This window comes from Musa acuminata, chromosome BXJ3-3 (genome assembly GCF_036884655.1).
Source record: "Musa acuminata AAA Group cultivar baxijiao chromosome BXJ3-3, Cavendish_Baxijiao_AAA, whole genome shotgun sequence".
In the NCBI taxonomy this organism is placed as follows: Eukaryota; Viridiplantae; Streptophyta; class Magnoliopsida; order Zingiberales; family Musaceae; genus Musa; species Musa acuminata.
In genome coordinates, this window is record NC_088351.1 from 38,173,299 (window position 1) to 38,274,979 (window position 101,681).

At 38.9% G+C, this 101,681-nt stretch overlaps 15 protein-coding genes, 1 long non-coding RNA gene and 2 other non-coding genes across 32 annotated transcripts in view; 11 read left to right on the top strand and 7 right to left on the bottom strand.

The window, feature by feature from the left end:
• Positions 1-2,816: 2,816 nt before the first annotated feature.
• On the bottom strand, positions 2,817-8,394 carry LOC135632622 (protein DETOXIFICATION 12-like). Its single transcript, XM_065141250.1, has 7 exons — positions 8,095-8,394; positions 5,652-6,196; positions 5,475-5,561; positions 5,342-5,398; positions 5,010-5,248; positions 3,537-3,742; positions 2,817-3,296 (listed from the first exon to the last, which is right to left on the bottom strand). Exons 1-7 carry the CDS (start codon positions 8,362-8,364, stop codon positions 3,234-3,236), a joined length of 1,467 nt encoding a protein of 488 aa, XP_064997322.1. The 5' UTR covers positions 8,365-8,394; the 3' UTR covers positions 2,817-3,233.
• A 2,111-nt stretch (positions 8,395-10,505) lies between these two features.
• LOC103979936 (nuclear polyadenylated RNA-binding protein 3) lies at positions 10,506-15,233 on the top strand. The gene is made up of 6 exons (XM_009396199.3): positions 10,506-10,811; positions 11,315-11,371; positions 13,957-14,213; positions 14,488-14,616; positions 14,737-14,799; positions 14,930-15,233. Exons 1-6 carry the CDS (start codon positions 10,598-10,600, stop codon positions 14,999-15,001), a joined length of 792 nt encoding a protein of 263 aa, XP_009394474.2. The 5' UTR covers positions 10,506-10,597; the 3' UTR covers positions 15,002-15,233.
• Positions 15,234-15,737: 504 nt separating this feature from the next.
• LOC135633639 (ATP synthase subunit beta, mitochondrial-like) lies at positions 15,738-20,162 on the top strand. The gene is made up of 9 exons (XM_065143365.1): positions 15,738-16,308; positions 16,719-16,794; positions 16,887-16,975; positions 17,080-17,197; positions 17,276-17,379; positions 17,497-17,655; positions 17,751-17,975; positions 18,078-18,389; positions 19,841-20,162. Exons 1-9 carry the CDS (start codon positions 15,838-15,840, stop codon positions 19,952-19,954), a joined length of 1,668 nt encoding a protein of 555 aa, XP_064999437.1. The 5' UTR covers positions 15,738-15,837; the 3' UTR covers positions 19,955-20,162.
• Positions 20,163-20,555: 393 nt separating this feature from the next.
• On the top strand, positions 20,556-24,179 carry LOC135632413 (uncharacterized). Its single transcript, XR_010494700.1, has 2 exons — positions 20,556-21,354; positions 21,437-24,179. It is a non-coding gene; the product is annotated as an uncharacterized LOC135632413 (long non-coding RNA).
• Positions 24,180-24,542: 363 nt separating this feature from the next.
• On the bottom strand, positions 24,543-25,471 carry LOC135634339 (uncharacterized). Its single transcript, XM_065144751.1, has one exon. It carries the CDS (start codon positions 25,367-25,369, stop codon positions 24,836-24,838), a length of 534 nt encoding a protein of 177 aa, XP_065000823.1. The 5' UTR covers positions 25,370-25,471; the 3' UTR covers positions 24,543-24,835.
• A 71-nt stretch (positions 25,472-25,542) lies between these two features.
• Positions 25,543-29,913, bottom strand: LOC135634338 (probable ribose-5-phosphate isomerase 2). Of its 2 annotated transcripts, none has more exons than XM_065144750.1 (2): positions 29,103-29,913; positions 25,543-25,680 (listed from the first exon to the last, which is right to left on the bottom strand). In XM_065144750.1, the coding sequence occupies exons 1-2, from the start codon at positions 29,887-29,889 to the stop codon at positions 25,664-25,666; spliced, it is 804 nt and encodes a 267-aa protein (XP_065000822.1). In that variant the 5' UTR covers positions 29,890-29,913; the 3' UTR covers positions 25,543-25,663. The 2 variants fall into 2 exon arrangements, with proteins under 2 accessions (XP_065000822.1, XP_065000821.1); XM_065144749.1 differs by lacking the exon at positions 25,543-25,680 and adding an exon at positions 26,131-26,416.
• A 2,388-nt stretch (positions 29,914-32,301) lies between these two features.
• Positions 32,302-32,374, bottom strand: TRNAA-UGC (transfer RNA alanine (anticodon UGC)). Its single transcript has one exon. It is a non-coding gene; the product is annotated as a tRNA-Ala (tRNA).
• A 712-nt stretch (positions 32,375-33,086) lies between these two features.
• TRNAA-UGC (transfer RNA alanine (anticodon UGC)) lies at positions 33,087-33,159 on the bottom strand. Its single transcript has one exon. It is a non-coding gene; the product is annotated as a tRNA-Ala (tRNA).
• Positions 33,160-33,260: 101 nt separating this feature from the next.
• LOC135634334 (uncharacterized) lies at positions 33,261-40,915 on the top strand. 5 transcript variants are annotated; one of them, XM_065144742.1, is made up of 14 exons: positions 33,261-33,464; positions 34,126-34,880; positions 34,959-34,993; positions 35,092-35,170; positions 35,294-35,372; positions 36,199-36,291; positions 36,376-36,536; positions 36,640-36,696; positions 37,470-37,629; positions 37,885-38,098; positions 38,215-38,328; positions 38,456-38,578; positions 39,469-39,520; positions 40,461-40,915. In XM_065144742.1, exons 2-14 carry the CDS (start codon positions 34,281-34,283, stop codon positions 40,617-40,619), a joined length of 1,926 nt encoding a protein of 641 aa, XP_065000814.1. In that variant the 5' UTR covers positions 33,261-33,464; positions 34,126-34,280; the 3' UTR covers positions 40,620-40,915. The 5 variants fall into 5 exon arrangements, with proteins under 5 accessions (XP_065000814.1, XP_065000818.1, XP_065000816.1 ...); XM_065144746.1 differs by having other exon boundaries at positions 36,211-36,291; XM_065144744.1 differs by having other exon boundaries at positions 34,142-34,880.
• Positions 40,916-42,278: 1,363 nt separating this feature from the next.
• On the bottom strand, positions 42,279-48,783 carry LOC103979930 (AUGMIN subunit 2). The gene is made up of 6 exons (XM_009396193.3): positions 48,176-48,783; positions 47,816-47,944; positions 45,941-46,045; positions 45,053-45,121; positions 43,692-43,805; positions 42,279-42,899 (listed from the first exon to the last, which is right to left on the bottom strand). The coding sequence occupies exons 1-6, from the start codon at positions 48,290-48,292 to the stop codon at positions 42,579-42,581; spliced, it is 855 nt and encodes a 284-aa protein (XP_009394468.2). The 5' UTR covers positions 48,293-48,783; the 3' UTR covers positions 42,279-42,578.
• Positions 48,784-52,656: 3,873 nt separating this feature from the next.
• Positions 52,657-55,744, top strand: LOC103980087 (IQ domain-containing protein IQM2-like). Its single transcript, XM_009396372.3, has 10 exons — positions 52,657-52,836; positions 53,178-53,684; positions 53,750-53,864; positions 53,936-54,001; positions 54,079-54,167; positions 54,247-54,337; positions 54,417-54,566; positions 54,650-54,742; positions 54,817-54,918; positions 54,994-55,744. Exons 2-10 carry the CDS (start codon positions 53,233-53,235, stop codon positions 55,594-55,596), a joined length of 1,761 nt encoding a protein of 586 aa, XP_009394647.2. The 5' UTR covers positions 52,657-52,836; positions 53,178-53,232; the 3' UTR covers positions 55,597-55,744.
• A 400-nt stretch (positions 55,745-56,144) lies between these two features.
• On the top strand, positions 56,145-57,779 carry LOC103979929 (pentatricopeptide repeat-containing protein At5g16860). Its single transcript, XM_018823834.2, has one exon. It carries the CDS (start codon positions 56,228-56,230, stop codon positions 57,560-57,562), a length of 1,335 nt encoding a protein of 444 aa, XP_018679379.2. The 5' UTR covers positions 56,145-56,227; the 3' UTR covers positions 57,563-57,779.
• A 2,105-nt stretch (positions 57,780-59,884) lies between these two features.
• LOC135634389 (vacuolar cation/proton exchanger 1a-like) lies at positions 59,885-62,844 on the top strand. The gene is made up of 12 exons (XM_065144822.1): positions 59,885-60,432; positions 60,566-60,633; positions 60,745-60,773; positions 60,851-61,047; positions 61,136-61,354; positions 61,441-61,575; positions 61,664-61,780; positions 61,860-61,913; positions 61,994-62,110; positions 62,176-62,266; positions 62,348-62,416; positions 62,501-62,844. The coding sequence occupies exons 1-11, from the start codon at positions 60,139-60,141 to the stop codon at positions 62,386-62,388; spliced, it is 1,362 nt and encodes a 453-aa protein (XP_065000894.1). The 5' UTR covers positions 59,885-60,138; the 3' UTR covers positions 62,389-62,416; positions 62,501-62,844.
• A 2,231-nt stretch (positions 62,845-65,075) lies between these two features.
• On the top strand, positions 65,076-73,248 carry LOC135633912 (serine/threonine-protein kinase/endoribonuclease IRE1-like). 2 transcript variants are annotated; one of them, XM_065143910.1, is made up of 8 exons: positions 65,076-65,618; positions 66,470-66,671; positions 66,899-68,481; positions 69,293-69,465; positions 69,565-69,811; positions 69,913-70,216; positions 70,779-70,875; positions 71,674-73,248. In XM_065143910.1, the coding sequence occupies exons 1-8, from the start codon at positions 65,296-65,298 to the stop codon at positions 71,697-71,699; spliced, it is 2,955 nt and encodes a 984-aa protein (XP_064999982.1). In that variant the 5' UTR covers positions 65,076-65,295; the 3' UTR covers positions 71,700-73,248. The 2 variants fall into 2 exon arrangements, with proteins under 2 accessions (XP_064999982.1, XP_064999981.1); XM_065143909.1 differs by lacking the exon at positions 71,674-73,248 and having other exon boundaries at positions 70,779-71,132.
• On the bottom strand, positions 71,986-77,744 carry LOC135633915 (BEL1-like homeodomain protein 7). Of its 2 annotated transcripts, XM_065143920.1 has the most exons (5): positions 76,922-77,716; positions 74,143-75,233; positions 72,825-73,201; positions 72,673-72,733; positions 71,986-72,150 (listed from the first exon to the last, which is right to left on the bottom strand). In XM_065143920.1, exons 2-5 carry the CDS (start codon positions 75,052-75,054, stop codon positions 71,986-71,988), a joined length of 1,515 nt encoding a protein of 504 aa, XP_064999992.1. In that variant the 5' UTR covers positions 75,055-75,233; positions 76,922-77,716. The 2 variants fall into 2 exon arrangements, with proteins under 2 accessions (XP_064999992.1, XP_064999991.1); XM_065143919.1 differs by lacking the exon at positions 71,986-72,150 and having other exon boundaries at positions 72,436-72,733; positions 76,922-77,744.
• Positions 77,745-77,964: 220 nt separating this feature from the next.
• LOC135633914 (uncharacterized) lies at positions 77,965-86,232 on the top strand. 7 transcript variants are annotated; one of them, XM_065143912.1, is made up of 10 exons: positions 77,965-78,195; positions 78,600-78,665; positions 78,749-79,202; positions 79,303-79,466; positions 81,090-81,290; positions 81,369-81,953; positions 82,394-82,473; positions 83,112-83,457; positions 83,744-83,956; positions 85,692-86,232. In XM_065143912.1, the coding sequence occupies exons 2-10, from the start codon at positions 78,612-78,614 to the stop codon at positions 86,016-86,018; spliced, it is 2,424 nt and encodes an 807-aa protein (XP_064999984.1). In that variant the 5' UTR covers positions 77,965-78,195; positions 78,600-78,611; the 3' UTR covers positions 86,019-86,232. The 7 variants fall into 7 exon arrangements, with proteins under 7 accessions (XP_064999984.1, XP_064999989.1, XP_064999983.1 ...); XM_065143917.1 differs by having other exon boundaries at positions 78,749-79,136; positions 79,306-79,466; XM_065143911.1 differs by having other exon boundaries at positions 77,965-78,167.
• A 4,933-nt stretch (positions 86,233-91,165) lies between these two features.
• Positions 91,166-95,377, top strand: LOC103980086 (pentatricopeptide repeat-containing protein At5g65560-like). Its single transcript, XM_018823971.2, has 3 exons — positions 91,166-93,106; positions 94,586-94,682; positions 94,786-95,377. Exon 1 carries the CDS (start codon positions 91,298-91,300, stop codon positions 93,044-93,046), a length of 1,749 nt encoding a protein of 582 aa, XP_018679516.2. The 5' UTR covers positions 91,166-91,297; the 3' UTR covers positions 93,047-93,106; positions 94,586-94,682; positions 94,786-95,377.
• A 610-nt stretch (positions 95,378-95,987) lies between these two features.
• LOC135632661 (protein NAR1-like) overlaps positions 95,988-101,681 on the top strand; it is a 10,392-nt gene continuing 4,698 nt past the window's right edge. The window contains exons 1-3 of one of the 2 annotated variants that reach the window (XM_065141310.1): positions 95,988-96,238; positions 97,527-97,609; positions 98,610-98,763. In XM_065141310.1, the coding sequence (XP_064997382.1) occupies positions 96,122-96,238; positions 97,527-97,609; positions 98,610-98,763 (354 nt within the window). In that variant the 5' untranslated portion in view covers positions 95,988-96,121. The remainder of the gene's footprint in view (positions 96,239-97,526; positions 97,610-98,609; positions 98,764-101,681) is intronic. The other variant, XM_065141311.1, reaches the window with a different exon arrangement.

Below are 101,681 nucleotides of genomic sequence, written 5' to 3' on the forward strand. Positions count from 1 at the left end.
CGCGTATCTGAAACGATTGGGTGCTTTGTCGGAGCTCTCAGGAGGGGGAGAAGGCAAGGGGTGACGGATGCGTGGAGCGGTGTCATTCGATCGATCTGTTATTGCAGGCGGCGACAAAAAGATGCAGAGGAGGATGTTCTACGCGTATCTGAAACGATTGGGTGCTTTGTCGGAGCTCTCAGGAGGGGGAGAAGGCAAGGGGTGACGGATGCGTGGAGCGGTGTCATTCGATTGATCTGTTATTGCAGGCGGCGACAAAAAGATGCAGAGGAGGATGTTCTACGCGTATCTGAAACGATTGGGTGCTTTGTCGGAGCTCTCTGGAGGGGGAGAAGGCAAGGGGTGACGGATGCGTGGAGTGGTGTCATTCGATCGATCTGTTATTGCAGGCGGCGACAAAAAAATGCAGAGGAGGATGAGTAGAGAAACCTTAGCTTGAATCTATTAACATGTTCCCTCTCCTATTTATACAAATTAGGAGGAAGGATTTCCCTAACAGAACAGAGGATTTTCCTCAACAGAATAGTCCCAGAATAGAGGATTTAGAGGATTTTCCTCAACAGAATAGAGAAATTTCCTCGTATAGTTAGGAAAATCTTATCTTCTATCATGCCCCCGCAAGATGGTGCTCCTGACAAGGATACCAATCTTGGATCGATGCAATTCTCAATCTTGGATCGATGCAAAGAATTGTTTACAAGCGAGAGGCTTCATGAGTAAGATAAGTGTAGATCGCTGCGATTGCTGTTGCTGTGATGGCACAGGCGTTCCCTTCATTCTCCTTAAGTCTGCCGAATGTTAACAGATCAGCGAAAACTACCGTGGTGAGGAAGATGAAGATTGACCACGGAGCCTCTTAGGAATGCAACGGCATTGGTCGCTAGCCGAAGAGTGAAGCTTCACTTTTCTCAGCGACGTTGGTCACTGGCCGAAGGTAAGAGCGAAGCTTCGCTTTTCTCAACGACGTTGGTCGTAGTCGGCTGCAACGGTAGAGAAGAAATCTACAGCAATGTTACAGTGATGCTACTACAGCAAAGGAGGAAATTGCAACAGAGGAGGAAGCTGTAGTAGAAGAGGAAGCTGTAGCAGAAGAGGAAGGAAAATAGCTACAACGAGGAAGAAAGGTAGGGCAGTGCTGATAAGCAGCACTAGTGATGCCGTAACGGAAGGGAACGGACGTTGGCGCAGAGTGGCAACACCAATGATGAATTGGCAGCGAGAAGAGAGCTTGCTCTAGGCAAGTGGCTCTGATACCATGATAGAAATAATAGAAGATAAGAACAATAGAATATAAGAAGCTTTATTGAAGTAGAGAAACTGAATCTATTAACATGTTCCCTCCGTATCTGAAACGATTGGGTGCTTTGTCGGAGCTCTCAGGAGGGGGAGAAGGCAAGGGGTGACGGATGCGTGGAGGTATCTGAAACGATTGGGTGCTTTGTCGGAGCTCTAGGAGGGGGAGAAGGCAAGGGGTGACGGATGCGTGGAGCGGTGCGTTGCAGGCGGCGACAAGCGATGCAGAGGGGGATGTTCTCCGCGTATCTGAAACCGCTGGGTGTTTTGTCGGAGCGCAAGCTCGACCTGGCCAGCGCCGCCATCGCAACCTCCCTCAGCAGCGTCACCGGTTTCAGCCTCCTCGTATGTCCACCGTCCCTCCTCTCCCCATCCCTTTCTCGTCTTCTTTGCATCACCTTTTGGGATAACAACTGTACCTCCAACGCGGAGCAAAGCGGAGGACCGATCGATTCGGTCCAAATAATGTTGGTCGGAAGCTTTTCCATGTGATAGGGCTTGATCTTTGTTTTCCTTCATTTCAAATGGAGCAGCGTCAAGGAGGAAGAATTCAAATTGGTTTCAGATTATCCACCTCTGTTGCTGGAACTGTATATCTATCACACTAGAGCATATATTTAGTAACAATAACTGGTATCATATTTTAGAATTTCTAGACAAGATCTGACCAACAACTAATTAACCTATCATGTTGCAATGTTTCTTGCTATAAATATATATATAATGATAATAATAAAATCATATATCTTAATTATTTTAATCAGTTACATGTATCTTTTATCATTGAGATCTATAAAAGATATATATATATATATTCCATTCCGTTCGGTAACAGACGATCTGTGTATCGGTCAACTGACGGACCGATACATACCATCCGTATCGGACGATATTTTTCAAAATTATATATCTTGATTTACATGGTCCAATATTTCCCGGATTAATTGTTTTAAGATCTTATATATACAAATGGAATATTAAGCTTTTACATAGTTGAGTGACATAATGAGTTTAGTCTCAACAAAGATTGTGTTTGAAGGATTTGGACTGCTTTCAGCTGTGCTCACACCCTCATCTGATACAACCATAATGCATCAGAATAGGAGATGATGATGATGAGTTTATTGTAATTGCTACTAAATATGTAAACATTAGGATACAATGATCAGCATAATAATAATGATCAATTTTAAGGTTCAGAAGATTTCACCACACTATATATGCAAACAATAGAATATATAGTTGATTGGAATTACAACTACTGAATACTAAGTTTTTAGCAAATTGTAGTTGCAAGAGTGATTTAACACTGTTAATTATTGTTTCTCTAAATAATCCCCTAAAATGATCAGTAAATGTAAGTATCAATTCATAAATGAATGTCGAATGTAAATTGGGGGTTGATATGTATATGTTATGACCATTATATCAGGTTATGAAGACCTTTAGGCATGTTAAGTATATCCACTATCATAAAAGGTTAGATAATGAGCATGAAAAAACCATGACAGAAGATAGAGAGACACATCAAGTAATTGGAGCTTTCAAAAGTTTCTCTAGCATTACACAAGACCCATCACCTCCATGTTTACTTGGTGAAAAACTTCATTAAGTATAACTCACCAAGTAAAGAACTACTCCCTTCTCAAGCATCTACTAGGTCACAGTTTCACAAAAAACCTACGCTTTCATGATCACTTTATTTCAACTAGACAGTGGTACATCAGACTTTAATGAATTGATCATCACCGGTGATCTCAATAGTTTGAAATGCCAATTGCATTTGGAAGCAAAACCTCCAATTGCAATAGCATGGTTGATCAAAGACTTCATTTAACCAAAATTTAGCCAATCACTAAGCAGTTGTTTTGTCTCCTCACCAGTTATGACAATCATATCTTGACAGTGAAAATTGGATGAAGAGCAACTAACTAGCTGGTTCACTTCAACATATTCTGTAAAGGTAACCTTTCGTGGAATATTCGCTCCCTTGCCATGGTTGCCTGCAAGATTAAGCCAAGATGTGTCAAAAGATTATCATAGTTTCAACGCATCTCGATAAGAAACTGTTTTCAAACACGCAACGAAACCGAAATGCCACAGATGTCTCTAAACATGGTACTGGGTCCATCAAGACTGAATTTACATGGTTTGGAGTTTATAGTTTAGTGTTTCTTACAGTCTAGTAAAAAGTATAATACATGCAGGTTTCAACAATTCATACATGACAGTGAAGAACATACCTGATTTTGCCAATTTGTGAAGATTGTTATCAGTGAAAGGAGGATCGTCTGCGTTGTAGACCCACACACTATACCAATCCAAAGGCCTTTACCTCCTATGTGCAATAGGAAACCCAGAACAACAGCGATGGGAATACCAAACAAATAGAATGATCCGAGGTTCACATAAGCACCTAGATGCTGCCATCCGCATCCTCTAGCAATGCCTGCAATGTCAAATCATAGCCAAATAGTCGTAAGAATGAAAAACATTTATTTAAGCGAAAAGAGGAACAACAAGCAACAATTTCCTTGTTGAAGAATGTGGTTTTTCCTGCTTTTTCTTTAAACTTATTTCTGGATGTTATATATTCCTTTTCAAATTGTGTTGATTCATGTCATCTTGTTCAAAGAGATTATTTCTTGGCGTCGTTATGTTCTTGAGGTACAACCGACAAGGGAAAATTCAAGAAACTAAGGTCCCTCTTCAAAGTAGATTACCTCAGTGCGGCCATACATGTTTGATAAACAAGTTTGTTTCAAATTCGAGTGTTGCAAGTCATGTGCAGTGGTGCTCTTTGTATGAAGATATATGTGCAGTGCCATGGCTTACTGTGTAGCAGTGTACAATACCAAGACCCTACGTGCACTGGGTTTGCTGGGATATATCTAGCTGGTGGATGTTAGGTTGCATGTCCTACAAGGAGGTGAATTTCCTCTATTTGTGTTCTAGCAAGCAGATGAAGCTGATCGTCAAGGTGGCAAAATACCAAGATTGAGACTGTTGTAATTTTGGTGTGTATAAAATTGTTATTAGTTTCTTGATGTGGTAAGGGTACAAACAGATATGATTGAGTTTGATCCTAGTAAGACATAGTTCGACTGTTTTTCTATGCGCAAGTCTCTTACTTCAAACAAGAGGTTGGCTCCATATGAAGGGTTTTAATCTAGCATTGAAAAATATGCAACACCATGGTGGTGGACATAACCATAGGGCATTAGTGCTCGAAGATAAATGTCAAATGGTTTTGGACATAACCATAGGGCATTTCTGGATTTAGAAAAAGAGTGTCTACAGAGGTTTTGGGATAAATGTCAAATAGTTTTCTTGTTGTACTTGTTCCTTCAGAAGTGAAGAATGGAGGTGCTTTTTGGTCCATAGAGGTAGGCATGGTTTCCTCAGATCATCTAAAATCCGTATGTCCATTTGTGTTGATTTTTTATCTTTCTTGCTTTTCATTGAATGTGAATGACAGGGATCTCTGTTTTGCTTCCATGGCACTACATCAGATTCCCAACTTAATGTTATTTAGATTTTAGGCAACCGTATGAGTACCAACGATTGGAGAACAAGAATCTATATAAATGAAAACAGAATACCATATGATGATTCTAATAATGGAACAGTTAGTGGAATGCAAACATATCTCAAGAACTATGGCTCCATAATAAAAGAATAGACATGAAAGCACAGATAACGAGAGAATAGATAACCTGAGAGGACCCCCTGTAAGCTGTCAAAGACTACCGAAAAGCAGACCAGCGGAACCATATCAGTAACATAATTCATGACCTCCTCCTCGTTGCTATAAGCATAACCCAAGATCCGGCGCATGGCGAAGAGAGTCCCGCTCACAAGAACAGCCTCAGAAATAGCAAGAAACATTGCAACACGTACTACTAACTGAGCACCCTTTGGGTTCCAAGCACCTAATTCGTTCGAGACTCGAGTACTATTGACAAATAAGAAAAACATATTTAAAATATGATTAAGTGACAAGATATTTTACAAGTACATTTTTTTATTGTATGGGTTTCAGGAGTACCTTGCAGCACAACCAAGACCATATGGAAAGCAATAGAGCAATGTGATGCTATTGAGGCTGTTCAGAAATGCAAAAGCACATCAATACATCGATTACATACCAAATGAATAATTAAGTTGTTAATTTCACATACCAAATGGAGAGGACTGATGTTTCGAGCTGCGGATTGGGCAAGAGCCCAGAGAGCAAGATAAGCAGCTCAAATGACCACCATTCAAGACTGCAATAAATGTTAGTTGAACCATAATTCTCAAAAGTCCATACAAGGAACAAGAAAATAGAATACTATGACAGTCAAGACAATAATTACCATATCATTAATGCTGATGGCAGTGCTAGCCGTAAGAATTCATTAACGCCTCTAAATGCTTCCTTTGAAATTGGTGCACGAGTAGCTCTGCAGGAAGCTGAATACCTTATGTACATCCCCAACATAAATACATTCAGCCAATATGATATACTTATAGAAAGAGCAGCCCCAACATTTCGTAAGCCTGACTTGAACACCAAGACCCAACATAGAGGGATATGAAGGCACAGTGTCATCAGAGAGCTTAAGAGCATTGGAAGAATTAAGCTTTGAGAGAGAAGGAACTTCATTAGAGGCTGAGCAATGGCATAAGCAAACAATCCAGGCATCATCCACACAGCATATTTTCCAGCTTCTTGGGATATTAAGGGGTCTTGACCAATTAATTGAAGAAGCTTTCCCATCGAGGCCCATACAAGCGAGATAGGAAGGCAGACCACTAAAAGAGAGAATATGGCTCTATACGTGTGGATACCTAGCATATGGTACTGTTCCGCTCCATAGGCTTGTCCACATAGAGTTTCTAGACCACTTGCCATCCCTAACTGTAGATTAATTAAATAGTAAGCCAATGATTAGTAGGTTAGTATGAAAAAACAGAACAACATAAAATGCAAGCTTAAAAGAATAAATCAAGCATTGAACAGATACAAAGTAACAGAAATGTATGTTTCATCTTTCAAACTTGAAAATCTCTTCACTACCTGTTATACTAAACTGTCAAAATGAATAACAAAGACTACAATCAAATTTGAAAAAATAACATTGGTGGCAACAACAAAAAAATTCAAAAGCAAGCAGCACTTTGTGGTAGATCGGATAATTTAAGAAGTGTCAGGATCCACTATATGAAGAATCATGAAAAATCCTTAAAAAATTACATGGATCTTGGCGATCATAGTCTGTACCATGGTATGCAATACCGAATGGTACCGCCCGGTACGAGCGGTATATACCGGTCCGACGGCATACCAGTACGCGGACCGTCCGGTACCGAACGGAACGTGCTACAGTGCTACAACATTTTACTGTAGCAGTGCTACAGTGCTACAGTAAGAAAGAAAATATATAAAACTGTTCGGTATGCCATGGTGTACCGCTTGGTACGCCCTGGTGTACCCCTCAGTACGCCGGTACCGTACCGTATCGAGCCAACCTCGAAACACCGGTATGATACCTTGGTCTGTACCATACTGCGTTGTAAAATGTCCCATGTTTGGCTGTGAAATGTTAATCAACATCAACCCATCTTCAGTAACATACATGCCTTTAACATCTAGAAGTGATAAAAAAGGTGAATATTAGAAATTACACGCATGCGCACAAGAGTGATCCCTTAGATGAAGTGCAGCTTTACCTGTTGTAGTCCACTGTACTCGAATGAAGTTATTTTAACTCAAGTAAGATTGGTAAAACCAAAATTAACTGGATCAAATGAAATTTCAATTCAGTCCCATGATAAACATGCAGATTGTTCACTGTCATAGCATTGCTATCGCAAGTAATCAACCAAACTTGTTTAGAATTCGAAACAATATTATGGTCTAGAGCAGAATCGATAGGTAAGAGGACTCACCAGTATTGTTAAAATTATCACCTGTTGGATCTAAATCATTCAATCACCTACATAATTACATCCACCAAAATTTATCCATACCATGCCCACACGTACTAAGAGGTCGAGAATTAGTGCCAAAATATTGTTATTGATTCGTCGCCGAAATGACCAAGGTTTCAGTCATGAAACCGACCAAGTTGTGTACATTTACCCTCTCTAAATCTTGCACTTGCAAAAGTCTCATGCATTGGGCCACCCTTTATACATACTAAGCTAAGACGTGGTAGATAGAAAGAGAGGTTCTCTGCTTGTCAAAAATCTAAAAAAGCAAAAGAATGAAAAAAAAAATTCCTTCCCTTCATCCTTTCCAAGGTCAGATGGAAGCAACATCAGCATTTTCTGTCTTCGTATATTTCTTTTTCAGTAATTCCAACTGATTATTTTTTTTTGCAAAAGCATAATACCTTTGTATATTATGTTCATCCATATAGATGTGTGTCATAATAGATTACTTTCAAACACTTTTAGCAAGATTCAAAACTAGGTATAGGTTAATTAGTTGTTGGTCAGATCTTGTCTAGAAATTCTAAAACATGATACCAGTTATTGTTACTAAATATATGCTCTAGTGTGATAGATATAAAGTTCCAGCAACAGAGGTGCATAATCTGAAACCAATTAGACTTCTTCCTCCTTGACGCTGCTCCATTTGAAATGAAGGAAAACAAAGATCAAGCCCTATCACATGGAAAAGCTTCCGACCAGCATTATTTGGACCTAATCGATCGGTCCTCCGCTTTGCTCCGCGTTGGAGGTACAGTTATCCCAAAAGGTGAAGCAAAGAAGACGAGAAAGGGATGGGGATAGGAGGGACGGTGGACATACGAGGAGGCTGAAACCGGTGACGCTGGTGAGGGAGGTGGCGATGGCGGCGCTGGCCAGGTCGAGCTTGCCGAGGTGACCCACCATCATGCTGGAGACCACCTGCACCAGGAACTGCGACATGGTCACCGCTACCATGGGGGCGGCGACGTAGCCCAGCCGCCGCGCCTCCTCCATGAGCTCTCTGCCGCCGTCGCCCCATCCGAGCCTGCTCGCCCATCCCTTTCCTTCCCTTCCTCCACCGCTCTCCGTCGTCAACAGAGACTCTTCCATCTCTCAGCTGCCCTCATCTCGACGCATGAGGTCGTTATAGTACATTAGTCTGTTCTGCTGTTCCTGAGGATGTAGTTTAGCTGAAGTCCTCTTAAAATAATCTACATTTCGATAAGATGTCAGCCAAGCAAATCAAGACATAAATATAACTATGCATTTTGTTATACGTATTATTAGCTTTACATCAATAATTATTTTTATTATTAAATATTCATATAATAGTTGTGATTTCGCTGTTAGCTGCATAATAAATCAGTTATATTATGCATTAATTCTTGAATCCAACTCAAACACTTATTTTCTATGTTCATAATTCCAAATTTATGTTGGCTTAAGCTATATATATATATATATATATATATATATATATGTTGACAAAATTTTATATAAAATCTTATATATCTTGTATTAATTATTCAATAAGATAGAAAGTTCGATTAAGATATTATTTATAGAGTAAAAATATAATAACTAAGATATTATTCATGTATGATCATTAAATATTTTATATTAAAAATTATAAAATAATTATAAAATTAATAATATTTTATGAATTATGAGCGTTGATAGTTATATATATATATATATATATATATATATATATATATATATATATAATTTTATGTTACTAAGGTGAGAATGCTAAGATAGATGTATGGAGTTACTATAAATGATAAAAAAATTATTCATGAAAAATTGAGTATCACATAAAATGAGAAAAATTTAAGTATCATATAAAATGAGAAAAAAATATTTAAGATGATACGAGGATATGATGAAAATACATCTGCATGTGATAGTAGAACATAAAAATATGTGAGTATAAACTATAAATAAAATTTTAAGTATACTGAACTTAATTTAATATATGATTTAATTTAATATATGATTTTTATAGATCTCAATATCGATGAAGAATGCATGTAACTGATTCAAAATAATTAGGACATATGATTTTATTATTATTGATATATATTTATATTTATAACATACCATCAACAAAGTATAATTATCCATATATATGGAAAATATTTGACTCAGTTGCCATGAAAGCTACATGTAGTCGTTTAGTGGTTGGAAATGTGGAATTATGTGAATCTGCCAAAGAGTTTCTACGATATGGCGACATGCTTATCTTGTCCTCTTTATAGTACATAACTATGTCAGTCCCTTTCTTACTTCTTTACAAAATCTCATACGTTTGATCGATGTTTTAACCTTTTTCGATCAAATAGTTTTTGAGAATTCTAAATTCATCGACACTTAACCATTGGAAGTTTAATTTCTATGCTAACACACTGATAAGATAGGGTTTTAATTTTAATTGAAAGTCACATCATGCATGATCAAATTATGCGTGAATTTTACAGAGCTCACCAGCCATCTGATCTCATAAAGCCAAACAGAGGAAGACTTAGAACAAGTACCTACCGCCGCCGGGTTTGACCATCGTACGCGATTACGTGGCGTATACGGAAACGGGTGTCTTTTGGCTTCTGTGATTCGCCATCGACAGCGTTCCAATGTACTCGACTTGATTCACCCCCACATTCTACATGGATCGATGGTTGGGATGCAAGCATCGGTGCGGATGCATCCGTAGCCGTCCAAATCCGATCCGACGGTGATTTCCGTTCCGTCTCCCTTGGCGACACCATCTGTGAATATAATGTTATAATGTTATCCAATTATCATAATTATAATGTTATGACAACTCTAGTGACCTATGCATTCATCATAAAACCTAGATACAAGATATATCTAGTCAAACCAGTCAAATAATTTTATTATATATGAATAATTTTTTATGTAAATTACAAGACTTATCGAAAGACTCTTCCAATAATGCTTAGCACCATAGAATAGTTATCAAATTCTCACAAATTAAAAATAGATTATATATTTTATTTTTAAATAAAAAATAATATAAAAATATTTTTAGAGCTGATATTTTATTCCTATTTATACTGACACGATGCGTTTTATCGTTAGTCAACAGTGGGTGATCGAGAGCCACGTGCTAGCGAGATTCGTAGTACACGTGGCAGCCTAGCAAGGTGTGTATGGGCTAACTTGGGTTGGGACGATGAACGCGATGAAACGGCCTGCTTCCCTTTCCTCGGGGTTCGGCCCAAAACAGAAGCAAAGCCGACGAGCTCTATTTCCTCCGCCGACAGACCCGGCGCCTAACCACAGGGCTCTGTTGCTCCTCTTTGTCTCCCCTTCGCGAGCGATGATAAAGCGGCGTTTCTACAGGCAAGAGCGCGGCGACGGGGGCGCCGCCTCCTCCGATTCATCCTCCTCTTCTGATTCCGACGAAGAATTAGAAGCACAGGAAGAAGATGCGGAGACCACTGGGGGATCGAAGGACCACGACGACGATGAAGAAGAAGAAGAAGAAGCAAGGGAGGAGCGGCAGGAGCATCCGCGTCACTCGCCTTCTTCTGGTTCGAATCTTGTCCCTTGCCCATCTTGTAACCTTTATCCCTTGAAGTAGGGTTTGGAGCTCGCCCGTATTTTGCGAGCTTCGAGATCGTTGCATTTTGTTTTTGCGAATGTATTGTGCTTCTAGTGCATGCAACCTTTGTTCTGTCGTGTCCGGAGATGACGATGTTAATGTGATATCCAACATTTTGTATACGATGCACCATTGTAGTTTTCTTGGAACTCATTTTAACCTGTTTATTCTGGTTATTTACCTTGTGATTTCTTTGGCTTTTTGCAATTGAACCTCTGTCATTTGAAGATCTTGAGCGGCCACCGATTTAGGGTTTTGTCATTAATTAATGTTTTCTGTATTCCTTTTGGTTTTTCTACTAAAATCTTTCTGCTTGTATAACAATTCTACCTTTTGTTATTGTGATCAGCTACTGCTTTTACTTATTTGGAATAATGACTACAAATATGGCTCACTCTTGTATGTTCTTGTCTGCCCTGGGTGTTTGTACAGGTTCTGGATATGAAAGCGAAGAAAGCTCTGGGAATGTGGTAGAAGGAGATTCTTCAGGTATCATTTTATCTTACTTATGATTGCAAGTGTTCTTTTCTGGTGGTGTTCTATGGCTGTGGTGTGTGAATGTAGATCTATACCATACTGCACTATTCTAAATTTTCATTCGTTTTTTTGTTTGTTTGTTGGGATTATTGAATATAACACTTGATTGGTCTTTGAAAAATCACTTCCATTTACATCTTTGCTGTTGGCAAATTACATCCCTGGGAATCAAGTATCATGACCTTGAATAGGAGAGTACGTGATAATGGGGAAAACAACATCTATGTAAATGGGAAAATTAGCTTCCCTGCCGCTAGCAATATAAAGGGTGAGTTTCAGGGGTAAACAAACACTTACAATGACTGGTGTCCATCTATATCTTTCTAAATGCATATTCCAAAAGTTAGGCTTTAGGGACGTCATTTATTTTCCTTCAGTTATCAGTGACCAAGTAACACAAGGTGTCACACCAACATGTCGCACTGCACCAGAAGAATTGTGTGGTTGTCAATGACTGCTTCTCGTTTCAGTTATAGGTCTTGAACATTCCTTTTTTGCTTTTGGTTTCTGAGACCACCTTTCTCCTGATTTACTTGGTGAAATGGTAGATGATGATGATAAGGTATCTCCATTGCCTGGTTTTTGGTGAGAATGGGCCATAGATGTTCATGTCACATCATGTGAAGGGCCATGGGTGAGGGTTATTCATGGGCATCAGTCCGGTGGCCAGCAGGTGCTGGAAGTTGGCCTGGTGTTGGCAATAGTAGAAAAGTTGTATTATGTACTCAACATCACCCTGCATATTCAGCTAATAGAATCCTTCCTAGAACTTTATATGCAAGGGCTTGCATTTGAGATGGTCGATATATGTCTTAGATCACCTCATAGAAGCTTCGGGTAAAGGCACTTAGGTTATTTCTGGTTGTTGGATCTCTTGTACAATGTCCCAGTCATCGAAGCAAATAGTGAGGTCCTATGTATGAGCTTCATGAATTTGTTTTGGTTGCCAGGGATGCTGCTTAACCACTAGGGTCCACCTAGCTTGATGCTCAGTCAGCAATGTTACCTTGCTGTTGTCAATAGATATCAACCAGTAGAAGTCTCAAAACAATTTTATTGATCCTGGCCAGATACTTGGCTATACAAGGATCTCGGTTCTCATATTCTTCTGGGACTTGATTGATGACCATTGAGAGTTGTTGTGCACTTCAATATTTCAAATCTCAATTTCTTTGGCCAAGCATAGTTTGGTCAAAAAAGCTTTATGCTTGGGCAAGTTCTTAGAGGATTTGTAATTGACGTAAAGGGTGTTCACAAAGTTGTCTGCCTAAAAAGGGAAACATGATGTTCCTACAGATGGCAGGTAATATTATTACGTGATTGTGGCTCTGCAAGAATGATTGTGGCTCTGCAAGAATGAGGATATTACATGGGACGCTAGGTGCATCCTGAGAGAGAGCTACAATACTGCCTCCTTGAGGTCTCAGTTGCCTCTTCATTTATGGCCAATAACGATTGATGCTTTGGATTGGTTGGTCCAGCTGAGCCTAAGGACCGCCAATAATGGTTGATTAATGGCCAAGCTAAGCCTAAGGACTGTGTCATTTTGTATGAGGCTAAGGCCAAATGCTTGGCATAGAAATCCTGGCCAAGGACAGGGTTAGCTATCACAGATGCCCCAAATTGATTTGTTTAGTGTGTGATAACTGTCTATATGCTTAGTGCTAGTTGTCTTGGCACTTGGCCTTGAAAATCACATCAGTATTCTTTCTTGTTTTTCACTCTAGAAGATAAGTTTTGGGGTGAAAATTTCCCTTTTCTAGTTTATGGTTTACCCAAAGGGTCACCTTTCACGGTGCAAGTTATATGGCGGGTAGTATCATTCGTATCTGAACGGTTTATCAGTTACCTTTTAGCGCCAATACTGCAGAAAGTAACACTAAAGTGCATGTCCACTTTGTCTTCATCCTTTATTTTAGTAGGGCATATAGTTGGACTATACTTCATGGTTAGGTGATATTGTTTGTTGTCATAATTGTAAAGACAAGTCTCAGCTATGCATACAGCCTATTCTTGAATAGCTAAGCAATTCAAAGCTGTTCGAAGTTCTAAAAATTGACATATTTTTTAACAAGCTATTCTTTTGTCTGCTGAAATTTTCTTGATTTGTTTTTGTTTTGATGAAATCTTCAGTGTTGTTGGTGGGATTTTTTTAAATAATGGTAATTCTTACTTGGTGATAAGATCTGAGCATGCATAGAACCTATTTTTGAATGTCTAAGATACTTGGTGATAAGTGTTGAACTCTCCCAAGCATTCTTAATATACATTTCTATAACTAAGTTCCAGTCGAGAAATTTCATGTGTAGCAGGTGTATTACAAATCGAGTTAAACGCGCCATACACCTCTTCTTCACTTTAAATAATTTTGAGCAGAAATGAATTGTCAACTTATGTTGTTAATATATATATATATATATATATATCCCTGAACATACTAAATATTAGTTGCTGACTGCCTCTTCTGCGAAGATTCTGTGCACTCTAATTTTTTATCCTAGTTTTGAAGATGTGTAACTGCTTTTATCTGTGGTTAGGCTTGCTCACCAATGAGGAAAACGATGTCTCTGAAAATGTTGGTGGAAACCCTAAGGATAGTCAGCTAAATGCTGGAGTTAAAGCTAAAGATAGCATGAAGGTCAAAACTGGGAGCAGTTCTATTGATATGAATGATCCTATTGAAGCTGATTTTGCAAATTATATCTTGAAACACAAGTCAGTTTTTAAGTGCCGACTTTGCCCAAGAATTGTCTGCTTAAGTGAAGATACAGTGAAGACACACCTTAAGTCAAAGGTGAGCAAAGTAGAATATTTGTTAGGTGTTGTACAATTGTTCAGTTGAACTTCTTTCATTTTATGCTTAGGGACCTTAAATGTTGAGGCAAGTCATATGGTAGCAAAGTTTTATAGTTTATGTTAGTATCGGATGCTTCTATTGCAATGTTAAACTGTATTTTCAAATTCATTTAATAAAACAAACCTGTCACGCTTTTAGAAACAAACTTGTTTGGATCATGTTTAATATCTTTTTCGGTATATTTTGCATTCGATCTTCTCCTTGTTTGTAGAGGCATGCTCGTTCAAGGAAACTGTTAGGAGAGGGGAGGCTCAGGCTGATGCTTAATAGTGATGGTGAGATCGAAGAAGACCAAGAAACACACTCAGAAAGGCATGCACGAACCATAGCTCTTGCAGAGGTAGTTGAATCTCCAGAAGACCTGTTTTTTGCTGTTTCAACCTTTGGTAGAATAGGACTTTTTCTATAAGGTCTATTTTGTCTGTTGATACAAGTCTCTCATCTGTCTTAAAATATCCAGGAGCTGAATGGTGCCAAAAAGAGGGATTCAGGGCGCCAGCGACAGAGCCACAGAAGGAAAATGGTAATGTTCTATTTTTATTTATTGCAGGAGTCTTTGATCGGTGCCATACAAACCAAATGATCGAGAGGGACTGTGTTCAATGAATCAGGGCAATTTTGTTGAGTGCTTTGTTTTCGCTCATGTTTTGCAGAGGTTGCGGAACAAGGGGGAAACAGAAAAGCGAATGGATAAGCCAAAGAAACGAAGCAAAACTGAGGATTGAGGAATGTGGCAGACTCCTTGTTGCTGGAGAAGGCTCCTGCCATTTTCCAAGAAGTGAATGCACAGGAACCCAAAGGAATTTTTGTAGCTTATGTTTGTTAAACTTCCTTGAATTTTCCCCTGCCACTTTGCTTATCAAATATTTAGGGTTCGAGGCTTTCAGTTGGTTGGATTTGATACTTTCAGAGATACCCATAAAAAGTAAATGAAAATTTCTCATCATTTGTTTCTCACGCAAATTAGCTAATAATGAGTTGATCCTCATCGACGCCTCGGCTAGCTGCACTTTGTTTACTTTCACGAAGAAATTGCTGCATTGATGGTCTGATTTCTCTTCCTCAGTTTTTGATACTGAGGGTAGCATTATGAGCTCTGGAGATCCGATTATGATCCTTTCCCATCTCCAAATCTCAGTCGTTCAGCTGATGGATTGATTCTTTTTGTCTTGATTTCTCTTCTCGATTACATCCATTTGATTCTTTCATCTTAAGCATCCATCTGGGGGCAACTAAGGAGATTTGGATGGGTGGTTAAGATGTAGGGAAGCGAGGAACGGACGGGTGAGATTTGAGGATGGGAAACCCAATTGGAGGGAATCTTCTCGATCTAGCCATGTGTCAAATAAAAGATAGGTCTTCACAAAATCAAGAGCCCAAACCCGAACTGAGCGGCCCAATTTTATCGGACTCCGATCCGCATTAGTTACACTTTGGTCGACCTCTTAAGGGTTCAACGTCACTCTCACGCCTGAACTCGTCTTGAGCCCTAGATCGGGGAAAGAGAAATAGCAAGAGCCGCCTCAGATTCTCTCCGTCGTCTCCTCTTCCATTGGCCAGCATGGCCTCCCGACGTCTCCTCTCTTCCCTCCTTCGCTCTTCGGCTCGCCGCTCGCCCGCTCCCAGATCCCCCGCCGCCGCTTGCTCCGCCCCACGGGCCCCCATGCGCCCTTCCCCTGCTGGTTTCCTCCTCTCCCGTGCCGTTGAGTACGCTACCTCAGCGGCCGCCCCACAGTCCACTCCACCCCCGAGCAAGGCCCCCGCCGGGCCCAGCGGCAAGATCACGGACGAGTTCACCGGCGCCGGCGCGATCGGGAAGGTCTGCCAGGTGATCGGCGCCGTCGTCGACGTCAGGTTCGACGAGGGCCTGCCGCCTATCCTGACGGCTCTGGAGGTGCTCGACAACCAGATCCGTCTGGTCCTCGAGGTGGCGCAGCATCTGGGGGAGAGCATGGTGCGGACCATCGCAATGGACGGTACCGAGGGGCTCGTCCGTGGCCAGAGGGTTCTCAACACCGGATCTCCGATCACGGTTTGCCTTCTCCGCGATTGTTATCTTTTTGGTTGGAATTCTCCTATTCAATAGTAAAGAAAAAAAACTCTCTTTTGATGTGTCCACGACGCCTTCTTATGATCGAGAAATTTGATGGTAATGTTTAACATATGTTTTTCTTTCGTCGCTAATAGTTCTTAGTTGAAGTTGGAAACTTATACGGAGATAATTTGGAAGGGGATGTTACAGTCAGAGCTGTAAATTGTAATCATGGGTGACTTTTTTTTGCTAGACTTTCTTGAACCTCTCTATTAATTGTTCTCAATAGATTTTGGAATAAAAAATTCGCTTGTAAAATTTGTACCAAAAAGATTTTGATTGTCGTTTGACAGAATACATATATGATTATTGACTTCTTACACTTTTTTGTGTTTCATTAAATTTTTTAGGTTCCAGTTGGTAGGGCGACTCTTGGGCGCATCATGAACGTCATCGGGGAACCGATTGATGAGAAGGGTGACATAAGTAAGACTGTTATAGTTTGATTTGTGAATCTATAATATTTTTGGATTGTATCACTATTTTATATGATGCTTAATCCTCTCTTTTATAAACAGAAACCAATCACTTTCTTCCCATCCACCGTGAAGCACCAGCATTTGTTGAACAGGCAACAGAACAGCAGATTCTTGTTACTGGAATTAAGGCACTTATATGCTTTTCTTCTCCATTTAGTTGTAGTGTTCAGTGCATTTTTTATTCAATTCAGGAGATGCCAAAATTCATTGTATATTCTTCTGAAATGAACAGGTTGTAGATCTTCTGGCACCTTATCAGAGGGGTGGGAAGATTGGGCTGTTTGGTGGTGCTGGTGTGGGAAAGACTGTACTCATCATGGAACTGATCAATAATGTTGCAAAGGCTCATGGTTAGACCTATTAAGATCTTACTCGTTTAAGTTTGTACATGTATTGTTTATTGGATTTTCTTAATTTTTGGTCTGCAGGTGGTTTTTCTGTGTTTGCTGGTGTGGGTGAACGTACTCGTGAGGGTAATGACTTGTACAGGGAAATGATTGAGAGTGGTGTCATCAAGCTTGGAGACAAACAGGTACATGCTTGAGGGTTTCTTTTATGTCTTTTTATGTAAATTTTATTTCACAATCTTTTTCTGCCCTTACTCAAGTTACTCAAGCATGTAGTTTTTTATCAATGGCTTGCACTTCAGGGTGAGAGCAAATGTGCTCTTGTTTATGGTCAAATGAATGAGCCCCCTGGTGCCCGTGCACGTGTTGGGTTGACTGGCCTAACAGTTGCTGAACACTTTCGAGATGCTGAAGGACAAGATGTGCTTCTCTTTATTGATAACATTTTTCGGTTCACCCAAGTAAGCTTGTGGGAAAATCAATTCAGCATTGTATTTCCTTGCAATATAACTGTTTGTTAGCTGAATAGTTTTCTCATATATGGTAAATTACTCAGGCAAACTCGGAAGTGTCTGCCTTACTTGGTCGTATTCCATCTGCTGTTGGTTATCAACCAACTCTTGCTACTGATCTTGGAGGACTGCAAGAGCGTATTACAACAACAAAGAAGGGTTCCATCACCTCTGTGCAAGCTATCTATGTGCCTGCTGATGATTTGACAGATCCTGCACCTGCAACTACTTTTGCTCATCTTGATGCTACAACTGTGTTGTCACGACAGGTTTGTGTACAAAGTTGTCTTCTATTATTTATTTGTTGGAGTTATTTATGACATTGATAAAACTAAATGTGATTCTCTCAACCTTTGTTTGTTTTTCACTAGATTTCCGAGCTTGGTATATATCCTGCCGTTGACCCTCTTGATTCCACGTCAAGAATGCTTTCTCCACATGTGCTAGGGGAGGAACACTACAACACTGCTCGTGGTGTTCAGAAAGTTCTTCAAAATTATAAGAATCTTCAAGATATTATTGCAATTCTAGGAATGGATGAGCTCAGTGAAGATGATAAGTTGACTGTAGCTCGTGCTCGAAAGATCCAACGATTTTTGAGCCAGCCTTTCCATGTTGCCGAAGTTTTCACTGGTGCACCTGGAAAATATGTTGAATTAAAGGAGAGTGTTAACAGCTTTCAGGTCAGGAATATTCTTCGCCCACAATTTTACGGATTTAAGATATGATCTTATTTTATTAAAATTATGTTGAATGATGTTATATTATATATATGGTCTTTAAAGTTATAAAATGCACACACTGAATTGAACTACCCATTTTATTGTGCAATTTCTCATTAGGTGAGTACAAAACTGTGGAGTAAAAGAAGATGAATGGTGAAAGAGTAAAATTATAGATAACTTGTAGAACAATTTTAGATTTATGTGGGCTTTTGCTAGTTCACAATTTGTGGATTTAGACCGATTTGAAAATTATCATAATTTTTGTAATAATATCTAATCTAGATAGTCTTTTGTTGCCTATGGTGTGTCGACTCAACAATTTGACCCACCCAACTAATCATCACATAACATGACATGACATGGGTTCCAGCATATGGGATATGAATTTGATGGTTTTCTTGGTTGACTGACTGGTAGAGGAAGAAGAATGTTGAACAATAAAACATATAGAGGAATAGCGGCAAGAGGATGTTATTGCCTTTTGTCGCCCTTTTGCTGTTGGATGAGGAGGGGTGGGTGGGTGGTGGGGGGTTGGGGGCAGAGGAGGAGAGCTTAGCTGGTGGATACTTGTTCACTGAGCTGTTGCACATGAGGGTGGAGAGGCTGTAGGGGGGTCAAGTGATGACTTACGGGACTTGGACTGAGATCACATGACTCTTGTATCAGGGGAATTGGACACTACAGAGATCTTTCTTAGACCCCAAGTTAAGACATCCAAATCTCAACTGTCTAATGAAGGAAATAGAGAGAGTCGTAGTAGAAAACAGATGTTATCAGAACTAGTTTAATATGCAATTAAACCTCTTCTTTGTTTCAGAAAGTTAGTCGTCAAGTTTGTGTAACAGGTTATCTAAATAGTATTAGAACTGAAAATAAATTGTATGTTTCATTACTTGTGGAAGAATCATGATGCCTTCTTAAATATGTAATGGACCTATAGGGAGCTGATGCTTCAATCATATTGAACTTAGTTCATACAAGTCACCCTCAATTTATATGCAAAAGGTGTGGTGCTTCCGATTATAAAATGCAGCACATGGTTGCCAGTTTTACTGTTGCATATCTCTATCTAAAGTAGTGCTCTTTTTCGTCGCTCTCTTTTTTTTTCTGGTTGGAATGGTTAATTTAGAATACACAACTGATCTACAAGTTATAAGCGAAAAATGATTTAGATCATAAAATGTGGCGCATAATCTGGCAGTTCTACAGTCATAGATCTGTTTCTTTTTAAATATGGTGCTCTTCTATTTACAACCTCTAATTTTTTACTTCTGGTTGTGATGGTCAAATACGATCTCTTGGACTTCCTTGATGTTATGGAAAACACACACAACTGTAGAATTTGTGTATGCACCATAGATTGCTTGAGTTGTTTGTCATTAATGTGCATTTTGTATCATGATTCCCAGGGAGTTTTGGATGGAAAATATGATGACCTACCTGAGCAGTCATTTTACATGGTTGGAGGCATCGAGGAAGTCATTGCTAAAGCTGAGAAGATTGCAAAGGAGTCTGCCACCTGAGTCAAACTCATCTCCTGGTTTAATAACGAGAGGGATGCTACCAATGCTACCTGCATCCAATTAAAGTTCCATTTTCTTACATCAGCAGTTTCTCTGTTCATGATTTGTTACTGCTGACTGGGATTGTTTTTGTAGAAGAGTTTGAATGCTCTGAGGATGTTTTTGGCCCAATAAGTTAATGTGTTGATCCCTGCCTTTCTTGCCTTGAGCTACATGCATTTCAACCTGTAGCCAAATTGTGTTCTTGGCTTTATTAGTTTCTGTCATTCTTTTTCTTTCATTCTTTTTCATTTTTTACAAGTATCTTTCTTGTAAAAAATTTGATAAATGTATCACAAGATTTTGTCATTGAAATGATATATGTGAAAATTAACCTGGTCGAAATATTAAAAAAAATCCATATTATAATATAATATATTATCAAATCATATTAATGCCATAGATAAAGTTTATCAGATGAAGCATTCGGTCCCCTTAATGTGATCAATAAAATATTGATGATAAAAGGTTCAATGTATCAGTAGAAAGACTGTGAATTTGAACGCCTTTATTGAGGGCTTAGGGCGAAACCGTAATAATATCGAATGGTCAGGGCTGATACCAAACACCGCTCCCTACAAGTACTTGCCCCATTCTCGAACCCATATCGAGAAGCAGATCTTCCCCTATCAATCAACCTTGCCGTCCATCTCATCGAAGGTGAGGGGAATACATTTCGTGGTTTAACTCGATCTTGTGTTCTTCCGATGGCGTTGTTCTCTGCAATCTTCTTGTTTTCGGTGAGATTGGATCATTAACCAACTGCATCAATTCGCCATCGTCATCTGTTTGTTTGAGCCTCCTGAAGCTTGAATATGGATAAGATCGGTTGGCTAGACATGGATTTTTGTTCATATGTTCGGATCCGCATATTACCATTGCTTTATGTTTAGATATATGTTCTTGATTTATAGATATCTTAGGCCGGGGGTAATGGTATCTTATGTTTGGATACGTTTGGTGTGATGCGTGACGATCATATCTGTGGTGTCATTTCTTTTGTGTCTAACGGGCGCTATGGAAAACGGAGTTCGATCTAGCAATATCTTGATTCGTTGGTTTGATTTCATTAGCAGAACTTGATCTGTTGGATATATTTTTATTGGTTAGTTTATTATTTGTGATTATAGTTGGTTTGATACTCATGTTTAGGGAAGAAGGCGTTGACATCCTCGTTAGCCCAATGTGGTCGTGACCCGTATGTATGGGATTGTCTAAGTACCTCCGAGATGAAAACATTGAGCTTTCGAGATGTCATCAGTATGAAAATCGAAGTCGAAAGAGATTTCTCGATCTAATTTTTTCGATGCCCAAATTAGTAACCCGAAATATATGAATGTGGACGTAAGTGGTCGAAAAAGGTAAGCCCCTTTTCATTATGTTGAAGACGAACTTTTATACCTAATCGTAAAGGGATAAAATATTTCATAAAATATTTTACAGGGAGGTAGCCTCTAATCGTCTCTCCTTGGGCCTCTTGTCGATGTGGGCGATAAAAAAGGGGGGGGGGGGGAGGGGGCAGCCAATAACTGTCTATTTTGGACCCTTGCCCATGTGTAGATGGATGGAGGGTGACTCTCGTCTTCTCCTTCCACCTTGGACTCTACGTGGTAGTTACATGACGAATGACGATTAACTGATGGTATAATCTCTATCATTTATCCTCCCCCCGCAAGGGGTTAAAAGTGCAACGTTTAGTTCATCTGGTATGTTAAACTTATACCTATTTGATCCATTGTCGACCTGATGATATGTTTAATTCGTCCAGCACGTCTAGTCCATCGCTCCTCAAGTTCGTCTGGGATCGCCTTCCCCAACGTTGTTAGTGGTAATCCATTGTTAACTTGTCCCTCGTATCATCAGGGGATGCACATTGGTCTGACAGGGTAAGGTTTTTAGACTTTCATGCCTCAAGTGGGGGTTAGGGGTCAGACTTCCCGACCTCCTCGCCTCGAGCATGAAAGGGAGTACTCCGTTAGCTAATCTTCATCCGACATGTAACTACCACATGATGCCCAGGGTGGAAGGAGAAGACGAAGGTCACCCTCCACCCGTCTACTCACATGAGCAAGGGTCCAAGGTAGGTGGTTATGAGCTGCCCCTCCCCGCTCCCAAATTGTTGCCCACATGAACAAGAGGCCAAGGGGAGGTTGTTAGAGGTTGTCTTCCCGTAAAATATTTCATGAAATATTTTATCCCTTTACGATTAGGTATACAAGCTCATCTTCAACACAATGAAAGGAGGCTTATCTTTTTTTATCGCTCACGTCCGTACTCATACATCTCGAGTCACTAACTTGGGCATCGGAGAGACTAAATCAGGAAATCTCTTTCAACCTCGTTCTTCGTGTAGGTGGTATCTCGGGAGCTTGACATTTCCACTTCGAAGACATCTCGGACAACCATGCACATACGAGTTCGAACTACGTCGAGCTGACGAGGACAATAACTCTTATAGAAAGTAAATTAACCTATCCATTTTTTACTTACCCAATTGAATCATGGAGTCCTTTGAGGAAAAATGTCTGCTTGAAAAGTTGATCCACAATATGAATATTCGCTTTTAATATTTATCCTTTGAAAACAGAAAAAAGGAAAACAAAAATCATGCTAATTATTAGCTTGTTGATTCCATACTATGGATTTGCATCGAGCACCATATGCTCCTCGTGGACATTTCTTTTGCTACATCTGTTCAAATGCTTTTTTTCTTTACTAATTGACTCTTGGTTGACTGTGACTTAGTAAGTTGAAAACGCTGAAGCGTCTTTAATGTCTGAGCAAGATTCTCTCTATTTGGGATCAGTCGGACTTGCTGGAGAATATTCTCCTCCGACAAGAAAAAGAGACAGCCTCTATCAGGGAAGGTTTGGCTGCATGCATTACAGGCCTCCTCGGCATCTCTCACCAACTCGGGGTTGCTACTTTACTCAGCCTCTTTTAATTGATGAGGCTTCTGTTGGTGTTTGCAAAGCAAAGGATAAGATTGTTGTTTCTGGTGCTTCCTTCCGTTGAATAGGCTTAATATCTGTCTTTGCCAATGAATCATCTGACAAAGATGGCTTTGCTGAATATTGGTGCTTCAAACAGTGATGATGCCTTTCATAGGCACAACCTGCTGAAGATGATAACCAAAATTGAAGGCCATGGCAATGCCTAAGATGATAACCCACCTGAGCAGAAGAAGGGGGAGCAAAGGACAAGAAGGGAATGAGGACGGCAGAAAAGAATTGGTTGAAAGAAGGGGAAGCAGCTGATGAGGAACAGAAGAAGCTGAAGAAGGAATCAGAGAGGAAAGTAGCTGCCTCCACCAAAGATGGAGCCTCAAAGGCCACTGCTGCAAGAAGAAGGTCGGTTGTGTCTCAGATGAGGATCGATCAACCTCTCCTATTGGCAGTCGAGATGGTGATGCCAGTGCTGCCGCTGATAATGACAACGATGATGTTCAATGGAGGCAACTCAACAGTGTATCCAGGAACAGCTGAGATGGTTATGCTCTCAAACCAATGAGCCCACCCAGTAAAAGAGAACAGAAAAGGCAAGTAAAGGACTTTAACATCGGCAGTCTGAAGCATGATGAGAAAACTGGTACAGGCCAAAATGGTTCTCGAATCAGCAAGCATGACACATTGCTTGCAGAAATTAAGAGCAATCCGAGCAAGGTGTCCACTCCCAACCAGCTTCAGACTTCTTTGGTTTCTCTTACTGGGTCTCCACAGGGAGTTATGACCGTCCTCTTTGAAGCACTCTTTGAGGGAGCGGGGAAAGGCTTTGTTGCTGCTGCTGCTGTGCAAAGTGAAGAGTCCCAAGCTCCATCTGCTTCATGCTGTAGAAGGTGGATGCTATGAAGGAAGTCACTCTCGTTCTTAAGGTACTTTACCACGGTGATGTTCTGACCAAAGAGACGATAATGAAGTGGTATGAGGGAAGGTGCGCAAGAGCTCTCAGGTATTCACATATGTGAAGCCATTCGTGGATTGGCTTTATTACTACCATCGTAGCTCATAAGTAGCTCCGTTGGAATCTGAATGTTTCCGAATTCTGTGATTGTTGCTTGTAATAAAGCTTCCTGAGTTGTGTGTTGAGTTTGTCTATTTGATACTTGATGTCCTTCCAGGCTCTGTGGTGTGTTGATCACAGCAATTTGTAGTGTTCCATTATTAATGATGCTCGAGTTTTAATCTCAGGTCTTTGCAATCATATGATAGGATTTCAACTAACTAAGCTCCTTGGAATTATAGGTTTTGGGAGAATGGAGGAGCTTTGTGCTCTTCCAACTGCTATGTTTTCTGTGTTCTGAAATGAATCAAAATTAATTCATTTCTCATTAAAATGATTTATGGAAATATGATTGAGGTTTCTATGGAGACCACAAAGACTTCTCAATACATTTAGATGGAACTTTGTGCTTTTATTAGTATGCTAAAAGAAGTTCATTAGATGGAACTTCAAGTTCACCTTTTTTCACACATTCTTCCCAAAGAATCACTTGATAATTTATCTTTGTAATTTTATTCATCTGAACAAATCACATGAAATTAATTTTAACTTGAAAAGACCAAACACCATAGATCACAAATCCATTTACAATTAGGTCTACCAACAAAGAATTCTTTTTGCTTTCATCTTTGATTTTATAGTGATTACTCACCATCACAACCGCATACATTAATCTATGCATCCAATAGCCATTGAATCCCTATTTTACATTACAAATACTATATAAGCCTAAGTTCTTAACATTCTCCCCCTTCTATCACTCAAAACACATGAAAAAGAGGCTATATATATATATATATATATATATATATATATATATATATATATATATATATATATATATTATCTGGAGCAAATGGGCTCCTCGGCGATGGTCTCCAGAGTTGGTCTCCTTGACCTGCACATGCTCAACCTATATCTGAACTCCCTCATCTCCGCCGCCTCCTCCAACGATGTCCGGGCGGCGTTCTGCTCCGACTCCGGAGGATAACCCTCCGCCACCTCCGTCGATACGTGGGTGGCATCCGGCAAGACCCTGGCGCCGCCGCCCAACTCCCGGCGGACCTCCTTCCGCGCTGCCATCAGCAGCGCCGCCATGTCGGCCGCGGCCACCACCGCGTTCACCCGCTTCATGGGGAACATGGCGTAGACGTGGCCCATCTCCAAGTCCTCGTCCGCCACGAGCGGCGCGAACCGCCGGCCGACGTGCATCGACCGCGAGTCCACGAGGAAGTGCCCCGGCGCGTCAAGCATGAGCTCCGCCGCGTTGGCCGGCCCGTCGATGCGCTGGACCCGGCCGCCGGGGAGGATCACCTTGACCCATCTCGCGTGGCCCCCTGCCGGCCCGGCGAGGGTGCAGGAGACGTAGTTTCCCATGGAAGCCTTCACCCGTAGTAGTCTCAGCGATCGCTGCGTGTTGTTGTTGGGATGGGAAGAATGAGTTGGTCGCTGGCTCTCGATGAGAGACGATGACAAAGGGTAGAGGGGGGTGTTTATAGGAACGGCAGATAAAAGCCGAGGAAGATTCCAGTCGGGTGGGCTGAGATGAGTTGCATGGTTAGCTGTCTCCGCGTTGAAGACGGGAAAGAGAGAATGAGACGGAGATAGAGAGAGAGAGACGTTTACGTGGAAGTTTGAGAGAACGCAGGGAGCAACTTTAGTGCGTGTGGGTCACGCAGTCGAAGTTTCTGGTCATTGCCAGCAGAGAACGGTAAGTATTACAATATAATATAATATTATTACAAAAGATTAATAATATTATAATAAATGTACTATAAGAAGATAATAAAAAATAAAATGTATATAATCAAAAAGAGAATTTGACAGCTGGAAATGAGTAATATATGGGAAATTTCTAACTCTTTGTGGATATTTTCCATTTTGTAGTGTACATCATAATTATCATTCACAAATTGGACATTTTGGTTTTATGATAAAATATATATAAAGAAATTTGATGATCACAACAACAAAAAGAAACGAAAGAGATGACTGTAATGGAAAGGAATAATCAGCAAAAGAGAAAGAAAAATGATAGTAAAGATTAATAAAGAGAGGATGGAAATAATTCAATGTTCAAAGAAGAAATTTTGATCATGTCAAATGGGATGAGTATTACCTGATCAAAATGCTCAATATATCACAGCACAGCACTCTCTCTCTCTCTCTCGTGTTGTATTCAGAGAAGAATGACTTGTGAGGAAGTGACCCAAAGAAAAAGAATACACAAAGGGAGTTGACTTTGGAAAACCATGGCCTTTAAATGCTAAGAAAAGTCAGCAGGTACACACTTGACTTGCATTGGCCACGAATCACTTCATTGCTTTGGCTTGCACGGAATTGCCAGTTTTGAGGTGTAAGATAAAGTCTCAGACATCGATCACAATGAACGCAAGGCTTTAATTTAAGGAGAATAGTTGACATCTGCATCAGCCAATGAAGTGATACAGCTAAGAAAATGTTTATCTTTGAGTAACCCTCAAAATGAGTTGACATTACAGAAATTGATTGTATATGTCAGTCAAAATCATTCTCCCAAATGATGTATTAGTATCATATTGCAGTTTTATACTGGAAAGCCTCTAAGCTACAACATTTACATCTATTTTTGTATCACTAAATTTAACATGTCAACATCAAAATATGCTTTAGGAAAAATTTAGATACCACAAAATAACATATTCCAATGAATCAGATCAAATGCAGATGTTTCTGAACCCCTCATACAACTAATCATGTTAGATACAACAACTGCCCCCCCACCTTCCTTTTTTTTTTTTTTTATCTTCAAGATTTGAAGCAACTAGTAATCACTAGGTAAAAGTATAATAATCAAAAGTTGAATCAGTCATTTATAAGAAAAACTCGGTTCATTGGGTTATTGAGTGTGTTTATATATAATATAGATAGGGTGATTGTATGGAAAAATACTATTTTTTGAGTTTTTTTTTTGCAGATGGTACTCCATTTCAAGATTTCCAAACCATCACCCCATTTTTCTAAAATCCCAAAAAGTACCTCTCAAAAGCTGTTCAAAGTATTTTTCCATTCAAATCCATAAAATTTTGCCTTCAACTGTTTACAGTATTTTATAAATTATTTTTTTAATCCATAACAAACATTGTATAGTGTTTTTATTTCAAAAACACTGTGTAGTGTTTTAAAAATAAAACACTATATAATATTTTATGGATAAAAACTAACCCACAAAACACTGTAAATAGTTGACAAAAAAAAATGGATTTGGATGAAAAAATAATAACTTTTTAAGGGATATTTTTGGAATATTAGAAATAAGGGGGTGACGATTTACGAATTTTGAAAAGGGACACTATCCGAGAAAAACCCAAAAAGAAGATATTTTCGCAAGCAATCACCTTATAATATTCTCTTTTCCTTTCTCTTTCCTCTCTTCTTTCTTCCTTTGCACATATTCTTCTCATTCCAGTTCTCTTTTCCCTTCCTCATCTCTTCTCCTCTGCCATCTCTTCTTTTTTTTCTCTGTTTCTTCTTCACTCCCTTGCTATAATTCAGAAATGCCAGTTTCAAAAGAAACAAGAAACTGTAGTGCATGCAAAAGCACCAACTTCAGTAAAACATAAATCTGGGCACCATAATAGTGGAAGTTGTTCATATCAGAGGTGAAAAGAAATATCAAAAGAACATACTGAACTTCATACAAACCATAAAAGTGGAAGTTGTTATCTTTTAATCTTCACAAATTCCATCCGAAGAACGAAGAAGAAAAGTACATAAAAGCATTTAGAGCAAGTATAAAACAACACCAGCCATATCCATACATGATTAGCCACAAGTAACACTGCATCATAGATGATCTACCAGGGCAAAACCCAGTGTTGATGTCAAGCACACAACACTGCAGGAAAACTCCAAACAACCCATTAAAGAAAGAGGATTTAGTAATAGTCTATTCTAGCAAAAACAAGTTTTTGCTTGTCAGGACACTCTGGAATTGATATTGAATTGTTTATAACCATCGTGAGCACATCCTTAAAAGGTCTGAAACTTATTGCTAATGTAACAAGATACCTACATGCACATTGAACTTAATGGCACTCTAAATCCAAGATTTAAATCAGACATTATAATTTAAGAAGCTTTTAGATGGAATGACATTAATGAAAAAGCTTAGGAGGATATAGAGGTGAAACCAAACAGATTCAAATCGGACATAGGCTTAGGCTTTACAACTATAAGAAGAAAAGAAGAATTTTGCAGCTATATCATCTATACAAGCTTAGGCTTTTAGATGGAATGACACTGATGGAAAACTGAGGAGGATATAGAGGTGAAACCAAACAGATTCAAATCGCACATAGGCTTAGGCTCTGCAACTATAAGAAGAAAAGAAGAATTTTGCAGCTATATCATCTATACAGGCTTAAGCTTTTAGATGGAATGATATTGATGGAAAATTTACGGAGATATAGAGATGAAACTAAACAGATTCAAACAGACAATTTAATTACTTCATACATAACAAAAGAAGAATTTTGCAGATATATCATCTATACAGGCTTAAGCCTTTAGATGGATTGATATTGATGGAAAATTTAAGGAGATATAGAGATGAAACTAAACAGATTCAAACAGACAATTTAATTACTTCATACATAACAAAAGAAGAATTTTGCAGATATATCATCTATACAGGCTTAAGCTTTTAGATGGACTGATATCGATGGAAAATTTAAGGAGATATAGAGATGAAACTAAACAGATTCAAGCAGACAATTTAATTACTTCATACATAACAAAAGAAGAATTTTGCAGCTATATCATTTATACAGGCTTAAGCTTTTAGATGGAATGATATTGATGGAAAATTTAGGGAGATATAGAGATGAAACTAAACAGATTCAAGCAGACAATTTAATTACTGCATACATAACAAAAGAAGAATTTTGCGACAATATCTTATCAATTTTGACCATGTAACTCATGGAGAGAATTCATATGTCTAATATCTGCCCTGCAGAAACTTACATAGTAGTAGTAGTACTCATGATGGGAGGAAGAAAAAAATGTAGATATAGAGTCAACATATATAATTAGACTACCCAAAAATCATTTACTTGTTCTCACATACCATTAACCTTCGCAGCCTTATCGACCACCACCACCCCATCCTTCCTGGCTATGATCACGGACGATGCCAATCCGAGGAACATCCCGTGCTCGATCACCCCGGTGATCCTAAGGATCTCGTCACTGATCAGATTTAGATCCCCATGGATCCCATCCTCGAAGAACAGATCCACGATATAGTTCTTGTTATCCGTCACGAAAGGTTCCGATTTGGACTCGCTTTCGTCGAACGCGCTGGCTTTGGCGTTCGTGGCGGCGGTCCTGAGCTTGATGTTGAAGCCAGGCACGCCATCGAAGAGGGTCCGGAGGCGGCGGAGGGTGAGGGACCAGCCGAAGGGGATGACCTCAACGGGAACGGCGAGGCCGCTGGCTCCGAGACGGGGGACGAGCTTGGACTCGTCGACGATGACGACGAAGCGGCGGCTGGCGCCCTCAACCATCTTCTCGCGGAGGAGGGACCCGCCGCGGCCCTTGACGAGGTTGAGGGCCGGATCGACCTCGTCGGCACCGTCGATGGACAGGTCGACGACCGGGTGGGTGTTGAGGTCGGTGAGGGGGATGCCGGCGGCCGCGGCGCTGGCGGCGGCCCACTCGGAGGTGGGGATGCCCACGACGTCGCGGAGGTGGCCAGTACGGAGGAGGGCGCCGATGCGGTCGAGGGCGTGAACGGCGGTGGATCCGGTGCCGAGGCCGAGAACCATGCCGGAGCGCACCAGTTCCACGGCGCGGTGGGCGGCGACTCGCTTCAGCTCGTCCTGGGACGGGCCGCCGCCTTGGGGTGCCAACATGAATGATTGGTTGCACAATTGAGGTTTAGGCGTTTCTTTTGCAATTAAAGAAAGAATTTGGAATAAATTGATTTTCAAAAATTAGAAAAGAATTTTTATTAATTTTTTTGTTATTTTTATTTAAAATAATAACACAAAATATGCATACTCTAACGAATTCGTTCATAAATTTTTAGGTAATCTATCCAAAAAAAAAACTCTTTGATAGAGTTTTATCACACCCCATATTTAATTTTTATTGAGAGTACTTTTAAAAAAAATCACACTAATACTTTTAAAAAAAATCACACTAGTAGTCGGATCGATCGATGAACCGGTTCGATTCAATTGAGTTCTCGATCCAGATCAAATTGATTTCAGTTGGATCTTTTTTATTAAGTCAGTTTGATTATTGATCGAATGAATTAAGGATTGTTTAAAGACTTACACTCATAAGCTACATTGAACTACTGTAACCTTAGTGTAGGCGACGATGAACTCCTTTCCTCTTTAGCGATTGCACTCGACTCTCGCTTTGTCAATGTCAATTATAGGCGACAAAATCCTCTCTCTTTTACTTCGACTTATCTTCTTTTTCACTTGGGCTCTTTCCCCTTTTGATTCATTGGTGTCGATTTCTCTTCATCAAGAGCCTTGATGACTATTCTCGGGCATTGTCCGAGAATAGTGGACATACTTTTTTTTAGGGTATTTCAATTGATATGATATTGATTTAATTATAAAGATGCAAATTGTGGATTCATAAATCTCGAACACTTCATGTTTGTTATATATCTTCCCCTCTTATTTAAATAATTTTAATTCAATTGTTAAGATACAATTGTGGATATTCAAATGCTATGTTAATTGAGTAATTTTTAAAGCATTTCAAATATGTAATGGGGTTGTATTTTTTAGGGCTTAAGGTGATGAGAAGACCCATAATAAGAGCACTTCAATTATGTTGTATGTCACCTTGTTATTGTCTTTTTACATGATATTTTGAAGTAATTATGATTTATACTCTTAGATATTTGTTATCTGTTTGCTAGCTCAGAATTCAAGTGCTCATGATGCTTGATAAAAATTCTAATGCATTAATCTAATTATTACAAAAGATGGAAGAAGCTTTTAGGTTATCTTTACCAGATTTTTGAAGTTTTAGAGTAGTACACCAAATATTCTGAAATTGATTTGATTTTAATTTTTTTTTAGTTTGGCATATTGCTTGATTGGAAAATAATGGTAATGAACTCACATGTTAGGTTTTGTAATATATTTATGTTTGAATTCATCTTTCCTTTTTATCCTCTAAACTTGGGATTTAACATTCTTTATTTATAATATTTAAATTTATATATAAATAGAATGATGTCATTAAGTAGATCTCTTCATCAATGAAATGCTTACTATATATAAAGTCACCTATTCCTCATTCATCACCCCATCCTTTGTCAACCCTTCTTTATTATCCCGTGCTTTCTTGGCCATGACATCACCATCATCACAATATAAAATTAATGATCGTAGTTATATTCATCGTTTTTAAGTGTTTTGTTTGTTGACCAAGTGTTAAGAGTGATATCTATTTATTTTAGATTGTGTCATCCATATATTCTTTAAGATGACATTATTTTATCACATAGTAAATATTCTTAACATTATCACAATGACAACTATCAACGAGAAGATAGCGATGATCTTCTACCCCATTAGCGATAGTGACTATGATCACCGAGGCTCAACAGCAAAACGAGGTTAACCTCCTACCCAACAACATTGATTACGACCATCGATACTCAATGCGAAGACGATAGTGACCCTTAGTTGTTAGTGATGATTATCACGATCACCGCAACTGAATGCGAAGGCAACGACTATGATTCGTTCTAGTATTAGGTTACGTCGACAAATGCTAATAAAGTTCCTGTTAACGATGGCAATGACGATGGCCTCCACGATGGCGATCGTGACCAATAATAAGAAGGCCGACGATGACCTACTTCTTTGACATTCTTATTGCAGTCATTGAATGAGATATGACAAGATAATTTGAAAGAAAAAAAAGGCATATTCTATGCTTCAATTAGATCAAATCAAATATTTATATATATTTTTAATCGATTTCATTCGATTCATATTAAACAAATTGATTTAGACAAAAAAAAAAAAACCCTCCAATCAAATAGGATCAACAGATACTAACTATCATTTTTATATTTTATAGAGGGTCTTTGAAAAAAAAAAACCCATGCTAAAGACCAAATAAGAGAGCACCATTTGATCAAATCTCATTGTTGGTTTTTTCTTTTCTTTTTTTTTGAGTAAAATGCCTTAGATTTTTTATTATGTGATTGTTCGTGTTTTTCGAATACCAAATATAATTTGTTTTTCAAAAAATAGAAAAGGTAATTCTCTAATATCGATAACAAATGGAGATGCAGGGGATCGAACCCTGTACCTCTCGCATGCAAAGCGAGCGCTCTACCATTTGAGCTACATCCCCTTTGTGAAATCAGACAAAATATAATTTATATAATATTTTTAAAACAATATGGAAGTAATTAAATTATTATTTTATCACACCCAAAGATATTTAAATCACTCATTCCTGTGTCACCCCTCGTTCATCATTTCGTGCTTCCGACGCCACCTCCATTGTAATATATAATATATAGTTATTTTATCATATAGTAGATATTCTTAAGATTCTCATGACGGTGGCCACCAACGGGAAGGCAACAACAACCTTCTACCCTATCGGTGACGGTGACCATGATCATCGAGGCTCAACAAGAAGCCAAGGGTAACCTCCGACTCGATGACATTGATTACAACCATCGATGCTTAGCGGGAAGGCGATAGTAATCCCTTAATCGTTAGTAACGATCAACATGATCATCATAACAACTATGATTCGTTCGTGCGATAGATTAGGTCAACAAACGCTAACAAAATTTCAATTGAATAATAACGATGATGATGACGACCATAATAGTGATCACAACCAATGACAAGAAGATCAACAACTACTTACTTCTTTGATAAAAATAAAATAAGGGAGCATCATTTGGTAAAATCTCATTGTTGGTTTTTTTTTTTTTTTTGGGTAAAATGCGCTAGATTTTTTATTATGTGATTGTACGTATTTTTCGAATACTAAAAATAATTTTTTTATCAACTAAAATATAAAAAGTAATTTGCTAATGTGGATTAAATGGAGATGCAGGGTATCGAACCCTGTACCTCTCGCATGCAAAGCGAGCGCTCTACCATTTGAGCTACATCCCCTTTGTGTAATCGGACAACATAAATTTATATGATACATAGTTTTAGGCCACAGTCCATGAACGGCCGTCGAAGCACGGCTCATACAAATGGTTTCTTGATCGTGCTCGGAACATTACCGTCCTATTCCGTGCACCGCTTCCTTCGAGCCGGAGAAATCCCAAATTCCTTCACAAACAATTAGTACGCGCTCCGGCTACAACAGCGACACGCCAATCCGTTGCCATCGACGCCGCCTTATCCGCACAAGAGAGAGACTGGAAGGCTCCCCTCGTCTCCGCTCTCGCCGCCGCCGCCTCGCGAAGTGAGTATGTAACGATGATTCCCGTTCCTCCGACCTCCCCCTCCTTGGATCTTTTCTTCCCACGGTGAGGTTGTCCATGGGGAAATGGACGCCAAGAAGGATCTCGGTTGTTTTATCTAGGGTTTTTGCCCGGGTGTCTGGTTCCGCTTCCCATATGTAATTGCGATGGAATCTTCGATCTCTTGATTTCCTCAACTGTTGATTCGTCGGTTATAATTGCAATTTTCCGGTCTCATTAATTTTCTATTAGGCGTAAGTTTTAAGGGTTCTTTTGCTTCGAGGGTTTGTTCCACATTCTGGGAATTGTTCTGCGAGTTTCTTTATTTCAGGTGGTTGGAGAAGTAGAACTGTAACTATGCAAGAAACTCGCGTGGTCACTAAGCAATCGTTCAATATTGCATCTTTTAGGGAATATTTTCTTTTTCTTTGTTGTAGCGCTCACTATTACATCAGTGTGGATATTCTGTGTTGTACGGTTTCGAATGAGTTTGGTGCTACTTGATCGCAATTAAGACAGGTGTCAACTGCGAATAGTCTTTTTCAGTTGTTCTCCAAAATTTCTGGCATTTCTTGATTCAATATATGGATAATTGGACCATGTTCTATTGGATGCTTTGCAGTTTGTGTTTTGATAGTCTTCATTGATTGATTTCTCTCTCTTGCAGGTTTGCAATTTTGCAGGTTTGCAATCGGAAAAAGCAGGGATCTTTACTTGACTGGCTTGCGATATCTTGCAAATTCTTATGCTTTTCCTTAGATAATGATCTTTTAGGTCATAGATAGCCATATATCGGTTTGATTTCCAAGGGAACTCCAGGCCATGGACAACTTGTACAAACAACCTTTACCTCCTGGAGTTGATCCACTGTCGAATGCATCATCATCCGCTGCAACACCAAATATACCAGCTCCTTGTTATCCTCTACCCTCCATGTACAATTGTGAGGGGCACTCGAACAGTTCAGCGAGTCTTTTCCCTGTTAGGCCCTCTAGTATATCTTTCCCTTCTCAAAACTTTCACCACTCACAACCCTTTTTCTACAATGCACCTGGTCCTGCATCTCTTGCTCAAAGTGTACCAGCACAAACTTGTTTTAGTTCTTCACTTGCCTCTTCAGAACCTCATGCTGAAAGCAAACATAGCCAGATTTCACCGGAAGTTTCTCAAGATTACCGGAGCTCCACTATTTCTACATCTAATCAATTTAGTCAAAGTTTACCAGAGTTGACAAAGCAGAGTCCTGGTGCAGAGTCACAAGTCAGAGATGTAAATTTGGCACATCATGGAGTAGATGCGGTAGATAATCACTCTGTGCCATCCAGTGCCTCTAAAACCGTTGAACAGGTTCCATTAAATATGTATGGCGAAGGTTCCAGAAATATTGAAACTGCTGCTCAGCAAGCTGTATTGCTTGAACAAGTATGGTGTCCTAACCCTCTGATTCAATTTAATGTCTGTTTTTTGTGGTATTCAGTATTGTTAATTTGTCATAACCAGGAAATCGTTACCCAACAAGTTATACAAAATCAAAGGTCAGCCTTTGTTCTTCTCCTATTACTTGTTGCTTGATGCTTTGTGTTAGTAGGGAGTGCTGCGAAAAAAGTAATTATAATTTGATTTCTAACAACAGACAAGCAAGAGGCACAACTGAATCTTTGGAAGACAGTAAAGACATCCTTTCTGGGCGATATGATCCCAACTCATTAAAGGTTGGTGATTTGCATCTCATGCCTTTTCATAATATTTTAAAGCTAAAATTGCGGGCTGTAGATCATTTATATTCTTGGAAGTTCTATATTGTAAATTTTAGTCACTTCCTTTGTTTGAATTAGGAGCATTTGTTGAAGATGACCACTGTTCACCGTGCTGAAATGGCCAATAAGCGTGGAAAGTTGGTCCCTCATGACAATGGTTGGTCAAACATTTGAAAACATGTTTGATGATATTTGAAGTTTCTTATTATCTTGAGTTCATCAATTTTTTAGACTATCGATGGTTTATTGAAACTTAGCACTCGACAATAGAAAACTCAGAATCCTTGTGATTTTTACACATTACATTAGTGCAATACATCGATCTTTGCATTTTGTTTTTGAAGTTTGAAATGGAGATAAGCTCAAGTTATTTTGAAATGGAAATTTGTGGTTGACCTTCTGGTCTTGAGGTGAGAAAAGTAAAAGACTGCTTAAGATCATAGCTTATGAAATTGAGAAATACTGAAATTTTATTGGAGCGGTTGGTATTTTTCCTTGGATATCTATTGTACACTAGTTTCTTCACAGTATCCTTGGATTAAAGATTTTCATGTTGTCATAACTTTGATGGTTCAAATGTTATACTCATTCCATTGTTCGACATCCATCATCATTCAAGCAAGACAGGATATAAATGGAACAACTTATTTGATCCAAAGCAAACATGCTGGGTGATATGATGGGCACATTCCAACCTGGCAATCCTTGAATCTTCTCTTTTCTCTTTGTACCAGGAAGCAAGAAATACATAAGGAAGAAAAGAAATTGAACATCACAATTTTCTGCAAAGCACATACAGAGAGATTGATTGCATCAGAGTGTTTCTAATCCATCATTACATATGCCACAAAATAAAAACCTCAGTGTTCTTCTATTTTAGAAGTTCAATATGACATGCTCTCCATTAGTTATCTTTTTCGTTTGCTTGACAAAAAATGATCTTCTTCTTCTGTTTTGCTAATGTATTATATTGAGCCTTCCAGCTGTTATCTCAGGCAATGTAGAAATTGGTAATGGCTATGGTGTACCAGGCGGCGGTGCTTATTATGCTGCAATGTCCTTTACTGTTCAATCCAGTGAGATTCTTTACTTTGATATATTTTTCCTCTAAAGTGAATAGCTTTCTGAATGAAAAAATTGACTAGCAACTGCCACATCAGGAAAAACAAGAGATGAGACTATTAGTGCGAACTCCACAAAAGAGGATTCAGAACCGGAGGTTGCTCGAAAAGGTTTACCTGAATATTTGAAGAAGAGATTAAAAGCAAGGGGAATTCTTAAAGATGACAAAGCTGATGATAATTCCACAACAACTGAGAATGCATGTCCTAATTTCAATTAGTATACTCTTAAGACATAAAGAGTAATCTATTTGTATGATTTTGCTAGTTGTGATGAATGATTCAATACTCACTGTGTTACAGAATTTGGAGCATCACCATCTTCAAGCCAAAAGCATCTCTGTTTTGCCTGTTGGTTGGGTAAGCATATAAAAATGTTTTATGCCGTTGGAGTGCAATGCTACTTCTGATCAATTTTCACATTTGTTTATTGTTTCATAAAGCTGACTCATTGTGATTGTATAAGTTTTCATAGTTGTGTTCCTGTGCCTTAGCCAGATTGATCAAGGCCATGATAATTTATGTCGTAACAAAAGAATTTCACATATTAACTTATGAATTTCCTTCCATGCAAAAGACTACTGCAAGATAAGTGCTAGAAATTTATGAGAACACAATTTTTGATGTTGCACTTTTACTGCAAGATAAGTGCTAGAAATTTATGAAAACACAATTTTTGATTTTGCACTTATAAGATATCCTATTAAGCTGAGCCAGTTTACTGTCATTCCTTTGCATAAACAAATGAATATCTGTATAAAAACTCTATAATATTTAGTAGATCTAAAATAATAAATAGATACAGTCACTTGTAAAATTTAACACCTCATAAATCTATTTAAATGGAAACCTTGATCTTGCATTTGGTGCGGAAATCAGTTTAATTTGAGTTGCTGCACTTATATAAAAAATGGTTTGTGTGGCATATATGGAAGTAATATTTCTTTGTTGTCTTCAACTTTTGTTGCAACCTACTCTATGTAATCAGTGACTAAATATTACCTTTTTATCTTAAGGAAGTATATGATTTGCTAATCAGCTGTTGGCCTTTTCATTCTTAAGATCTTCTACGAATTAGGTCATGGTAAATAACATCCAAATATTTAATACCGATTTCTTCTTGTTATTTTTAGGTTGAGGCTAAGGACCCAGCTACTGGATCTTCATATTTCTACAATGAAAAGACTGGAGAGAACCAATGGGAGCATCCTAGTGCAAATGGTAGTTGTAAACTTGACTCGTTCCGGCCACCTTTGCCAGAGGATTGGGTGGAGGCCACTGATGATTCTACAGGCATGCAAAAAAACCTTGTTTAGTTCCAATGAGATGATAGGAACGCTATACAGCTTATGGATATGTAATTTTCACCATACAATAAGTTTTTCTTTTGGTTTTCAACTTAATTTGTACTTATTGTGGTGTCTATGCAAATTATCTCAGCTTTGATTTATAATATTATATTTTTACATTGACTTTCAAAATTTTATTTTGCTTTGCATATTGTGTTTTGCTCAAGTACCTAACTTATGGACTTGTTAATTGCAATAGGGCAAACATACTACTACAACAGAAAGACATGCATCTCGCAGTGGGAGCGGCCTATTTCAAGTAGCCATGTCAGTTCATCAACGAGTGAAAGCATTGCTACTGAACATGAATCTTCCAGAACTGGTGACTTAAATCATTTGACGAAATGTATGGGATGTGGTGGATGGGGACTTGGTGTAGTTCAACCTTGGGGCTATTGCAATCACTGCACACGGTATTCTTCACAATTGTGCTTAGTTTTGATCTCTAGAATGCTTATTTCTGGTTTCTTTCTTAGGCCATATCGGCTCGAGCATGTATCTTATATAACAAAATTCTGTTTTGTTACAGGGTTTATAATCTTCCTTTTCAACAATATTCATTACCTTGTTTACAGAGCCAGCAACAGGGAAAAAATGAAGCTAGCTCAAAAAAACAGTCAGAAAAAGCAGATTCAAAAAAGAGGTATCTTAATTTCTCACCATACAAACACCCTCAGTTGCTTGATGTTTACAACTGAACAAGCAAGATTGGTCTGTACACATGTGAAAGTTGTTTGCCTGTGGCACTATTTAGTCAATTGCCCATGCAGGTCAAGCAGGCCTCCACTTGGAAAGAGTAATAGAAGAGATCACAAAAAACGAGTTTTCTCTGAGGATGATGATTTGGACCCAATGGATCCTAGCTCTTATTCAGACGCTCCACGCGGCGGATGGTATGTTTCATGATCCTTAATGAAAACATGTATTCTTCCTTGGTAGGGGGTAGATGAGCAGCATTGGATTGGATTGTTGTGTCATTTTAGTTGCTTTTCTCCTTGATCAGACAAACTTCTTCAGTAAGCTACTGAGATATTTGGTATTTCTACATCTGCCACTTTTGTTTTTTCTTTACTATGTGTAGTTATTGGATTGGTTTTTGGAATAGCTAGTTTTCATTTTGGAATAAGTAAAGTCATTTGAACTATGGCTTAGGATGATTCATATTTTTAGAGCTAGTGAGGAGATAGAAGACAAACTCATTGAATACGAATAGTCTCATGAGAGTGGAAAAGTGTTCGTTGTGCATAGAGCTGCTGCTGGACAGCAGTATAAGGCAAATTCAAGTGGTTCGCAAATTTAAAATGAAGATATGGTGGCATGTCACCTTAATGTCCAGACAATACAATTTCTCTTAATGTCTAGACAATTCAATAAGGAAAATTAAAAAAGGAAAACAGAATCGAACAGTGGATGTACATGTCACCTTGTCAAATTTCCTTTTCATATCATTTCTCTTTGTCCTTATTGGTCTTGCTTAATACGGCATGCTTCTTCTGCCTCTGTGCAATCACATAAAACCTTCTTATTCAGAATGCCAAGCTTCACAATGTGTTTTTCTTTTCTGAATCACACTGGCTTTATAGTTGGAAATTTCCTACTATGTTCAAGAGATGGACCCTTGGGTTTCCTGTTTCAGATATGCGAGTTGTCTACACTCTACAGAACTTTCGTCCTTACCATCTTCACAATTATTGTCTTTTCTGCAATTTTCTCTTGGTTAAATTAGTTCTGTGATGGAATTTTGATTGGTCAATAGTATCTGATCAGTTTTTCGGTTGTACAGGGTCGTAGGCCTTAAAGGGGTGCAACCACGAGCAGCAGATACGACTGCCACTGTAAGTTTTCCTTCGTTAACATGTCCATCCTACATGTGGCGTGTTATATTCTCCTTAGTCACCTTCAGTGCCAATGAATTTAATTGTTACTTTAAGTGGGATATCGCAAGTCAACATTACCATTTTCACGATAATATGGAAGTATGATTAATGATTTTGATACTGTGCAATTGATGATGGGGAAAAAAATCAAATCAGCAATGTTTTTGTGATCCATGATAATCTACCACACCTACTGGTAAGTTAGCAACGCCATAGGAGACCCTAAGAACATGAGTCTTATGAAAATGGTTCTCTCTACATCTGCATGGTACATCTAGAAAGGGGAACTATTCGAGCATATAGCATATCTGTTCATCCGTAAATGATTTCCAAGAAAGAAAATATTCTAGGTGAATTCCAGTAACTACCATGACGTGTGAATCGTCATGTTAAAATACCAGTGAACAACTGTTAGGCAATTACTTGGGGACAATTACCTCTAATATCCAATGATATATGACAGCTATCTTGTATTATACAACATTTATAATTGTCATTTGTTTATAATTATGATCAACTATGAGATACAACTGTAATATGCTTGGTAATTATACTCGTGAATTTATATTCTTATCTGGGATAATCATAATTGTTTTCTGTGTTTTCCTAGTATTGTAATCATGCTGGAAAGTGGAAACTATGTTCAGTTAAAGTTTACCCAAGAAGATTAGTAAGAGTTAAACATCTTATTTACCGAAAATGCCTGTGGTGTTGCCGGCACATGGAAGGATTTAGTACTCTGCAAAATCTTCTTATTATTAGTAGGAGGTTTCTACGATAATGGATTATTTTGTTTGTAAATGTTATGATACAACCTAGTCGCATTTGTATTCCATGACCACAGGATTTGTGTCTAAAGAAGACGGTTCTTATGTTGCCTTTTGTTCTTGCACTGCAGGGTCCTCTCTTCCAGCAGCGCCCCTATCCTTCTCCTGGTGCTGTCCTGCGGAAGAATGCTGAAATAGCTGCTCTGAGCAAGAAGCAGGGTTCTCATAATCGCATGACACCCATCTCTAAGAGAGGGGATGGAAGTGATGGACTCGGTGATGCAGATTGAGCTTCCTGTGCTGGGGCTCCGCCAGCTTATTGATATACCAAAGTCACGAAGAATGTTCCTTGAAAGAGAGAGAAAGCGCACGGTGAATTCCAGATTGCCATATCTAATCCGCAAATCCTGGTCTTGCACCACTTTCTAGTGCGCACGTAAGGGGCTTGTAAATGGATTTAGAAAGGATGCATTTTATGGGTTCCCATCTAGACCGTCTTTTTTTTTTTCTTTTTTTTTCTTTCTTTCTTTTTGGATTCAATTTATATTACAAGTATGAATGCAAGTACGAAAAATATTTCTATTGAGACATCCTTTAGTACATTATTATTATGATTATTAGTACATTGTTGAGTCTCGAACATCTTACCCATCACTTAACATAATAAAAAAAATTAATAGGAGATCTTTAATGTAGAAATTAGGTTTTATCGATTGTAGTTACAAGTCCATAGATTCGAGTTAGTTATATATTAGTTAGATCTCTTTAGTATCTTGGTATTTAGATTTAAAAAAAATATAATATAATTTTTATAATTATATAAGTGAAATATCTAATTTTATTTATCCTAATATCATTAGTTTTATTGACGTAAACATGAAAATAATAGGTAAAAAGATAATTTTAATATTTTAGTTATGTTTTCAATGATAGTGGATAATGGCGTTGTTGGGGGTTACGGGTGGTTGTTGTGAATGAGAAGGGAGAGCGACGATGAGAGATGAGGTAAAGGGAGAGGATGATGTAGATGATGCTTTGCATTTGTTTCGGTGTTGCTTGGCAACTACGTCGATGTTGCTCAGTAATTGTGTCTGTCGGTGTCAACGCATATGTAAAGTGGTGAAAAGGTCATTCGACATTCGACATTTGCATCAACATCGATGCAAATGTATAACAACGTCGCTTTGCATCTAAATGATGTCGATGCAGATGTAGAGCGACGAAAAGGTCATTCAACATTTGCGTCAATTCCAATGTAGATGTCGAGCAACCCTTTCGTCGCTCTACATTTCTGTTAGTGTCAATGCAGAGGTTGAGCGACCCTTATTTATTACCATCGAAAATGTAACAAAGATATTAAAACCATCTCTTTATCAATCATTTTTATGCTTCCATCGATAAAACTAACAACGTTAAAACAAATGAAACCAAAGGTTTTACTTTTATAACTATAGATTTTAAAATAACTTTACTAAAACTGACAACGTTAAAACAAATGAAACCAAAGGTTTTACTTTTATAACTATAGATTTAAAAAAATTTACTACAAGGAGTAGCCTGTAATTAGCCACAACAGATTCATATATTTTATTTTTCAAGATTATAACTGCACAAGCTTCAATCCATCTCTAGGAATTTAATTACAGATCATACAACCATACTAACAAAAAATACCACGATTAATTTGACTAAATTGCCAACCATAGCATTAAAAAAGCGAAGTTGCTGAAAGTTTGTGAACTGAAGAAAAAAGAACAGAGACGAGAGAACTCAAGAAATGAAACGAGATTTACATAACCAGGAGCAGGGGCTAAAAGCTCCACAACTGTATCAATTGCTAGTTGATACAAGAGACCATCGACAGCCTATTTTCTGGTTGAACAACAAACACATACAATTCCAGATTGTTTAGTTCTAAGCACAAATCATGACATTTAGACATTTAGACGTAAAGCAATCTGACATGGCACAAGAATGGCTAATATATAGTACCATACAAATCGTCGCTCAAAGGATAGTTCCAATATGGTTAGTTTGAGAGAAACCCACATGAAAACTATATTGACTACATTACACGGATTGACTATAACATAAAAGTAAGAGCAGTTGCGTCCTACTACTAGATAACTTGGTAGGATGTAAAATCGACATCTTCTCGGGTTACTTGATTTGTCTGCTGATCTTACAAGTTCTTCCTTTTCTTCAATGAATCTTCAATCAGTCCAGCACAAAAATAGGAAAGCCACAACTCACAGACCCTTCTTGACTGGGGACGGCCAAGACAACCTCCTTTGACCAATATCATCTGTCGCCTCCATTGAATGGCCCTCTGCATTTTGCTGCCTCCAACCGTCAACCATCGAATCATCTGAGCTTGTCATGCCTTCTCTCCAATGGGGAGGTGTAACATACTTGGAATCCCCTCCTGAAGAGTCACTAGGTGTTGTTGGCAAGGAAGAGTTACTGACACGAAACTGTTGCAGGGTTGCAAATGAATCCCTCATAGCAGACATGGCTTCGAAGAACCGGGTGCATGATGCCAGGGCAGCAGGAATAGGACGCAACATTTCCTTCAGAAACAGTGACAAAATCTCAACCACCATAACAATGGGCCAAAAAAATGGTGCACAGATTTCACAAAGCAGAATGTGGTTAAAACAACATGGCACCCAGCATAAGTTCAAACCTAAGTGAATGATCAACCTAATGATCTAATTTAAATTTCACATAAGAGTCCTTGTATCACCCAGAACTTGATGAAATATAGAACTCTCTTTAAGATAATTTGGCCAAGATATGCATCTCTAAATTTGTCCAAAACATTGAATGACATCAAGGTGGAACATCGATGCCACCCGGTCTAACGTGGCATTGTGCCTTTGCATTGCTTTGCTGCCTAATTTTGCTCACACCACATGATAAGTTTTCATCCAAACAGGGCCCAAACCAATCAAAGCTGCCTGTTTCAACCAATTTAGATTGAAGCATAAGGTTTCAGTTGTCATTTCTCATGAGCTACATCTCTTGACTTATTTAGATTGCTGGTCACTTTCATTGGTCCAAACAGACAAATTGATCTGACATAATTAGACATCAAGAGACTCCTTACAAGAAATTAAAATGAATAATTTAATTTAAGGACAGCCATATAAATTAGACCCAATCATGTATGCTGCAGACTTTGTGGAAATGGCACGATTATAAATGTGTGAACAAGAATTAATTGATGCTGCAATACATCATTAAGTCAGTTAAGTAAGCCGAAATTTAAGTGATATGAGAAACCTTTCCAGATAATTGAAAGCAAGCAATTAGTGAATGCCAATCACTGAAGTGTACACAAAATGACACATTTAACATACCCCCCATACTGTAGGTGATTCTTTGAAATTCTGGCACCACTGGAAATCACCAACTGCTGCTGTCAGAGCTCCATAATCACTAGCAGCCTTCAGCAATAACTCTGAGAATTGTTTCTGGAAGATATGCAAGGATTAGGGACTTTTAATGATTTATAATGGCTACAAACTAATCTTTCCTGCAAAAGACAATGTTTCCCTACTTAGATTGTGGATTTTAGAACAATGATTCCATCAAAATAAATGGTCTTACTGTGGGATACAAAATGATGCATCGGTTATATTTGATCTCAGTGAAGTCGGATCTGTGATATCAGCTTGTTAGTAAGAAAAAAGAGCTTATGGGTAGCAAGCACATGCCAACAGGTTAACCTGGTACATTCACATATAGCTTCCATGCTTTTCTGTATCATGCTGATCATGGGGAAGAAAAATTTTCATGCATGGAGCATTGCAGGCCTGGTAAATGGATGGGCATTAAGATATGCTTTTAAATTCATTTCATTATGAAGTATATATATATAAAAAATCAAAGTTTTTCTTAAAGTAGTACATATTATTACCAAATAAGCATGGAGAATACAAAATTGCACTACTTCGTAAATTTACTTTTTAGTTTGTGACGAATTTAAAGAGCTGGTATTACATATAAAGCATATTTTCAAATAGTAATAGTACCTTAGTTTTAAAATCCAGTTTATTAATTGATTCATAATAAATTATCATACGATAATAGACCTTAGTTTTAGATCATACAGTAAATGACATGATAAAGAGTCCAGACCCTATTTTTATATTTATTCAGTAAGAGATGACATAGCAAAAACAAATCTATCCATGATAGAGAGTTCAAATTCCTTCATTTTTAGATATACAGCTAGTAAAATGCATTGAGCTTACATTAAGTCACTTACAAGACAATTAAGAGTATATTAGTAGACCTAAGTGAAGAAAGAAAAAGAAAATACATGTCAACAATAACCACAACAGGATACCTCACAGAAGTATTAGATGTCCCAAACCACTTGAGCTAACTAGTCGACTTAAGTGGTGCACACATATCTAATCATAATGTTCATATGTTTGTAGGTATTATTCATAATATTGTTTGTTAATGTCAAATTAAAACTAAGAATAATTGCAACACTCCTCCAAAATTTAACCATGATACAGATATAGCAGACCTAGTTGGTTTCTCTATAATTGCTATATGCAGAATTTTTATTAGGCACAAGAGAATGAAATCACCATGAAGTCAAAATGTTTATTGTCAGAAGCAAACATAATTAGTGCTTATGTGCATGTAAAACACTGTCCAAAATGACAACTTGATTATAAACATGCCTGTATACTAAGATTTTCACCTGATACTCAGCTTCCACAGGAATGCAGTCTAAAGAATATGGTTGCTGCAATCTTGCAATGATCCGATCCTGAGCAAATAAAAGTGCTATCATCAAATGAGGTACAGCCTGAAAACATATGTCAAACATATACTAAATACACCCTCATCAGATGCTTAGAATAGACATGATAGGGTGGTGGCCGTCAGCTTAAGGCAAGACAAACCCTCAAAATTTCCAACCATGGTAATCTCTCGAGTGGTAAGAGCAATTGGGAAAATAGGGAGACAACAGGCTCCGCAAAATCTATCTTGTACTTATCCTTCTTTTTTAAAATAAAGACATAAAACAATGCAACCAAAGTGTACATAAAAAATGGGTGTACATCTTTCACTGGTGGCCATCAGCATAAGTCAAGACAAACCCTCAAATTTTCCAATCATGGTAATCTCTCAAGTGGTAAGAGCAAATGGGCAAATAGGGAGACAACAGGCTCTGCAAAATCTATCTTGTACTTATCCTTCTTTTTAAAACAAAAACTGACATAAAACATTGCAACTGAACTAACTGTACATAAAAAATGGGTGTACATCTTTCACTGAGACTGAGATTTTACAACACATCTACAGTCAAAGAACTCAAATGTCAGGAAAAGATGGTCACCTTCCACAAGTTTGCAGCTGGTTATAAAAGATTCCAACAATAAGCAGACAGAAACCAGAAACTGTAAGAAAAAACACAAACAAAGGCCTCACACAGAGGTGAAAATAAGAAAAATCAAGTGCAGAAAAGATATGCAGCTATGTTTGGATATATTTGATAACCTAAAACATCTGCACATGTAATTCTATGTAGTAATTAGAATGAAGAAATACGTTTAAGTTTATAGTTTTTCTCCCAATTCCATACCTTGTTCTGAATGACATCTTTCAAAATAGCAGTAATTCTGGCCAAAGACTCACATTTCTTTTCCATTTCACTAACATGGGTTAGATGAGCAACATTCTTATCATCCTGAAGAAATAAAAATATAAAAAATAATAACTTGATGAATAATTGTGAATAGCCTCAAAATATAAGCAATAAACAAAGACAAATTAATCGTATCACATGTTTATAATCCAAAGGAAGAAAATATGTACTGATAATTTTCTTTGTTTCTGGTAAATATTTATTATAATGTTCACTCAAATATTAACTTCCAACAACAAGCATTCCAGGGATTTAAATGGGACCAGCAATTCTACAGGAGAGGTTAAAGTCAGTGACATGGCATGTGTAGGTAACACCATGGAAATGGCACATTACGGCTGAGTATACCTTATCATAGTGGACCCATGACAGCAATCGCCCAGATGTTCATGCCAATTCATGGAAATTTTAATGATTCCACATAGCAGACTGAAGACAACAGCATGTCGCATGAGAGTAATTTTATCACTCCATGTTTGACATAATTTATGATTGACTGTCAACCTATTGGCAACCCTCTAATTGTGGTTCCTAATTCAAGTTGAGGAAAGTTTCAGCAAGAGAGGAAGCATAAAAGGTTTGTTAGCAATTTGGAACATTCTTATTTGGAGAAACTTCAACAAAATGTTAGACGAAAGAAGAGTAAAAAAATCAGTCTTATAATTTTATAAGAAGCGATGAACATCTCAATGGATGAATAAACTCATGCAATGTGCATCTCAATGGATGAATAAACTCGTGCAATGTGCATCTCAATATATAAATAAACTGATGAGTCTATAGATCATTGTTGCCTCAGTCAATACTGCCACAAAAGGATCTGTTAGTAAGTCCACAAAACAAGATGAAATAAATCGGAGGTGCCAGGAGAGGTATAGGAAGAACTTGTGAAGATTTTGGTAGAAACTATAGAAAAGAAATTGGTGCCCCTTGAATTTGCCAACAAAACTGCCCGTAACAGAACTCAATAACATGAACAGATCCATGAACCTGAACTGGTGTAGCAAATTACAGGCATTCTTATAGAATGCTAGAGTTCCTACTTTATATCTATTCTAAAATCTAAATATCCAATATTTCATACATTCTATTTTGTTCCAGTTTACATCTAAAAGAGCTTTATAATGCAAATCAGTAGCTAAAAACTTGAACTATCTTAAAGGTATTTTAAGATGCCTCTCATATATGTCTAGCAGAACACACTAAGTGTCATAGGCATTCACATTCTCTTGATGTCATGAAGTGAATCTACTTCTGATTATACAACTGACCATTTCAAAAAGAATTTAATAAAAATGACTATTTGAAAATTTAGTGCTACATAATGGCATGCAGTTAGTTATGAAAGTATGTGTGAATATATATTTTTTCTGCTATTAAATTTAAGTATGTTGCAGCAAAATCACACAACAAAGACTCTTGTGTGGATCTTTATTTCTGAAAGCACTAGATGACTAGTGGCCACTGTATGTTCACTAGGATGTACAGAATCTTCAAATTTTTAAACACTGAAACATTGAGTAACCCACCTCACTTAAAACAAAAGATTATAAGACCAACATATGTGCATGAAGAGATCTCGCTAAATAATATCAAAAAATGTAAGTAAATTATTATAATTGTTTAAACATCCATATATATTTGTGCTACATGTTATGATTTGTGATAATATTTATCGTCATTTTAGCAGTTGAAGTATGAAAGAAGAATAACAATAACAAAACGACTTGGAAATATATGATGGTAGTTAAAAAGATGAATCACACTCAAGAGTTCAAAAGAAAATGTATATGGAAGCATCTGCTTTTTCACCTTTCGTCCTTGAAGTTCCACTTGCAAATTGGCTATATTTCTCTGTACAGTAGTAAGCTCTCTCAAAACCCTTATCAAGTCATCTCCTTTATCCGCAGCAATGGAATTTGACAAGCCCTGTTGATCATCCTGCAAGTGTTCACAGGATAGGATTTTGCGTGATGAATTGAGCATATAAGTGGCTAAACCATTCAGCAAAACAAATACATCCTCAAAAATCGTATACCCTTTGAAAGAAACCCAATTCTTGAGGATCGAAGTACTTCGATCATGAGGAAACTGGACGAATTGAATATGAAGTCGAAAACAGAAGATTTAATGGATTCAAGAAAAATTAAGGGCAAAGCGAAGATTTATGACCTGGACAGGAGGGATGGGGAAGCCGAGATCGGAGGCGATGGCGAGGGCTTCGGCCATGCCGCCGAGCCGCCTGGGGGCCTTCTTCCCCGCGCCTCCCGTGTCGCTCGACACTGACATTTCGGCGATCCGATCCCGATCTCTGGAGGAGGGGGAGGAAGAGGAGGGTGGAGAGGGAGTTGTTGGGGTATGGGGCGGGGGGTTGCTGTAAATTGGGAGGGGAGAAAGGAGCTATCCGAGGAGAAGGAGGAGGAGGAGACGGGGTAGTCGGGGTAACGGAGGTGGGTTGCTGTCGATGGGGTGGTTTTCGGTCGGGAAGGGAAGACGGAGGAGGGAGGAGGAAGGAGAGGGCGCTGTCAGGGTTCGGGAGCAGGGAAGGGAGCTATCAGGAATGAGGAGGACGCTGTCGGGGAAGCTCGGAAGGATCCCAGTAATATAAATGATGGTAAATCAAATGATGCAGACCTTAATGATCGGAAGAGATGGGGAAGTGGGATGGAGAGGCGGTGGTGAAGGTGGCACGCGAGGGAGCCGGTGAAGGGAGAGGAGGCAGTGAGTGGCTTAGGGTTTCTTTTCACCGCCGTCGAACGGCGACGAGTCGGGCTTCACCACCTGTTAACGGGTCGGATGAATCGCGCTCGAGAATTAAACACACCGAAGCCTGACCAGAATCCGACCCATTAGCGGTTTAGGCGTTAGAAATCGACCCGTGAGCTTGTCGGGTCGAATCTTTTTTTCCGATTCCACACTCTTGCACAAATATCAAATAATTATTAGTAATTTTGAAAGAAAACCTCTAATCCCTTTATTATACTCTATTGCTGATAAAAGTTTTTCGGTTTCAGTTATATATATATATATATATGAGAAATTTAAAATAGATAAATTTCTTGAAAAAAATCTAGTAAGTTTTAAAATTTCCAGAGTGCCCCAACTTGAAAAATTAGCCCATGGCCACATAAAAAATATCATTTTACTTATTCCTCCACTCGTTACCTTTCATTTGCATTGCCTTCTCATCCTATCTGTGTTGCCTCTACCATCGCCCCTATGTTTTCATCAATGCATGAGGGTCATGGGCATGGGCACCCATGCCGATCCTTATTGCTTTCGTTAAACCCTAAGGGCATTATGCTCTCAAAGTAGGTAGTCGGTGGGACTAACCTTTTGTGAAGACATAGGTAGCAAGGAAAGGGAGGGGAGTAGTCAGCGAGGTCAACTCGTGCACATAGGTATAAACAACCAAAGGAGGGGATGGAGGAGCTAACTCTTGCATGGTGGCGTAGAGGTGACCAACGAGGCTAATCTGCACATGCAAGAAGAGGGGCGATCGACGGTGATGGTCAATACAAGTAGGATGGTCATTTAAAAAAAATATATACTTGATAAAAATTTCTTAAAATTGGGACACTATATGAAAAAAAGGATTTCCTATATAACACTCTAACTTTGATAAATTTTCATTGAGTATCTTTTTTGAAGTCAACGACTAACGCACTATACTGATCATCGCCCTTTGCTTTGTCAATCTTCCCTCTCTACGCACGCACGGGCTGGCCCCGCGGATCACACTAGTGCCTGAGAAGAGTGAATTTGAAGTCATATATAAACTGTGAAGAGTGAAAGGTCAGCAGCCAAGCGCTTGCTTTAACTTGAATTGCTTAAACATCAAGATTTAGTATCCAAGCCAATGCTCAATGATGGACTTTGATGATACTCCTTGGCATCGTCATGATTTAGCAATCATCATTAATTTTACTGTACCCACTAAATGCAGTTGCCCTTTCGTATGATCACTACATTGTTGATCCTGCTGATGCAGCTGAAGCTAAGTATCATATGGATGGGCAGATCCTTCTTGGAAGGGAACTGACTGTTTTTGTTTGCAGAGAAGAACAGAAAAAAACCATTCAAGATAATTTTTGTGTTTTGTTGGTAAAATTCTTCAGATTTGTTGATCTTGAAAGTTGTAATTTGCTTTCTCTTTGACAGGTCGGCTACGCTCCGAGAGAGAAGGGAGCACAGAGAGAGGTCATATTCCCAGTCTCCTGCAGGCAGCAGGTCGAGGACTCCGGAGGATCATCACCCACGAAGAGAGAGGCTTGGTAGTCATTCCCTTCATGTTTTCTCAAGCTTCCAACCCTTGACTTGATCTGCATCACCACTGCAAAGCGTCATGATGTATGTCTGTGGCGTCACTGAGAGAATGGGATATGTCATGTTCTTGCATCTAAACAGTCTGGAAAGGTCATGGCTGGCTTAGGTGTGTGTTTCCTTTCATTTAAATGCATGGAGTTGTAGTTGGATCCATCTTTAATGGCCACCCATCATTTATTTGGAGGAGTTATGCGGCACAGTCAGTCCGTCAAAAGATTGCAGTCGTTTGCTGTTGTGTTCTCTTCTTCTGTATCAAACAACCGACGCTTCTCTCCAGCTGTGGTACGCTTCTCTCTGGGGATCTCCGCTGTCTTCTTCTTCTTCTTCTTCCTCTTAAAGGCTGCAGGAACGACGATGACAAACGAACGAACATGAAAACGATTGGCTGCATGAAAAAGCTGATCCTTATCTTTCACCGTCGGTTGCCTTCGGTTTCCAGTTGACCGAGATGCCTCGTCGCTGCTCTCGACGTGCGGTGCAAACGGTTCTCATGCTTTTACTTTTCCTTGGTCAACCAGTTCAGCATTGACTTCCACAATGTCAACCCCACGTAACCATTGACTTCATGAATCCTTCGTCCAAGGCACTTGAGAAAACAAAGATAAAAGTCGAAGCAATATTAGTAATTCTATTATCGTAAATAAAAAAATATTTTTATCGATTAAGCATTATTCATCAAGATGTTAAAGAAGTAAACTTATCAAAATTTACTCCCTCCATGAAACGAAAATAAAAGAGTGGATCAGACTCTCACTAATATGAGATCTATAGAGGATCGAAGATTATAATATCTAACACATGACACATTTGTAAGGAATTCTTCGAGATTGTAACTTTTATTCTGAGGATCTCAATCCAAAAAAAGTTTGAATCTTCTGGTAATTAGAATTAAGCAAGTTGATGATGATGATGATATAGGTGATGCCATAATCCAACAGTAAATTGGATTACCAACTCATTTATTTAGTTTTCTGTTGTAGATGTTCTACCCACTATGAATAAATGCTGGGTTGGAGTTCATTATTGTCATGTAAAATTTTATAAGAATTTGCAAAGATAAAAAAAAGGAAAACCATCAAATCAAATTGGATAGTATAATTTACATTAGGATTTGTAATATTTTGATTTCTTAATTACAGCCACATCGAATTTGGATAAAAAAGCTCTTGAAATTTTTTAACAGGTCTAGTGATAATAATTAAAAAAAAATTTATATGAGAAGCTTTACAAATGGCTTTAAGCCCAAGTTTGAATTTAAGTTGAACTCAAGAAAATATTTTTTATTCACTATTTTGAATTTATGTTTTATATTTTTCTGTATCGGGGTATTTTTTTCTAATAATTCATAAATATGTGTTATTATTTTATGGTCATATATATATATATATATATATATATATATATATATATATATATATATATAGTGATTTATCTAGAAAAAGCTCTCAGGGTTTTGTAGTTTGAAATTTTTTTATTTAGTGCTCCTATTTTTTATAATACCCATAATACCTTTTATCGTCTTGCTCTCATCATCACGTGAGTTGTTATATATATCTATGTGTGATTATGTGCTTACTTTTCTCTATTTTTTTTTTCTTTGTCATCTCCCATCATTCACAAAATGATTATATGTAGTCTCATCATCCATGACCTTTTTTTTTTTTCATTCCAATAAAGTCATCTCCCATCATTCTCTGTCGTGGATATCGATAATTTTTCTTCATATTTTATTTCAAAATCCATATGATATTGTCGATAAAAACTAAGGACAATTATGAGATAAGAGTGCTTAGGATATAGGTGGTAGAAATGATGAGCAATGGAGGCAGTAGGTGATGAGCGACACTTATATGAGTAGTTGGCATTAGAAGACTTAACGGGGGTGGAGATACGGTCCTATGCGGAGGGGTCTCGTGGTGTGACATAGGCGATCATACAGATATAATGTAATGAAGCCTCATGACAAGATAAGACGCGAGACATTACAAATATTATACTAAATAAGAGGTATTAAATAAATAAAAAATAAAACTGTTTCAAAGAAAAGTCTAATAAGAGGGATTTTTCAGACAAATCGTCCTGTTTTTATAAGCTCTGCACATGAAAATAAAATAAAATGAAACAAACCGAAGAAGAAGGTTATATTTTGGTCTTCTTCATATTAACTATACTCTCTCCACGTGTAGAACACGTGGCTTGATAATTTAGAGGCCCCCACCTTCTCTCTTCACCTTCTTTGGGCGCGCCGTCTCGGATTAGAAGACTAATGTCGAAAACAACTCCCCTTAGCACCTCACATTGGTATCAACCCAAACAATCCCTCTTCTTTCTCCCTACCACTCCTCCCCTGTCATCACCTCCCCCTTCACCTCTTTTTCCTCCTCCTCTCTCCCTCACTTCATCCCTCCACCACCTCTCTCTCTCTCTTGTCCCCACAACCTGTTGTGTGATACCGAAGGCAGAGGAGGCCAACGTGAGGCTTATCTTCTCACCTTGTTGTAATCCTTGTATGTTTGCTTGTCTTCCCTCTGCAACTTCATTGAGTTTGAGTTGGACGCAATGTGGATCTTATAATGTTGCTTTCACCGTGTCCGTTCTCTCTGCAACTTTCTTACTAATATGTGCTTCTTCTAATGAATAGAAAGAACATATGGATGGGGTTGTGATATTTGTTTGATACAATGTGCTGTTCTTTTCAATCTAATTACTTTTGGGACTCTGATTTTGTTTGTTCCTTGTGATGGATGCCAAACCAAAATGATCGCTCTCATGCGGTTTGAAGTTGAGGAATCAAATGGTTATGGCAGCAAAAACTGCTTTTTGATTGTGTTTTTGTTCTTCTTTGCAGGCTGAGATCTAAATCTCGTTGCTGTCATCAAAAGCTTTGTCCATTCACAAGAAACATGAGATATCTGAAGTCAAGAGCTCTTCCATCTCACGTTCACATTCATAGCTATGATTCTATTAATGATACCTTGGAAGTGCTCATCAAGAAATCCATCAGTTTCCGTGACGTTGTGAAGTCGAAACAGAGATCCATCAGCTTCGATGGCAGAGACCCCGAGGCTGCCATCCTCCAGGCTTTTGGCCCCGGAAACCTGCTGATCAAAGGATCTGTGAGCTTTAATGGCAGATTTATGGAGACAAAAGCCTCGGTAAAGAGTCCTAAACCTACCAATTCTGCTAATCCCAGAAGTTTCAGGTGTAGTCCTTTGAAGAAGAGATCTCTGGAGTCAACATTGGTTGGACCTGACAGCCCGAAGCATGACGCAGCCTTGAAGCTACAGAAGGTCTACAGAAGCTTTCGGACAAGAAGACAGCTTGCAGACTGCGCCGTCCTTGTAGAGCAGCGTTGGTATGAACTATTACCATTCATCAACTTAGATTTGGGAATCTAAATCTAAGTTTCTGTGTGTTTAGGTGGAAGTTGCTGGATTTTGCGTTGCTCAGGCGAAGTTCTGTCTCCTTCTTCGAAATCGAGAAGCCCGAATCAGCAGTCTCTCGATGGTCCAGAGCGAGAACCCGAGCTGCTAAGGTCTATTCTACTGTTCACTACAACCACATTCCAAGTGTTTGACGTTATGCTTGGCATTGGTTGCGTTGCAGGTTGGGAAAGGCTTGTCCAAGGACGAGAAAGCTCAGAAACTTGCTTTGCAGCATTGGCTTGAGGCGGTGCGTTCTCGCAGATCGAGTAACATTGTTCTGAATCCTTTTGCTCGTATGTGTATGACTTTGATCCAAATATACAGATTGACCCTCGCCATCGATATGGTCACAATCTCCAATTCTACTACAACTGTTGGCTTCAATGCAAGAGCTTGCAGCCCTTCTTCTACTGGTTAGTAGTCGTCCGAGTCCCATATCTCAAGTTCATCGATCAGAATACATGGGCTTAAACCATTGCTTTGGATTGTTAGGCTCGACGTCGGAGAAGGCAAGGAGGTGAATCTCGAAGAGCAGTGCACTCGATCGAAGCTTCAACAGCAGTGCATCAAGTATCTTGGCCCTGTAAGCTCTGTGTTCGACATCCCCCTGGGACATGAAATGGTTGCGGAGACTCATTTGAACGAACTCTCTTGACTTGCAGACAGAACGGGAGGCATTTGAAGTCGTAATTGAGGATGGAAAGTTGATGTACAGGCAGAGCAGGCAACCCCTGCACACATCCGACGATGGTTCGAAGGATGTCAAGTGGATCTTTGTGTTGAGCACATCAAAGAATTTGTATGTTGCTCAGGTGAAATCGCTTGTCACGTTGTTTGATGTTGTCTCTCTATTGCTTGATGTTGATTGCCTGATGCCATGAACTGTGTGCTGCAGAAGAGGAAAGGCACATTTCAGCACTCCAGTTTTCTTGCTGGAGGAGCTACTTCTGCTGCTGGCCAATTAGTAGTGGTAAATGGAGATCTAAAGGTAAAAGATCACTTAGAACACTGCATGTTTCTCTTAAAACTCTGTATAATTATGCAGTTTAATTGAACTTTCAGGCTGTGTGGCCTCATAGCGGTCACTACCGCCCGACCGAAGAAAACTTCCAGGAATTCATGAGCTATCTTGAGGAAAACAATGTCGATCTTACTTATGTTAAGGTGAGCGACTTGCACTCCACATCAACAGTGCATGAATGAGTAATCTTGATCTTATCTTTGTGTTCTTTCAAGCAGAAAAGTCCAACAGGAGAGGAGGAAGATGAAGTCTATGAGCCCGAAACCATTAGTTTCATTGGAACGGACATCTCTTCAGCCGAGGAAGTGAACAGTAGCAGTTATCTTTCTGATCTAAAACTCGGAGGAGGAGAAGAAGAGGCAAAAGGATCCATTGACATGCAGCAAAACTGCAAGCTTCACAAGAAGATGAGTGTCAACGATCACGAAGAGAACGAAGAAGAGTCATCGAACTCCAATGAGCAATACATCTTCCGGAAGAAGAATCTGTTTGCGGAGGAGGAAGGAGAGGACGTACAAGTTTTTGTGCCATCGGAGCTGATACTTCGAAGGATCAACTCGAAGAAGGGAATCGAGTCGTATCAGCTGGGGAAGCAGCTTTCGTGCAAGTGGACGACTGGCGCTGGGCCTCGAATTGGGTGCGTGCGAGACTACCCATGGGAGCTTCAGTTCCGTGCTTTGGAGCAGGTGAACTTGTCAACGACAAGGTTCGGGACTGTCAAGTGCTTCACTCCTACTACCAAGGACACGACTTTGACGAAGAAACTGCAGCACCAACCACGAAGACCTGCCAACGTTCGGAGAAGAAACCAATCTCTTTAAATAAATAAATAAATAAAATTATATATATATATATATGTATATGTATATGTATATGTATATGTATGTATGTATGTATGTATGAGTGTTTAATTTATTTGTTTTGTAGATCTTGTAGAGGGAAAAAAAAAATCAAATCTGGACTCCGAAGTTTTAATGGAGGAAAAAAAACTTCGAAGGGAGAATACATGTTATCTCCGATATTATTATAGTCGTAGAGAATGTAATCAAGCAAGAAACTAAGTTTAAACGATGATTTTTTTTTTTATGAGGGAAATTTTTTTTCCGAGTTTTTTATTTTTATATAATAATTTTCACTTGTTTTTAGAATTTTGAAGTCGGTAATATATTTTTCTTTGCAAAAAAAAATCAAAATTTTTGGATGGATTTGCAAAAATCATTATAAGAATAAAATGATTCTGAAATCATAATCGATTTTTTAAAAAGAAATGTATCTATTTTTTTTATGGATATACAAAAATTGTTTGATAACAATAATAAAGTAGTAAAAATCTTATTATTTGTAATCAACAGCTATAGTAACTTAATCAGTTTCTATTTGCCATCACGCGGAATCATTCTCCGCCACGAGAACACGAGGGCGAAGGGGCGGCTCTCCGTCATCCCCGCTCCAATGGCGGCCGTGATCGCCTCAGCGCCGCCGCAGCCACTCCCCAAGATCCCCCACCCTGTCCCTATTCCCGGCCGCCTCCCTGCTTGCATCCGCCGGTCTCAAGACCGCCCCCACAACCGCCGCCGCACCCTCCACTCCGCCCCTGCCGAGTGGCCGCTCGATCAGCGGATCCGGGAGTCGCTGGCCATCCTCGACCTCATGGAAACCCAGTCCATCTCCCCCGATCCGGAACTCCTCGCCGCCCTTCTCAAGAGCTGCGCCGATGCCGGCACGCTCCGCCTCGGCCGCGTCGTCCACGACAAGGCTACCCAGGCCGGCCTCCAGTCCCACCCCCTGGTCGCCAACACCTTGGTTCTCCTCTACGGCAGGTGCGGCCAACTCGGTCTCGCTCGTCGCCTGTTCGACGAAATGACCGCTCGGAATGTCGTCTCTTGGACCACCATCATTTCCGTGTACCACCACGCCGGCTTCCCTCACGACGCGCTCGACTTGTATCGCTCTATGCTTATGGATGGAGGAGTACGGCCGAACGTCTTTACTTTCACGATCGCTCTGAATTGCTGCGCCAGCGTGGAAGACTTGGACTTGGGTGTTAGAATCCATGAAGACATTGTGAAGGATGGATGTGATGGTGATGAGTTCATCATCGTCGCACTGATTGACATGTACGCCAAGTGCGGACGCGTGAATGATGCTCGCGAGGTGTTCGACCGTGTGACCAACCCATCGGTCGAGGCTTGCACAGCTATGATTGAAGGGTACAATGGCAACGGCGAGGCAAAGAAGGCAATGGATGTCATGAGGAGGATGTTCCGAACTGGGCTGAGCAGTGAGGCCGCTAGTAAATTGGGGTTTGCATCGATGATCAGGTCATGCGCCATGGAGTTGGCTCTGAGACAGGGGCAGGAGATCCACGCACGCATCATCAAGTTTGGGCATCAACCGGGTTCAAAAGCTCTAAGTACATTGGCTGATTTGTATGAAAGTAGTGATAGAATGATTGCGGCCAAGCATGTTTTCGACTGTTTGGTAGTGAAAGATCTCGATTTGTGGGCGAGAATGGTTTCTGGATTTGCGAGGAATGAACAATACGTCGATGCTTTGAAGCTTTACGTCGAAATGGTAGCTCAGGATGCCAGATTGAATCCTCAAATCATGTCTTTGGCCATCAAGGCATGCATAGGGATGTCAGGCCTCGAGGAAGGGAAACAAATGCATGGTATACTGGTCAAAGTGAGTCACTTGTTGGATGAGTCCGTTATTAGCAGTCTTGCAGAGTTGTATAGAAGTTGCGGAGAGTATGAAACAGCTCAGAAGCTACTGAAGAATAATTGAATTTGTTTCTACATTTAGGTTTTGTTGAAGGGAAAGCTGAAAGTTTTTGGTTGTATTGGATCTAACAACTCTATCTTTGACAAGTATACACAAGTGTTCCTCTTCTTGGCTCTGAATGTTCTATGATTAGATGTTTCTTATGTACATGTGAACTTCTTAAACATTTGTTTGTAAATTTAGGTTTTGTTGAAGGGAAAACTGAATGTTTTTGGCTGTATTGGATCTAACAACTCTATCTTTGACAAGTAGACACAAGTGTTCCTCTTCTTGGCTCTGAATGATCTATGATTAGATGTTTCTTATGAACATGTGAACTTCTTGAACAAACAACTCTATCTTTGACAAGTATATACATTTGTTCCTCTTCTTGTCTCTGAATGATCTATGATTAGATGTTTCTTAGGTACATGTGAACTTCTTGAACAATTGTGACTTCACAATGTTCAGCAATACCTTACAATGTACATTGTGACTTTTTCAATGAATGATCTGTGATTAGATGATTGTTATGTACATATGAACTTCTTGAACAATTGTGACTAATGCGTTTGTATCATAAATCTTTGTGGTGACATAATTAAGGTCATTGTCCAAAATACAGATCGTCTCGAGGGAAAGGTTTCTCGAGTTGTAGCCCAATGAACTGCTGAATTACATTCTTTTCGTCCAAAAAGACGAACAAAAGAATGCAGATCATTTTCCGAATTTTTCATGGATGAGTTTTTCCATCGACTAACACCTCTTTAATCAACATTTTTACGAAGGATTTGGAATAAACATAACTTGCTCAATAAGATAAATAATTGAGAAATTTATGGTATTCATTTTCAAACCCAGATAGACCAGAGTCTATTGTTCTTATGGCGAGAACGGCTGCAGTGACTCCAAACTTGGCCCATTAACATCTACAGAAATCCTTGCCACAAAAATACAATCTACTGATAATTGTATCTATGAAGACTATCAAGCCACACTGTGTGGTTGTAGGAATCCACCACCAGCCTCGAGCGGAATCAGACAAATTAGTTGAATGAGAGGATGAGCTTCTCCATGCATACTTACATCCTCACCTTGAAATGGATCTTGAGATCTCATGAGAGGTTGTCAACCATAGTTGGGATTCTTCCTCATCTTGAAAGCTGCTATCGGTGTCTTATACTGCTTGTCTTCTGCTTCTATGATTGATGGTTCATAGAGGTTGAGAGAGAAATTATAATCTTTGAACTATGTCCTCTATAGATACATTGTTTAGTTCTTAGAAATCTGTTTTTACGAGAGTTTCTCCTATCAAAAATATTACACAAGGAATTATTTTATAATATAATTTTTTTTTTAGTGATCAATATTTATAATTCAATTAGTTTTATTATATAAAGGGTCATATAATCTAACAATCCCCTCTCCGACGTTGATGAACTCGGTGGTTTCACTTCGATGAGCTAATCACCCTCTCTCACGTCCACGCTCACGTTCATGCACAGTTACTCAAAGCGCCCCGCCGCAGTTCAATCCTGAGGTAGGATAGCCATGAGGAAGCTTCCTCCAAGCTTCCACCATCACTGTCAGCAGAGGTATACAATGGAGGAGATTATTTTCGGCATGTGTCCTCTTCCCTGACGTAAAGCAGACACGAAGAACGACACAATTGAGAGAGAGAGAGATGCGTGTCAATCTCACAGTTCATTTTCAGTCTTTCTTCATCAGCAGAACTGCTTTTTGTATGGTTGTGGAGGAAGGTTCACAGAAGCTTCACTCTGCCGCTACATGGTAGAAGAGAGTCCTAATCATCCTTCTCAGCTTATAGATGGTTTAATGGCCAAAAATATGTACAATTTTGCATGTGAATTTAGTGGATCAGATTGGATGTAATCATGCTCGAACGAGATAGCTGAACATCGTAAGAATTAAACGAGTCGGATAATATATATTAGATTTGTGTCACAATATAGTACATGTCGATGTTGACGTATTTGACTCGCTAATAATGTACAACAACTGTAAACTTAGATTTTTGTACAACTTTGACTTTGAGTGTGAAATCAATGCTTTTATTTGGTCTTTCAGTGTGTCGTGTGTTTTGAATGAATGTCATTTTTTCTCAAGTCATGACTATTAGATTAAAATATTTCCTTTACCAAATACTAATTCTTGAAACCTATCATAACAAGTCAGCTCCAAAAATTGTGTTTTTTTCAGTATTTTGCAGTAAAAGAAACTATCTGAAATTGTTCTTATTATTTAACATAATATGTTTTATAGTTCTTAATTACTCTGACACTCTCTCTCTCTTGGTAGAAGCCTCTCTCTCTGGCATTAACACAAACAGAAGAAACGCATCACTTCGAGCGAGCCATCGCCACAGAATTCTTGTTTTTTGTCCGATTACAATTCATTGTCTCACGATAAATATCTGCAATGATAGCCCACGAAGCTTCCTGGAACCTGATCGCACCCAATCATTAGCTATATTTTCGTGTATTTTTTCTTGTTTTTGTTTTATAGAGGCTGAGAGTTTGCTGTATCAGACACGGATTGATAACGCTTGCAGAAGTTGCACTGCGGACAACGTAGCAGCCATGGCATCGACGGGGTACGAGGCAGCGAGGCGCCTCGAGGCAGGCAACCCCAAAGGCGGCGCCAGCAGCCGCACCGCGCACGGCCACGGCCACGGCCACGGCCGCACCGCGCACAACATGTCCTCGTCGTCGCTGCGTAAGAAGTCGGACCTGTCGTTGTTGTCGAAGGTCCGCTGCGGCCTCCTCAGGACCATCCTCACCAACCTGCAGGAGATCTTCCTCGGCACCAAGCTCTTCATCCTCTTCCCCGCCGTCCCCCTCGCCATCGCCGCCAACTACCTCCATTTTGGACGCGTAATTGCCCTCTTCCTCAGCTTACGCCATCATCATCGTCATCAATGGCTGGTCATCTAGCTTGCATGAGAAGTATCATTGCATGAAATGTCTACCGTACATTAACGATAGCTCATTTCACCTTTGGAAACAGGCCTGGTTGTTTGCTTTGAGTCTGCTTGGCCTCACCCCTCTTGCCGAGCGTGTCAGCTTCCTCACAGAGTAAGTTCATCGTCATCTTCTTCTCATTTCTGTGTCTTGCATCAGTATAAATGCAACATTAATTTGATCCTTTTTCTCTGTTTCTTTCTCGATCGGGCTTTGGAATCACAGGCAAATCGCATATTACACCGGTCCTACTGGTACGTACGCGCACATGAAATCTCCTTCGACTCGAAGCAATTCAAGCAATGTGCCATCAATTCCTGTTGTGCTGCAGTTGGTGGGCTGCTGAACGCAACCTGTGGCAACGCCACGGAGCTTATCATAGCTCTATTTGCGTTGCACCGTGGGAAGATCGAGGTGGTGAAGTGCTCCTTGGTTGGATCTATCCTATCAAACCTGCTGCTTGTTCTTGGATCCTCCCTCTTCCTTGGAGGCATCGCCAACCTGCACAAGGAACAGTCCTTCGACCGAGTAAGTACCGAAGTGGAGGCCATACCACGTTGCTGCCATCTCCTGCGTCCTTCTCACCATGTGCTCCGCCTTCTGCTGCATCTCGCAGAAGCAAGCTGATGTGAACACCGGTCTTCTGCTGCTGGGTGCGCTTTGCCACATCTTGTTGTTGGCGTTCGATCACGCAGTCAGCTCCGGCGAGCAAGCAGCGGACGCGGCTCCGAGATTGTGGCTGTCGAGGGCGTGCAGCATCGTCATGCTCCTCGCCTACGTCGCTTACCTTTTCTTCCAGCTGAAGACCCACCGCCAACTCTACGAGTCGGAAGAGGTGAGAGTTCATACACCCAACGACACACACTCCGTTTCAACCGAAGCCGAATGGGTTTAGAGATGGTGTTCTCTTCGGATGAACAGGAGGAAGACAATGACACCGACCATGCGGTAGCTCAAGACGAGGCTGTCATCGGATTACCGAGCGCATTGGCTTGGTTGCTGGGCATGACGGCTGTGATTGCCATACTGTCTGAGTACGTTGTTGCAACCATTGAGGTACTTTTCGATCCCATATCCATCCTTAGAACATCTAAAGTGACCTTCTCAAGAATCAAAGTGATCATGCCGTGTCTCATATCTTCAGGCTGCTTCGGATTCCTGGGGAATCTCTGTGAGTTTCATCAGCATTATCTTGCTCCCAATAGTTGGCAACGCAGCAGAGCATGCTGGTGCCATCATTTTTGCCTTCAAGAACAAGCTGGTACATGCAACTCAACCTCAACATACCTCCGCACTCTTCTACCCATGGAGATCATGTGTATAACCCTGAAATGTTGCAGGATATCACTCTTGGTGTTTCACTTGGATCAGCAACCCAGATCTCCATGTTTGTGGTAAGATTTCACAGTGCAAGTTCCTCCTTCCCTTACATGGAATATAAATGATCCCTGACAAGACCTTTGGCCTGGTTTAGGTTCCATTAAGTGTGATTGTAGCCTGGACAATGGGAATCAAGATGGATCTTGATCTTGAACTGCTGGAAACTGGCTCACTCATCATGGCAATACTGATAACAGCCTTCACTTTACAGGTATCCTTCTGTGGATTACTTACACTCTGAGATCATAATGAGTCTGAGTTCATTGCATTCCTCAGGATGGCACTTCACACTACTTGAAAGGACTTGTACCCCTCCTTTGTTACCTGGCAATTGGTGCATGCTTCTTCGTGTCCAAATCACCAGCAAGTGAGTATGAATCGAGCTATTGCTCATCGTTTAGGCAACACTTAAAGCATGGATTTGGACTAAAACTCGAACATATGGCAGATCAAATACATGATGTAAATGCTGGTGTTCTGACCACATAAACTGGAGTTACTGTGGCCTAGTTAACAGGCAAGCTCACTCTGCTTACATGCATTGTCTGTTTCGATTTCTTGTTCGAAGACTGATGTACATTAATCTCAACGATGCATGCAGTATGATCTGTAAACGAAAAGTTGAAGATGAACAAGAATTGGCATGTCAAAAGAGGGGGAAAAATCTCAAGAAAGTCACAGTTCTGTTGGCTTACTCAGGAGGAACCTTTTCATGCTGAAGAGAAGAGTGGGAAATGGCTGATAAGTAGGAGGATGGCACCAACTTTTCCATGAAACCTTGTTGAAGAACATGGAACATGGAAGACCATATGCTATTGAGTTTGTAGCTATATGAACTGTAAATATTTTTCTTCTTTGCATATTTCCTGTTGTCCATTGCCTTTGTTATTTTCATTTGATGTTACATTGAGTGAATATATGTTCAGATCTCATGATATAGCAACACACTGAGGATCTGTTTGGCATTTTCTTAGAAACTAAAGCCTCCCACACAAGCATCAACAAAAATGGATGCCAATATGCTTTCAATTGTATCTCAAGGGTCAAGGAATTCTCCTAGCTTAGTTCAGACCATCTTTTGCATGAGCAATGTTTTGAGAAGTCCTCAGTAATGCATTAAGTTATGAGAACCCTCATTAATCATAAGTGTTGGGCTTTGATCTTCTAACATTAACCTAAACTTATTGCTACTTTAGACAGGATTTGCTGATACTTCATTACAGAGCCTTGTCAACAATGATGCTTTTGTTTGCTTGTGTAAGAATGTTAACACAGTGCAAATTATAAGGAGCTAATCAACTCTATGCTTACTAGATTTTGAAGGGTTCACAGACTCTTCATCTGAAACTGGCAGCAATAAAGGTTTCATGAAAATCCATTAGTTCTAATTGACTAATCTTTTCTTTGTCCTCATTTTTTTTACTTATTTCCTTGCCATGATCATATGCAAAACAACTAACTTGATAAATCAGATCTTCTTTATCTTAAACCTTAAATCTACAGAGAGTACACACTGTAAGTTATTGCTCTTTGGTGGTACAGACTTCTGTACCTCCTCGAACAGCAACAAATGACCAACAAAGGAAGAGGAGAGAGAGAGAGAGAGAGAGAGAGAGAGAGAGAGAGAGAGAGAGAGAGAGAGAGAGTCAAAAATAAATTTTTAATAAATCTTATCAAATTCTTTGGATAATTTATTATTAAATACCCAATTTATGGGCTTTTACCTGAAGCTTCTTATTTTTCAGAACTCACATGAAAAAACCTCAATCTGGTTAAATGCACAAAAGGTTTTTGAACCAAATACCAGATTAGATTTCAATTATCTCTAAAATAATCAAAAAATAGAAAAATAAATAAAGTAACTATTTATGCTATCCTTTTCTTTGACCATGAAAGTTTGAGGTAAGTTGGACAAACTTCCTTGTAAATAAACTGCATTACACTTGGATTTGTATAATCAAGAAAAAATTGGGTTAATTGGACTATAAAAACTGCTAAAATCAATAAAAAAATAAAAAGATGATTAAGAAACTATTTATATCTTATTTTCAGAATTGAGTTGGATAAACTTTATAATATTATAATCATAAATGAAATGCATTGCACTCTAATGCAGAATCAAGTGTAATATAATTTATTTATGAGTTAACTTACTTAGTCTTTGAACATAGTAGTCAAATATAGTAGTAGGTAATAATAATAATAATTTTTATTATACTTCATTTATAGGTAAATAAAATTATATTTTAAATAAATAAATATTTTTTTATTCTCATATTTATTTCAAGCATCTCTTAATTGAGATGGGAATCCAATTTACATATTTGGATAGTAAATTTGATTGGAGAGAAATCAATGCCTATCATTTTTTTTCTTATTATTTTTATTATTTTTAATTTACACTACGGGGAGGGAGATCAAATATAACATCATAGTTGAAATGTTTGATGTCAACTTTTTTTGATTGATGAAAGCCGTTGATGTCATTTGTCCCCTTTGTAAGACAATCATTCACCCCCAAAAATTAACTGCGATCGCTATATTTTTCATTGTAACGATTGAAGTAATATCCTTAATTTAATTAATATTATTTAAAATTATATAAAAATATTGATAATTACCAAAATACATACTTTTCTAAAAATAACAATTTTTTTCTTATAAATATTCCCATAATATCTACATGCATCATTTTATCATTATTCATTATTTATTTAAAACAATATAAAACTTAAAAAAAAATTAAAATTGCATGTATATCCATATCAATATAACTATTATGAAGGTTGTCTTTTATTTTTTTAAAATCTTTTTTATTCAATCATTGTATAACATAGTATTTAAGGTTTATAAAATTTGAATTTGGGCACGTTAGGCCTTAATTATCGGAATATTGTCTCCTTAGATATGCAAAGGTTATTTGTAATATTAATATTTTTAACATAATCATTTTCAAATAAAAGGTAAACTTAAATTAAAAAAAGAAATAATTTAAATTTTAATGCTGACTTTGGAGGGATGTTATAAAGCGGGTTAAAATGACAGTTCGTTATAAACGAAAAGTAACGATTTAGAGACGTATCGTTATATTCTTCAAAATGTCCGATATGTTATTACGGAAGAAATCGTTATATTCGTCAACGAGCGCGTCCCATCGTTTTCTGCGCAGACGAACGGGTATGGGCGTCTCCTTTTGTCTTCTTTTCCTATGCATTGAGCCGACAGGGAAGAGGCGGCGGAGGAAGAGGAAAGGGGAGCGAGAAGGGCAACTCCTTGTTTCCTTGCCCCCGTTCCACCGCTTTGACCGAGTGGGATTCGCCTTATCTTGATCCATCCCCGACCAATTTAGTCGCTCCCCTAAACCAGCCCCCACTTCCCCTCCTCTCCCTCCATTCGATGCTCCCATCCGCGCGCTCCGTCGCTTTCTTCGCCGTGCTCCTGCTAGGGTTGCTCGTCTCCGACGTGTTGACGCCCGTGGTGCTTGATCCGTCGGCGGAGAGCGAATCTTGGGGTACCGCAGCTGCCGCCGCTGCTTCTGCTTCCCCTCTTCCTTCTCCTCCTACTCCTTTGCTTTCTCTTCCTGCTCCGCCTACTAGCGAGATCTTCGTGGAAGAAAAATGGACCGACCGGCCATTGTCGGGGGACTTGGTACCGGTCGAGGAGTCTCCTCCTTTTGTCCCGGATCCCAAATTGGCGTTGCTATTGAATTCGGCTGAAAGGTAAGCAATTGGATTTTGGATTGGTTCAAGCAAGATCAGGGTTTTCTGCTATCCCTCGTGTGTTTTTGATTGGTTGTATTTGTTAAAGATCCAACTTTTTTAAGTTCAAGACACAAATTTGAAGATAGTTCTCGTGAATTTTGACTCGCTCCTTTTGAAATTCAACATTACTCGCAGCTTAGTAGAGGCTAGCTGCTGTAAGCCTGTAACAATGACAATTTGCTAGCTGTGATAGGCGTTCTTTTAAGCATGTCGACTTGTGTGAATATGTGTTCAAAGTAGCAGTAGCTTGATTATGGTAATTCCTGAAATTCTCATGTGGCCTGATGGAACATTTTTTAACTGGCATTCACACACTAAGAACCATTGGCTTTCTGATATTTCCTATATTAGCTGATGGAAACAGTTGATGGTGCTGTATTGCATCTTTTTTAACTTGTTTCATCAGTTGTTAGATGAATGCATAGGTATACCTTCAAGTGGGTGGAACTAAGACTAGGTGTTTTCATGTTTGTTTAGTGGATCTATGAATCTGCTTTTTCAACTTTAAGCTTAAAAGTCTTTCTTTTCAGGTAGACAGTGACCGTGTGATATGTATTTGTGCTGTTTTAGGAACAAATTGATCTGGTTATTTAACAACTACTAATTCAACATGCCAAATCTTTTTCTGACATACATGACATGACATTGTTGGTACAAGCAATAACTTTTTGTATATGTTTGAAATATCGTGTTTTTTATGCGAATTCTTTTGGTTGTTTAAATCTATTTATGTGTGTGCTCTTTGGGATACTTACATATATGTTGCTGCGTTTTGATTTTTGTTTTTGTTTCTTATTGTGTTGCATCAGTAAGGAGGGCAGATTCTTCCTCGCTTTGCCAAATGGTACCATCTATTTCATGAATAAATCTACAAAACCTCAGTGGAAGCTTTTGATAGGTCAGCCACTATCATATTCATGGAGATCTCCTTCAAATGATGATCCTGATTATATTGTGTTTTCTGATAGCAATGGGGAACTTTATGAATATAGCAAGGATGTTGGCATACGGGTACGCTCGTGAGTGTCTCTGTGTTTTTTGTTATGTTTATAATATCTAGCATGTGCTTTTCATGTGGAGATGGTGACGCATTAAAAAAGCAAACGATTGGGAGATGGCATGGGGGGCTGCTGGTCCTTTTCCCGTTGTATATACTATATAGTATAGACCAATAACATTGCTACTATTAGTGTGCATTTCAACTGACTTCTTCTATCTTATTCTTTTTCATGTTGTAGAAACATAACCGGACAGTGGAGGAATATGTCCAGAGAGCACCTGTGGTTGAAGGATCAGTTATCACCACTGGGACAAAGACATCAACTTTTTATGTTGTTGATGCTGATAGTGGGGAGTTAATTTATCATGATAATGAGCCTTTTAGTTTGCCAACTGTTGGGGTTCCCATGGCTAAAGAACAGTCAGTTGCATCCAAGCTAGAGTCTGGCAATGCTACTTATATTACCATTATAAGAACAGATTATTTTCTGAATAGTTATGATATAAATAATCATTTATGGAGTGTGATGATTTCTCGTATCAGTGCTCATAATGTTGGCCCCGGACTGACAAATACCATGTATGATGAAATGGAAATATCATCCGTGTCCGGAAGAAATATTCCTGTCTACTTTACTGGAGAGACTGATCAACTACCTAAACACAAGGCTATGCTCCCTCCCTCATTTTCTGAACCAATTACTGGGATGTGGTCTGGACAAGACTATGAGCAATCTTATGAATGCGAATCAGCCAGTAACTGTTCCTTAGGAATTGTCACAACTTCCAATATGGACCATGACCAGATAGTGGAGAGACTAAACGATGAACATATTTCTTTAGGTGGATCACGAGGCTTGCCTACTTCCCCAAATGGATGTCCACTGGGAAATTGCATTTCTGCTAGGCCAAAATTTCCTACGGCATATTCTAGTTTTGTAGACTCAAGACAGAGACCTAGAGGTCCCATCAACTGGCTTTATCACGAACAAGAGTGTTCTAATACATCACAGAACTCATTGGATGATTCAAATAATTATTCAATCAACGGACATTCTCATGTTCAGCAAGGCCATGGCTTGTCAATGCAATCTATTTATGGTCATAGTTGGCTATTTATTCTCTCTGTGCCTATATTTGTGTTTTGCTATTTTGGGTTGAGAAAGCTGTTCAAGCATGATAAAAAATATAATGATTTGAAGGAAAAGCAATCTGTCATTCCTAAGAAGAGGAAATCCCGGAAGTCTGGAAACTTGAAAAATGCTACCATCAGTGTTAGTCATGAGAGACATACTTTATCCATGAAAGAGAATGCTGAAACCAATGGGCATAATCAAATTCAGGTCAATGGAAGTTATTCATTCATACCTGATGGTGATAGTGATGGGCGTTGGGTTGGAAGACTTTTTGTTACAAATATTAAAATCGGTCACGGGAGCAATGGTACAGTCGTCTTTGAAGGATTTTATGGTGGTCGTCCAGTTGCTGTAAAACGGCTTCTTCGTGCACATCATGATGTTGCCTTTAAAGAGATTCAGAATCTTATTGCATCTGATCGACACCCAAATATTGTTCGGTGGTATGGAGTAGAACAAGATTTGGATTTTGTGTATATCTCACTGGAGCGTTGTATTTGCAGCCTAAGTGACCTAATATGCATATGCTCAGATTCTTCTTCACATTCAGTATCTGTGGAAAATGAAACTTCAAACTCTGTGATTGAAGGCAAAGTTCAATTAGGCTTGGCAGAAGGTATCAGAAAGGATGTTAATTTGTGGAGATCAAATGGGCTTCCTTCAAGGCAACTCTTAAAGATAATGAGGTGCGGGTTTGTCCTTTCCCTTGTATGTCTCTTTACTGTAGATTTTGTGTTGCTCTGTTACTTCTTTGTCTCCTTGTATATATATATTTGAGTCAATATTTTTTTATAAACAGCTTATAGGTCATCTTTTATCTTACTTGTTGGCATTGGGTGTTTACTGAACAGTGAAGAATTACCCATTTAACAGCCATTGTTTCCTTAAGAATATAAGACAATGACAATTTAAGTCTCATTTGATTGAATTTAGCAATTTGGTTTTTTCTTAGAAGTAGCTTCTTGATTGCAATATTATTTTCTTTCACAAAAGAAAACTTCAAAATACATCAGAACCAGCTCTGTACAACAGATGATGGCAAAGTTGGGAAGAAGTTATATGTATATTCATTAGTAACACAGTTTCTTAAGCACAAGAAAACTTTGTACAACAGAGGATGACATATGTTTCTATACAAAATCAAGAGTGACATAGTTTCTTAAACAGAATAAAAACCTAAAGTTCATAGTATTGAATGGAAAACAGTGGATGTCAAATTAGCAAAAAATTTACAGTTAATACAATAATTACAGTGAAAAGCCTCATCTAAGCAATCCAATTTGTTGTTGTTGTTCCTGTTGTTGTTGTTGTGTATCATAGGAGCCTTTGACATGTCTACTTTAAGGCAATAGCATTTGCTTCTTTTCCTCAAGTTGCTTGTGTTGTCTATTTATTTTGGAAATTGGCTATGCTAATTTGCAAATTTTGGTAGATATTGATCTTTTGTGATACTGTGGATCTGTTGTTTTTAAAACTTTAATCGTGTTTGTTTTACAGAGATGTAGTTTCTGGCCTTGCACATCTACATGAACTTGGAATCATACACCGGGATCTAAAGCCTCAAAATGTGCTAATAAGCAATGACGGACATCTTAACGCCAAGCTTTCTGATATGGGTATAAGCAAACGCCTACTTGAAGACATGTCTTCATTGAGCCGTAATGCTACTGGTTAGTGCACAATGAGAACTTTGGTATCTGACAAGTGTGCTTATTCTTTTATTATCCTTAGAAATGGACCAAGTTCAAGCGTGTTTTAATTTACCATAGGATATGGTAGCTCTGGTTGGCAAGCACCTGAACAACTTCTTCATGGGCGTCAAACACGAGCTGTGGATTTGTTCAGTTTGGGTTGCATACTATTCTTTTGTATTACCAAGGGAAAACATCCATTTGGCAATCATTTTGAAAGGGATGCAAACATTATTAACAATCGCATGGACCTCTTCTTGGTGGATCATATACCAGAAGCTGAACATTTACTTTGTCAACTGTTACAGCCTGACCCAAAGATGAGGCAAGCAGACTTTCTTTCACAATTTCCATAGTTACATTGCAGTCATTCCCTCTGCTTATTTTTTCTGATTTGCTAAGTACATGCTTCTTGTGTATCATCAGGCTGAATGCAGTAGAAGTATTGTGTCACCCTCTTTTTTGGAGTTCTGAGGCACGACTTTCATTTTTACGAGATGTAAGCGATCGAGTTGAATTAGAAGACAGAGAAAATGAATCGGAGCTGCTAAAATCGTTAGAAAATAGTGCGCCAAATGCATTTGGTGGGAAATGGGATGATAAGTTAGATGTTGCATTCATTACAGACATGGGTCGGTACAGAAAATATCGTTTTGATTCCATACGTGACCTTCTACGAGTAATAAGAAATAAGTTTAATCATTACCGGGAACTTCCAAAAGAACTCCAGGTAGCCTCTTCCATCCTTTTATTTGAGTATATTCATCTTACATTCTTGAGATCAATTAGCTCTGTGTGTAACTTGGTTCAGGTAATTTCTTTGTTGTAGATATTTGTAGTTATATTATCACTTTGTTGAACCAATCAATAAGAAAGTGTGCTTCTTGCTTCAGAATGTGGTGGGAGTTTAGGTACCGAAATACGTATGCTGAACATATTATTTGGTTTCCAATACTTTTCCATTTTGTCTGATCATCATCATTTTTTTCCAAAGGAGCATTTTTCACTTCAGCTTCAACTGTATGAAAAAGAACTTGAATTGGATTTACTTGTTGGGTTTGTTTACTTTTACCTCTTTTTTTTGGCTTGGATCTCAAATAAAATATTGTTCATCATCCCATTATTCTCTTTACTTCGTATACTAAATTTAATGCTCGTGCCATACTGATCCACTTGTTAATGCTGATTAACTAGTTGAGGGTGTTTCATGTGTTGTGTTGTGTGCTTTGTGAATTGAGCAGTACTTGCAAGGGTATTTGTTCTTTATGCTGAAGTATTTCCAACGGCTGCAGGAAACTCTTGGACCTGTTCCTGAAGGATTTGATATGTACTTTGCAAGTCGATTCCCAAAGCTCCTAATTGAAGTCTACAAAGTGGTTTACCGATTCTGTAAGGAAGAGGATTCCCTTAGCAAGTATTTCCAAAGTAGCAGCCTTTTGTAGATTCAAAATGCTTGTTTTGTACTTCTTGGATGCAATAACTAAACCCTAGTATATTATCCTAAAAAGGTTGTATCTACTATGTTTATAATCCAAATCCTGCTTATTTCATTGCAAATTGTGATTCACATTTGGAATTGAGAGGTTCAGAAACCTCTGTTCAGTGATTTTCCTGCACTTTAGTGCCTTTTTGTTGTTTGGATCTCATGTTGGTTGAGTGCTAGTATTCAATGAAAAGCTGAAATGTTGTGTGCCATGAAATATTCATTATAATATACAGTGCTACCAAATAACATGACATACTGTAACCTGATTGAAAGCGGGTGAAGTGGTATGAGTCAGGAGACATCATTGCAATGAAGGATCACAATTCTTCCAGTTGTTATTGCAATCGAACTTTCTTACAATCATAGTGATCAGATGTAAGGCCTTTGAAGCCATTCAATCAGTATACACCACATTGACCTAAATCAATTGTTTTTTTTTTTGCTGTAGGTTATTCTAAAATGATTCTATGTTTACAACATGCTACTCCATAATTCCAACACCTCCTGTGCTCCATTACCATGCTAAACTCACTTTCTCTTGTAAGATTGCAAGCAATGCCTAGAAAGCATCTTGCAACAAATTATTCTGGTTCAGAGAAGTCTGCTGGCAACAATAGCTGAAGCAGATGAATTCAAGCAACAAAATCATGCAACACCTGTTAATCCAAATTGGTGCTCATATTCGATTGCATCTTTTGCAGCTTGCACCGCGAGAAGGCTCTGTTGATTGTCTGATACAGGAAAGCCAACATCACAGTGCTGCAGCCCGAGTGTGAGAGACCCCTCACTGTTTTGACCTAACTCAGCCATCTGATACACCAAAAACCCGTCTGTGCCAGCTAGAGCATCTTGTAAAAGCTGGAATCTTGTCCAATCGATGGATATGAATCTTGTGTAGTTGTTCCATCTCGGAAAGCAGCAGCTGATGCGGCCACATTCATGGTTGGGATGGTTTTGGGTCTTCAGGAGTCGCTTATCAGGATCATTTCGCATCTTCCAGTTGCGGGGTTCTGCTAGTCTTCATGGTCCTCAGAGGGTTGGATGTCTTCATTCAGTTTGGGTGGATTTGATAAGGAAGAGTTTGAGCCAATCTGGGTATCTCCAAACTCTTCTTTGTACATGTTTTCGATCATAGGCTTCCAAAGACGAACTCGTGCATTTATGAACCAGTTTGAAACCTGAATGAAAGTGAGTCCAGATGAGGAAATGTGATGGATAATCTTAAAATATATGCAACAGATTGCTCAGTTTCTCAGTTGCAGATTGACATGAGCTAGGAATTAATTCATTGGGAGGTCCAACTTGAATCAGGAACAACCCTTTTTTGATGTCCATACATTTACTAATCATCAACATCGAACGACAAAGAATAGGATAAGTTACCATTTCACTATCAATCCTCAAGCAGAAAGATGGTTGTTCATCAGGAAGCATGTAGAAACAAATCCTTTGCCGTAGAAGGATCAAGAGGTAAAAATGTGGACATGAGATGATATAAAACGTGAAAGAGAGAAAAACATGAGAAAAGGACAGTAAACGGAGTCGCAACAAAGATATTTCAGGTGAAAAAAAGACAGTAGTTCTGCCTTTCCGGTTAAGCAATATATGCTTCTGATATCAATAGCATCAAAAGAGAGCAAAATCCAAACAAAACCATGCCTCACAACAGATCCAAAGTCAATCAAGAATAAGAAGTTTACCTGACTTCTCGTCAAGCCTGTCTGTCTTGCAAGTACCAGCTTCTCAGAATCCTTTGGGTAACTGGCAAAAATGTATCACAGCATTGTGTTAAGAGTGAAGAATCATTGTACTCAAAAGAACCAGGTGGAAAAGAAATGTTGTTGGAGCTTACGGATGAAGGAAGTGCTCAAACAGCCACGCGCGGAGAATAGAGACAGATGACTCGGGCAAACCCCTCTGTGGCCTCCAAGAATGCTGTTGCATCAGACCATATTGATGCAAGGTTCTCTGTTGCCGTAACTGCTGATCTATGTATCTAAGGCGAGATAACCCACTACTGCTACCACTTAAATCCTCCGGTTCACCAAGACTTTTCCTGGTAGCTTGAATTTGGCCACTGATGGCATCTCTCACGCAGCGGAAATGCCGTGAAATAGTTTGAAGAGCAAGTACAGTGTATGGTTTAGTAGCCCCACAACCAGCTATTGCATCAAACCATGACACTATTATCTGCATCTGATGGTAATACTGTGCATACCTTCTATCAACCTAAAATTAAAAGGTTAACTGAAGATGAAAGACAATGAATCTGTTCTCAGGTCACATTACAAAATCACAAGAGCATCACATTGACAGAGTCGACTGCATAAAAGTGATTATTGGCATTATTCCACTCACCAGAACTAAGCCGCTTTAGAAAATTTTGTTTAGGCACATCTTAGGCATATAATATTTCAGATATGGAGAAAAAATAATATGATCATAGGAGTCCCTTCCATAGTGTTGTATAGAGTGTAGTTCTCATGGTAAAATTTGTGCCAGTTATTTTCAAGTTCCTTTTTAATATTAAAAAATATACAAAATTGAAAGTTTCTAATTACAAGGAGTACAAATTTAGGTTTGCAAACAATGTCACTTGCGACACTACCTCACGGCTCAGGTAAAAATCTGTTGTCTACTTTAAGGTAAGAAGGTAATACAAGAAGCTTTTTCAAATCATGGTAAAGTTTGTCAGTTATCTGCAAGTTCGTTCTTGAAATAAAAGAAAGATATTTGCAAGTTTCTAAACATATTGTGGTCAAGAACAAATATTGCTAGGAAGCATATGTTATAACCAATCAAGTGGCAAAGGAAGCTACCTCTTCTGCAAATTCTCAAACTGCACTCTGGACAGAGATGTTATTTCTGAAAGTCTGTCATATAACATGCTTCTAAAATCTAATAACTTAATCAGTGTTTTTTCCTTTTGACTGAAAACATATAACCATTTATTTGTACTTATGTCTTCCCATTTATTTAAAGATAATCTACTAATGGTAGATACAACTAAGAAAACTTTATTTTTACAATGTATTGGTGATTGGAAACACATCAAATCGAGTCATGCCAACCAACATTTATTTTTTTAGTTATCCTAAAATGAAATTAAAAGTCTCATAATAAAAATGATATCATTAAGAAAAAAGAAAAGGAAAGGCAAAGTTATATACCTCATCCAACATTTGCAGAAGATTTGAGACCTTGTTTTGAAGATCCTCCTTTTCAGAAGCTGAGAGCTCACTTGAACAATTAGCTACAGCCTCTTGAGGGTTTGAAGCCATCACTTCACTTTTTGATCCCGTGTTAGCATCCTTATTTGTCATGGCACCAGCAGAAGCATAGAGACTTTGGCTTCTATCTGTTTTTGGCCTCGAAGCCTTCCGGACATTGACAACTTCATCAAGTAATTCTTGTGCTGGCCTGAGATATTTTGAATTTGGAATCAAGCTTGTAAGACTTGAAAGTTCATTTGGGGAGACGTTGCCATGCATGCTTTTGTTTTGAAAGCTTTCTTCCCTTAGTGGCCCAACAGTTCCAGATGTAAACTGATGTGAATCAATGAAAGAGATATCTAAGCTTGTAGGATGGTACTGAATTGAAGGAACTGGCATTTGTGTGCTAAGGCTAAGTGATAACGCTTGATTTTGCATGGTTGAAACATTTGAATGCTGCAAAGACAAGCTTTGCTCATTTATGATGCCCAGCTGTGTCTGCAGACTCACCTGATGATCATCAGGATGAATTAGAACATCTGCACCATTTATGGAACCTTCCACCGAATGCATAAATAACATCTCATTTCTTCCATCTTTCCAAGTATCATGAACATGGTCTCCATGAAGTGAAGTTACCTCATTGGAATTCCCAACAGCCATGCCTTGTGAAATGATGGTAGTGGTGACAGGAAGCTCATTGCGATTCTGCTGAGTTTGAGTGCTACCAGCTAATGCATCAGCATACGAGCCAGAATTTGAAAAGCTAAGGTACATCATGTTTCCAGGAACTGGTGATTCAGAATGTAAAGCATGCGCTGGATTCCTCGGAGAAAGATTTAGAGAGGTTTCACTTTGGTTGTTAGACATAAAAAAGAATGTAGACAATTTTCTCTTGCTTGGTTTTAAACATGGCAAGATCTGCAGACATGGCAGGATGATGGATCTTTGCGATATTTTGGCTATAATATAATAACTGACTTATTTCCAGGAATATGGATGAACTCAGACACAGAAAGCTCAAGTCCCTTATGAGGAAATGAATAATTCTGCAATAGTCAGGAATACAGGTCAAGATTAACTTATAAATCAGAAAAACTTAATATCAATCAGATGCAAACACAAAGTATAGTTAATGAATAACAAATGACCAGAAACAGCTATAGCAGAGCAGAGATAAAACAAACATGATAAGATGGTGGCATTCTGAATTGAAATACGTCTTAACACCAATAAAACCAAACAACTAAGGTGCAACAAAAGTCTTAAGCAAAGATATTTCTAAATGTACTGATCATGTATGTCTGTGTCTTTCAGTTTTGTTTATGCTTTGCACATGTAGAGGGTTTGCAGTAAGCTTGACAATCTCATTTTGGTTGGCTTTTGTGGCCGTTTCAAGCCTACAACCGCATATTGTGTGAAATCATCGCAAAGAGACAAAGATCATCTAAGAAGCCATTTTGGGAGTTTCTTAGCTTCACAGAGTGGTGCCGTTTCAACCGGCACAACACCCAAGAGTTATCCAGGTGACACATGGTTGGATGAGCCTTTCGGATAATGTCTAAAACTGGTTTGCTGTCCTGTTCCGTAGCAATGTCATGTGGGCACTTTTGACCGTGATGGACTATCTTGGACTCTTTGTTGCATAACCATTCAGAACTCACGAAGTCTACGTTTGTAATTTGCATTGCCTATCAAGTGTTCCTCTAACCAGTCTTCTCTTTTATAGGTCCTTAAGGGGTCATAAAAGGTTTTGAGGAGGTTGACTTTTGTGGACAAACACACAAAGGTGTCGCAAGACTTAGACAAAACCAGTTAAGTCCATACACATTAATACTTAACCTATACTGCCCATGAGATTGAAACTAATGTACAGTGAGGATTCATTTGCATAAAATCTGGATTGAAGCATCCAAATTAAACAAGCTATAGAAGGAATGGAGACAAAAATGGACAAATAGAAAGGATAAACAAATGTAGCCTAGGCTATCTTCTAGTTCACAGATCATGGATTACACAATTCATCAATCAATCAGGACAAACAATCAACCGAACTGTGTGTTTTTCTTCTCTTTTTCTTTTTAATGCTACATGCGTCCCTAATATCCAAAGCTCAAGCAACTAACAAACTTATATTATATGAAGCCAGCTTTAGTTTCCTACCTCTTTGAATAACAAGCATAATTAATTTCTACCGGCAGACACAGAAAGAAAGAACCCAAAATGGAGTTTGGTCCAGATATCCCAAGAACAACATAGAACCCCAGATACACCCTTATAATCCAAAACACACCACCCCGAAACTCCGTACTCCACAATCGAGCCAACCAACTAGAAATCTCAAATTGCATAATTCTTGAAGCCAAAGATCAAATCTTGGAAAAGGGGGCGACAAGAGCGTGACAAGACCCATCGATCCAAGAAGAAGCAACATGGTACCCAAGAACAACAGAATCAACTTAAAAGAATCGGGTAGTATAACATCTCGAACCCACCAACCAAAATTATCAGACTAAAAATTAGATGGAGAGCCAGAGACAGGAGAGCCAGAGGGAGACAGGCAGGATGGAGAAGAACTAATATGGTTCTACTGGATGTTGATACGAAGAACCAAGCATGATGACACTGACTACACAGAGAGTTACATATGTATTTGATGGAAGAAGAATGATTTGGATAGAGAGAGAGAGAGAGAGAGAGAAAAAAAAGGGAACACAAGAAAAGCCAAATCCTATACCTGAGGGATAAGAGTTGGGGGGAGGGCAGCTGCTGCTGCTGCTGCTACCGCCTGCGCCTCGTGGGGAGCAGGAAAGAAGCCGATTCGGGAACAAATCGATCCCAAGGTCTCAATTCAAAATGCACAAAGTTCCCCTCTTTGCCTTCCTCCCTGTCGTATATGCGTATTTAATACTCTTTCACCTCCTTCCATTGCTACTATCGAGATCGACAACCAGTTTTTAAACCCTTTCTCCTCCCTCCCTCTCTCCGTCTCTCTTTCTCTCGCTCTCATATCAAATTCCCATCATCCGACTCCCAAAATTCCATCGTCACGTGATTGTACTTCTGTCTCTGCAGTCACGGCCTTCTAAAAGGCAGCTATGATAGATGACAATTCTTTCTCTCTCTTCCCTGCCACTTCTTCTCTCTATCCTTCTTGGGAGTCGGTGATGACAATCGTTAAGGCGTTCTATCTCCTGACAACCTGTTGGTAGACCTAAACCTCCTCTTAAATCTCTCAAAACACCATCTTTTCCACCATTTCACTCTGATCTCTTCCTTTTTTCCTTCCTAAGACGCGACCATTCCAAAGCCCAAGCCACATAAATCACCAAAAACCTGCCTTTTTTCCTGATCATCTCCCTCGAGCAACTTGGCGTGTGAAGACCTGGCGAAGAATAATGACGCCATTAAGTTGATCTGTAACCTTGTCTTGGTCCCCCTCCGTGGCCTGTGTGTGCTGTGGCATGTGCTGATGACAATCCACACTTCCCCCCTTCCTCTTCCCCTTCCATTCCTTCCCTCAAGAACATGAATTGCAGTACGGTGAGTGCAGTCCCGGCAGCAGATCAACATCTCTCTTCCTCATAAGACTCGATTCAAACCAGTAATGGTCCGGCAAGACATTTCTCCGGCCAAGTAAATGCCATACGGATGAGGAGTGAGACAAATCCGGCGCTGGTCGGCCCAGGCGCTCACCTGGCCCAATTTAAGGCCTAATTGAAATTGACTCGTCTTGAGTTGAACCCAAATATAACAATGGGTTCCGCCAAGCCACGTCCCACACCCCACCCAACCCCGCGCCACGAGCCGGTAGCCGAGAGAACCCCATTCGCGATGGCTCCGCTCTCGTCGCCGTCGTCGCTTCTTCTTCAGTGACGCGTCCCCGCCTCCTCTTCATCTGCGGCCATAGCTCCTAGACGCCTCCTCTTCAGCGATATTTCCGTCGCTCCTCCACACGTCCGTGTAGAAGGCGGCCCTCAGCGGTACCCGTCCTCTCTCTCTCTCTCGGCGGTGCGCCTCCCGCCTCTCTTTCCCGTTTGCTATCGCTCTTCCTCTTTCTCTCCCTCCTCCTCCTCCTCCGCCGTGCTTCTTCCCCCTCTCCTTCCCTCTTGTTGTCTCTCTCCCTTCTCGTATCGGAACGGCGTTGCCCTAATCACCATCTTCCTCGTCACTCCTCTTTAACGGTGCTATTGTCCAATTCCGGAGAGCCCGACACCGGTCCTCCTTGTTCCGCGCTGGTCGCTGCACCCCCATAGGCTCCCAAGCTGGAGAGCACAGCATTTATATGCACCTCTCTCTCTCTCTCTCTCTCTCTCTCTCTCTCTCTCTCTCTCTCTCTCAGATCTCATTGTTTTAGTTGATGAAAATCGTAACTTTGCCCTAACTATTTTTAATGGTCATCTAATTGTTTGCAGCTGCACGAAACAATGTTTTCTGGCGTCAAATTTGTACCCAGGGATCAGCTCCTTTCATCATCGGCAGTAACCCTCTTACCTTTCTTATTTTTCACCTGTTCTTTTATTGTCCATTTGATTTCTTGCTTGAAGTTTCGATCTGTTGATAGACGAAACCCCATTCGGACTCGGATGGATCTGGAGGGGAAGAGAAGAAGTATTCTAGCACCATCAAGAAGTCTAAGACGAAGAAGAGAAGTAAACGAGACGGTGGTGATGCCTCTTCGGAAGATGATGTACACAAAATGATCTCTAGAAGAGGGAAACGAGTGAAGAACAAGAACAAGAAGAATAAAAGGAGTAAGAAGCACCATAGCTCCTATGATGATGATGATGACGATGAAGGTGATGATAGTACTCTAAGAACTTCAGATAGCGAGTCTTTGGACAGCAAGGAGGTCAAACGAAGTAAAAGTTGGAGGAAGAGGAGAAGAAGAAGACAGGAATTGTCAGAGGATGACTATTCTTCATCGTCCGATGAGTATGCAGAGAAGAAAGGTAAAATGAAGCATCAGCGACTCAAAAATATTAGGGAAAGGCGAGATGCGAAAGATCTGCATTCTAGTAAAAATTTTTGGTTTCTGCTATGACTATGTTTGTAATAAGTAGAGTAAGGATTATAATTGGATATTGTAGTTATTGTTACTAAATCCTTTTTTGTCAGTAGAGGATAGTGATGATGATGGTAGAGACTTACTTCACCAGAATGACAAAGAGCTTGCGAGGAAGGAGTTGGGATTAGACTGGATGCTGAGACCGGCGAGCAGGATGACAGAGAATAGTCGTGCAGAAGTGGAGGAAGAAACCGAGGAACATAAAACTGTTGAGGTACTTTCAGTTCCTCTTAGGAATACTTTGTAATTCTTCATTCACTGTTGTACAATTTGAAAAACAGTGCATACAATACTTGCTTGATGTTCAGTTTGGTGTTTCATAACTTCCTGGATATTTGTTTAGATATCTGTTGTGGCTAAGGGCTCTCCAGAACTTTTGAATAAATCAACAAAATATAGATGCTTCATGCTGCAATCAGCAACCATAGCACTCTTTGATAGCATTAACTAACTATTATAACAGTCATCTCATATATTAACCAAATCCATAGGTTTTAGTTGTTGTTTTGTGTTTTCAGCATAATGGGAGGGATTTAATGAATTGAAGATAAAACTAGGTTTTATGGACCAGAATTGGCCAGAAAAATGATTGGGAGCCACTGACTAGCAATTCCAGTCTGTTCCAGGAAAATATTGTTTTCAAGTTGAGAAAGATGCCTAAATAACTTAAGTAAACTAAGACTCTTAATCTATTTAGCATCAAGTAAAGGAAACAATCTGAAGGTTTACTGTCTTGCTTCTATTTTGTGTGAGTTCATAGTCCAGCTGAACTTTGTGATCATGAGAGCTTCTACAATATATAGGTGCTTGAAACATATTATTCAGCAGCTAATATGAGCCCACAGAAAGTCCTCCTAAAATATATCGTCCATTGTGACCTTGGCTACAAATAGTTTTTGAAAGAAATTATTCAGCAGCTAATTGAAACGTATTATTCAGCAGCTAGCCCCCCCGATGTTCAGATAAATAAATTAAAACAGATCTTTCTTACATTGGACCAGATCTGAGTACTTAAACTCAATAAAAAGCCCTTAGAGCGGAAAAATTATTAAGACCATGGATTTAGGTTTATTGAGCTCGATTGTTGCTCAGAGCTGTACCAGTAAACCTTGGATGAGTGAAATACTTAGTGCTCAGATAACAGATGAGATTCTATAGCAATCCAGTGTCTCCTTTTAAATTAAACACATATATCAAATCTGGATTCTAGTAGGAAACTAAATTGGACAAGCAAAATAGATAAAAACACAGATATGGAGATTCTGTATCAATGCTTTGTGTGTTGGTATACTAATACTATACACTCATATGTCAAATCTAGATGCTATTAAGAAACTACATTGGTTAAGACATATCTGTTACATATTTATATTTAATGAACTGAAGCAATGAGGTCATTAAAATTAAGTAGATTGTTTTCAAATTTGTGAAGTTAAGTTTGGATATATATTGCTTCCGTGTGTCTTATGAGAATGGAAAATTGGAGCATTTTCTATTAGTGAAGAAGTATCATTAAAATAAGTATATTTTTTCCTTTCCATTTGAGAATTGATGGTTACTTGTGTATATTTGTTAGACAACTAGCAGATGGGTAAAGCTTTTTTTGATGTTTAAGTCCAAACCAACAATTTTGGAGTATATAATGCTAGCTTTGAGGATTCATTGACACAATTTTTTTTCTGAAAATGCTATTATGATATTCTGAATGATTAATTTCTTCACTTTCTTTCCATTTATGCTTGCCTTGCAGTTATTGATTATTAATTTAACATCACTTCTCTTCATGAGTTTATGAAACTTTAGTCGATTGACTTTTCTAATTATTCTTGTCTAACAGGTGACGAGAACAAATCCAAAGGAATTGAATCCATATCTGAAAGATAACGGGAGTGGGTATCCAGATGATGCATCTATTTCGGAGGCTAGTGACAGACTTTTCTCTTCTTCAGTTGTTGGTGATGGTGGAGCAAGCTGGAGATTGAAAGCCTTGAAGCGTGCGAAAGAGCAGGCAGCTCGTGAAGGACGAAAACTTGATGAGGTATATGCTTGTGATGTAAGCAGTATGTATACAGTATACTCTGGAACTTACGGTATACCTTTCTATTTCATCATACAGGTTGTTGAAGAACGATGGGGCTCATTGGGCCAGTTGACTGCAACTGTGGTAGCTCATAGAGCTGCCCCGGCACGTGCTCATCTGCGTGCAATAAATGACAGAAAGAGGGGGCCAATGGAATTGTCTGAAGTGGCCCCATCTGATGAAACTAAAGAAGGCATTCAAGAGGTGCGCAGTGGAGGCCGTGACTACTTACGTGATGTTTCTTCTCAAATTCCTCAGATGAGAAAACCTAGACATGATGACTTGTCCTGGAAAAGGAATAAAGGTCGTAACATGTCTATGGAGGATAAATCCCTAATTTCTTCAGCAATATCCAGCTTAAATAGATTTGCAAATGATGGGAACTTTATGGATAATATTGCTCGGTTTCAAAGTAAAGATGATGGCATTTCAAATAGCTCTTCTGGTGCAAGTCCAAAGGCGAGCAGCAATTGCATGGAGAAGAGATTGCACACTCCGAGAGACAGAGGTCCTGATGAAGAATCCTCAGCCCAGAAACAAGTACAGAGTGCAAATCAATTAGCAGCTAAGGTGTTGCAGCTTCGTATGAAAGGAAAGGATGATGAGGCTGAGAAACTTTCGGTGAGACACTGCTTGATGCATATTCTTGTTGCCTAAATGTGGTTCCTACAATGATATAGCTGGCATTGTTATTTAATGGCCACATATGAACTTATAACAAGTAGCTTTAGTTATCTCACATATAAAGGTCATTTTCTGCTGCTTCAACTTCAAATTGTTCATCCAAATTATAATCACATATTAAACTTTTGAATTTATTAAATCTTGCCTCTAATGCAATTGGTCACTTTCTTCTATTATAACTGTGAATAAGGCCAGTGGGGCATCTATTATTTTGTGTAGTTATTGCCAGCCTATTGTTTGGGTGGACATTGCTTTGTTTACAAAAACAAATCAGATGGACTAAATGTTTATATCTCACTTGCAATAGCTCATTAGATTTATAGAGAGAACTTGCAACACAATTCTCTGCTTTAACTAGAATCTTTACTATTTACCAGAAAGAAATGGAGGCCATGGTTGACAAATCAGATGCTGGCACCCAATCAGTTAGAGTGGAAACAGAGGGAAGCACAAGCAGGTAAGGATGATATACCTGTTTGATAACTAAGTGTTAACTGTTTCTACATTGATTGGCTTGTTACATTTGTCCTTATGTTTTTTCCTTCTCTAGTCTTGAAAAAGTAAAAGAAGTAATAGGCTAATTCTTCTTTGTTCTTCAGCTTATCATGTTCAACTTGTCTGCCCAAGATACAGAATTGCATGGTTTTGATTTTGACCATCTTAAAAAAAATCAAGTATTTCTCCTTGCATTTGCATTTTATATTTTATGCTGATGGGTTTTTGGCAACAAGTTTATTTTGGATTTTTTTTTGGCCTTGCTTTCTTTACTGGTATATCTGATGTTTTCTTTATCTACTTTGTCAACTTATATTTCTGTCTTTTATTGGTATATGCCTCAAAACCTGTGCATGCTTTCTTGCTATTAGCATGTCTGAACTTTGTAAGAACTAAAGATCCAAAATAAAAGAATATTTCACACATAACAGGATCATTCAAACTTTAGAAATTAGGAGATTGCAAAGCGTTTCCAATTAGTTTATTTTGTAAGATGGTGATTTTCTTACTCTTGTGTGTGTGTGTGTGTTTATATATATATATAACATTTTGGAAGGGAAGTGTCACTTATTGATATTTTTTCCATTTGGTTTGTTGTAGATATATCAGGAAGCAGATGTCTAGGGAACATAAGAGGAGAGAAGATGATGCTGATTTGCATCTTGCAAAGACAATAACGCAGAACAAACAGTATAGTTTGGGTGAAGATGAGGAGTATGGTTTTGATGTTGCTCCTAGCAGAAAACGTAACAAGAAGAAAGAGGAGATGCCTGCTGAAAGAAGTATATCAAGACGACTCTTAACTCAACAAGAGCGCTGTCAATTTTGTTTTGAAAATCCATCAAGACCAAAACATCTTGTTGTGTCAATTGCAAATTTTACATACTTGATGCTGCCTCAGTGGCAACCTGTCGTTGAAGGCCATTGCTGCATTTTACCAATGCAGGTGTGAGATTTGGTATTACCCTTTTTACTGTTTTATAAGTTTGGTTTTTTATGTCATAATTTATGAAAGTTACAGTCGCTGCCAAGATCACATGGATGCTGTTGTTAGCATGTCATGTGCCTTCTGGAGTGTGTGCTTTCTTGATTAAGTATATGGTTGTTGATGATTCTTGCTTCCTTAGTAATAGCAATCCTGTATTGCCTATTCCTTTATCATGATTTTTCTTATTATTTGAATCAGTGATGGTTATACTTGTAATATTGAGACATTTTTCAACTCTATACAGCATGAAGCTGCAACAAGATCTGTTGATAAAAATGTTTGGGAGGAGATCCGCAACTTCAAGAAGTGCTTGTTGAAGATGTTTGCTAGAGATGATAAGGATGTCGTGTTTCTTGAAACTGTTGTAGGGTTGGCAAAGCAGCGTCGTCACTGTTTACTTGAATGCATTCCTATACCCCATTTGCTCGCCAGTCAAGCACCTATGTATTTTAGAAAGGTATATACTTATGATTTGAAGGTGTTTTGTTGAAATCTGTCTTGTTAAATTAGTATTCTTTATTATTGAATTCCTGACTAACTTTCCTTCAATAGTGCTAGATCTGATTAATCTTTTTGCAAAGTCAAACAGTGATTACAATCTATCTCTCTTATTCTTCATCTGGCACAGCATTGCATGACTTTGTATGTGCAACATCTGTTGTTTGATGCCATTAGAATGTCATAGTACATTGAATGCTTCTTCTTTTGTTCCATCTTCTTTCATGCATTTGATCGACTAATTTTTCTTTTTCAAAATTTTCCTTTGTTGTTTTAGATTTCATTTCTGATTTTTATTCCTAGGCATTTCTTGCCCTTCATGGCTGTTTCTTTGATGATCCACTTGAAAGTAATATCTGTCCTGTTCTACTAGTTTTATAGGAAAATATTTTTAAGGATTGTACATTTATTTCTTGATTTACAAGTTGGATGATGTAGAACCATGTGTAGAAAGGAGGTAAGTTGATACTTCGGTGTTACAAGTGAAGGAAATAATTTAATACAGAAAACTGAGTTATGATGAATTATGAGGTAAGAGCTGGAAGCAAGAAAATGGAGCCTACGCCATGTGTAGCAAATACACTTGGCCAGGGGGGAAATTTACATAGGTGAACATCATTTATACTTTATAGTACCTTGTATTGCTCTTAATTCGAATCTAGAAAATTGTACTAGCTAGATCTCTCTCTCTCTCTCTCTCTCTCTCTCTCTATATATATATATATATATATATATATATATATATAATGTCAACTTGGTGATATGTATGTGTAGTTGGTTGTGGTCTACAAATCCTGGGAAGTATTTGACTAGCATTGGGTGTCTGGCAGTGATTATAGAAGAAAGTAATGATTTTGAAGTGTCTATGCTTTGGAGGGTACTGAGGGTACTAATTAATTTTGTCATCAGCAGAAAGCATGTAAGCACTAGATCAAACAAGTGTGCATATTTATAATGCTTCGAAACCAGTTTTTTATGCGTGGATGATGCCAAGTGAACTTCTGCATTCTTGTGTCTTTTTAAATTCTTGTTCTGGATGCCAAGGAAAAGTGAATGAGTAGTGGCTTTAAATTTGATTGGAGAAGGTCCAAGAAAGGCTTATATTATTAGGTGTGTGTTGCCACTTTCATGGTAGTTGACACAGATTTTGCCTTGAATTGTAAGGAACTTATTTGCTTGGATATCTTTTTATGTGCATTTCTATGATGCTGGTAAATAGGTAGGTTTCATTGTGATTTATTTTCTAGAAGACCACAAAGATGTTAGTTTAACATGTGCTTTACATAGTTCTCGCTATCGGTCCAGTGTGGTCATTACATTGCTGTGGTACACCACACTAATTCTAATTGTAACAACAAACTTTAGATTTATTTGAATCTTTAGTATCATCATTAAAGCCAAGTAGAAGCTAGACGATCTTGGCCTGTTTTATGACTAAAGGGTTATAATGGAACTGATCCTGGCGGAGTAAGAGCAGGGGTTGACTACAACTTTTCTTTGCTGTTGGCAGCTATTAGTAGGCTGATAAGCAACAATTGTATCAAGGTAAACATATTCGATATAAGACATCATATTCAACAAACAAATTGAATTGGTAGATGCACTTTATGAAGTCCTTGAAGATATATCTCTAACACCTGCCTTTCGGTAACCATGTTTATGAGTTCCTTACAAATAAGTTTGTTCTATTCCAGGCAATTGAAGAAGCTGAGGAAGAGTGGGGCCAGCATGACATGAAGAAGGTCATCCCAACAAGTGGGAATCTGCGGCAAGTGATTCCTGAAAATTTTTCTTATTTCCATGTGGAATTTGGCCTCGACAAGGGGTTCGTTCACGTGATCGACAAAGACAGTAATTTCAACAGTGGCTTTGGTTTGAATGTCATCAGAGGCTTACTACGCCTTCCAGAGGAAGACATGTACCGACGCCGAAGGCATGAACCAATGGAGAAGCAAAATCAGGCAGTCGCTAATTTTGCTCGGGAGTGGGAACACTTCGATTGGACAAGAGACCTTGATTAAATGAAGATGAGTGAATCTTTTAATCACCTGTAGCTTGAAATATGAAGTATAACATGTATGTTTTAGATCAAAATTATATCAGAACATGTATTTTCTTTCATCAATTCGTTTTCTGCTGAGGAAAGTAATTTACGATCTTTTAGCAATTTATATTCTGTTACACTAAGAATTTTATGACACTAAGTATTGCATGGTGCTGGAACTGTTCCCAATAGCTGTTATGCTATAATTCAGCAAAGACCATAAACAAAAAAAAAAGGGTGGTGTTTGCAAACAATTCAATGATGGTGCTTTAATAGAGGGCCTGTAGCTGGAAATGTCCTTTTCTAGGAGTTCCTCTCGGCAGTTCTTGTCCTGAAAAGATTTTGCCTACAGCTCTGTCAAAAGGTTCAGTGGAAATATGGAAGATGAGCATCATGTTCTTCATCTAAGAAAGATTTCTTTGTGGTCTTCTCTTAGCTCTTCCTTCTGCCACACTTCCTTTGACTGGTCTCCCAATGCATTTAAAATATATTGAGCTCAGAGGTCAATTATTAACTTGGTGATGTATGTATATGGTGTTTAGTTTGTGTGGGTGATCAACATTTCTCTGTGATCTCTGAATGTATGAATCTATGAGCCAAGGCAGATCTTTGCTGCTTGCTTCACATTCTTCAGCTATCATTTCTTGTTTAGCTTACACACCAACTGAGTGCTCTGTTCCTCCCAACTTCTACCTGATATGAAACTTTGTTGAGATTTTCCAAACATAAAGTTTGATTCAAGAAATTAATACTAATTTTCATTCATCATCAATTTTGATCCATCTAATTTGCAAAAGTGGATCTTACACTACTAAGAATTCACTGTACATAAACTTGTGTTTTGTCAAACTATCCTCCATTTCTTCTTTCCATGATCCAAGTGCTTTCTGACAGTTGCCATTATCTTGGGAGACCTCTTCAGGTGCAAGCAATAATAACAGAAAAAATAGTGTCATAATGATTTCTTGAGCATGCATTCCTTCAATCGATCAAAATCACATCTTTGATGGCAGGCATCAGAATCCCATCACTCTCCACTCTTCAGTCTCACCAGAAAACTCCTCCCTACCAAAAGAGCAGTATAGAACATGGACATTGGAAATATAGGACATTGGCAGCATCCATGGCAATCTCTTCCAGGTAACTCCCAAGTGACAGGTCCATGAGTTGAGGGGAATGAAGCCTTGTCCGAATCCATTCATGTCGACAAGGCAAGAATTGAGGTGCTGTTCTGTGTTGCAGTGGCTTCGAGCCAGACAACATTCCCCTCAGCTGCCTTGAGAGGAGGAGAAATAGGAGGTGATGGAAGGTTCCTTCATCACTCCTTGTATATGTGACAAGGTAATAGAAGACAGCTGAAACCTCATTGCTAGATTAGGTGGATAGTGTGGTGAAAAAGATGACATGAAACTTCTGCTCATGATCTAACACAGCAATTTACTGTGCAAACTGTACTGTTAGATGCTAAGCTTGATGCTGTAGCTACAAAGGAATCAACATGAGGCTCAGCAAGCCATGATTACTTCTCCATTTCAGGGGCAGAGAAGCTTCATAAGCATAAAACCATTGTTTTGTTTCCTACCAAAGGCATTTGAGAAAAGGGAGACGGCTCCAAGCTGTGTCTCTGTGCTTGAAGGTGGCAGTTCCTGCCATGAAGACCTTGTGGTTGATAGGAGACAGAAAAGAAATGGTGAAGGGGTGAAGAAGAAGGCAACAAGTTTGTCAGGTTGGTGAGATCTCATGATGAAGCTAATGTTTCAACATGAGAAAGAAAAAACAAGAACACATGTTGTTCTCTTATTTATATTAATTAGCATTTAATAGGAGCAACATTTGCAGACTTGACATGTAGATGTCAACCTAGCAGAAATGAACATGATAAATCCATTGGATCTCTCATGTCATAATATATATATATATATATATATATATATATATATATATATATATATATATATATATATATATATATATATATTCAGAATAGTTTTTTATGGTTTTTATTTAAATAATATTTTTCTAATTACGAACGATCATAGATTCGAATTTTGTTGGCAGTACAATTGTGCGTCGAAAAGATCGAATTGACTTTTCACGTAAATATGATCTTAATTTGCAAGATGGAGTGCGGAGGATGTATTGTTAGGGAAATCCAAATCAAGTCTAATAATTAAGGGGTAATTATAAATTCATATTTCAGTTCATGTACTTAAAAAAATAACATTAGATTCTTACATTTATCAAAGTAAAACAATTAATCTAAATTCTACTCAAATCATTAATTTTGACGTGAATGAAAATGATAAAAAAAAATAATTTCATAGACGTAGATCATCGATGGCATCAAAGACGCACAAGGTCGGCACTCGAATTTCCTTTGGAACACCACCATTACACACTGGCCTCACATCATCTTATTCCTATACTACATCCCACATCACAATAAGCAAAAGTCTTAACTTGGTGTTTCTCCTGTCGATTCCATCGTCTGCCCCATTGGTAAAATCCACACTGCAGTGTGGAGCATGACCACCTCCTTCGCCTCCACCTCGCTCGTCATCAACATTCGGGTCTAAGTCAGCAACAACAAACGTGAGGCGAGTGCCAGAGGTAGTGAAATTCTACCACTCTCTTATGTGACAGGACTCCACGAGAGAGTTCTATGAAGGAGTGCAAGAGGCCTTGCCATAAGTCCTATTCCTCTTTCCCCTCACACGTTATCGACCTCATGTGCCACTAGTGTCATCGGCCTTGATGTCGTCGGTGGTCTACTGTCCGCATGGGAGGAAAGTATAAGTTTATATAAAATTAATTTTTTATTTTTTTTATTTATGATCAAATTAAATGATATAAATATAATCAAATATTTTACTTTTGTAAATATAGGATCCAAATAATATTTTTTAAAGTACGAGGATTAATCCTAAGTAACTATAGGGGATAATCTGAAATTATCCCAATAATTAATGATATATGAGTTATTAGAGCAGTAGAAACATAAGAATCCGAACGAAATTACTTTGACTTCTTTCGAGCCTCGTTGACTCATTTATTCAGAGAAAAATAAGAATAAGTCCACACGCAGAAATGTCAAAGAAATCCCGAAGCATGTTTCTTGGGGAACAAGACCGACATGCCCATCACGTGGACTGCACCGGACGAGGTCAACCGCTGTGTGTCCAAACCATGGCCGAGTCGGAAGCTGGAAAGAAGAAGCCGCGTAATTGAAGTCCGCCGGGGAAAACTCTTTTCTCTGACTCGGACTCGGACTCGTTCGTCACTCGCTGCTCTTATAACCCATGGCTTCTCCATCCCTTGCATCCCAACACCCCTCCGCAGAGCAGCAACTTCTTCTTCTTCTTCTTTCTTCATCTTCTTCTTGTTGTTGTTGGTGTAACAACATCCTCCTCCTCCTCCTCCTCATCTTCTTCCCCTCCGCAGAGCAGCAACTTCTTCTTCTTCTTGTTGTTGGTGTAACTACATCCTCCTCCTCCTCCTCTCTTCTTCCCCTCCGCAGAGCAGCAACTTCTTCTTCTTCTTCTTCTTCTTGTTGGTGTAACAACATCCTCCTCCTCCTCATCATCATCTTCTTCTACAGCAAGATGGCTCAGCTCGTTAGAGTGTTGTTGGTTGTCGCCCTGGTGTTGTCATGCATGCATCTTCTCGTGGCGGGGAGGCCTCTGGGCGGGGACTGGTGGCCGGAGAACATCAAGATCTTTCTACAATCGCTGCCACAGGGATCGGTGCCTCCCTCGTCGCAGTCCGGCTGCACCAGCAACCCTAACAACCATGGTGGTATTTGCCACTCTTCTCCATGAAATGAAAAGAGAGGACTCTTTTGTATGTTGAGACATCCGATTGGTTTATGTATTCATTTAATATAATAAAAAATAGGAAAAAAATTGTGTATACGATATAAAATTAATGTAATATTTGTTTGTTTGTTTTTTTCTCTAAGTCAGGAAGAAAAAAAAGGCAGTATATACAAATGAGATGTACAGTATGCTCTGACATCATAAAAATTATTTTAATTGAAAACCATTAATCTTAAAAGCTTAAACTTTTGATATTATAATAAAATAATAATAAATATTTTATTTGATGCCACCTAAAAAGGCTATAATTTAGGTTAATTTTGGATATTATACGATTTAAATAAATCTAACTAAATCTGTAAATTTAGGTTAATTGGCCTATCAATTTTTTAAATCATTGATCAAAAATACTTAAATCGAATTTAATAGTAATACACTCGTCAAACCCTTATAAGTCAATCTTAATCTTGTCCATTTTCGTGGGACTAACGAGAAGTGTTAGTGTAAATTAGTAATGGAGAGCAATTAGAGAACTAAGATTATAACACTTTATTAGTATTCGCTCGTTTACATATCAGTCAACATAAACCATCCCACCAAGTCCACATCTTCTATGGTCAAGTCAGAGTCAATTAATTGGTCAGAGGAACCCATTTGGAAGAAGTCCACTCTATTCTCACACTTAGTCAAAATCAAGACTTTTATTTCTTATCTCACACTAATTTATTATCATCAAACTAATGTCTTAAACGTAAAACTTTATTTGATGAGATCTTGAATTGGCATATCAATGCTTTAGGCATATAAAAATTATTTATTTCGAACCTTTAATTTTTAATAAATATGTCTAATATGGTGTGAAAATATATTAGATGATGTTTCGAGACCTTAATATTTGATAAGTATATCTGATACACTACCATTGAATTTTATTATGAAAATTTATTGGATGAAATTTTAAATCATTTGTAAGTAAATTTGGTATAGTATTTGATCAATATTATATATATATAAATATTTTGAATAAGATTTTACAATTTTAAAGTCCATCTAATATATTATTATTAAATTAATATTTTAAATAATTTTTTTTGGATGAGGTCTCGAATTTTTAATTTTTATTATCTCACATGAAAATATTTTTTTGAAAAGTATAATGTTTATAAAGTAATTAATGAGTATATCAAAGATTGTGATGCTAAAATGTAATTTCGAAAATTTTGAAGGGTCAAAACTCTTTGAGAAATAAAAAAATAATGAATATTTAATGAGGACCGAGTTAATGATAGCATAAACTCGGAGGCTGAGTCGCGTCCGACTCGGATATGGGTCGCGTTTGGGACGGGTGAATAGCCCTCGTCTTCCTCTTCTCCAAATCCGTGGTGCAGCAGCCGCCAACGCCGCCGCCTTCCTTGCCCTTCCCGTTCCTCAAACCCGCTCCATGGATTGCCCTCCAGCTTCCCCTCGAGGCCCAGCACCATCACCCCTCTCTTGCATGCCCTCGCTCCCTCTTCCTCTTCTTCCCTTCTCCCCGCTCGCTCAATCACTCCTTCGCCGTCTCCCCGCCCACATCCGCATGATGTCGTCGCAAGAATCCTCAAGAAATGATCTTTTCCGAAGCTTCGTTGAGCTCGTCAAGCGCTTTCCCGGGAATGCTTCTTGTTCTTCCCCTCCTTCTCCTGCTGCGCATGCTCTGGAAATCGGCGCTGGGCCTCGCTGGCCCCACCCCTTCGAATACGCCGCCATGATCGAGGCCTACGGTCGGACAGGCGACGCCGACGAGGCCCTCCGCCTCCTCCGCGATATGAAGGATTCCCCTTGCCGCCCCGACGTCGTATGCTACACCGCCGTCGTCGACAGCCTGGCTAGCTCGGGACGCGCCTCCGAGGCCCTGGAGGTCTTCGAGGAGATGGTGTCGTCCGACGTCGCCCCGGACACCGCCGCTTTCACGGTGCTGGTCAAGCTGTACGCTTGCTGCTTGATGCAGTTTGACGCCGCCTACGAGGTCGTCCGGTGGATGGTGACGTGCGGCTGCGCGCCCGACGTGGTCACGTACTCCACGCTCATCGCCGGGTTGTGCTGGGCCGGGAGGGTCGAGGAGGCGTTGGGCGTCCTGGACCAGATGCTGGAGGAAGAATGCCGGCCAAACGTCTATACTTACACTCCGATAGTTCATGCGTACTGCAGCCGCGGCAAGGTAGAAGAAGCGAAGCGATTACTGAACACCATGGAGGTTGTCGGATGCCCTCCCAACGCTGTCGCCTACAACGTTTTGATAGAAGCCCTTTGCAAGACTGGGGCCTTCAAAGAGGTCGAGAAGCTCATAAAAGATAGTTCTTTGAAGGGTTGGGAGCCTGATACGATCACATACAGTATATATATGGATGGCCTCTCTAAACTGGGGAGAACTGACAAGTCATTTGAGCAATTAGAAGTAATGCGTGAGAAAGGATTGTGTCCCAATGCTGTGACTTTGAATATCCTTCTTGATGGCCTCTGTCGCAGTTCGAAGGCTTGGGAGGCTAAATGCCTGTTGGAGCAGAGTGCCAAATTGGAGTGGAATCCTAGTGTTGTTAACTACAACACTGTGATGAGTAGACTTTCTGATGTTGGGAGATGGCCTGCTGTTCTCAAGCTGTTTGCTGATATGCATAAGAAGGGCATTTCTGCTAACAGTTGGACATGTAGCATTGTGATTCACAGCCTTTGTAAAGCAGGGAAGCTTCGTTTAGCAGAGTCCATCTTTGATAGCAAAGGCTTTGTTGCTAATGTAATGAGTTATACTACTCTTATTCATTATTGCTATTTGTCAGGCAGGATACATGATGTTCACCTTTTATATCACAAAATGGCAGAGGAGAACATCGCTCCAAGTTGGATAACCTATTGTGTAATGATTAGTTGTCTCTGTAGAGAAAAAAGATATTTGGAGGCTATTGGCTGTTTCTATCGATCCCTTAGGGATGGATACTCACCAGATCTAGTTGCACATTTGATGTATGAGCTGGTCAGTGGTGGAAAACTGAAGGAAATTCTAAATCTATTAGAATGGATATCTAGACAGGGAACGATTGTAGATGTGTGTATATTTCAGAGGTTGATCAAGGCATTTTGTAGGGCTGGTTCTTGTAAAAGTGCAAAAATATACGATGTCTATTATATACTTGACAGAATGCTTCAGATCAGATAAATGTTCTCAACATGTTGCATCTGCTCAACATTAACGGTGGGGACTATTTACCTACAAAAGGTGACCTTATTTTCTTTTAGTTCATTGGCATTTTTTTCTTTTCGTACAGATCTTGTTCTTTTCTTTTTTGTAAATTTTTTAATGTTGACTAGCTTAGTTGTACGCGTCTTGTAAGCATAATATGTCTTTGATATGTATATATGTTTGTTGAAACCTTCTCTTTTGCATTTGTTTATGGGTTAGTGACCATCAAAATGAAAATGAAACTTAACAGTATAAAGTGATCATATTCATACGTGAGAGATACATCAACTAAACTGTGATTGAGCATATGTGCACCTATCATGATTGAGTCAGGACATGTCTTGCTTGGCTTGCGATTAATTTCAAGCTGTGTTTCATAGTTCAGATTTATTTGGTTGACATCAAGGTCAGCTCGAGTTGTTTGTGAATGGCTTTGTTCCATTAGCAGATACCAACACTTGTACACTGAATCATACTGCTTGTTTCTATCTGTATTATTTCTGTTCTCCTCTTATAGTTTATCTGAGGCCTGCCACTTTCGAAGTTTTAGACTGTTAGCAGTAGTGTAGTGTACTTCTTAAACCTATTTTTTCATCATTCATGAGTAGAACATTGGCACTGCACTCTACTAAGTGTTAGAGAACGAACTGTTAGACCAGTTGTTTCTAGGAACTGAATTTAGGATTCTTAGCAACTGTTTTCAGTGAGAACTAGTGAATTTAGTGGTCTTTATTTCATGAGACTTAAAATAATGTTAAAGAATGGTACACAACTGATCAGACTGATACTTACTAGCCAAATTTTTCGATCCAGCCAAGCACCATTTTGAAACCAAAAAGCTCAGTACCACTTGATATATATCTTTTTCAGTGAAATCAGGTAGTACATATCGAATAGTGCTCTCCCAGTATCTCAGAATCTTAGCGGTTCAATTGATTGCCGAAATCAGATGCCTCAAATTTCGGTTAAAGAATATACCAAGTTTAGCAAGTCCCTCCTTGATCTTATTGTCTTACAAGTTGAAACTTTGCACAGATGCCTCAAATTTGCTTAATCTTTCTTCCTAATTGATGAAGCTTTGCATAGATTTCTGTAGCATGCTATTTTGTTTATTAGTAATATATAAGTGTCAAAGCATGAGGAACCCATGGTTTTGAATCTTTTGATTCAACTGATCTATCCTTGGTGTGGTCCTGCTTGATTTTATTGAACAAGTGAAATCTGTCTCTTTATGCTTTTTCAACTTTGACTGGTTTCATATGAAGCTAGAAAAACTAGTTACCATGAAGTTAGCAAGGTCATCTGTCCAGCATAGACTTGCAAATCAAGTATATTCAGGGACTGGCTTACCCATGTAACTTGCATCACAACAGTGCATATGCATGTATCATTTCCAATGTTGCATCAGTTCTCGATGATGAAAACTGTTGTGAGCATCACTACTCTGGTTTTTAAATTCAAAGTAGAAAATGTTTCTTGCGTGGTATCTGATATACGTTTTATTAAGTTTTGTAGGTTGTACGGGATTACGGAATTTGGGGATCATGGCCCTGCTCAGATCCAGCGGATGAAATTAATCCACCAATTTACTCTGGTCACCCAGGTCCTCCAAGTGAGTTCCATAAATTGCATGATTGCTGTTATGTTCTTGATTCAGTTCAGCCTCAAAACACTTCAAGGTTTCATTTAAATGCAATTGCTTAATCTTGGAGTAGGATAATCACAAAAGGCCTTCTGTGAAGCCATTGGCGGACTTGCAGATGAGATGGATGGTGGCAAACAAAATGCTTTTGTTGTCAACCTTGATCTTCCTAGTGTTCCTTATCGATAAAACTCAAAAGTTTAGGCTTCGGCTACCAGATGGAATTCCTGATCAAATGCAATACCTATGTACCTCAACGAATAGGCGAGGAACAATTCGGTTTACATTAGTTTGAAAGGTTCCGAAGCTATTGGAAGCTAATGCTTTAGATCATGCACAAAAAGCCTAAAACCATGCAGTCATGCATTCACCTGCAAGATGATGATCATGAATCTTGCCAAGTGATATTTGAAGACTCTGATACTGCCTTCATCCTGTAACCATTGACACAGCCAGTGATGCCAGATCGAGTAGGTTATGCATGGGTGCATAGTTGTGTAACATTAACATTTGCCTGCTCGTAGTAGATGGACACAAGAACAGCTGAAGCAGCTCTTTACCTGTACCCATGTGTGCTTATACCTTTTGTTCTATCATCTATGTTACTACACAACCTTATCTTCTATGTATGATTTGTGGATTAACTTGTCATCTTGCCTTTTTCACTCGTGACAACTCTGTGCTGCCTTTCTAGTTGTGATTAAAATTATATCAAATATTAATATCTGCTGCATAATTCTTTTAAAATGTTCTTCATGAGAAATGAAACATAAGAGGGATAAAAGAGAATTGGCATGTCTTAGGGTTCCTAATTGCAACTGATAAGAAAAGTATTTTTTTTCAAATTATTAACACATAATTATATTATTATATTTAATGTCAGTGTAGAGCGATTATTTTATTGAGGCATTCGATTGATTAGTAATTATATAAGTAATAAATCTAATGTTTGGGTTCATATGAGAACATATGTTATATTTAATAAAATAAATATTTATTTAATAAAAAATAATAGAGCACCTAAATTTGTCTGTTCTGTGACGTATCCTTACGGTTACGTTAGTGGTGTCTTCGGCGCCGGGCCGGCGTGGGAGATCGTTCGTGTCTGCATTCGCGACAGGTGTTGGAGGCAACGGTGACCTAATGGAGTGTGATCGCCACGCGGTGGCGGTGACCCTTCTCGCATTGCTGGTCTCTCTCAAGGGCCAGGGTCTGTTTTATCAGTGAAATCCGACCGTCCAATCTCCTATATATTTATACGACCGCCTTAGAGCGACTTCGAATTATATACTCTGTTTGTTGCCGATCTCCTGGGGTCCCGCCAGTTCCCAATTCGGGATCGAATTCCTTTGCGTCCTCTTTCCTTTCGTCGTCGATCCGTCGATTGATCGAGGATTCCTGCGGCCGAGATGTCGGAGAAGTTCTCGCCGGCGCTGCGCCTCGCGGATCTCAACGATTTCATCGCGCCATCGCAGGACTGCATCGTCTCGCTCAAGGCCATCAAGTCCAAGCACGACAAAGCTGAGGTATCCCCTCCTTCCTTCTTGGGGGTCGGGAGATTCATCGAATTGGTTACAAATGAATTATTATTCCTGTTCTTTATCTTTGATTTCTCCTTTCTTTCTTGATGCTATGTATCTATCCATGTGGATGGTGGGTTGTGGTTTTTCGTTTGTGATCGATATCCTTTGCTTTCGAGAGTCAGGAAACTCTTCTTAGAAGGGATTTGTTTTAAAGAGCACGCCCGCTGGATTGGTGGAAATAAAATAATTTTGCGATGTTTTTACTTCTGGTTGAATGGTAAAATCGATAAAATTAGGGTCCGAATTGGGACATTTTATCGGACGGGGATGGGACGAATTTGTAGATAGACCCACCTCAAAACAATTGGGGTTCATACTACTGTATTGTAATAATGGCCTTGAGGAGAAAGAGAAGGGAGTAGACTGTTTGGCGTCCAAGCCAGCTCAAAACAAGAACCGACATCCCCTTTTGGGACCCCAGATCCATGGTTTGAGCACACCATGTGGATGTGTCTGGGAAACCCTCTACGGTGTTTGGCCAGGGTTGACAGATTTAAAGCTATTTATGAGTTATTTGGGCTTCTTATTGTAAGATCAATAATAGAATTTATATAGGATTCTTGGGCAATAGTAACCATATGTGTGTGTGTGTGTGTGTGTTGTGCGTGTGTATGTAACTTGATAGAATGTTCCTTGCCCTGTTTTCAGATTGAATTTCTTATTTTCTGCAAAAGATTAAAAAATATTAATTAATTTGAGCCCTCTTTTGTTCTTCCTTGGGAATCTTTTGTCCTCAAATTGGAGAATTTGATAGGAGTGTCATATCTATTACAATTTTTATTTTGTTCCATTAAAAACAATCTATCTACCTTAATAATCCATAAGATTGATTGTCAGATAAGCTAAAACTATATGCATGTTTTTTTTTCCTTACCGTACAACAAGCTTAATGGTGGATAAATGTTGCTTTTCCACTGTGCTAGTATTTGTGAATGTGATACAAAAAATGCAATCAATATCTTTGTCGGTAGTTAATCTTTTCTTACCTTGGCCTTCTATGAGACCCCATCATCAAGTTAGAATCAGAAAAATGTTCTACTACAAAGTTTTCCTAAGTGTTTTATCTTTCGATATTGAAATCATTTTGAAAACACAGCAAAGTTCTAGAAAATTTCGTGTCAACATGGACGACCAACACTTCATACAATACAATGCCGATGCTTACTAGTTCTTCATCTATATCCTTTTATTTTATTTTTTATTTAGTTTTTGTTTGCCTTCTTGTTTGCAGAACCAGGAAAAGGTCAGATCACCTAGCCAACCATTGCAGACAGAAGCTGTTAAAATTTCTCTAAAGGACTGTCTGGCATGCAGGTACTAGTATTGCAATCATTTTAAATATGATATCATTATCGCCTGATGTGTTGCAGGAACAAAAGAAAGCAACATGACACACAAATACTTCTCTTTTTAGTCATTATATGATCCGTCTCATTTTGTTTTGTTCAGTTAATCAGTCAGAAACAAGGTTCCGGTTGATTTTTCTTTTCAAGTGCTTCAATAAAAAAAATATAAATATAAGAGAAACTAAAAATATGAAGAGGACAAACACTAGATACCCACCATGAGTCATGTTGTATAGTCTAGTTCCTTAAGGTGGACTAATAACACTGGAAAAAGCTAAAACAGCTGATGGGAAAACCATGGTCATCAGCTAGAGCTCCACCTCATCGATTATGTTCAAGTATGTTGATCACAAGCACGGAATACGTTGAGGGTCATGCAGTTTCTTACAACCATAGACATAATCATTGAAGATCATGCAGTTTAAACCATGTACTTCATCTTGTCAATGCCATATCTTAAGGTGATCATCTAATAAGGGTTCAAATGAGTACATAAACAACTAGACATACCTGATGGATTGTGGCAAGAAAGCATTTCAAGAATACACTATGCTGAAGGATATTTGTTAAATAAGAACAATTTATATAATTTCTCATTTCATGGATAAAATGTTTTGGATATAGTTTCTGCTGCTTAAAGAAAACTAAATATTTGGGATTCAATTTTCTCATCATGCTTGTGAAACTTATTGTGGAATAGTAGGAATATAGGATTATCATTGCTTCCAATAGATGCCATGTAGACCAAGAAGCTTAGTATAAGTCTGATTTATGATGACTAAGAATGGTACTTATAATTTTAATTCTCAGTATTCTGAGAATTTTCTTCTTAAGGTTTTGTTCTTGAATTATGTTTATTACAGTTTGAATTAACAATTCCAAATTCTTGTAAGTAATCATAAGTTCATCATGTAGAATAGCAGTGGTTTATTGTTTTTTCTTACTTCATAATTCATATTATTTTTCAGTGGTTGCATAACTTCTGCCGAGACCATTATGCTTGAGAAGCAAAGTCTGGATGAATTTTTAGCTCACATCAATTATGGGGATACTGTTGTTGTTTCCATCTCCCCCCAATCAAGAACATCATTAGCAGCTTATTTTGATCTCTCTCCATCCCAGGTGCTGATATTATTCAATGCATTTATTCTTCATTTATTCTCCAGGCATCTATAGAGTAGTGAGTGATACTTTGAGTCAGGGTTCTAAATACTGATCTAATACTGGTTTCTATATTTTGTTGGACAAGTATGGTGGTAATATACCGGACTATATACCAAACTATACTACTTGGTATTGTTAAAAAATAAAAAAAATTGATACCAACTGATATTTGAAACCATGCTTTGAGTATCTTTTTTCTTTACTCTTAACATCTAAATTTATGCTTCAGATATGCCAAGAAGGGGCCAATCTAAGTACAAGAATTAGTGTCAGTAAACTGCATTCTCGAGATTTTTAGGCTAATCCTTAGCCCAAGTTGCTCACAATCACTTTTTACCTCTTTAACCTGCCCGATCCTGCACATTAAAAAAATAAAGCATCTTGATATAATTAATGTGCTCTTTCCATTTAGAAAAGTAACATATTAACAATGTCCCTTATGTACTTCACTTAGCAAAGAATATGGATGTTTAATTTGTTGCATCTCCACAGGACTTGGATTTTATTGCATTAAGCAAGCATGTCATTGTATTTCTTGTCCTTTTATATCTGCGTTTCTTTCTTTGCAAGTCTGTCTGGAGCATAATTAAAGAATTAAAAAGACTCTTAGTGGAGAAATGCACTTCCTGTATTTGTATTATATATTTTTTGAGAACTAGAAATCTCAAATTTTAACTGTGCCTACAGCTGCGGTCTTGTTCTCTCATTCACTTCTTTGTGTTAGAGATGTTAGATTAGCTACCATTTCAGCATGGAGTTCTCCTACAGTTTTTCTCTTAGTGCTGACCTACTTTTATTGGTTTTGTAATCTCACTCTAGAATCTTTGTCAAATATATATATATACATATATATTTTTTTTTTTTTTCTTTTATTTCTTTTTTACATGTAAGAGAGGTTGACAAATGGAGACACACATTTACTGGTTTGTTCTTCTTATTGAAGAGCAATTTGAGAGCTAATTACAAATTACCTCTTGTAGTTAGCCATATTTAGCATTTTGATCTCTATACTTAAAAAAGTTATATTGGCATCCATATAGTTACGAAAGTAAAACATTTAACCCCGTTTTTCCTGATGTCGTCGAGTCTACTGACGGAAGATACCGTATGTGTTGTCATGTGCAGAAATGACACTAAAAGGGGGATAAAAAGATAACTTTGTTATCCTCACTGTCCAAAAGATACTAATTTCACATAATGGTAACTTATGTGAAAGCTTTGGTATCCTCCCGCCGGCTTCATCCTCTCCTTCAACACCATGGTCACTAGACTGCCAGACGTGGCCTACACGGTGCTACACAACGCCTTTGGGGCTGCCACCACGGGCCTACCACGGGTGCCTGGGGTGTCCATCTTCGACACCTGCTACAGCCTTCTCGGGTACCAGAGCGTGTGTGTGCTGATGTTGTCATTCTACTTCGTCAGTGACACGATACTGACGTTTCCTACTCGGAACCTTTTGATTCCGGTGGACAACATGGCTTTGTCGAAAGCTTTTGGCCCTCTCTTTGCTTTCAGGGATTCCTCCCTTTGTTCAGTGCCACCACTCCTTGCCCCTCTCGGTGGGCCTCTCACCCATGGAGGCAACCTAGAGGAGGAGCATGAACTAGACTCGTCAATGACAAAAAGGAAACAACCGATCGAGTTACTCCATGTTTAGTTAAAGGCATCAACACCAAGATGCCATCATCACATCCACTGCTTGGGCCCTCCTGCAAACTTGTAGCTTTTATTCAAGCAAGAGAACCATATAGAGTAACATGAGATGGTTTAGTTCCTCTTGTAGTTGCAGAGTCTGCAAGAAGTAATTAGCTCTGCTTTCTCTACTTGCTGCTTCGAAGCCACTCAATATATACATTATATTGTGGCCTGCGTTCATGCAAGATAATATACTACGTAGTCTCCACTATTCATTTCTATAGCTTATAGAAGTACTTGGCAAGTGTTGGGTCCGAAGCCGACGAATCCATTGGCAGCATCAAAGGTTATCTGAATCCCCTCTTGTTGGATGTTGCCCATGATGGAGAGGGCCGACGAGGATGGTGCAAATGCGAAGCAGAACATCACCATGTCGTCCACCGAAATAAAAAAGTTTTGGGCGGGAAGCATCAATATCGTGTCGCCGACGAAGTAGAATGACGTCGTCGGCACACGCACACTTTGGTACCCGAGAAGGTTGTAGCAGGTGTCGAAGATGGACACCTCGGGCGCTCGTGGTAGGCCCATAGTGGCTACCCCAAAGGCATCGCACAGCGCCGCGTAGGCCGTGTGTGGTAGTTTGGTGATCGCGATGTCAAAGAGGAGGACGAAGTCAGAGGGAGCATAGCGAAGTTTTCACATAATTTACCCTTATGTGAAATTAATATCCTTTGGACGGTGAGGATAGCAAAATTACCTTTTTTATCCCTCTTTTTACCATATTTGCACGTGGTAGCACGTGCGTAATCTTCTATCAGTAGAGTTGACGACGTGAGAAGAAACGGTGTCAAATGTTTTACTTTTAAAACTATAGGGATGCCAATATAGCTTTTTAAAGTGTAGATACCTCGATGCTAAAGATAGCTAACTACAGGGGGTAATCTATAATTAGCTCGCGAGCTTAAAGATTTTATCTATGTTGCATTTCTAATGTGCCATATTTTGTTTGGGTTTAAATTGAAGAGGAAATGAGAGCAAACTTTATCTTGTTGTCGTTCTGGAGTTAGGGCTTCTACATCCCTGATTTTTGTAGCATTTCTGTTTTGTATGTCTGTTTTTCTGCTGCAAGATCATGCTTACATTTTATTTAATCTTGTTATTATTTTTTGGAAAGTGTTAAGTCCTTTGACAAGAAAATGTTTTTCTTATTTGAAGAAGACTAAAGTATTAGTATCAAA

Excerpts from the sequence above, each read along its gene's own strand:
- LOC135633912 (XM_065143909.1), top strand. The coding sequence starts at position 65,296 with ATGCTCCCATCCGCGCGCTCCGTCGCTTTCTTCGCCGTGCTCCTGCTA. Across the intron at positions 69,466-69,564 it reads ATTGAGCCGTAATGCTACTG|GATATGGTAGCTCTGGTTGG; the intron begins GTTAGTGCACAA and ends AATTTACCATAG. Across the intron at positions 70,217-70,778 it reads AACTTCCAAAAGAACTCCAG|GAAACTCTTGGACCTGTTCC; the intron begins GTAGCCTCTTCC and ends CAACGGCTGCAG.
- LOC135633914 (XM_065143912.1), top strand. The coding sequence starts at position 78,612 with ATGTTTTCTGGCGTCAAATTTGTACCCAGGGATCAGCTCCTTTCATCA. Across the intron at positions 78,666-78,748 it reads AGCTCCTTTCATCATCGGCA|ACGAAACCCCATTCGGACTC; the intron begins GTAACCCTCTTA and ends ATCTGTTGATAG. Across the intron at positions 79,203-79,302 it reads TGCGAAAGATCTGCATTCTA|TAGAGGATAGTGATGATGAT; the intron begins GTAAAAATTTTT and ends CTTTTTTGTCAG.
- LOC103979930 (XM_009396193.3), bottom strand. The coding sequence starts at position 48,292 with ATGTCAGTGTCGAGCGACACGGGAGGCGCGGGGAAGAAGGCCCCCAGG. Across the intron at positions 46,046-47,815 it reads TGGAACTTCAAGGACGAAAG|GATGATAAGAATGTTGCTCA; the intron begins GTGAAAAAGCAG and ends TTATTTCTTCAG. Across the intron at positions 45,122-45,940 it reads AAGATGTCATTCAGAACAAG|GATCGGATCATTGCAAGATT; the intron begins GTATGGAATTGG and ends TTATTTGCTCAG.
- LOC135634339 (XM_065144751.1), bottom strand. The coding sequence starts at position 25,369 with ATGGGAAACTACGTCTCCTGCACCCTCGCCGGGCCGGCAGGGGGCCAC.
- LOC135633915 (XM_065143919.1), bottom strand. The coding sequence starts at position 75,054 with ATGTCTAACAACCAAAGTGAAACCTCTCTAAATCTTTCTCCGAGGAAT. Across the intron at positions 73,202-74,142 it reads TTCTGCAAATGTTGGATGAG|GTTGATAGAAGGTATGCACA; the intron begins GTATATAACTTT and ends TTTTAATTTTAG. Across the intron at positions 72,734-72,824 it reads TTTGAGCACTTCCTTCATCC|TTACCCAAAGGATTCTGAGA; the intron begins GTAAGCTCCAAC and ends CATTTTTGCCAG.
- LOC103979936 (XM_009396199.3), top strand. The coding sequence starts at position 10,598 with ATGATAAAGCGGCGTTTCTACAGGCAAGAGCGCGGCGACGGGGGCGCC. Across the intron at positions 11,372-13,956 it reads GGTAGAAGGAGATTCTTCAG|GCTTGCTCACCAATGAGGAA; the intron begins GTATCATTTTAT and ends ATCTGTGGTTAG. Across the intron at positions 14,617-14,736 it reads GAACCATAGCTCTTGCAGAG|GAGCTGAATGGTGCCAAAAA; the intron begins GTAGTTGAATCT and ends TAAAATATCCAG.
- LOC135634334 (XM_065144742.1), top strand. The coding sequence starts at position 34,281 with ATGGACAACTTGTACAAACAACCTTTACCTCCTGGAGTTGATCCACTG. Across the intron at positions 36,292-36,375 it reads GTCCTTTACTGTTCAATCCA|GAAAAACAAGAGATGAGACT; the intron begins GTGAGATTCTTT and ends CTGCCACATCAG. Across the intron at positions 36,537-36,639 it reads ATTCCACAACAACTGAGAAT|AATTTGGAGCATCACCATCT; the intron begins GCATGTCCTAAT and ends ACTGTGTTACAG.
- LOC103980087 (XM_009396372.3), top strand. The coding sequence starts at position 53,233 with ATGAGATATCTGAAGTCAAGAGCTCTTCCATCTCACGTTCACATTCAT. Across the intron at positions 53,865-53,935 it reads CGAGAACCCGAGCTGCTAAG|GTTGGGAAAGGCTTGTCCAA; the intron begins GTCTATTCTACT and ends GTTGCGTTGCAG. Across the intron at positions 54,002-54,078 it reads TGCAGCATTGGCTTGAGGCG|ATTGACCCTCGCCATCGATA; the intron begins GTGCGTTCTCGC and ends CCAAATATACAG.
- LOC135634338 (XM_065144749.1), bottom strand. The coding sequence starts at position 29,889 with ATGTTGGCACCCCAAGGCGGCGGCCCGTCCCAGGACGAGCTGAAGCGA. Across the intron at positions 26,417-29,102 it reads TAAGGCTGCGAAGGTTAATG|ATGTCAACTATTCTCCTTAA; the intron begins GTATGTGAGAAC and ends TGGCTGATGCAG.
- LOC135632622 (XM_065141250.1), bottom strand. The coding sequence starts at position 8,364 with ATGGAAGAGTCTCTGTTGACGACGGAGAGCGGTGGAGGAAGGGAAGGA. Across the intron at positions 6,197-8,094 it reads TCACCGGTTTCAGCCTCCTC|TTAGGGATGGCAAGTGGTCT; the intron begins GTATGTCCACCG and ends ATTAATCTACAG. Across the intron at positions 5,562-5,651 it reads CCATCAGCATTAATGATATG|TCTTGAATGGTGGTCATTTG; the intron begins GTAATTATTGTC and ends CATTTATTGCAG.
- LOC103979929 (XM_018823834.2), top strand. The coding sequence starts at position 56,228 with ATGGCGGCCGTGATCGCCTCAGCGCCGCCGCAGCCACTCCCCAAGATC.
- LOC135634389 (XM_065144822.1), top strand. The coding sequence starts at position 60,139 with ATGGCATCGACGGGGTACGAGGCAGCGAGGCGCCTCGAGGCAGGCAAC. Across the intron at positions 61,781-61,859 it reads TTGCCTTCAAGAACAAGCTG|GATATCACTCTTGGTGTTTC; the intron begins GTACATGCAACT and ends GAAATGTTGCAG. Across the intron at positions 61,914-61,993 it reads CCCAGATCTCCATGTTTGTG|GTTCCATTAAGTGTGATTGT; the intron begins GTAAGATTTCAC and ends GGCCTGGTTTAG.
- LOC103980086 (XM_018823971.2), top strand. The coding sequence starts at position 91,298 with ATGGATTGCCCTCCAGCTTCCCCTCGAGGCCCAGCACCATCACCCCTC.
- LOC135633639 (XM_065143365.1), top strand. The coding sequence starts at position 15,838 with ATGGCCTCCCGACGTCTCCTCTCTTCCCTCCTTCGCTCTTCGGCTCGC. Across the intron at positions 17,198-17,275 it reads TAATGTTGCAAAGGCTCATG|GTGGTTTTTCTGTGTTTGCT; the intron begins GTTAGACCTATT and ends TTTGGTCTGCAG. Across the intron at positions 17,380-17,496 it reads TCAAGCTTGGAGACAAACAG|GGTGAGAGCAAATGTGCTCT; the intron begins GTACATGCTTGA and ends CTTGCACTTCAG.